Source organism: Pelodiscus sinensis, chromosome 9, assembly GCF_049634645.1.
Source record: "Pelodiscus sinensis isolate JC-2024 chromosome 9, ASM4963464v1, whole genome shotgun sequence".
NCBI lineage: Eukaryota > Metazoa > Chordata > Testudines > Trionychidae > Pelodiscus > Pelodiscus sinensis.
In genome coordinates this window covers 14,223,432-14,367,610 of record NC_134719.1, presented here as the reverse complement: position 1 = coordinate 14,367,610, position 144,179 = coordinate 14,223,432, and the positions used below count along the sequence as shown (strand labels likewise).

Genomic DNA, 144,179 nt, shown 5'->3' with positions numbered 1-144,179 from the left:
TCGAATAGTTGATGCAATTTGCATTGACTATTCGATTAGGAGATAAGGGCGCCTCCACCTTTGAAGTGTGCGCCCCAGAGCTGTTGCTATACTTCAAAGGTGAAAGCGCTGCAGGGAGCACGGGGCCAGCAGGGGATTCAAGCAGTCCCCCGCTGGGCCTTTGCTCCCTGCAGCATTTCAAAGTCTCCAGCTGACCCCAGGCTCCACACACGCTGCCACTTTGAAGCACTCCCTCCTCTTTCCCCTCCCCCCCCTTGCTGCCTCTTTCTGATACAGGCAGCAAGGGGGGTGAGAAGCAACTAGTCAACCATGTGTTGACTCTCCAATAAGCATTTGCTTATTGGATACTTGACTAGTCGGTCACACCCTTAATACAGGCTAGGATTTGACACACAGGCAATCTCTAGCTGGCAGAGAGACTTCATGTTCCCATGTCCCATTTTCAGTTAGAGAGAGAGACTGCAGAACTGGAATTCATGTACAAATTTGACCTGTTTCCCTGGCCTTGAATAAAGACATTAACTGGTTGGCACATTACAAAGCCAATTTCCCCTGCCTTTGACAGTTGCATTTCCACATCTAAAGCTATAGAAGGGATGCATCCAGCCCACTTAATTAGCTCCATTAACACAGGTCCTACAATTGACAGGTACTTCTTTTGTTGTTATATCTCTCTTGGTTTCTGTTATTTCCACTCCAACTCATCTGATGAAGAGGGCCTTACTCATGAAAGCTCATGATCCTATATATTTTTGTTCATCTAAGGGGCCACAGGGCTACTCATTATTTTTAAAGTTACAGACTAACACGGCTGCCCCTCAGACTCTAAAATAGAACTGTACAACTAAGCCTAGGATCTGGATAGCAAAGCTTTTAGGACTATTCCACCAGTCAAGCAGGGAACAGCCCAACTTTTTGGTAATTTGAAAGTGACTAAGAGCTGATTGAAATTAGAAACTTAAAAAATGAACAATTCTTGACTATGTGATAGTTGGCTTAAAAATACAAGTGGGTACAAGGGTGAGTGAGGAGCTGTTCATTGGGGAAAAACAACAAAGGAAAGGTCAGCTGGAATTTAAAAAAAAAAGTAAGCCAACCCTATGGGTTTTACTCCATCTCCCAAATGCTTACTTAGCTAACATTTCATTGCTTCAGGATCCTCATACATATGAAAGATGCTACTTAGCATAAATGCACGGTTATGAAGTCCACCTCAAAAGAGCAACAAGATTTGATACATAGTGTATCTGATTAAATAAAAATGGGGTAAATCAGGAAAGTTAGTCCTAGTTCTATTTACTATAACACCATGGTGAGTCCTAGAAGATTTCTGGGGACCAGAATCGCTGTTTTATTAGCTGTTGTCTCATGTGTTACATCTTGTGGTGAAGAATTTCAACAGGCTTCTGGCATTTAAATAGTTAAATGGTCACGACTTTGGTCTGCAGATGAAAGCAAAGGAGCAGACCAACAAGGGCTTGTCTAGACTGACAAGCTACTGTGCTGTAACTTTCCCACTCAGGTGTGTGAACACTGTCACCTTCCCTCCAAAGACACCAAGTTACAATACTGTGAAGCTCCCATGTGGACAATACTACTGTGCTAAGAGCCACACTTCCAGTGCTGGTAGCTACTTCCCTCATTGAGATGGTTTGCCTCGAGTTCTGGAACCACACGACCGTGTTAAAGTGATGCTGCAACAGCACTTTTGTAGACAAAGCCTAAGGAGAATAATTGCACCATTTTTAGGAAAAAATTTAGTCCCTCTTCTTTCCCTCACAAATGTATAGACAGATGGGAGGCCTCAGGTAAAAAATACCTGGCAGAGTTCAAAAATCCCTCCCCACTGGTAATAAATAGATGGCTCGTGTTATTGTGGTAAGATAAAAATAACTTTTGGCCAAGTTTTCAGTTGTATTTCAGCATTTCCTTTTCATCTCTGGATTGATTGGGTTGGTTTCCAAGGTGAAATCATTTGACAAGTTGCCAGTATAAATCGATGGGGAAATAGGGATTTTAATTTAAAAAAAAACCACTTTATGCTTTCATCTGGGACATTCCTGATGTCTCATACTTGTCATTTCAACTGGGAGATGAAGTGCTGAAGTAATTAATTTCTTTTTTTTAAAAAAATGTAAACATACGCACTGTTTATAAAGCTGAGAAAAGAATTCCACCTTTTTTTTTTTAAATGTCTGAGTAGGAGTACCCGAGAGCTACACAAAGCATTCATTCAATGAACAGGAGTAGTCAGATTGACAGAAGCACTTTCCAAAATATTCTTGTCTGGAATTTGGAGGAAGGTGTTACATAGCTCCAAATATTTGTTGCACTGTTTCCATGGTAATAGCAGCACAGTGATGTCATAATGAAATAACATTGATATTCAATGTCTGAGCGCACTCTGCGAATTAAAGTTCAAGTTAAAGATTTATTTTTCCATTGGGGTTTTGCTCCACCCCTCCTACTCCACCCATCAAGTTACACTGCTTGAAGACTTAATTCTTGAAGATAAAATATTAAAGCCAGACTGTGACAAAGTACCATTGAAAAGGAGTCAGAAGCAACTAATCTCTGAATTAAGGTATTTGAGAGAACTGCTCCAAAGCCGTGCTATTCTCTTTTATTAGGTTGAGGTTATTGTAATCAAGTAGAAAGACAGTCTACAGATTGGAACACATGGCTGGAGTCAGGAGAACCAAGTACTAATTTTTGTTGCATCAATAACAGTACAGGCAGTCCCCGGGTTACGTACAAGATAGGGACTGTAGGTTTGTTCTTAAGTTGAATTTGTATGTAAGTCGGAACTGGTACATATTGTAGGGGAAACTCTAGTCAAACATTTCTCCAGAGCTCAGTTTTATTCTCCCACACCTCACTTCCCTCAGTCCTTTATTCTCAAGCTGAGGTGTCTACTGAGAAAAGCTGCTCCGCGTCTCCCTGGTCTGCTGGGGGGAAGCAGCTAGTGCGGGGTTGCCTCACCCCGTTTGTAAGTAGGGATCCGATGTAAGTCGGATCCATGTAACCCAGGGACTGCCTGTATGTGCACCTAAACAAGTTACTTTGTGTCTCTATGCCTTACAGAAAAAGTGGGGAAAACAATACTCACCTCAATGGAACGTCTTGAAATATTGGGGGGGGGGGGAGAGGAGTGAAAATTTGAGCCTTCAAGTTGGGAAATATTTCTAAGATCCTTGCATTGAAAGTGCCTTTTGCATTCAAAGGCAAAAAGGGCACCCAATATCTAGTGACATTCACTGGGATTTGAATATCTCACTTCCCTTTATCCTTTGAAAGTCTATGCTCCATGTCACTAATATTACTACTACTATCATGGCCAGAGTAGCCATGCTGCCAGGACTAAGCTCAGTATGGTCTCAGATAACTCTCGGCTCCAGTCAGCACTAATCTAGACTACTGGAAAAAGCAACAGCAAAGCAACTAATGTATTTTTGCTTACATAACCACTTTGACAGTCTAGACCAGGAGTGTTAATCATGTCACACTCCCAGGACCCCTTCACCAGCCTGCAGCTCCTTCAGCCATATTCCCAGCAATCCATCCTGCAAGACACTTCTTGCATCTAGGGCAAAGAAGCTACAGGAGGCCTGAGTGGGCAGAAATGAGAGGAAAACTCAGGTCTGATGAGTCTTTAATCTGTGTCACTAGTCCTCCTTTAAGCTTCCCAGCAAGGTCTCAGGGCTTCTGACAACCTTTGCTTCCCTTGTTCCTACAGAAGCCACTGAGCCCTGGCCTCAGTAACCATCTGCTTCTCTCTGCCTTCTTTGGTTTCCACTGAGGCTCAGAGAAATAACTTCTCTATTCCCTTCCCATTACTGCCTCCCCTAGAGAGAAAATCTGAAGGGAGAACCCCAAAGGCACAGATGGAGATATGAGAAGGGACGGGAGGGAGGAATCTCCCATTCCTGTCCCCCTTCCCTTGTGGTTTCATGAAAAAGACCCTAAAAGAGTCAAGGGTTGGAGAAAAGAAGGAAAATTCACTGAGTGGTTGGGGAAGTACCCATGAAGAGGAATAAACAGAGCAGTAAACTACTGGAAGGAGGAATTTAAATACAATAAATTCATTGTATTTAAAAAAACCACAACCCTTGACTCTCAGTTAAATCCTTCACTCACTCTGCAATCAGGCAGGACTACACATTTTGCCTCTTGCTCAAGAACTTCTTACTCTCCAGCACAGATTAATCAATATGGCAATTGGGCCCTCACCACAAAGCATCTCTCCTGGCAGCTGCATAAGTCACAAATTCTCTGGCAAGAGTGCAGAGATCTTTGCCTCAAGCCTACGTGACCAGACACAAACACAAGCACCTTTAACTCAACCTGGACCTTGTATGCCCTGTACATTGAATCTTGACATACTTTGTGTTATCTGTGTTTGAGCTTTTCCCTTGGTGATAAGGTGCACATGTAACAACTGCAGAAAACCCAGTAAAAAAAAATCTACATCTTAGACTTAAAATGCTGCACTAGGGATGGCGATTCAGAGCCTGAGCCAACTTCCATCCCACTGAAGTTAATGGAGAGACTCCAGTTAATAGGTCAGGCTCACAGAGCTCAATACAGCATGTTTACAGATGTAATGCCAGATCCTAGGATAAAATTCTACCATGTCTATAGACAACCACAGGACGGTTCGGGGCTGCTGCCCAGGACCCACACTCTGGGGGGCCCTGTGGTGGCCACCTCAACTGTCCTATGGACAGGCCAAGAGTGAGTGACATCAGGGGTCATCCCAATCCTCCTTCTCCCACACTACTCACCCTCTTGGCAGGAGCCAGGGCAGCCTGCTCTGTCCCTCTGTGCATCCCTGCCAGCCGCTGCACCCCACTTCTCCATGGCAGTGGGAAGAGGAACATCCCAGCCCCAGCACGTTCCACTTCCTGCCACCACAGACAAGCAGGGCGGTGCAGTGAGGTGGACCAGGCCGCTCCAGATCCTGCCACAATGCTGAGAGTGAGGATGGGGCAACCCCTGCTGCAGGGCCCCCAGTAACCCTCTGGCTTGTATTGCATGGGGCTGAGGGCAAAGGAGCAGAAAAGAGCACAGTGGGGGCAGAACAAGGACAGAGTTAGGGCAAGGAGAGGCATGGGGACAGGGGTGGAGCAGAGGCAGGGTGGGACCTGTGGTGGGGAGGCTGTCCTGGGCCTCACGCTTGGAGCACTGAGGGGAGGAGTTGCTCCAGGCCCCACATCCCCATAGGGATGGCCCTGGCTCTATAAATACAAAGCAGCTTAGTTACAGCTTTCACTAGTCTCACATGGCTGATCTTTAGTTCTCAGCCATGACAAAGAGAAAGTGGGTCAAGAAAGGAGACGGGGGCAGTTTCTTCTGATAGCACAGGCCAAGCTTCCACACCATGTGATTCAGAGATTATCAAATAAAGCTATTTGTGGGTTAATGCTCATCAGAAAAATCTCCATGCAAAGAACAATGGGGCCCAATGGGCATAAAAGTGATGGAAAGTACACAACACTGGCAAGTGAAATGTGTCAGTCATTTGGCACTCTGTGCACTGAGGTTTGCCAGTGCAGACTGGAGAGTTATCACAGCGTCTGGGTGTTTTATAAAGACATTGTCAGGCCAGGGTATCTGGGTAATGTCGGATACGTTGTCCTTGTGTCACCGTAGGGTACTGAGAGAAGTGTATGATGGCTATATTTTGAGTGGCAGGAGGGTCTGAACACAGCAAGGGGTGTTACCAAGCAAAGCATCTCGGTACTGCAGGTGTGTCCCTCCTCACACTACCTACGTGTGACCGGGGAATATAAAACTGAACTGATGGATTTATTTCAGCAGTGGAAACACAGGCGCCAACATGGGATAGTGAGAGACAACAATTCCCAACCCAACCCTCTGTACTCCGGCTCATTACTTGGAGTAGCTTCTCTGACTCAGGGGGTCTGCTGCACACTCTGCCACCACAGCATTCAATGTAGCCTGGTGAGCAGACACTGCCTTCCTTACACCCTGGGCCCTTAGGGACATTACAATACACCTGCTCTGTAGAACACAGTCTGTACTTGTCTGCAAGCAAACTACTGCTTTTTTCTATTGCTTCTATTTTCTTGTGTTATCACTGATCAGACAAAAGAGGAAGATAAGGTACAAAGAAATCGCTGATGAAAAAACACTCCCAAAGTGCGTTTCTCAAGCCACAAGTTTTGTTTAATTAATATCTGCTTACTGAAAGACTGAGATTTAAGATCTGCCTCCAAAATAAACTGTTCACACTGCCTCCCCCCTTCAGTGCTTATAAAATCCATGATATTTATATATGTAGGATGATCTGCCCTCTTCACTAAGGTGTAACTCTCATTACACCTAATCTATGCACCCCATGAGTAAATAACACTGCAGAGCAGCACAAAACATGGAGGAGGAAGGTTGCCTCAGCCCGTTAGGGTAAGAATAGTGGTGTTTGCAATTGTACAGGGATTTCATGCTCAAGGGGAAGTATTACCCCCAAGGCCACACAGTACAGGCAGTCCCCGAGTTACGTAGATCCGACTTACGGCGGATCCCTACATACGAACGGGGCTTTTCTCGCCGCGGAGGACGCGGGCGGCGGGACCGCCCAAACGCGCCACAGTCCCGCCGTCCGTGTCCTCCGCAGTGAGTAAAGCTGCTCCGCGTCTCCCTGGTCTGCTGGGGTGGGGAGGGGGGCGCGCAGCTAGTGCGCCCCCCTTCCCCCAGGCAGACCAGGCTTTTCTCGCCGACACCTGGGGTAGAGCAGCTAGGGCGCTGCCGGGTTGGTCCCCGCAGCGCCGCACCTCGGCGCTGCGGGGACCAACCCGGCAGCACCCCAGCTGCTCTACCCCAGGTGTTCCCAAGTCAGCCGCTGCTGAAACTGACCAGCGGCTGACTCCAGGAAGCCCGGGGCAGAGCAGCTCTGCCTCGGGCTTCCTGTAGTCAGCCACTGGTCAGTTTCAACAGCAGCTGAATCTGGACGCCAGTTCCGACTTACATACAAATTCAACTTAAGAACAAACCTACAGTCCCTATCTTGTACGTAACCCGGGACTGCCTGTACTAGTCCAAAAGCCTGATCTTGATACCTGCAATTGGAGTAGAACACTGGAGTTAAGATTCATTGAGTGCACATTTTTAACAGCCACAGCTAACTTGTAACGATAGACCAAGATGGTCTCACTCCAAAGTTTATGGGAACGAGGGAGACATTAATCAGATTCAAGTGTCAGCCCTAAAAATACAGAACTTTAACATGCTGCTTAGAAGCTTCTAGAAATAGAACATCTCTAGCTATGAAGACAGAACACAGCAAACAGAGTGTTTGTTTTTAAAAGGAAGAGACTTGTAAAAGAGGCTGTGTCTTAGATAGGCTGACTGCTCAGAGCAGAGGGTTAGGAGTCACGCTCCATCACTGACTTAGTCAAGGTCTCACAGCAAGTCGTCAACCTTCCTCCAGGAGACACAAGAATACTGCAGAGCAGTAAGATGTGCATGCAGTGATGCCCACAAGTGCATGCACGGTGATTATCACTGCCAGCCTCAGTGCGTACCATTGCCGGCATCAAGAAGGAGCAGCACTGTCTGCCCCACTGCCCACTCAAAGCAAGAACTGAGAGAGAGAGTTTGCAGCTTCCGTGAAGGGGGAAGCGTGTGGTTGTTACAGCATTATTCAATGTTGGCTTCATGGCCCCTCTGTCATGATGCAGGAGCTGTGGGGCCAAGCCTGTGTGGGGAATGGCATGGTCAGCCCAGCTCCTCCTAGCCACTGCGGAGGGCCAGATCCTCCACCAAAGCTTCACCCCAGAGGCCTGCCTGGCCTCAGTTCTCTTCTAGCAGCCCAGGGCTTCTCAGAAATGAGGAATGAGCAGCCAGGCTGGAAGGCAGGGGATGAGCATGGCACAAACTCAGCAGGCCGGGAGCTGGAGCCAGCAGTGGAAATGGCACCACAGGGACTGGCGATATGAAACATTTCTGGGAGTGTCCCTGCATATGTGGGAGGACCAAACCCCAAGGTGCCAGGGTAAGAAATGCATTTGAACTTTTTCAAAGGTATCACACTTGCAGAGCAGCTCTGTCACCATCAAGATCTCTGCTCCAGCTCCCCCATTTCTCAGAGAGCTGGAGTAATAAATATATGCTACATCATTTTGAGATCCTCAAATGAAAGGTGCTATTCAAGTGCAAAGCATGACAGATTTCTAGTGGTTTCCGATATCCTGAAAACATGTTATTCTTATTCTGTGGCTGGCAGAGAAAGGAAGTGTTAAATCTTGGACTGATATCAATTTAGCTGAAAATATCAGCTAGAGACATCCTCTTTGGTTATCTATCCCACTTCCCCATGTCTAGGTAGCCCCAGTGGAGCTGTAGCAATGACAATCACTGTGAAAACACCTGATGATAGTAGGTTACTGCACAGGGTTTAGTCTAATGTGACTGAAAGCATCCAGGAGTTTGTTCCACATTTTCTGATTAACAAATTCCTGATGGAAGCAAGTCTCTGTTCATTATAAAAAGAGCCCTTTTTTGTTCAAACCATCATTTCTGCATGGAAACATTTGAAGAAGCAGAAGGGGGCAGATTAGGCAACTCCTTTGTTATTTCCTCAGAAGTCCTGAACACGAGAGGAGGACTCTTTGGTAACTACTGGCGTCAAGTTCATTGCAAACAATGCAAAAGAGGCCAATTACCAACTGGAGGCTCGGCACTTTTGAAGATTTCAAGCCCTCTCCTCAAATTAAAAGCACCTTTCTGATTTGAAAAACAAACTCTGCTACCATGCTGTCTGGCATCTGATTTGACAAAGTAAATTGGGGTAGCTCCATTGAAGTCAATGGTATCTCTCTTGAGACCAACCAACGCAAGCAAGAGCAAAATTGGATCCCATGTGTCTTCAAACATCTACACATTCCCCAAAGGTGCATGATTTCCCCAGAGGAATTTCCAGATAAATTGGTTTGTGTATCTCTGGTTAGAACAGAGCCCTTGGAGGGAGGCAGGGGGGAGGGGGGGAACGTCTATTGTTCACAGATGTACTTGGAGATTTAATGTAAAGTATGGTTATAAACGCAAAAGAATAGTATATGGGTTAAAATGCTGATGGACTTTAGAACGAGCAACAATTTATTATTTGCACTATTGTCACACTTAGAAGCCCCTCCGCCCCCTATCACAGACTAGGGCCCCATTGTGCTAAGCACTATGCAAACACACAAAAAAAAAAGACAGTCCTTAAGAAAACAGTAAAGGAAGTGCAACCTTGACTAGTATAGTCTTGTTATTGTGACCACCCTTTTAAAAAGATAAGCCAACATGGACAAGTTGTATATTCATCTACTATATATTTGAGAAAGTGTGTGCATTTGTGTGTCTGTTTGTTCAAGAACTCCTCCTAAACAGTAGGAGCTAGGACCACCAGATTTGGTATGCAACTTCCTCTTATCAGAACTTAAAGCAAGGTCAGGATTTGATTGTGCCATGACAATGGAACGTGAATAGAATGTGATTGTCTCTCATCAAACAGAAAGGGAGAGGCGTGGTAGCAAGCACAGTTATACTCATGAATTACCACAAGGGGGCAGCAAGCACAGGGGAACTGTTATACCCCAGATTGACCACAGAGGGGAAGCGAGCATCCCAGGCTACACCCCAGGGAGCAGCTGGCAGGTGGGCCAGCAGGCCCCCACTGCCCCAGGCTGTTCCCACCTACTGCCCTGAGCCTCCCACCTCCCTTGCTCTGCACCCTCCTCACCCTCCCAACCCTGACAGATGCAACTCTGAGCCCTCCGCATCCCCAAGCCCCTGACCTGACTCTTGCACCCCATCCCCATCCCAAGCCCTGAAGTCTTCTAGTAGGTTTATAAGCATAACATGAGCAAGCATCAGTCTCACAAACAAAGCAGACCTCCCATTACTCCAAGGTCATGGCATTACATTGAGTACTGAGTTCATAGCTGCCTGCTTCTCCGAGAGTCACCGTCTGTTCGGTCACAGATGCAACCCCGGTGAAATCAGTAAGTGCTGCACACCAGTGGAAGTGAAGAGAATTTGTGTCATATTCATTTGCCTTTAAGTGGGAAATTTCACTAAGTGCGCCACAAACCCAGATCACAGAGTCTGCTCACACCACGTTACTGGTTTACAGTCATTAGGACTGCATGCTAACAAGTGTATGAAAATAATACATAGCTGCTATTAGTTTAGGTTAAACAGATAGTCTCTAAGGTGCTGCAAGACTAACAAAACATGTAGATGGTATCATGAGCTTTCGTGGGCACAACCCACTTCACCTGCAGAAGTAGGTTGTGCCCACGAAAGCTCATGATACCCTCTAGATGTTTTGTTAATTTCTAAGGTGCTGCAAGACTATTTGTTGTTTTTTAAGTTTTTCCAGTTCTGCTAAAGTCAGTAGTTAGACTCTCATTGACTTTAATGCAACCAGCATTTTAACCTGTAAGTTGATTGTATCATGAGGACTATAACTTTCTTCTGGCTCACTTCAGTGCCTCTCCCCTTCCTCCACATTTGTTTGTCTAAAATACTATTGCTGAAGACAAACATCCATCTATTGGCTTCCTATCTTCTATTCCCCCCTATACAAACTCCTTATCAAAGACCAAATATTCTCCTGTTCTTTGTGCATCTCATAATCCCACTCACCAGGGGCAGATGACCGTTTTGCGGGGCCCCGGGCAGCATAATTCCACGGGGCCCTCCCTTTGCCATGGCGCATGCGCAGTGACGCCATGCACATGCGCAGCAGCACCACGGCGCATGCATGGGACTTTCTGAAGCGCGGGGCCTGGGGCAGCCGCCCCGTTCACCCTGCCCTATATCCGCCCCTGCCACTCACCCTATCCGCATTGCAAATGTTTTATGCTGTGCCTTCTCCCACCATCTTCTTCCTTCAAGCCTATCTAGTTTACTTTAAATTATATAAAATAATTACTTATATGGCCCCATTTCCCTACTGACTGAGCACCTCAGCCTTTCATCTATTTATTTTTGTAACACCTGTGAGGTAGATAAGTTCTATTACCCCCCATTTTACAGATGGGGAACTGAGACACAGAGATTTAATTACAGTAAAACTCCATTAGTCCGGCATCCAATGCTCCGGGACTCCTGATGGTCCGGCACCATCAGGAACCCAGAAGTGCTGGGGCAGCCGGACAGGCTTCCCCCATTCAGCTGCTGCTGAAACTGACCAGCAGCTGAATCAGGGAAGCCGGGAGCAGAGCAGCTGGGGTGCTGCCGGATTGGTCCCGTAGCGCTGCACCTCGGGGCTGCAGGACCAATCTGGCAGCACCCCAGCTGCTCTTGGGGATGCCTGGGGCAGAGCAGCTGGAGTGCTGCCGGGTTGGTCCTGTAGCACCGCCCCTCGGCGCCAAAGGACAGTGCAGCGGGACCAACCCGGCAGCACCCCAGCTGCTCTGCCCCAGGGGTCCCCGATTCAGCCACTGCTGATTCCAGGAAGCCCGGGGCAGAGCTGCTGATCTGTTTCAGCAGCGGCTGACTTGGGGACCCCTGGGGCAGAGCAGCTGGGGTGCTGCTGGGTTGGTCCCGCAGCGCCGAGGGGCAGCAGCGTCAGCGTCAGTTTCACCAGCAGGCTGAATCCAGATGCCTGGGGCAGAGCAGCTGGGGTGCTGCCGGGTTGGTCCCGTAGCGCTGCCCCTCGGTGCAGCGGGATCAACCCGGAAGGACCCCAGCTGCTCTGCCCCAGGGGTCCCCAAGAGCAGCTGGAGTGCTGCTGGGTTGGTGCTGTAGCGCTGCCCCTCGGCACTGCAGGACCAACCCAGCAGCACCCCAGCTGCTCTATTGCAGGCATCCCCTATTCAGGGGCTGCTGAAACTGACCAGCAGCGGCTGAATCAGCGACGCCTGGGGCAGAGCCAGACTATCATAAGGGGGGGCTATGAGGGGTCTGGGGTGGCATCCCCTCCCACCCCACTCCAGACCCCTTATAGCCCCCCCTCCTTCTGATAGTCCGGCATATCTGGTAATCCGGCACCCCCTGGGTCCTAAAGGTGCCGGATTATCGGAAGTTTACTGTAGTCTGTAAAAGATCACATGGGAAGTCTGTAAAAACATGTCTACACTGGGGAGTTATTTCAAATTAACTCCCCTTATTTTGAAACAAGATGAGCATCCCCACTACCAGGCCTGTTATTTCAAAATAATGGGCTTGTTATTTCAAAATAATAACTCCTGATTGTGAAGAGGAATAATCTTATTTCAAAATAGTTATTTCAGCAGTTATTATTTTGAAATAACTTATTGTATTGCAGCGCAGACATAGCTTAGTGAGCCTCCACAGCCTCACGAATGTCTCAGGAGACTTGTAACTTGCATAGATGTCAATGGAGCATCAGGGTCTGACTCCAAACGGATTCAAGTCAGTGAGATTCTTCTGACAGACTTCATTCAGCTTTGGAACAGGGCCTTCACTTTTAAATGTTAGAAAAAAAAACTGCTCCCCCAGTAAAAAAGTTTGGCCAGGCCGCAGTACTGCTTGGGAGAAACCAGCTGCACCCTTCCTGCATACCATTGCCTTTAGAAAAAGGAAAGGTGCGAAAAGAGGAAAATAGCCTGAGACTCTCCCACCAGTCACCTTGGCGTGAGAACTGTGGGGCTTACCTGGGCTCATGAAACCTGCACAGTTTCGGCCCAACCCCTGGGACACAGACCCCCCCACTTGGTGACCATTGGGCCATACATGGTAATATGTAAGCGCGGGAAAGCGATGTGCAGATTTGGAGATAAATACCCATCGCACAGTTCGTTCTAGGAGGTCTTCGCAACACACGGACCACCGTGCGTGTGCCTTCCCGTATACTTCAAAGCGCTGCCGGCCTGATCAACCGACCGCCACCTCCCCCGACTCTCGGGCGTAACCAAGGCCTTCGCAACCGAACCGATATCTGTGAAATGTTCTGTGTGCTGTGTAAGTTGGTATGTATGATTTGATTTTCTTTGTTGTATAAGCTTAGTGTTGTAGTTGTTTTGGGTAGTACATAGAGTTTGTAGTTATCACTCATTTAATTAGTGTAGCTGGATATTGTTAGAATAGCGACTATTCCCCTTGCCATTCCCATCCTTATATCTCTGACACGTTTAACTAGAAATCGTAGAATAAATATAATAAATACTGTAAATTCATTATTAACACAGTCTATTAAAAATCTTAGAATAAATACTATAAATTCACCACTGTCATAAATAAATATCCTTTATTTGCTAAAACTGTCCACCTGGTTCTGTCCTTCCCCCCTTGGGTATGCATCATCGGACCTGTGATTCTCACGACAGTAAACTCTTGGGAACAAGTAAAGCTCCAAGGAATGATATAAAAGTTTTCTAACAATACATCTTTTCTGAAGCCTTCTGGTGTTTACACTTCATTACCAAAGTTTATGGGGACTAGCTGTTTGATCAGAGCACACCTTGAGTACTAGGCAGATGTATGCTCTGGGGTAATATCCTTATTCTTGTCAAAAGTGTCAGGAGTTCTCCAATGAGCTAATGAAGATACGATAATCGTGATTCTTTCTAGTCAGAAGATTTGTGACCACTCATGGCAACACTATTTTAGAGAGAACTAAGGGGGTCCCCTCTCACAGGGCAGCTTGAGCACCAAGCTTCTGCGTTTGTCCAGTACTGCTTTAGACACAGGCCCACCTGTGGTGGTGGTGGTGGTAGAAGAGGGCAGTTGCACAGGGGCCCAGCAGTTGACACTGCAGCAGCCAGAGCCCTGGGCCCCTTTGAAATGCTAAGGGAGCAATGCTCTGTGGGGCTCTGAGGATTGGGGAAGGACAGGTAGCATCAATCTCTGGGCAGCGCTAAGGGCTGCCTACCCTCGACTCTTCCTCTTCTCCCTGACGCTCCACCCCTTCTGAGGGTGCCTGTGGTGGCAGTGAGCCCCGTTGCTTAAGGAAAGAGAACTGCCTACTGAATCCCTAGGATCACTTCCTGCTAGGATCATGTTTAGCAGCTTCCCTTTCATCAATGGGCAGGCCTGGCCCAGCGTTCCTTCTGAGATCTGCAGAGATCACACCCTGTGCTGGCATGGTTACCAATGATAACTGCAAACATCATTCAGACATCAGCACATTCCTAGAGCATGGCTTGCTTATGTATCTCTTTTGTATTGGAGGCATGGAGCCAACATCTGTAACACCCTTCCTAAGCTTCTGCTCCAAACTATTTATAATCAGTGCAAAACTGTACAAGGATCCATTTCCACTGCAGACCATGGAATTGGCTGGTATCACATTTAGGAGCTTCCAGTGACAGATTCTTTTCCCCCTTTCCCTCCAAGGAGGTTAGATTCTGCTCTTGGTTACCTGATGTAACAGAGATCAGGATTTGGCCGCTAGACTCATCTCTGCATAATTCACAGCCTCTAACAAAGTAGGGAACAGCTCCTCACCTCCACTCCTGGCCTGAACCCTACCAACCAGGTCCCTATGTTGGCATACATTACAGCTGGGGTACTGTTTTCTTTACTAAGTGAAAACAAAATATTTTTACTAAAGGCAGGGAAACATCTTTAAAATGTACATGCAAGTCTGCAGTGTACTAATTAATAAAGTTCATAAAAATGACATCAACTCCCTTAGGTCGGGATGAAGGGCAACCAAGACATGCCACAGAAGGCTGCATAGAGAAATCACAGATGGACAGGCAATCTCAATTAAGTTGTCTTCCCTACCCGTTCCCCTCTGAATTACTTCTCTAAAACCCCTTCATTATCCAAACTCAATTAGTCTCACAGTATTTGAAGCTTCCTGTTCAGACTAATTTCTCTTTCTTCCCTCATCTGGAGTATTTGACTCATATTAAAGATCACTTAGTGTCTATAGTGGAAAGAACATTACAAAGACTGTGATAAAGCTTTTTTTTATTATTATTCCTACTTCTGTCTGACCAGATCAGGCACCAAGTCTATGCATTTCTACCCAGATAGAATATCAGTATGTTTAAATACACATGTATTTTATATCTAAACCAAATATTTGTATTGCCAGTAGTGATTATCACACTACTACCCTTTGGAGCTATTTTACAGACCCAAAGATTTCCATATGTTCTTTCCAAACAGCATTCTTTTTTATTGTTCCTGGGAATCAAAACAAGAACATTGTGTTAAAGAATTCCTACCAATGAGAACATTAGTGGCAAAGCAGATAGTAAGCTAAGACAATAGCAGGAAGCAGTTAAAAGACTCCCTTTCATCTCAGTCATGTGGCTTGTCCAGCAGACTGAACTTGCACATTTTTCATTCAAAGGGAATGTACTTCAAGGATTGCAGTGAAGCTCATGAATTATTCAAGCTCCTATCTGTTTTAGTTGCCACTGTTAAAAAGGCCAGTGTCAAGGTATTTCTCACCACTCCTTGTTCACTGTTTATCTATCCCAGCCCAACAAAAGCTTACTTGGAAGTGACAAGGAAGTGCATTTACACACAGGGCTTCTTCAAATGCTGCTGCCAAACTTGCAACCTCAGGGGATTGGGAGATAAAGGCCTCATCTGCTATGGTAATTATCCACAACAGTTCTCCTGTACTACTTAGAGGTCCTGCTGAGCTCAGTGTGCTAGGTGCTGTACACACAGTAGTAAAAGACAGGGGCTTACACTTTTTATAAGCCTGAGAAAAACTCTCTCTGTTGTTTTCATAGGAAAGTCACACTGATTTCGTTTAAATTGTTTTTTTTTGCTTAAACCAGGGCAGATTCTTGTGCAGATACACTTTCTTTTCTCTAAAAGTGGCTTATTTCAGTTAAACTTAAACCAATTCCTGACTTAAGTGAAACTGAAATAAGCATGGTTTGATCACATAGAGATTTGCACTGGTTAAGAGCACGTTTCGTTAAAACAGGGCAATGTTCTCATGCAAACAAACCCTTTCAATAGGGAACGGAGACACAGGGAGATTTAGTGACTTCCTCGAGATTGAATGGAAAGTCCACAGCAGAGCCAAGAACTCAGAGCTCTGAATCCCAATCTAGTTCATTAATCACAAAGCTCACCTCTCTCCCTCCTCCCCCTGATTAGCATTCTTGATGTTCATGCTCATCAAGAGTTCTACAGGGAATCAAGAGGTCTCTTCTTTTGGCTGGGGTAGGATGGCATGTTCACATGCTTCCTGTTTAAGAGGAAACTTCTACCACTAACTCTCCCATCTGGGGAATTAACTTATTCCACACATGTTTCTTACAACATTAGGAGCAAAAGGAAAGAATAATTCACATAGAAAGGCTATAGGAAAATGACCCTCACCTTGTCTGCAAGACTCTAATGCAATCCCCTTACATTCATCAAGACCACAACAGGCCTTTTAATAAGTATGTGTATGGCTCTGATTGACAGATCACCAAGTGCTTTACAAAGGCAGCTGAGAATCATTGTCCCTTTCATGCCAACAGGGAAACAGAAGTTAGGTGACTTACCCAAGGCCAAGTACTGACTCACTGACAGAGCTCTGTGTAGAATCAAGTCCATCCAACTCCCCGCCAGGAATTCTAGTTTTTTCTTTCTCTTTGAATCACTGATGGTAAGAAATTTAGATATTTTACAGACTTGATATTTGATCTTCCAATGACTCCTCAAGCTAGAATCTGATTTCTGACTCAGGAAATCATCTGTGCTGGTCACAGGTGAAAGACATTTGTTAATGAAGTCTGATCCACTCTTCTAGCTATCTCCTTGCATAATATTTAGCAACACTTTTCACCTGCCACAGTCACTGGTCAATCTGAAGCAGAAATTCTTTTCTTGGTGCTATTCTGCTCAGAAGTTAATGGGATGCGGCCAATCCCATGCTTACTAGGATGGAGAAAACAAAGTGGGGATAATGGGTAATGTCACAGGCTTTCTTCATACTTGTAGCCACACTTACAGAACCTAATTCCTGTGTTTGTGCTTGGTCATCCAGTTGAGAAGCTGGGGCTTTGTTTCATCCACAGACCTGATTTTAGGGGACCAACGCAACAGAGTGAAAAAGGGAAGGTGCAGTTTATAAAAGTACCCTTAAGTGCTATAAATTTTTGCACAAAACTGCTGACCTCAGTAAGGGCTCTCTAGTGCAGGAAGATGGCAGGAGTTGGTCTAAGAGCTCTTTCTCTTATAATAGGGCTTTCCACTGTGATGAATGGACATTGGTCCCAATTCAATGATCAAAACTTGATCCCCAGCTATGAAAAGACACATTATTTTTCTGCAGCAGGAAATATGTGTTTGCCAAATTTCATTCTTGTAAAGGCAAAGAAGGACTCCAAAAATGGTTTGAACTTGCACATCTCAAAAATCCCTCCACTCATATTGATCTTTGAAAAAACTGTGGAAAGCACTAATGCACCCAGATTTAAAATTTGGTAAAAAAAAAATTCCTCATCTAAACTCCATTATAAAGGGCTCACTTTTTAGCATGGGTACTCAGCATCTCCTGGAGTCTATGGAAACTGGATGTGCCCAACACCTTTGAAAATAAAGGTACTTATTTCAGTGCTAAACACTCAAACCCTGTTGTCCTTCCTTCTGGAGCTCACTGAAGCTTAGAGGTAGAATTCAAGTGCATCTTTGCAGGTACACAGTGTAGATTGAAAATGTTTTAGCATTTTGTTTTTTATGCTGACTCAGCATGAACTGTAATTTTTTTAAATTTGTGATCTTGAAGTTATTTTAAAGTGCTCTAAGATAAAGATGACCTATTAGTGGAATCAGCATTTCAGAGGTTAAGAACAGAACTTTCTACAGAGGAAGTAGATTTGTTTTCTGATTTATTTTTCTGGAAAATGTTAAAACAATAAATAAAAGAAGCGCCAGAGTGAGAGTTTGTAAAGGAGCAAATTTCCTGCCTGCAGTGACTCTGATAAATTTCAATCAGAGATGCTGGGGGACCCTCTTCCTGGAAAGTCAGACAGGATAGAATTGATCTGAGACATCTTCATCACCAGAACAGCTGGTATTGGCTAATCACCAGAAAACAGAACCACAAGCCTACAGGAAATAGAGAAAAGGGAGAAAGTCTGAATCAAACTTTCAGGCTTCACACGTGTAAAAGAAAAAGCACACACACATACACTCCTTCCTGCAGACAGACAAATGGCAGAGGAAGTACCAGTGCCCTGAGTAATCAAAGAGGCTGAAAACACTGTAGCCTCTTGTGCCAGCAGCAACCAGAAGCCAGCACCCATTTATCAGTGAGTGGCTGCCTGACACAGCCACTGCCAGATGGTCCAACTATACAGCTCAGTCTGAATCACAGGGGCAAGGGATTCTTTTAGTCCCAGAGGAACTGGTACGACACCCGGGGCTGTCCACCTCTCTTTTTCTTTTTTTTTAATATATCTTCAACTTTTCGAAAGCAGCAGTTTCCTTCCTGGTGTGTTTTGTGGGTGGGCAACAGGCAGATGACTGTTCACTGACTGCATGGTGCGTATGTGAGTGAGAGCACGAATACTGTGTTGGGGAGAGAAGTGTCAGACTAAAATCCCCTGAAAGCAACTACAGTAGTAGTAGATTTAAAAAATATGCCCTGTTGTTCTGCCAATGGGACTGATTCATCACTGCCCTCCAGTGCCTTTGTGCTGGCTACACTCATGCAAATAAGTCACAGAACAGCAGCAAGCCCAGAGGCAAGGGCTGTTGCTGGGTGGGATAGAATCAGAGATCAAGCATGGCTCTGGTGTTCTCACATTCATGACAAGCCCAACAGCGGTGCAAATGAGAACAGCCCTAATCTGTGCTAAACTCCACCAGTGCTTGAATGGAGAATGGAAATCCTTGTCCCATGTGTTTCATCCAGACCTTCAGAGACCATCTGAATAGGGGGAAAAGGAAGGTTTATTTTCAGTCCCTCTTCAGAGAGTGACATGTGCTCCAGACCAGTTCTTTTTAATCAGAAAGGCTTCACTACACCACATCATTGACTTAAGCAATTACTCTGAAAGTCAAACCCTGGTTTACAGTCCCCCATGTAGAGTGGAACCAGTGTGGAGATGGTTGGAGACAAAACAGCTCACACTTGAGCTGCATTAAAGAGTCCCAAGCCTGCTCTTGTTCCTGAATGAGGGTCATAGAATCATAGAACCATAGAGCTGAAAGAGACCTCAGAAGGTCATCAAGTCCAGCCCCTTGCTCTAGGCAGGACCAATCCCAACTAAATCAACCCAGCCAAGACTTTGTCAAGCTGAGACTTAAACTCCTCTAGGGATGGAGACTCCACTACTTCCCTAGGTAACCCATTCCTTAGGGGTCTTAGTACTTCCTCTAAGGGCTTGTCTCCACTATGCTAGGGATCCACGCTGTCCATCTACCAGTCATCAATTTATCATGTCTGCTTTGCTAAGCAGACATGATAAATTGATCTCCAAGTACTCTCCCATCCACGGTACTCCACCAGGATGAGAAAAGCAGCTGGCATGGACAGCAGAGCAGTCGCTACCGGCCTTACCATTCACAAGACAGTAAGAAGATTGGCTTCAGCTATGCTATTCGCATAGACAAAGCCTAAGGTAGTACATCAGAGAAGGGACACATTTTGTGCTGTATTTTTCAAAACAACTCTTTTCTCTCGCAAACTGCTTTGGAGTGTTTCAGTAATAAAAGGAAAGAGATTAAAAGTGTAGCCAAAGGAAAATAAATGTATAGTGAGATAGGGCCTGATCCAATACCATTGAAATCAATAGAAGACTTTTCATTGACTTCCTGGGGTTGGATCATATATATACGGCCCATCTACCCTTCACCTGAGTGAGTGGTCCCCACAGTGGATAGCCAGACACCCACTAGTTCTGCTGGAGATAGTGCACTAAAAATAGCCATATAGACAGGAATAGCATGAGCACCAGTGCAAACCTGTCTGGACCCCAACCTATGCTACCCACAGCTCCACTGCTATTTCAGCTTGCTAGTGTAAGGCTGACAGGCAGAAGTAAACCTGGGACCTCTGGAGCATAGTGTCTGAGTCTCTACAGCCTGAGCTATAAAGCCAGCTGGCTCCCAGCTAAGGCTATAGAGCAAACTCGTTCCCTCTCTGTAAGTGGTCTCAGTGCCACTACATGGGACAGTGAAACACACCCAGTAGGTGTGTGGGTTACACTAGCTCAAGCAAAACTAGTGCCAATCTGTTTACACATGCTCTCAGCTGCAGTGTAGACGTAACCAGAGTCAATAATGGAAGCCTGTTCCAAACAACATACGCTGCAAAAGGGAAGTGTCTCACATGAAGGCTGGCAGGATTATGTGTCAAGGTGTAGAGATGAGCCTGGCCTTAGAGCAGGAGAAGCAGTAGAAGGGACATCATTTGTGAAGTTTGTATCAACAAGTCCATGGAGTCTTTTTAAAACAGGAATCACAGAAACGTGAGGCTAGCAGGAGCCTTGAGCAGTCACCAGCTCCATGATCCGAAGCAGGACCAAATATTACTAGACTATCCCTGTCAGACATTTATCTACCCTCTTCCTTAAAGCTACTAATGAGGATTCCACCACCTCCTTGGAAAGTCTACACCCAAGTATAACTATCATTACAATTGAAAGGCTTTCCTAGTATCTGACCAAAATCTCCACTGCTCCAGATTTGCAGACCAGGCAGATGAAAAAAGAACTCAAGGTAAATGGGGGGTGTGATAGTGTGAGGAAGCTGGGATGGGCTCGAAAATGTTCCATTTGCCCAAGAGAAGAATTGTTATGGATTACTGATTGCACTATGTGGCACCTTGACAACGTTTAAGGACAGTGTACAACACAAATCGCACCTGCAAGATCTAATTAGAAACAACTAGAAAAATAAATGATTTTGTTCTCTCTTTAAAAATACCAAAGGGCAAATTCTACTCTCAAATACATGCATGCAATGCCAAGGGGGCAAAATTTGGCCCCAGAGAAGTAAGGAATCCAAAGCTCAAAAAAGAGGGCATTCCACCAACTTGGCTCCAGCTGTGAAAAGGCCTTATATAAAAGGTCTTGTAAAAGGGAAATGCACAGATTACATTCTGGGCCAGATCTTCACCTGCTATAATTTACACAAACTGAGGTTCTTATCCTGTACTTTTAGGGCTTGTCTCCCATATGGGATGAATCAACACTCCAGTGATCGATCCGCTAGTAGTCCGTTTAGTGAGTCTAGTAAAGATCCACTATATCAACTGTTGATCATTCTCCTGTCAGCTCCGGTACTCCCCCAGAACAAGATGAGTAAGGGGAGTCAACAGGAGACTATTTTATGTAGTGTGGACCCTGTGGTAAGTAGTTCTAAGATACGTTAATTTGAATTACACTGCTAACGTAACTCAACTTGCGTAGCTTAGCTCAACCTGTTCTTGTAGTGCAGAATTGCCCTTACAGTAGAAATACTGACACACCTTAATGACAGTGGTTCAGCTGGGGACAGTAGAAATAATACATTAGGCTAGACTGTCCTCTTCCTACAGCATTGCTGGCATTACTCAGCCTTTGGTAGCATCAGCTACTGTTCTAAGACTGCTGGATAAGGAAGTCAGTCTTTCTCGCCACTCATCCAATAAAACTGTACTTGCCTTTGTCATAGCCAACAGCAATGGATTAATATACTCTGGGATTTCTGAAACACTCAGTGCTAGTTATGAAGTCCCACATTTGGTTGTGATGCTCCCCTGCTGTTTGCCTACTGAGTTGTGAATACTGATAAACTTCCTGGTTTGGCCCAGCTTTCCTTGATAAAGCATGGCTCCTGGTTCAAGTGACAGTGTGTCAGTTGTGGGCAGGGGAGAGTATTTGGGAAATTGTTCATTACTAACAGAAAGATAGTTTGTCAATCACTTGTATGCTACCAAAGAAATGGTGTCTCCAGTGGCTACAAGGTTTACATTGCTTCATTGTACTGCTACAACAAGTGTTTCATTTCCACTAACTGGTTTTGATTTTGGGCATGAGATAGTACCACATCCTTCTAGGGAGGTTACATTTCATTCTTCCTGCCCAGGTTATTTTAAGATATTGTTTGATCAGGTATCCACCAGTCACTCCAGTAAGAAGAAAGTGAAAGGAACCATTCAAATTTAAAGATCTAAATAAATCAGAAGTAAAAATCTTTCCTTTGCCTTCATATTCCTGCTGCCTCTGAAAAATCATGACTGAGACCTCTCTCATTAGATATGTTATTGTATAATAATATTGTGTAAACAATTCTTTTCCTGTGTCTGTGGTTTCAATAGTATAATAATCATATCCTCAAAAGAATTGTTTAACATTAGCTCCACATCCTAAAGTGATTCAGCCTTTGAAAAGAAGAAGTTTTGATCCAAGTTCATCTGATATTTCAAAACTTTACACAAGAGTACTGGCGTCTGCAATAAAACCACAGCATCTATGGTTAACTTTACATGCTACTCCTTGGACTTGTAAGACCCACTGCTTTCAATGGACCACCACTTCAAACCTTGACATTGCTGATGACGTGTAATGGCATTTGCTCCTAGTAAGGAAACGGGGTGGGGAGGAGGAGGGGAAGGCAAAGCAAGAAAGCAGAAGGGAACATGAGGTTCTAATTGTCTGGAAACAGAAACATCTGTTGGAATCATGAGCAGTTGATTAGAGGAGTTCATTTCTAGGGTATGGCTTCCAGAGTATCTGCTCTTCTGAGTACTCTACTTGCCTGTGCAGCTACTGGAGATATTAGAAATGGTTAAACTGACCAGGCAGAAGAAGCATGCCAGCTCTCTTTTTCCCTGTGAATTTGCTAGTTAGATAATTTGTAGTTTACATTTTGTAGGGATTTTTGTGTTAGGCAGGTAGTTTAGTCCACCCCAAGGTATAATTCTAACCTGGTTTTATCATGGCAGATCTGGTTTAACTATATTAGGGTTCAAGGTGTGTGCGCCTTAGGGCAATTAGGTGTTCATGAAGGACAAACACGCCAGATGTCCTAGATCTCCAAGAGAAAGTCACCGCCAGAGGGGTTCTTATTATGCCCTTGCTTTATACCTTTGATTCACTTTGGATAGAAGCTTCTGCTTCCTCTCCTTTATATAAGGACAGGCGTACAAGCCCAGGCAAGTGATACTAGATCAATCTCATCAGCTCTGAAGGTACCACATCTATCTAGGCCCAGGACCTAGAAACAAAACATTCCTCCATCAGCCCCTAGCATTCACTCCTACCCTCCCCAATTCCACATGTGACTCTGCCCTTTACCTGATATTCTCTTTTCTTTTATTAGTTGGAGAGGGCAGGTGAGGGAATCATCAGAAGCAACATTGGCCTCCTATTATTCCATGGAAGTTGAGAAAGCTGTGAGCTCTGTCTCTAGACTCCTGCTGTCTGGAAGAAGAGAGGTGATGGCAAATACTTAGACTATACAGCCAATCTCCTGCTCTATAACTAAGGGGATGAGTTATAAGATGGGGAATAGGATCTTAGAAGAAATCTACTCTTTGTGAGCCGTGTCATCAGAAACTTAGGGGACTCAGATTCCCTCTGTCATGGTTTTGTCAGGAGACCTCAAAATAATCTAATCACCAGCGAGGAAGCTGTAGTAGAGAGCTGTGCCTCTCCTTGACCCAGAGATGGAAGAAGACACCACTGCACAGTGGGGAAGAACATTCACTCTCGTTGTGGCTGCACCCATGTTCCTTAGCCTTTCCTCAAGTGGTGTGTACAATGATTAAGCTAGTAGAGTAGAGAGCACAAAGCCATTTGTAATGTTTCTCCAAGAAGCACTGTAGAGGCCTAATAAACAAAAGATGACAACTCTAGTCAGCAACAGATCATTTGCCTAGTGTAGATGGGAGATTAGAAAAACACAGGAAGACTTTCTTTTCCATTGTCACTAGTATGTTCTTATGTGCTAGCAGTGCCTTTTTGGGCAACTCTACAATCTTTTCCAGGTTTCTGCCAAATAGGGACACCAGCCATTGGGGATACAAGAAATAGGATTGTTCTCAACAATACAACCATTGAATCCCCTTATTGTGATGCACATTCTGAGGCTACATCTACACTGAAGAGTTAAATCAGAAAAAGATATGCAATTTGTGGTAAGCAAATTGCATGTCTTTTTCAGATGTTTTTTCGAAAGAAGCTTTTCCGAAATTTGGCACATCTACACGGCACCAAATTTCTGAAAAACATACTCTCTCAACACAACCCTTATGTCTCGTAGAATGAGGTTTACAGGAATGGCGAAAAAGCATGTCCGCTTTTCTGAAAATGTTTTCGGAAAAGTGGACACGTTCCTTGGATGCGGCATTGCTTTTCTAGGATATTTTGGTATCCCAGAAAAGCACTGCAGTCTAGACATAGCCTGAGTAAATTCTACAGATATCTCCCACCGCTTACAACAGAAGATATTGCTCTTTCTTCCTGAAAAAAAAGCAGCATCCAAGGAACACGTCCGCTTTTTCAGAAATTTTTTTAAAAAGCAGATGTGCTTTTTCGCCATCCCTGTAAACCTCATTTTACGAGGAAGAAGAAATGTGTTGAAAGAGTAGGTTTTTCAGAAATTTGGTGCCGTGTAGATGCGCCAACTTTTGGAAAAGCCTCTTTCGACTGTAAAGCGGAAAAAGTTACACAATTTGCGGTATGCAAATTTTCCGATTTACCATTGCAGTGTAGACCTAGCCATTTTCTATTCAAATGGAGGGACTTCCACGTAATAAAAAAATTCCTGTGGAAATCAGTGAATATTCTCAACAGGATTCAACCAATAATAAATGTTTCCCCAATATTAATTCAATTCCAATTCCCCAACTACTGTGTAAAAAAACCCTTCAAAACAAAAAATACCACTGTGACTGTTGAGCTCTGGTTCTAGAAATACAGATTTTGTAATAGTTTTGCATTGTATAGTTTAATTAATGGCACATACACTTGGAGCCCAGGATAAGCGTTCTTTTATGTTACTTATTTAAATCCAAATAAACAAACTTTTTCCACTTAAAAAAATCATTTTATGTAACTCAAGACTAGATAAATATCTGAGCCAGTGCCAAAAGACAGGCAAGCAATATGATAAAAGTTTTCTAGTCTTTTATAGTAACACTTTCCATAAAAGTCCTTTTTATACAGAAATACTTCAAAGACTACGTGCATATGCATTGTTTTCACAATACTAGCCTGTTAAACTGATCTGTTCTTGAGCCTGCCTTATCATGTGTTATCAGAGAAAGGTTAGTTGAATCTGTTTGCCCCTTAAACCTTAAGGGCCAGATTGCAATACCTTTATTTACCTTATTCCAAAACTGATCCCACTGAAATTAAATGGAGGTGGTGATAGGAAAACACAAAGAATTAATATAGGAGAGGGGGCAGCTAGCGAGGGTTTTAGTTAGGTGGTGGAATTTTCAAAAGCTTTTTAAGTGACTCGAGGGCTACAGTTTCACCAGTGGGACTTGTTTTTCATCATATTATCCTTGTTTACATGCTAAAGTTGTATTGCTTTAACTATACTGACATTAAAGCAGTAAAGTCTCATATTGTGGAGGCAGTTATGTCAGTAAAAATATGATTATGCTGTACTAGTACATCTTATTCTGGTAAGGGAAGGGGTCAAAATCTGACCCTAAAAAAGAATGTGGGTAGATGGGAAAGAGGTGAGTCAAATATTCAGATACCAGGATTGCCTCAAAAATGTGGAAGAACCATTAATATCTAAAATATTTCATGCTTTTCTATGGGATCCTTTTAGCTGGGCAGCACCAAGATGCTTTTCAAATTAAGGCCTGGCAGCTGCTCCACCTGGGTGCGCCGATGTGGCCGTGAAGGGCTCAATGGGGATTTGTGTTGGTCTCATAAATAGTCAGCATGAAGCAGCCTTCAGGATTGGACCCTGCACCATCACTTATGCACTGGTGATCCTCTACTGGAGTGATTAGGTAAAATTGTCTATGTAACTTGGTTTCCTTGGAAAGTGATAGTAAGATCCAGAACGGCTGCTTTCCTTGTAAGTCAATGACTGACCTTAAAGGGTTCTACCCTCTGTGGAATCCTACTCCTGGAGATTAGCCAGCTCCGGGACTGCCTTTTTAGGCAATAAGATAAACAGAGCTGTGTAATTACTACAAGCAATAAAACTACTGACAGTGAGCCCTGGATGTGGCTCTACCCTTATAAGGAGAAAGACAGGTATTTCCTCATGACCATATTTGGTACTCCAGGAAAAGCTACTATCAAGGTAAACCCAACACCTCCCAAGAACGTCAGCAGGATCACATGTATCCCGCAGTCTCAAAGGGGAGAATGTTGCATATTACCACTTAGTTTTTCTCTAGCACCTTCCATCTGAGAAGCTCAAAGCACTTGCTATATTATTCAATTAGGCCCTCACCACTTTTATGAAGCAGGGAAGTTTTAATTAATTAAAAGATCATTTGCAAATTTGGGAAAGCAGATGGTAGGTGGGTGAAAAGCATGCCATTTTAATTCTTCATTTTAAGGCAGTCAAGCCAAAATTTTCAAGAGTGGGTGCTGAATGTCAGGCATCTTAATCTATATTTAGCCACGTATGTGGCCAGATTTGCAGAGGTGCTGAGCAACTGTAGTTTCCATTGATTTCAACAATATCTGAAATCAGAAAAGCAGGCCATTTATTTCAGCACCTAGTTTTAGCAAATATGAAAATTTTGTCCTAAGTGCCTTTAAATAAAAGCTGGTTAGGAGACATAATGATAGTGTGTGGAAAAATGTTTCCCCTTTGTTCGCATTTTTCATAATATTGTGGAAGGAAATATTTTGAAATGAAACATTTTGACACATTTCCAAAACACTTCAGCTCCCAGGTACCTAGCTACAGGGCCGGCTCAAGCCATTCCTGAGCCCCGGGCAGTGGGCGCGCGATGCATATGCGGCTCCGCCCCAGGCGCACGGGCGCATGCGCGGCCCCAACCCCTAGCGCTCTGCACACCTTACAGCTGCAATCGGGCACGCGGCGCCTGATTGCAGCTCTAAGGGGCGCTGCGCAGCCCTGGGCGCGTGGCGCCCCTTACAGGTGCCATCAGACATCCCCCATAGGTTGGCGCCCTGGGCAGCTCCCCGGCTAGCCCCCCCTTAATCCAGCCCTGCCTAGCTATCTAAACTAGAGATGTGAGCAACTATTCAACTATCCGATAAGTAAAAGCTTATCAGATAGTCGATTAATCCCTTGACTAGTCGCTTCCGTCCCCTTGCTATCTCTATCAGAGCAGGAGCCAGTGCTGGGGGGGGGGGGGGGGCGCGCTGGCTTAAAAGCCGGTTCCCCCAGCACCATCTCTGCGGGGTACAGAGGAGGTAGGGGGTAGTGGCAATTAGGCGCAAGCCGGAAAGGCTCGCGACCAGTCCCAGACACTGTACATCTGCTTTTTTAAATGTATTAAGAGCCTGTTGGCTGTTAATACATTTAAAAATCAGAAGTGCAGCAGAAGGGACCCAGCATGAGCTGAGACATCTGGTTCCTGGCTCCTGCCAGGTCCCCGCACTGTGCTCTAGCCTGTTTACATTTAAGGCTAGTGCACAGCAGGGGGACCCGGCATGACACAAGAATCATGCCAAGTCCTCCCTGCTGCACTTCATCCTTTTAAATGTATTTAGAGCCAGCCAGTTCTTAATACATTTAAAAGGCTGGTGCACTGCAGGGGGGATCCGGCACAAGCTGGGAATCAGCTAAGTAGGGCCCAATCCGATAGGTGTGCTGAGAGACCACCTACCAAATCAAGTACTGTTCAAAATCGGGCAGCCGGAGGAAGGGGACGCTGCTGACTTTGTAGCTTTCATCCCAATGGCTACCGCACTTTCCTGAGATGTGGCAGACTGCTGTTCAATTCCCTCCTCTCTGTTAGAAGGGGAGAAAAGATTTGAGCACACAGTCTCCCTCCCCTGGGGAGGATGCTCTCACTGCTGAGCTATGGGATATACTGAAGGGGGGTAGTGTCTCTCCTGATGAAGCTGTTTCACTGTGAATAAAAAACTAAAGAGTGGCTGACAAAGGAGCTCTAAACCTAAGACCTGGGGGTTGGATGTGGCCCCTGGCTTGCCTGGATACCGCCCCTGAGACTCGGAGCCCTTCCCAGGATCAGGGAGCTCGTGCTGACACCCCAGCCCCCCGCCCCTGCTTGCACCACTATGGGGGTGTTTTATCGTATATCCCTCCAACACCATGGTATTCCTCCCTACCTACAGCCCCGCCCCCTCTGCTGAAGCCCCACCCCCATGGGGAGGTGAGCAGGTGGGGCAGTGTGCTGAGCACTCCCCAGCCTCCCCGGAGCACCGGAGCTTTGCCGGAAAAAAGCGCCAGTCTAGATGCGGATCTTTCGGAAAATAAAGCCTTTTCCGAAAGATCCCTTATTCCTCTTAAAATAAGGAATAAGGGATCTTTTGGAAAAGGCTTTATTTTCCGAAAGATCCGCGTCTAGACTGGCGCTTTTTTCCGGCAAAGCTCCAAGCCGCAAAAAAGCGGCAGCCATTTTTATGCAAATGAAGTGGGGGGGGATTTAAATCCCCGCTTCATTTGCAATTGCGATGTGTCTAATTTGCATCCCTTTTCCGTAAAAGGGATGCAGTCTAGACACAGCCCTAGTGTATTATATGAGAAAACATGTTATTTAAAAAATATTAGTTAACCTGTTAAACATGATTAAGCTGCCTGTTTAGATTCTAATACGTGATATTAAACAATGATTTAGTTGCTAGTGGCAAAGATGTATTAGCCATAACCAACGAACCCATTTTTAAACATAGCTGTCTTTGTCCTCGCTAAGGGCAAAAATCATGTATAACATGCTGCCTTTTTCCAAACACAGAGAAGGCTTAAAACACAGTAAAAGCTTCTAAAAATGACCTAGAAATACTCTTATCTAAAACCATATTACAAAGTAAAGGACCAGTGGATTGTGGGCTATCAGAATTATAAATAAATGCCTCCTCCCATTCGAAAGGGAAAGGATTCAAAGATCCCCAGTGGGATAAATCCTCCATACTGAGCCTTAATATGAAGGGTCACAAGCTATTGGGCCTCCAGCTTGTCACTAATTCAGGAATGAAAGTTACCCATCTTGTGTCTCACACCAGAATGATTGGAGGAGAGAATTCTACGTTTTGAGAAAGAAAAACATTTTTGTGACTTTTTTAAAGGCTTTTAAAGGTTTGGAATGCTAGGAGTGGTCTTGGTAGAAATAAATTAACAGGCAGAGTGTAGGCAAGGTGGGCAAAGGTGCATGGTAAGTGCAATTTATCAGATGATTGCTCCACCATGTATGTGGAACAATTATGTGTCTTATTTTCCCAGCCCTATAACCAAAATAAACCACACAGAAGTCTTGGAGTCTGTGATTGTGTTGTCTTAACTGCACAGCCCTGGAGGTGGTGACCTAGAACAAACCCCACATCTTTAACTTTATGCAAGACAACATCAAAACAAACATAAACTGTATTTTTCCTCTTGGGACTCCTCCCACTGAGACCCTTTGATGTCTTGTTCCTAATTGTTTCTTATTCTTATTATTGTATTCTGGGTTTTCTCCCAGATGGTGTGATAGTCTAAATTGTATACAATCCCATACATCCAGATAATTCCCAAGGACATTAACACAGAGCTTATTTTAGAACAGCCAACACTACACCAAAGGATACCTGATACAAATGAAACTAAAAGAGGTATTTAGATGAGTATATTCTATCTAGGTTGGAGTTTTCGTCAGGATACAAGAGCTAATACCCAGAGTCCTGTGAAAAGAAATTCTAATGCAGATATTGAAAATAAAAGTGTTTTTTGCAGCTAAGCACTTCTGAAAATTTGACCACTTATTTAGGTATCTTGGATGCTTTTGAAAACTTGATTGTATCTATATGCATTCATATAGGATGAAATCCTGGATCTAATGAAGTGAAATTTTGCCCTTGACTTCAATAGAACCAATATTTCACCAGTAAATAAGCACCACATTCTGCATATAAATAATTAAAACATTCTGTCTTGGTAATTTATTCTCAATTTTTCCTTTTAGGAACAATTATTCATCTTTACATTTCAAAGGTGCATATATGCAATCTTTAGGGCTATGTCTACACTGCACATTTATTTTGGAATAAACAATTCTGGAAGAAATATTCCAAAATAGTTTATTTCAAAATAGTGAATCTACACACCAAAAGCTCATCGAAATAGCACTGAGCTATTTTGAAATAGAGCGTCCACACTGATTGGATGCTAACTCACATTTAAGGCCACCGGACCAACTTCAGGCAGGGCATCAGGACAGCAATTACTTCCCGGAGCTGCTGCCTGAGGCTATCTGAAATTCGTGCTTAAAGAGACTCCCTTGTACAGTGGTGTCTAAGGCTTTTTTCCTTTGCCTACCACCTCCAGGGACAGCAAAACTTTTCTTTTGCCTGCTGTGGTTGCCCTTGCAGACACCTCAGCTATCCAGCTATGGAGCCGGAGCTGCCGCTGGGTAGTCGACGGCTATTGCAGCTTGTACTGCTCCTCATGAAGCAGTTTCTGCAGGCTGCCTCCAAGGCGCTGCAGGAACCCAAGCCACTGCTCTGCTTGGAGACCCTCCTCGGCTCTCTGTGGGTGTGACTCATGCTCCTGGATCCTGCCCGCCCTCCCCTGCACGCTGTGCACTGCCACCTCTGGCATCTGGACACCAGTGCCGACTGGTGGGACAGGCTCATCATGGAACAGTGGGGCTACCAGCAGTGGCTCCAGAATTTCTGGGTGAGGAAGGACACCTTTCTGGAGCTGTGTGAGTGGCTTGCCCCTGCCCTCAGGCAAGGGGACACTCACATGAGACCCACCCCCCACCTCCAGAAGTGAGTCGCCATAGTCCTGTGGAAGCTCACCATGCCAGAGAGCTACCAATCTGTTGGGAACCAGTTCAGCATTGGGAGATCAACTGTCAGGGCCCTACTCATGCAGGTATGGCGCTCTTGGGCTGTTGTCCCAGGAGGAGGGTAGACTGCTGGAAGGAGTTCCCTAGGGAAAGGGTTACGGTTGCAAGCCCCCTCCCTGGGAGGTTTTTTCAGTCCCACCCCAACTGCAGGAAGGCTATTGATGGCACCCACATCCCCATCCAGGCCCCCAATCACCGGGCTTCTGTCTTTGTCAACCAGAAGAGATACTTCTTGATTGTCCTACAGGCGACCACGGATTACGGGAGCCAGTTTACGGACATCTGCATCAGGTGGTCAGGGAAGGCACACGATGTCTGCATCGTCCACAATTCCAGTGTGTTCCAGAGGCTGCACGCTGGAACTTTTTCCCTCAAGATGCGGTCCAGGTCATCATAGTAAGGACAGGTGTGGGGTTCTGCCCTGGAGCAGGAGCTGCACTCTCGGGCCCTGGTATATGCCTGCCGGAGCTCCTTCACTTTCATCCACTCCCGCTCCTGGATGCGGATGTGTCCTTTGTTGGCCAGGCTCTCAGACATCCAGCCATAGACATCCATGTTCCTACATCTGGTGCAGAGACCCTGGAGGTTTGCTTCCTCGCCCCAGACCTCAATGAGTTCCAGGATCTCTGCAGCAGACCAGGAAGGTGTGTGCCTCTTTCGGGCCTGGGCAGGCTCCTCGGAGCTGCCTGACTAGCTCATTTTGCCTAGTATGTGGCAGAGGCAGCTGCTGTGTGGCTGAGGGCAGTCAGGGTCTCGTGTCTGCCACAAGCCCTTTCCCCTGAGTCTGCAGCTTTAAGGACTCCAGGGGGAAGGGGGACTATAGAGTTTGGCTAAACGTAGACAGAGTGGCCGGCAGGGAACCATGGGAAGGGCTGGAGGCCCCTTATTTCAAAATAACTGTAGCTGCCCTGTCTACACAGCCCTGATTTCAAAATAACTATTTCAGAAAAGGCATTATTTCTCATACAATGAGTTTTACCAACACTGAAATAAGCTACCTGTTATTTCAAAATAATGCAATTGCTACGTAGATGCTCGCATAGTTATTTCCAAATAACAGCCGTTACTCTGAAATAACATTGCTGTGTAGACGTACCCAAGGTGTCCCTGTTCCTGTATAAACAAGAATTTAAGTAACAGGTTAACAGAGGTTGTGATTTTTGTAAATACTATGTGTAACTACCACTGTGTGGATTTAAACCTGGGACCACTAAAGCTTAGTGTAGGAGTCTCTACCGCTTGATCTATAAAGCCAGCTGGCTTCCAGCTTAGGCTGTAGAGCTCTCTTCTTCTTATCTGTTGCTGTAAGTGGTCTAAGTGCCACTTCATGGGACAGTGAACCACCCGTAGGTGTGTGGGTTACATATGTACAAAGTTAATTAATAGGTTATATAGTGCAGGGATTTTTCAGGTCCATTGTCAATAAAAGTTCAGATCCACAAAAGTATTTAGACTCCAAATATCCACTGAGTGCACTGGAAATTGAAGCTTAAGCACTTTTGTGGATCTGGGCCAACATGCCTACATTTTAAGTGCACACTATGTCAAAACCTGTGTAACTGGGACACCAAGAAAACACAAACAGCTGTCCTATATTTGGGCAGCTATTGATGTCATGCAGCTCTAGAATTCCTGCACATCTATCAATTAAAAGCTTCACCAAGGCTGTTGATATTCCTTTCTATTGTTCTCAGCTGTGGACTGCCCAGCTGCTGTGCATGGAGGAAGTGGGAACTCCCATAAGAATTGGAAACACCCTCCTTTGGTTTGGAAGACACCCTTCTCAGAAAGTACTTATTGAACTCAGTGTGTACAAAAACAACACTGGCAGAGGAGCAAATATATACACCCAATATAGGGAGGCACGGCAAAGAAAGTAAAATATATTGTCAGACACACACATTAAATACATGATTTTTAAGCTGCAGAATGCTAAAGGAAGTCTGAGAACGGCTCAACCTGAGGGGAAAAAAGCTGAACTTTAATGACAACTTCTCTGCTGTTTTAATACCACACTCAACAAGGGGATTTTGGTACTAACCCAAATCTACTTTGCTTTCACTTGCATAACAAATCATTTAAAGGTGTCTTGCTCCCTGCTAGAGTCTCACTCTGCCTAATTCTAAGCATGGGCACGTTTCACCAGAAGGCTCCTTTTCACTTGGAGCACTGTTCACTTTGTTTGTCAATGTGCCACTCATGTTCTTATATCCCCTGATTAGGGGCAGCACAAATGCAGAGCTGCCCTGGGGGCAGAAGTGTGGGTGCTACATCAACATAATCAAGTTCCAGGGAATTTCCCTCTCTAGATTCTCCTCTAGAATTTTAACCCTTTGCTGACTGCTGATCTACATCTACCCTCTGGGCATGGGCTGTTGGTGGGAGCCTGGACAGGGGCACCATGCTAAAGGGAACTGGCATCGCTTTTCAGATTACATAACGCTGTCAGTGAACATTTCCCAGGGTCCTGTATTGTTCCCCTAGCACCCAGATGGAATACAAGTGCAGCGACGTGCTGTGGTTCAGCCAGACTGAGCTGGCACAATGCTGTGCATGTTAACACTGGCATTGCTCCCCCACCTTCCAGGCTTTACAGTCACTCCCTGGAGGGCAAAGGGAAATGCTGCTGCTTTATTTACACAACAGGGGCCTTTGTTCTGCTGAGCCTCCATCAGAATTGCTGCTGCCTCCAGTCAAGGTGTGTCAGAAGCAATTTCAAAGTATGTGTGAATGAGAAGCATTGAAATTCACTCAACCTGGTGTCCAGTGGCCTGAATAATTCCCTTGGGGACAGATCCTTTGATGGGGGAAATGGGAGTAGCACTCTTGACCTCAGAGTAACTTTTCTGACTGGCACTGAATGCTACCGGTTTACACCAGGCTGAGGATCTGCCCTTTGGCTACTTAAACAATTTCTAAATGAATTTGGGGATCATCCAGAAGCTGACATGAGGAACAAGGCTTCTGTGTACAAATACATGGGAAACATGGTCTCTGCCCTGTGATGCTTACACTCGAGTTCCCGTGTTCCTCATGGTATCTTGTGGCTAAGGCATGAGATTAGGCATAGTGATTATTGAATTCTTTTAATGGTTGCCAAAAAATGGTGACACCTTGGTCAGGAGTCAGTTGCTCTCTGTCTCAGTTTCCCCTTCTGTGAACTTGAGATAAATACCTGCTTCACAAAGCTTTTGCCAGGAGAAATTCATTAATCCCCACCATACATTTTGCAAATCTCTTATGGAAGATGCAATCTGAGTGCAAAGGATTATTATTCCGCAACTCAAGTAAATACAAACAGAAATGTTCACATTAATAAAGTTGCCCAACCCCAAAGCAATAGGCAAACTTCTAAGACTTACACTGCAGGAATTTTTGTTTTAAGGCATAGCCCTCCTCTCCTGTCTTCTCCTAATGGCTCTGAAACCTCCATTCTGTGACCATTGCTGTGTACTTTGTTTTCATTAGACGCCACTCTCAGCGTCCCATGTAGCAATTCTTATTTACAGCATTGTACAATCATAAGAAAGAAAAGACATTGAGATTTGCCTTTCCTTCCTGTGCTCTGCTTCTACTCTTGTAGTTAACAAGCTAATTAGTTCCTTAGCTCTCCCCAGTGTAGGCTGATGTAGTAATTAGCCATTCCTTTCCTCAATCAGCCCCCCTTCGGGGAGGAGAGAATTAATTAGATTTACAGTGACCAGAATGCTGGTTCTGCTGCTGGTTCTCAGAACTGCCTAAAAAGGAACCATCATAGAAATGTAGAACTGGAAGAGGTCTTCTAGCCTCCTGTGCTGAGGCTGGACCATACATATTCCTAGACCAGTGTTTCTCAACCTTTTTTTATAAAGTACCTCTTTAAAATATATAAGTACCCTCGATACTACAGTTTTCAGACACATTTTTTTTTCTGTCATTGCAACACATTTGTTTAAACAACATAATTGTAGCCAGGCGGGCGATGAAATTTTTGGGTGTAAAAAGTACAAAAATAATAAAATGCAGTAAAACTTAAAACAAAAATTCCGTTTTCTCCAAATTTCAGTTGTGTTGACATACCTCACCCAAGGCTTCTCTCGAGTACCCCTAACGTACCACTGGTTGAGAAACACTGTGCTAGACTATCCCTAACAGCCAACAGGTCTTTGTCTAACCTTTTCTTAAAAACCTCGAATGATGAGGATTTCACTGGAGGACTGGAAATTGTAAATGTCACTGGTCTGAGATCCAGCAGCTGTATTCAGTCCTGAATAAAAGCCAAAAACGTACTGCAAGACTGCAGGACAAATAAACACATCTAATATGGCTTGAAGCAAAGGCTGAGCCATGTATGTCATTTGTATAGTGGTATAGGGTAGTGGTTGTCAAGCTTTTTAATAATGTGAACTCCCTCCAGTCTGAATTCCATACCTTCTTTGTATACCTGGAGTCAATCCCCAGGCATTTCTATATTAATATACCTGGCTGCTATTTAACACTTTTCATCCATAGATCTTAAAGTACTTTACGGATGAGGTCAGTATCACTAACCCTATTTCACAGATGGGGAAAGTGAAACACAGAATCAGGAAGTGGCTTGACCTAGGTCACCAAACAAGTCAGTGGCAGAACTGAGATTAGAGCCCAGAGCTTCTAATTTTACTCTCAGAAATGTAATGACTGTTTTGAAAGGTTAGATATAGCTCTACATCTTCATATCCCCCTTGCTTTTATAGGGACAGATGTTCTATAAATCAATACAGTAAATAAAATATATTAATTATTAGTTATTATCTGTAGCTGAATTTGGTGCTTCCATTGAAATGACCAGGGATCTTTGACCTAGATGGCTACTTGAAGCACCTGGCTACAAGCTGTAAACATCCACACCCTGAACATTTATGCCTGAGTTTGTTAGTTTGCCAACTATGCACCTTTTGCATGCTCCATGGTTCTGGAGAAGGGCAAAACATTAGCCCAACATGAGCTCAAAGGGAAGAAAGTTAGATCACTCTAGCTATTACTAGATGCATGTTTACATTCTCTCAGACTAAGTCTACACTACAGAGTTTTTGCGCAAAAACTCACGGAGCTTCCACACCTCAAGTGTATTTTTGCGCAAGTAAAACAAAAGAACAGAGGGATTTTTCTGGTGTGGGTATTCCTCCTTCCACAAAGAATAACTCCTTTTTGCGCAAGAGCTCTTGCACAAAAAGGTGTGTGTGGACAGGGCACAGGGCTTTTTTGTGCAAAAAAAGGCAATCAAAAAAAGCACAGGTGACCTGGTGGCCATTCTGTAAATAGCAATCAGAGTTTCCTTTCAAGAGAGCGTCCATGCAATCTGGACGCTCTCTTTCGCAAAAGCTCATCACTTTTTCGATGCACTTTTGCAGTGTGGACATGAATCCTTTAAAAGTTAGATTGAGAGCACCACCTACTTAATTTAGCATAGGACACTTTACAGCTGTAATGAATAATGGTTTTCAGTATCAACCGGGGTCCACATTTGAACCCATAACCTATTGATGAAAGGCTCCAAAGCTCATTACAAGTTCCCAGAGCTACACGGCCCTTTACGCTTGTGCTTTTCGGGTCTCACACAGATTCACTTCCTTTCCTGTGCTATCTGCAGACTCTCCATCTTTTTCTTCTTTGCCAAGAGCCCTGCTGCTCCAACAGCTGCTGATATAGTGTGAGGTTTCAGTTTTGAGCGGAAGCCAGGTTGTTTATTAATTAAAAATACAAGCATTCCAAAGTCTTTTGGGGGGTCATAATCAAATGGCTTTGAAAAGGAAGGTTATCTTATCAAGGGCTCTAAATTGTTAGCCCTCATTAGTCTGAAGTTTTCAGTCATAACAAATAAATAAAAATCAATAGTATTTGTTGCCATTACTTATGGAGAAAAATGTGCCATTGAAACAAACTTTCTGGAAATGTTAACAAGCCAGACCTTGAGACACAACAGTGTTTATGAACCTTGGTACTCTACAATGGAAATGGAATTCAGTCAAGCCTGAATAAAGTTCCAGAGTTGTTCATTTCCCCCAAGCCTGTTAAGTATCTTTCAAGGCTGTGTATTCATCTGCTCCCTCCTCCGTATTTGTATATTTCTATTTGTGTTATAAAAAATAAACTTTATTTTCATGCTGCCTACAGACTGCCCTCCATGCTGAAAACTGCCTTCTGTTTCCCATATGTCACATATCCTCCTGCTCCCCCTTATTATCTCACCTTTAAACCTGCTTCTTTTTCTGGACTCCCGCTGCGAATCAACTGTCACTTCTCCAGCCTTACTTTCTAGTGCATCTATCCCCAACTGTAAGCTCTACCCCACAATGACTTTGTCCAGCTGTGTGTTTCATAAAGGACCATAAACACCGGGAACTACTGGTGTGCAGGGAAAGTGGTGCAGGGAGGGCCACCCCAAGGGGCAGAGAGAGGACATATGGGGGGCATCCCATTTTGCAATTAAAATGTTGGCAGGGGTGGTGCAATTCCCAAGTGCTACCACAAGTCACCTATGAGGCACATTTCTGGTACTACAGAAATAATAAACAAGAGATGGAGTAAAGCTCTGCTATTCAGAACTGGAATAGCCTGGTTGGCGAAGTTAAAGTCCAAGATTTTTGCCTTGCACTCACCTCTAATAATTCACAATAGCAGTTAATTTTCACCAAGCCAGTATATTGATGAAGGGATATTATGCAATGATAGCTAGTTGTAAAATAATAATAAGGTGACTGACAAAAATATTCCCCATTATATATTTGGTGATTGTTCAATCATCAATAGAGCTAGACAGGAAGGGAGAAAATATTTGTGAATAATGTTATGTAATAGTTGATAGGGAGACTCAACAGTTTGTAAATACTATTATTTGTTCAACTCTAGAGATAACCATTGCAATCCTCTCCTTCTAATTGTTAAATATAAATAATATAGGCTCCAATTATTTGCACAAAATACTTGGGGAAAAAACTGTTTTCAATGATTTTTTCTTCTACTTCCTCACTCCTCCTCGGTATAGCCTAGATCAGTGGTTTTCAAACTTGTTTTCTCATGACCCAGTTGAAGAAAATTGTTGATGCCCATGACTCAATATAATTTGACTAGAGTGTGGACTCCAGGGTGGGGCTGAGGATGAGAGCTATGTCTTGTAGGAGGGGGCTCTGGCAGGAGCGGCTTACCTTGAGAGGCTTTGTGGTGCAGCAGGGGGGAGGAGGGGAGGAAGGAGGGGAGTGCTTCTGCTAAGGAAGGTTTCCAGCCTCTCCAGAAGCAGGTTCCCAGCCAATGGGAGTGCAGAGCTAGTCCTCAGACAGAGGCAATGCATGGAGCCCCGTGTGCTCTCCCCCCCCGGATCTCTCCACAGGTACATAACACAGTCTGCAATGCCAGGACAGGCAGGTAGCCTGCTTAGCACCCCCACTAGTCACCTCTTTACCCTGAAGCAATGAGACCCAGTGCCTGACATTCCACGACCCAATACTGGCCTGCAACTCGTAGTTTGGAAACCACCGGTTTAGGTTACTTGCCTTACCATGACTGATGTTGGCAGGGGTAGTGATCAGTCATGGTAAGGCAAGTGACCTAGACCAGTGATTGCTGTTCTGGACGAGGGATAACGCAAAAGGTTTTGCCCCTCCTCCATCATTCACAGGCATGTCTCTCTCACCTATCATTTTCCTCCATTTCATTAATATATCATTTGGAGCAAATTCAGTGGTCAATTCAAATGATGGGGTGAGAAGACTGGAATAGCCTAAAGGGATTTTTTTTTAATTAATGGAGATCTCCTAGAACTGGAAGGGACCATGAAAGGTCATTGAGTCCAGTCCCCTGCCTTCACAGCAGGACTAAGTACCATCCCTTGACAAGAAGCAAGATTAAAAGGGATATATATAAACAGCTTGGCTAAGTGATGACTAATAGGGGATGGAGGATAACCATTTACAAATGTTTGCAGTGTTGTTGTAAATGTGTTGGTCCCAGGATATTAAAGAAACAAGGTGAGGGAGGTAATCTTTTATTGGACAAACTTCTGTTGGTGACAGAGATAAGCTTATGAGCTTACACTGAGCTCTTCTGTTTCACCAAGAGAGATTGTCTCTCTCACCAACAGAAGTTAGTCCAATAAAAGCTATTACCTCACTCATCTTGTCTCTCTAATCTACTAGTATTTGTAATTCCGATAAACCACCATTTTATAGGTCCTTTTCAAATGCAAAGACTGGGAATAGCATTCTGTCCTGCTTTATAGGAGACCTGACTTCATCTATCAGTTGCAGTCTTCACTCATCTAAGGTACAGCTTGAGAAGATCCAGTGTTTCCCAATCTTACTCCTCTTGAAGGATGGTAGTAAAGAACAAAGCTTCAGGGTTAAAGGTGTGAGGCAAGGAAAAAAAGTATTCTCAAAGCTCCTATAGTAATGTAGAAAGATGTGTGAAAAATAAAAAAAGACAGTTTGAATGTAGATTTCTTATTTTAGGCATGTCACAAGAAGGGGGTATTTTATTCCACAAGTACTGTTTCCCTTGCAACTGGAGTTGAGACTACTGTTTATGCCTTTTCAAATGGTGAACAAAATAAATCCAAAGCTCAGGAGATGGCTGGCAATTACTGATGAAATCACACAGTATTTCAACTGAATTACAGGCAGTCCCCGGGTTACGTACAAGATAGGGACTGTAGGTTTGTTCTTAAGTTGAATTTGTATGTAAGTCAGAACTGGTACATATTGTACGGGAAACTCTAGCCAAACATTTCTCCAGAGCTCAGTTTTATTCTCCCACACCTCACTTCCCTCAGTCTTTATTCTCAAGCTGAGGTGTCTGCTGAGAAAAGCCGCTCCGCGTCTCCCTGGTCTGCTGGGGGGGCCGCTAGCTTCGCGTCTCCCTGGTCTGCTGGGAGGAAGCAGCTAGTGCGGGGTTGCCTCATCCCGTTTGTAAGTAGGGATCCGATGTAAGTCGGATCCATGTAACCCGGGGACTGCCTGTATAAATGTTTAAACTTATGGGCTGTGTCTACACTGGGCCACTTATTCTGGAAAATCAGCCGCTTTTCCGGAATAAGCTGCGAGCTGTCTACACTGGCCCTTGAATTTCCGGAAAAGCAACGACGCTCTACTGTACAAAATCAGCCACTATTCTGGAAAAACTATTCTGCTCCCGCTCGGGCATAAGTCCTTATTCCGGAACACTGTTCTGGAAAAGGGCCAGTGTAGACAGCACAGTAGTCTTTTCTGGAAAAAAGCCCCGATCGCGAAAATGGCGATCGGGGCTCTTTTCCGGAAAGCACGTCTACATTGGCCACAGACGCTTTTCCGGAAAAAGGGCTTTTCCGGAAAAACAGCCTGCCAATGTAGACGCTCCTTTTCCGGAAAAACTGAAAATGGAATAGTATTCCGTTTTAAGCATTTCCGGAAATTCATGCCAGTGTAGACACAGCCTTGCTGTATATTTAAGTTTTCTGACTCCTTCTGCAAAGTGTTGCCAAAAAAAAAGTGTTCACTATAAGAATGAAAACAGTAATTGATTCATTTTTTTCTTGAGACCAAATATAATTCACATAAAGATTATGTGTATGAGAAATTTTAATTTATCCCTCAAAAGGCCATTTAATTATTGAGATAATCTGTTTGCTTCTTGCAGCCCTGTATTGATGGATTACAGAACTCTTGAAATGAAAATCTGTATTATCGTTAGTCAAGGCATCTACCTGCCGCATCAATGGAAATAAACAGTTAATTTCCAGTTCCTTCTCACAAATGGCTCAGTAAGCCCCGGTTTACACTAGGGAATTATTTCAAAATAACTCCCCTTATTTCAAAATAAGGGGCTGGTTATTTTGAAATAACAACTCCTGCTTTCCTCGGGGAATAAGCTTATTTCAAAATAGTTATTTTGGGGGATATTTCAAATTTAGTTATTTCAAAATAATTTCCTATTGTAAACATGCCCTAAGTGTTTTTTCATCTCACTACACTAGTTATTTCATGAGATCAGGAAGGGGCTAAAGAGTGCTAAAGTAATAGCTGATTCAGGAATCTAGTCATCTACCATTCCAAGCTCTCATGGCCATGGAGACTCAAAATCTCTGCACCAATAGGGCAGATTCACCTTTTCTGAAAGTATGTCTACATTGTAAGAGTGAATGTGTCTCCATGTCCAGGTAAATAGCTATGTACATGTTCTGCTCATGCTAGTGCACAAAAATAAGTATGGATTGCGTGACACAGGCAAAGGGTTGGACTAGCCACTGAGTATGGACTCTCAAGGATGGACTTTTTTATGGGCGGCTAACCTGTGTTGCTATCTGTGCCACACCCTTCACATTGCTATGTTTAGCACACTAGCTTGAGCAGAGCTAGTATGTGTCTGTCTATGGGTACGTCTACACAGCAACATTATTTTGAAATAACTAGCGTTTACTCAGCAGGCAGTTATTTCGAAATAATATCGAAATATTGTCAAGCTGGAGGACTTTTTACTCTGACTCCTGTGACACTCATCGTACAAGGAGTAAAGGAAGTCGGAGGAAGTGCTCTATTTCGAAATAAGTGCTGTGTAGATGTTCCAAATTTCAAAATAAGCTATGTAATTGACGTAGGTCAATTTGCGTAACTTATTTTGAGTTAAGCCCTGTTGTGTATATGCACCCTAACAGAACAGCGAGGTACAATCCCAGCTGGAGTGCACACAGACTCTTCAGTTTCATACTACTGAATGAATCTCAGTTTGTCTGCTGGGTGCTAAACCAAGATTCTCAATCTTACACTGAGCAGACAGCCATCATTCATTTCAGATGAATGATATTTAGGCTTGGTTGAAAAAGCAGGAAGAAACAGACAGCCAAGAAACAAAGTCACATTTTCTTTGGTTTCAAAGCTGTCCATGTATACTCAGCATTTATGACCAGCTTGACTGTCTGTTGCTCAATTTCCCAAATACCCTCTAAGTGAGTATCAGTTAACATAATTAATGTTTGATGACTATCTGCCCTAGCAATAGGCCATGGCAGCAACTTGTTCCCAGTGAAACTGGAATGACCTACTTTGACCCCGTCCATTTCTGAAACTCCACCTTTGTGACAGGAAGGAAGTCAAAGCCTGCCTGCAGCAAAGTGGGTGAAAAAACATGAAAAAAAATTCTACACAACAGTATACTAGCAACCCACTCCAATACTCACTGAATCAATGGAAAACTTGTGTTGACAACAGGGCTGTTGGAACAGACCCGAATGGAGCAATAATCTGTTTTTCAGTTCATACACATAAAGTTGACTAAAAAGAGGCCTGAATGGTACATTGACTTCCTTTTTTTTTTTTTTTGGCATTACATCTTAACTTGGGTGTGTAATGTTAATTTGTTAATACCCAAGTAGTTATATACATAAATATAGTGTTTCTGGACAAATTCAAGATTACTGCAATCTTATTTAACACTGTTAAGATTTAGAGCTTATCTACGTGAGGAAAATTGACTGGAATATCTGTTTTGCAATAAATCCCCATCCAAATCCTCTAATTCCAGAATAGACACACCTTTAACGTGCCTTTAGCCCAAACCCTTAGCTATATCTAGGTACCTAATTTCTATAAATTTCAAAGGGACTTAGGCACTTAAAAACCTTTGACAATCTCGGCCTTTCTCTGGTTTAATTTAACAATGGGTTAAGCAAATGCAAACAAGGTGTTCTTATTCTGAAATAAGTGTCCACAAAGGGAATTATTTCAGAATAACTAGTGTTTTAAGCTCACACTCTTCCTTTTACCAGAATAATATCCACTGTAAAAAAAAAACCTTTAAAAATTTGATAATTGTACTTTGACACAAAAGATTACAATAGCATCAGAGCTGGTAGTGAGTAAAATTAAACATTTCCCATTGTTAAACAGACAAATGAAAACTTTGAAATGTATCTTTATGAAATATAAGTTTATTTGTAACATCTTGAGTGTAATTTTGATGAAGCAGGGAGCCGTTAACATTAAATTAAACAATTAGGCTGTGTCTATATTGGCAAAATCTTGCTGCCTGTCTACACTGGCTGGGAGTATCAGCGCAAGAACACTAATGTAATGTACAAAATCAGGGCTCCCGTTCCCGCTCAGGGATAAGTCCTCTTGCACAAGTGTACTTGCGCAAGAGGCCAGTGTAGACGGGCAACATCAATTTCTTGCGCAAGAAAGCCCGATGGCTAAAATGGCCATCAGAGCTTTCTTGCGCAAGAGAGCATCTACACTGGCACGGATGCTTCTGTGCAAAAGCAAATCTTTTGTGCAAAAGCACATGCCAGTATAGATGCTCTCTAGTGCAAATACTTTTAACGGCAAAACTTTTCCGTTAAAAGTATTTGCGCAAAATCATGCCAGTGTAGATGCAGCCTGAGTGTGTCTAGCATCGAACAGGCTGATAACAGATTTCGAGACAAATGTATATGCAATGACACTTCTGATTTGTTAAGCTATTTAACAGTTGGAATTCTGGCTGCATGCTAGCACACATTTTAACTTTTCTGGAACACAGGAATATCTTGGTTACATGTACTATGGCAAGACATAGAGAATAATAGGCAATATATTCAGGTGTGAGTTTAGAATTTCACACTAGGAACTATTACTCCAGATGCTACAAAGTGTACACTTGTTCTCTGTACACCAATTACTTTCCAAAACCGGCAGTACTAGCTCTTTTGCAAGTTAATATACTACTCAAATTCAAGTGGAGGACACTAGAAAAAAAATGTCAAATGGAAAGAAGAAACTGGGAGATCATTTAGAAAACTAATGGACTATGATGTTTACTTCTGCTTTGGGTTTGTATTTCTTTTTAATCCCATTTGAAAATTTAACCAATTGTTATGTCTGGAACAAGAACAAAAAAATCCTAGAATGTTTCCCTTTTTCAAGTACTTGTTTAATCCATGAAATAACAGTCCGTTTTGCATTTAAGACGTGATTTAACAGGATGGCCACATTCTCTTCTGGAGTACACTGGCAAAGTTCCATAGAAGTGCGTCGATTTACACCACCAGATAATTTGATCTACGTAACTTTTATAATTGCTTTACTTGTTAGGAGCGTTGGCCACGTGTTTCTGCTCGGCAGAATATGATATAATAGTCTTCCAGCTTCTTGCCCCGTACCCGTGCGCCGGGTGGTGTTAAGCAGCTGCTCCCTCCCACCTCAGCGGTGGTGACATCTCAGCGCTGCCTTATTTGCAAAGAGCTTTATAGATATTCACAAACGCTGCCTCCCCACAAACTAGTGAGACTGGTCGGGAGGAGGCAGCCCTGTCTGGGTAGCAATGTGCAGCACCTGCCAAGAGCGGCAGAGCATTGGCGGGGGTGGGGTCGCTCCGTGGGAGGGCGAGGACACTTTTTTCCCGCGTTTCCCGGAGCGCTGCCGCATCCCAAGAGGCGCAGCACTTTGCAGAGGGTAAGGTCGCAGGGTGGGGAGAAGCCCTGGCACGTCGCCAGCAGCACGCCCCCGCCAGCGAGGCAGGCGCGGCTCCCGCTTGCCAAAGGAGCCACGTGGGCTCCGCCCCGTCCACGCTCCGCAGGTGCCAGGCGGGAGCTGCCAAGGTTTGAATGCGGGAGGCGGGAGCCCGGAGAGCTCGGGCCCGTAGCAGGACCCCGATCGCGTATCTCAGCCGCTGCTTCCCGAGCAGGCGCCTCCCCTCCCCAAGCGACAGCGGCTGCCCCCGTCGGAGCCAAGCGGCGCTCCCCCGGCGCTGGGCAGCGCTGCCGGCCGGCCCCAGCAGGGAGGGGAAGAATCACGTGCGGCTCAGGGTCATCCCTAAGCTGTCCCCAGCCTACGGCTGCGCCCAGACGTCAGTGCCACCTTAAGGACCGTACCACCCCACGGGGGGGGAGGGGGAGTCAGAATGCAGCCTAAAGCGAGCCCCGACGCGAGGCCCTCGATGCACCCAGCCCCCTGCTGGCAGACTGAACCGTGAAGACTCAAGCAGTAGGATTGATTAAAAACTCACTAGCCACCCCGTGTCCAGGGAGCAGGTCGGTCTGTGTGCCTTTCCCACCCCCCCTCCGTCCACAACTTGGTGCTTGCTGCCTATTAAGGAGGCTCCCCCTTCCCAACCCCGCGCGTCCAAGCGCTCTTCAGCGGGTAACCAGAGATTCAAAAACAATACGTCAGCCCACAATGCCCCGCGGTGAGCACAAGCATTACCTCATCCCACAGTGCCCTGCGAGGGAGCTGAGAAGCTTCTAGGGGTGGGGTGACCATGGAGACCGGCTCCTTTGCAACAGGCCGGGCCAGCGGCCCGCCACCCCCCTGAGGTGCCGCCGCAGCCAATGGGAAGGCCGCGGGGTGACATCATGGGCTATTTTTGGTGGGTTACTGCTCGCTGATAAGTGTTGGGCTGCAGGCCGGGAAAGGGCTCAGAGTGTGCGGCAGGCACCAGGGCAGCAGCAGCAGCACTAGCAGCGGCGGCGGCGCCCAGCGCGAGAGGCGGGCACGGCAGCGCGCGCGGTTAAGTGCCTCGGGTTGCGGCGGGGACCCGGCCAGCGCAGCCGCGGGAAACGTGGTCGCCGCGGCGGGCGGAGCTGGAAGCCGAGACAGCGGCCGCCCGTGGAAAAGTCCTTGGGACAGCTCGGGGGTGCGGCGCGGCGAGCCGCGGCTGGGACAGCCCGCCCCAGGGGCTGCAAGCGCCGGGCGCCCCAGGCACCCTCGCAGCGGGAGAAGAGGGCAGCCGAGAGCCTGGGTTTCTGAGCCTCCCACCCCGCGCGATCCGGAGGGGAACCTGCCTGTCGGACACTTACTCCGGAGTGAAACTAGAGCGAGGCTGGATTTCTGCTCCGTTCCTCGCCGCGCAGCGCCGTCCCAGACACCACAAGAACTTGACACCAGCGCGGCTGCGACTCCGCGCTCAGGCTGACTCGCTTGTTGTGGTTTGAAAAAAGTTGAGTCCTGACCCGCGGAAGAAACGGGGAAAGACCCGCCAGCCGCTGCCCTGGGGGATAAAAAGAAAAAGTAAGACTCGAGCCGATCGTTACTTTTCCAAAGCTTTTTCGTTGTTGAGTTACACCGTTGCCGTTTTGTATTGAAAAAGGTGAACTTGCTTTGAACGGGACTTGGCAAGCAAACGAGTTTCTCCCTGCTTAATTGTAACTGCTTCAAAGACAGTTTGGTGGACTGTGTTCTATGACTGCAAAGATGGAACCTACATTCTACGATGATGCCCTAAATGCTACCTTTGTACAGCCAGAAAGTGGTGGTTATGGATATAATAACCCTAAAGTCCTGAAGCAGAATATGACACTAAATCTGGCTGATCCTGCCAGCAACCTGAAGCCCCACCTCAGGAACAAGAATGCTGATATTCTTACCTCCCCAGATGTTGGTCTCCTGAAGCTGGCATCTCCTGAACTGGAAAGGCTAATCATCCAGTCCAGCAATGGCTTGATCACCACTACTCCCACCCCAACACAGTTTCTGTGTCCCAAAAATGTTACTGATGAGCAAGAAGGGTTTGCTGAAGGTTTTGTGAGAGCTCTGGCAGAGCTACACAATCAGAATACGATGCCCAGTGTTACAACTGCTGCCCAACCAGTTAGCAGTGGTATGACACCTGTTTCATCTATGGCTGGCAACAATGGTTTCAACACCAGTTTGCACAGCGAACCTCCAGTGTATGCTAATCTCAGCAACTTTAACCCTAGCGCACTCAGCACAGCACCTAACTACAATGCAAACAACATGGGCTACCCACCTCAGCATCACATTAATCCACAGATGCCAGTGCAGCATCCCAGGCTCCAAGCTCTGAAAGAAGAACCTCAAACTGTACCTGAAATGCCAGGAGAGACTCCTCCACTGTCCCCCATTGATATGGAGTCACAGGAGAGGATCAAGGCTGAGAGGAAGCGCATGAGAAACAGAATTGCAGCCTCCAAATGCCGGAAAAGGAAGTTGGAAAGGATTGCCAGATTGGAAGAAAAAGTGAAAACTTTGAAAGCCCAGAACTCAGAACTGGCATCCACTGCCAACATGCTCAGAGAACAGGTTGCACAGCTTAAGCAGAAGGTCATGAACCATGTCAACAGTGGGTGCCAACTAATGCTAACACAACAGTTGCAAACATTTTGAAGATACTGACTTGGGGTGAAAAATCTATGATGTTGCAGTAGAGCAACAGAAAAAACAAACCCATAACAAGTGGCAGATTCATAAAGCTAATGGTAAAGGCTTGAGAGGCATTGAGTCCTGCTTGCACCCCACAAAGTACATGTGTGGAAAGACTGGCGAGCCTTCAACAGAGCTAGTAGCAAAACAGCACCACTCTGAGAAGTGCTGTTCCTGCTCAGATGATACATCAGATCTTTGTTTAATATTGACCAAGACCTGCATGGACCTAACATTCGATGATCATTCAGTATTAAAGGTTAAACTGCAATAGAGACTGTAGGTTGCTTTCTGTAATACTCTTAAAGAAAACACAAATGGGAGGGAGGTTTGTGGGAGGCTGATAAAAACAAATATACTGCCTGCCTTCAAGTAAATTGTGTATGTACATTTTTTTTATTTTATGAAAGCTGATTAATGTCAATAAACAACTTCATGACTTTGTAAATTATTTTTATGTTTGTGTTCTGTCCAGTAATGTTTGTAAATGAGGGTTTTTGAGCACTCTGAATTTACCATTTGTAATAAAGTATATAATTTTTTATGTTTCTGAAAAAAGTCCAGAAAGGTTCTATTATATTTAAGAAAATATAAAAGCATTAATAATGCATTTCCTTCCCCTCTTCCCTCCCTCCCCCTCCTTTTTTACCAGTACCTAAATCAGGACTCGTATCACACATGCTGAACTCTCAGTGGTAGAGAATGTTTAACTTATACTGTAACAAGAAGACACGTTCTGGAGAATGTGTTCAAGTGAAAAGATAAACCATACCCTGTAACATGAACAGCAAATAATGTATGTATTTTAAGTGTTTTATGGATTTAGTTCAGATTGGCTTGCCTGTCATAATCCCATATCACAATATAGACAATAGCTTTAAAAATTAAGCAGTTTGGGGGGGTTTGCTATTTGCATCAACTTGCCCTGTCCTATACTAGTCTGAACTGTAACTATTTCATATTACTTATTAAAATAATATCCCCAACACCATATTTTAGGTAGGAAATTTAACAAAAAGGTATCCTTCAGTACTGTCTAATTATTCAGAAATAAGAGGTGGTCTTTGTTCATGAATACTTGCTGTCACAATAAAATTCTGTAATCCCTTTCCCTATGTTGAAATCTTTACCCTTTTAGACATTTGAATATTAAAATGTATTTACCAATATGTAAACTGGGGAGTTTTAATATAATGGAGAACATATGTAACTATAAATTGAAAGAATGTAAATAAAAAAGGAAGACATTCAGGAAGGACAAAAAAAGGAAATTGACAATTTACCTGTCATTTTCAGTTTGCATTTAAATAATGGAAGTATGAGACCACTTTTGAGGACAGAATGAAAACAAGCAGCAGTTTAGACAAGTCAACTCATCTGAAATAAGCCCATGTTTTTGGTAAAATAATTCAGGATTTTCAATTTACTGGCTCTGGATCCAATTAAATTGTCTGTCTGGTTTATATAAATGTATTTAGAATGATTTTTAGAACTGCAAGACGAAACATATGTTATAAAAGGAGAGGCAGAAATTTTAAATCACTAATTACATATATTATAGTTCTGGTAAATTATTTTTTAGACTAGTAAGCCTGAAAGTTTTACCTATAAGTTAAAATACAAGTAAATAGACTATAAAATAAGGTGACAGTCTTGCTTAGTATCTCAGAATGAAACTACATAATATATATACTGGTATTAAGTGGCAGTGAAACTTTGACACAAACTTTTTGCAACTACTTGAGCTCAGGATATCTGTTTCCTTGTAGCATACACATATTTTGGGGGCTTTGTGTCCATATTATAGATCCTTGGGTATCAAAATCATATGCATGATGGAGTGTTTCAACTTCTAATATAGTATTTTTTCCTTATTATATATGTACTGGTAGTGGAGGTTATTAGTTTTTATTTGCTACTATTGAATACATAAAATTGTAACAAACACCAAACAAAGGGTTACTGGGAGGATGCTGTAGTTTGCCAAGAGTACATTTTGTTGATGTCAGCAATCCGGAAGGTAAGTTCATTTTGACCATATGTAGGAATAGAAAGTAGAAGGGTGATACACAGCATTGCTGGGTGTGACTTTGCAGGAACTTTTAACAAGTGCCAACTAGCAAAATAAGCAGGGCAAGAAGATGAATTACTGCAAAGGTATGGGTTTAACTCCTGACAGTGCTGTGCTAAGGAGGAGATCCTACTAATGAGTCTTTTACCTAAACATGTAAATTTTTATCTCCTGACTAGATCATTCCAAAATTATATTTTAATTAGACACCATGCCCCACACACTTAATGTTGCAGTTATGGTCTGTGCCATCTCATAAGTAATAACAAAACCAGAAAGAATATGTTCAGGGTTGGATAGCTGTAGACCAATTCCCTTCAGTCCAGTTTGACACACAGGTGTGCATATCACAAATTCATTATCACAGTTGTCACAAGAGGCCCAGATCCTCAAAGGGGTTTAGACTCCTAGGCTACAGTCTTGTGCAAAAACATATGCAAATGAAGTGTGTGATGAATATTGCACCTCATTTGCATACTTAATGAGGTGCCATTTTGTGCAAGGGGCTTTTGCGCAAGAAGGAGCAGTCTACACTGCGCATTGCACAAAAACCCCCTCTTGCACAAGAGCCGTTCTGCTGCTTATTTTCAGGCAAAATGGCTCTTGTACAAGAGGGGTTTTGCGCAAGAAGGAGCAGGCTGCGTCTACACTGGCAAGATTTTGCGCAAAAGTGGCTGCTTTTGCGCAAAATCTTGCCGCCTCTCTACACTGGCCACGAGTATTTGTGCAAGAACACTGACTTTGTACTGTACAAAATCAGTGGTTGTTGCGCAAATACTCCGATGCTGCCGCTCAGGGATAAGCCCTCTTGCGCAAGTATTCTTTTGCGCAAAGGCACATGCCAGTATAGACGCTCTCTTGCGCAAATACTTTTAACGGAAAAACTTTTCCATTAAAAGTATTTGTGCAAAATCATGCCAGTCTAGACGCAGCCGCAGTGTAGACTGTTCCTTCTTGCGCAAAAGTCCCTTGTGCAAAAATGGTGGCTCATTAAGTATGCAAATGAGGTGTAGCAATATTCATCACCGTGCCTCATTTGTATATGTTGTTGCGCAAGATGGGCCAGTGTAGACATAGCTCTAGTTTCCACTGATTTCCACAAATCATTTGAGGACCTGGGCCTAACAGCCATCCTAGCAGGCAGGCTCACAGGGGAACCCAAGGGAAAAATAGGGGATGGACAGTGTATTAAACTCTCCCAATTTGTCTTGGTTTGTGTTGAGATGCCAAGGTACTGCAGGTAGGTCAAGCTTACAGGGTATGCAGAGGCATGGTCCATTTTGAGAAAAGGCTCTCGTATTGCAAATCTATTGTCACTGCATTGATTCACTTCTGCTAAATGTTAATCTAATCCTGCTTTTTAGATCACACAATAATCACTAGACACAAGTATAAGGGAAGATGTGAAGAAAAAATACAGCAATTTAATATTTGCTTAAATGTTGAGATTGCATGTCGTCTAATATATACCATTTCTTGCCAGTATGAGACAGTCAGTTCTCAGAGGTTTAGAGAGAAACTTTTTGTTGCCCTAGCTGTACTGGCAAAGGAGTATTTTTGCAAACAACAGCATTGTGGACATGTATTTTGCTTGGCAGCGAGCCTTGTCAACGGATTCAGGAAGTGAAGTCAGAAAAAAGGCAGGGTTTCAAAGAGAGCAGGCTACATCGAAGTGCCTAGGCAGTGAGCATTCTAATCAGAACAATGTACTTGTGTTACAGAAATATTGATTAGCGTTTGAATCTATAGTAGAAAAAAAAAAAACCCGCACCACTATTTCTCATGGGGGTAGAAAAAAAGTGAGCCATAATAGGCCTTTGATCATGATTATTCACTGAATAATTTTCAGCCCAAAGGATAACTGCTTGCCCCTATATAAAGGAAAACTAGTCAGTATCTATTTTATTATGTCTTACAAAGGAAATACTGCCTTTCATTTGTATTGTCAGACAGCAGTAATAGTAATTAACAGATTCAGCCCTCCTTGAATCTCTGCTCTGTGTGTGATCAGGTTTGGAAAATGCTGATTCCAAATCACCACACTATTAAATCACCATATCTCAGTACCATACACCTACCCACAACTGAGGTCCAATGGCCAGGTGCCTCAAATCACCTCCATTTGGTAGGAAAAGAAGCCATGAAATAAAAACAAGCCATCTCCCCCGTGTACAAGGGGAGAATCTATTACAATTACCTTTGAGAAAAACTAATAGTCCCATAGTATCTGAGCACTTCACATGCATTCATGAATTTATCCTCCCAACAACACTGCAAGGTAGGAAATCCTTATCTCTTTTACTCTTTGGCAGAGAGAAAACAGGGGCTACATCTACACTGGCATGATTTTCCAGAAATGCTTAAAACGGAACAGTTTTCCGTTATAAGTATTTCCGGAAAAAGAGCGTCTACATTGGCAGGATGTTTTTCCGGAAAAGCCCTTTTTCCGGAAAAGCGTCCGTGGCCAATGTAGATGCGCTTTTCCGGAAAAAAGCCCCGATCACCATTTTCACGATCGGGGCTTTTTTTGCGGAAAAGACTACTGTGCTGTCTACACTGGCCCTTTTCCGGAATAGTTTTCCGGAAAAAGGACTTTTGCCTGAGCGGGAGCAGCATATTTTTTCCGGAAAAGCAGCTGATTTCTTACAGTAGATCATCAGTGCTTTTCCGGAAATTCAAGGGCCAGTGTAGACAGCTCGCAGCTTATTCCGGAAAAGCAGCTGATTTTCCGGAATAAGTGGCCCAGTGTAGACACAGCATGTGGGTTTAGTAGACTTGTCCTATCTTACATGGGGGCTGTGTCTACATTGGCACCTTTTTTCAGAAATGCTTAAAACGGAACAGTTTTCCGTTATAAGTATTTCCGGAAAAAGAGCGTCTACATTGGCAGGATGCTTTTCCGGAAAAGCACTCTTTCCAGAAAAGCGTCCGTGGCCAATGTAGATGCGCTTTTCCGGAAAAAAGCCCCGATCACCATTTTCGCAATCGGGGCTTTTTTGCGGAAAAGACTACTGTGCTGTCTACACTTGCCCTTTTCCGGAATAGTTTTCCAGAAAAAGGACTTTTGCCTGAGCGGGAGCAGCATAGTTTTTCCGGAAAAGCACTGACAATTTTACAGTAGATCGTCATTGCTTTTCCGGAAAAGCAAGCAACCAGCGTAGACAGCTTTCAAATTATTCCGGAAAAGCAGCTGCTTTTCCGGGATAAGTGGCCCAGTGTAGACACAGCCGGGAAGTTTGTGGCAAAGCTTGGAGAAGAACTCAAATGTATAAGTTCTACTTCAGTGCCTCTGCTACAATTTTTTCCAAAGTTAGATATTATAGATTCCTCAACACTGAAAAAACTAGAACAGTTGTAAGCAGTGTGTCCAAAATTGTAAAATAAAAAAAAGGGGTTATAAGCATGGAGCAAACAAAAATCCAGTGCAATGCAATTGTTTTAAACATATACACTGACATATTTCAATGTAGAATCTAACTCAACCTTTACAATGGAAACTTTACAGGGCGTGGAGAAGGAGGACACTAATCTCCCTGGATAGGAAAGCCTTTTGAGACATTTAGGCAATTGTCTAAAGGGACCAGAATATAGGCAGTCTGGGTTAGTAGTCACAGCTGGGCTGAGGTCCATCAAGGACAGCCACAAGGCTATAATCAGCAAGTAGGGATCAGAGCAATCACTAGAGCCAGAACTGATAGACTAGCGTCAAGCTGGGGTCAGAGACTGGAGATAGCAGACAAGGCAAGGCAAGGCAAAGCCCAGAGTAACAGCAAGCCAGATGTTTCTGTGATTGCTCAAAATTCCTGATCCACTGTGACAGGGTGTAGCAACTCCATAACTGATGAGACAAGAGTTAAGGAGCTGCTATGGACACAGGAAGCTATACCCTCTCTGCTGGGCATGCTCCCAAGGGAGGGAATATTCAAAAGAGAGCAGTTCAGCTGAATCTTAGTGGATGGAGCAGGAGAGTAGTTGGGTGCAGTAGACTCATTCATAGAAGTTGCCAGAGCTCCAACCAGCCAGGACCTGGGCCTACAGCTGAGCTGCTGCAGACCCTTCAATTGCAGGGTGCAAGGGTGACGAGTCACTGCCAGCAGGGGTTCCACTGATGAACCTGAGAGGATTTCAAGTAGGATCCCAAAGTAGACCCTGATTTGGAATCCAGTGAAGTAGGGTTGGCTCCGTTTTCCATTCCCCTGCCTCCTCAGATTTTAACTTCTAGGAAAGAGAATCTGGACTCTCGCTTCTGGGTTACATAAACCAGAGTATTACCAGTAGGTATTACTGCTGGCCTTGGACCTTGAGGGTAATTTCAAAAGAAGGGTTTTCTTTCCAAATAACTGCATCTAGACAGCGTTTCTTTTTTTGAAATAGGGTATTTCGAAATAGCTCCTGGATGTGATTATGCAAATGAAGCACGGGAAATTCAAATCCGTGCTTCATTTGCAATTTCGCTCAGCTGCATTTGCATTCCTCTCTCGAAAGAGGAATGCAGTGTAGACATACCCGTAGAGCACATCTACACAGCAGAGCAAAAGTTGAATTAAACTATGCAACTTCAGCTACGTCAACTGCATAGCTGAAGTCAAAATAGCTTAACTCAGCTGTCTACTCAGCAGGAAGTCAAAGGAAGAAAACTCTTCCGTCAACTTCTCTTACTCCTTAGCTGCGTCTACACTGGCCGCTTGAATTTCCACAAGAACACTGACGATCTCATGTAAGATTGTCAGTATTCTTGCGGAAATGCTATGCTGCTGCCGTTCGGGCAAAAGCTCTCTTGTGCAAATGCTTTTGTGCAAGAGGGCCACTGGAGACAACGCGGTATTGTTTTGCGCAAAAAAGCCCCAATCGCAAAAATGGCGATCGGGGCTTTCTTGCGCAAAACCACGTCTAGATTGGCATGGACGCTTTTCCACAAAAAGTGCTTTTGCAGAAAAGCATCCGTGCCAATCTAGATGCTCTTTTCCGGAAATGCTTTTAACGGAAAAACTTTTCCGTTAAAAGCATTTGCGGAAAATCATGCCAGTCTAGACGTAGCCCTTGTGAAATGAGGGTTACAGGAGTCGGAGTAAGAAGTCATCCATCTCAACATTATTTTGAAATAATGGCTTGCTGTGTAGATGTGCATTTTGTTATTTTGAAATAACATCAATTATTCTGAAATAATTCTGCTTTGTAGACTTACCCCTAATGTTTGAGCTGATCATATGATGATGGCAGCAGGATCACAGAGCATCCCTTTGCAACAACCCACCCACATTGGTAATGACCCAGCTGTACTAATGCCTCTTGCCATGTCTGGTTGTTGAAATAAAGATTATTCAATAATCATAGGAATTAAACTTGGGCGTCTGACAAAGACAATTGCTAGTGAGTAACCGTGTAATTATGGTTAAAAACCTACAAACACATGAGTAGTTTTAAAGTGATTTTGCACAGTAGATTTTTTATCATTTTGCATACCACTGTTTATTGTTTATTCACTAACATCCTATCAATCAGTTTGGGTCCCATTAGATGTTCATATTTTTTCTGCCTTGGCTGTGACACAGCAACAGTGGTTAGTTATGAAAGGAGCAAAAAACCTAATTCAGGAAGAGGGATATTACAACTTGCTCTGGAGTCTTGAGGCAAAGCCTATGACATGATAGCAGTTTTCAAATATCTAAAAGGGTGTTACAAGGAGGAGGGAGAAAATTGTTCTCGTTGGCCTCTGAGGAGAGAACAAGAAGTAATGGGTTTAAATTGCAGTAAAGGATGTTTAGGTTGGACATTAGGAAAAACTTCCTAACTGTCAGGGTGGCTAAACACTGGAATAAACTGCCTAGCAGAGTTGTAAAATCTCTATCACTGGAGATATTTAATAGCAGGTTAGACAGACACCTGTCAGGGATGATCTAGACAGCGGTTGGTCCTGCCGTGAGGGTAGGGGACTGGACTCTGTGACCTCTCAAGGTCCTTTCCAGCGCTATGATTCTATTATTCTAGGTTAGGAACTATCAGGGTCTTGTACTGAGGCAGTCCATACCTATGCAAAGTTAAGTACCTGAAATTAATTGAATGGACAAAACTGAAGTGGAAGGAAAATAAAATTCTTAAACTTCCTATAAAAATTGTATTTTGAGCCTTGTATTCTTCACACAGTACTTAGCACACATAATTGATACAACACACAGTAACTGCACGTACCAGACATTTCTCCAAACTAGGGACAACCACTTTGCTATTCCTTTTAATCTGGTATACTGTTGTAGACTTAGGTTTCCAAATGCTCAGATACCAGGAAGGATATGAATAGTCCTGCATCACCTTAGAGACTAAAAAAAATGTAGATGATATCATGAGCTTTTGTGGGCATAACCCACTTCTTTTTAAATTTTTTTCAATTACAGACTACTATGGCTACCCCTCAGAAAAATAGGAGTAGCTAGTTAGATGAGAAAAAATTCCAACAGATGGCGCTAAAAAGTAGCTACAGTCATTGAAGGATATAAGTTTCAAAAGTAAATACTTACCTTTGAAACCAGATTTTGCTCAGGTCACGTGTTAAATCGGGAAAGAACAGGGTCAGTCACAAGAGGGATACATATCAGGAGCCTGGAGTATTCTTTCCAGGAAATGCATGTGGCTGGTACAAATATACAATTTTTTTAAAGCAAAAGCTGCCCTGTGATTCTGAAACCAAGCACAGCAACAAACAGGGAGATACTGCTCAGATTACAAAGGACATCCCATTTCCATGCCTTCAAAGGAGCAGGATGAATAATTCAAAGAACAAACAAAATTTTAGGCCATATTAGGAGATTAATACTATTATCAACAGGAGCAGGAGTCCTATGGGACAAGTTCAACAAGCTATTCACCCAGCCCTGTTTGAAACATGGGAGAACTGAGGCAGATTTCATGTACCTGAAAGATTTTTTGAGAGGATTTTGTTTCAATTGTGTCTTGACAATTTAAAACTACTGTGTTTAAAAGGAATGATCTGGACGTCCTTATGTAGCAAATTCACAAGTGGAGTCTATAAGTTTTTATAGGAATCCAAGTACTTTTTGAGTAACTGATCCTTCTTAATTCTGATTTCTGAGATTTCTAGATTCCAGTTATTATACATCTTCCTGAGTCTTCTACCTTCTTCATCTTCTGTAAAAAAGACAGCAATGCAGCTATTGATCATTTTAGCCTTCTCCACATCGTCCTCCTGGTTTTTGTATTATCTCCAATTTACCAGATACCCTAAACCTTCCTTCGATAATTCCTTTGCCTCAATGTATTTATAAAAGTATCCACTAGTTCTTCATTCTGCACATTTGCTTCCTCTAATTAGATCTGTGTGATTGGACCCTATGCCCACAGAGTCTCACTGAAATAGGTCTTCACACAGGCACCATGGTTCACTTAGACCAAGGCTTGGCAACCAAAGGCCTGGAGACCGGATGCAGCCCTTGGCTTGCCTATATCTGGCCCCTGAGGCTCAGAGTTCCGTCCCTTCTCCCCTCCCCCCCCCCCCCCCCCCCCAGAACACTGGATAGCCCGTGCTGGCTCTCCAGTCCCCTCCCTTTCCCCTGCCCCCCGCAAGGCTGGAGCACATAATCTACTGGCCTGGGCTCCACCAGTTTCTGGTGTGTGAGGGGAATGTGGGGATTGTCTTTCTACTTCTCAGTTGGAGGCCACGTCAGTGAGGGTTTGTTTTTTATTTTTTTTGCTTCTTGTGTGTGGCCTGTGACTGATTTTTCTGTAGATCAGCGGCCCCTGACCCCAAGAAAGTTCCCCAGTCCTGACTAGCCAGATTCAGTTGCAGGACTGGGGGCCATAGTTTCTAATTATCCTCAAATACTCATACCTTAAAATCAATACAGGAAAAAGATGCAAAATTTGGACTAGAATTTCAAGTCTCCTCCCCAGGACAATCCCCCAATGTATTGCACATAAAGGGAGAGTTAAAAAAATTCAAATCTGACTTTTTTTCAATGACATGTATTTTTATTTCTATAGCTCTCTGCAGTGTTGAAAGTCCAAACACCACAACATCTCGCTAAGCTGTGAGAACCAGAAGGTAAAAGTAACCAGTTTGCTTTCACTGGCCGAACTAAACTAAAAAAAGTAAACAAGCTGCATAAATACTGCCAAGTAAGTAGAACTGGTCAGAATTGTTTGGCTGATTTTTTTTTTCCAAGAAAATGTAGCTTTCTTTAAAAAATTTTTTTTTCTTTTTTTTAAAAACTATTTTCTATTTTTTTTCAAACAAGTAAATTCAAAATGAAACATTGTTTTGTTTGAAAATGACAAAGTTTTCATGTCAAAAGGTTATGAACGGAATATTTGCAGAATGTTGTTAAGCAAAAATCTTCAATATTTTGACGTTTTGTCTAATTTTGAGATCAGAATAAATGTTGACATACCAGAATTACCTATGGGACAGAAATTCCATGTTTAGAACATCCCCTAAAAATGAATAGAACATAATGCTTGAAGAAGAAAGACTGGTTACTTATCTTATAGTAATTGAAGTTTTGTAAGATGTTGTTATTCATGTGGATCCTACAACCTCTCCTCAACTCCTGCTTTTTCTGAGTCTTCCTTATCTAGAATTCTAAGTGCCTCAGAGAACTGAGGGACATTTGCAGCCACTCTGCATTTTGTGGACTCGGGAAGGAGTCCACGCAGATATGCCCCAATGGACACTGTCATTCAAAAGGCTTTCGGTGTGCATGTGCTTCATGCACATGAGACTGAAGTGGCATCCACACAAATACATATTCAAAGAAGAAACAGGAGATTCAAAAAAGTTCCAACTATTTCTGAAGTTAGTTACTGAGATTTTTTTTTAAATATGTTCCACAGCTATCAACATTGGTGCCTAATATTATTCATCTAACTGAAAATGGCCTGATTTTAAGAGATGCTGAGTACCCACCAATCCCCAACAGTTCCATACCTATGAAAATCAGGCCACTTCAATTTAGGTGCCTAAATGTGACTTTAGGAGCCTAAATTTAGACACACAGTTTGAAAATCTGGTCATGATATTTAGTTTGATAAATTAAAAGCTACCAATAGCTCCTATGTAGATGAAACCTTAATACTTTCAAAAGGTTGACATCTAGTGACTAGCTAAGTCAGGTGTGGCCAACCCGCAGCTCAAAAGAAATGTGGCTTTTGCTAGTTCGGAGCCATGCGTCCGGACTGCTCACGGCAGGCCACTCTGTGCATGAGCCCCAGTGCCTGGAGGGAGAAGCACGTGGCGTTCGTGGCAGCGGCTCCGGTGAGATCCAGGCATTCAGTTAGAGAGAGGAGGCTGGGGATGCCTGGCTCTGGGGGATGGGGAGGGCATTGGGTTAGAGCAGGGGGACTGGGGGTGCCTGGCTCTGGGGGAGGGGTGGAGCATTGGATTAGAGCAGGAGGGCTGGGGATGCCTGGCTTTGGGGTAGGGGTTGGGGATTGGATTAGAGTGGGGGAGGGGGCTGGGGATGCTTGGCTCTGAGGGAGAGGTGGGGCATTGGGTTAGAGTGGGAGGCCTGGGGGTGCCTTGCTGTGGGGGAGTGGAGGATGCATTGGGTTACAGCAGGAAAGCTGAGGGTGCCTGGCTGAGGGTGCATTGGGTTACAGCAGGAAAGCTGAGGGTGCCTGGCTCTGGGAGAGGGAAGGGCATTGGGTTTGAGTGTGGGGGCTGAGGGTGCCTGGCTCTGGAGGAAAGGTGGGGGATTGGGTTAGAGCGGGGAGGGGGAGGGGGGGCTGAAGTACCTTAAGCTCAAAGTCTTCATGGATGCAAAATAAGGCAGCCAACACAGATGTCATATTCAAATTCCAGGGCAAAAAAAGAATCAGCATGTACCTGGTTTACACTGTATGGCTGTGTCTACACTGGCCACTTATTCTGGAAAATCAGCCGCTTTTCCGGAATAACTTGCCAGCTGTCTACACTGGCCCCTTGAATTTCCAGAAAAGCACTGACGAGCTACTGTAAAATCATCAGTGCTTTTCCAGAAAAACTATGCTGCTCCCATTCGGGCAGAAGTCCTTTTCTGGAAAACTGTTCCGGAAAAGGGCCAGTGTAGACAACACAGATTTCTTTTCCTCAAAAAAGCCCCGATCGCGAAAATGATGATCGGGGCTTTTTTGCGGAAAAGCGCGTCTACATTGGCACGGACACTTTTCCGGAAAAAGTGCTTTTCCGGAAAAGCATCCTGCCAATGTAGATGTGCTTTTTCCGGAAATACTTATAACGGAAAACTGTTCTGTTTTAAGCATTTCCGGAAAAGGGTGCCAGTGTAGACGTAGCCTATTTCTTTAAAGAAAATTCAAAGGCTATTGTTTGCCAAGCTAAAGCAATTATTCTGAGATATGAGTCTCTCCCTTATTGTTTTTGAACCTGTCATATTTTCAGTCTGGGACAGACCTGAATTTTTAGAACTATAAAGAGTCATAATTTTCATCAGTAAAATAATGAGGAAACCATACCAGAGATCAACAATTTGGAGTGAAACAGGCACTTCAAATTGTGTTAGTTTACTTCTCAGTTCACTTTAATTTTAAAAAACTCACAGGACATAATAGGGCAATACTGTTAAATTTAAAATACACGGTGGGGATGCTTATTTTTAGTGAGAGAATATTACTATATTTTCAAAGTTTTTTTTTTAAATTTGATGTTTGTTCCTTGTCAAGTTCTCTGAAGATCGATGGACTAGCTGTGAATTTTTTTAAGTGACTAGAGACTTTTTTATTGTTTTTTAATAAATGGTCTGTTAATATTTGTCATCTATTACTAATTTTCATTTGCCTGTTGTATACGTTTAAATCTGTATCTTAGTGCTGAATGTGAGCCAATAAGTAAATCATTAACTGGTCATTAGTAGCCAATCAGCAGACTAAATAACTCTGTCAGGTATTCTACCACAGAACCGAAATGTCCTGTGATGTTATTTTTATCACTATATTTTGTGTACTATATATATAGATATATAAAAATAAATATATAATATGTGGCTCTTTGCACTCTATCCACAGCTATTTTGGCTCTTACTCTCTAAGTGGTTGGCCATCCGTGAGCTAAGTGGACAAAAGAGATGTCTCCTTCTGTTGATACACAAATACTCTGCAAAAGTCTGCTAGGTTGTAATGTTACTTATGGGCCAATTTGTTCATGCAGCATTTTACTCTGAGGAATCATCAACAGAAGGTCTGACTTCTACTGGTGCATAAAAAATATGAAGTAAAAATCACATGCTACCTGCTTAAATGTCATTATAAAACCATTAAACTCATTTTATTACTAATTATTAACACTACAATAATGCCTATAGGAACCAATCAAGATTCAGTTCCTGTCAGTTCAGGTTAATTAACAAATGCCTGAATTAACTAAAATTGCTGATGGGGAGAGGGGAAGAAGGAAACTAAAGATACGTCTACACTGCAGTGCTATTTCAGGATACCAGACATATCCCAAAATAGCTACCCCACGTCTTTTGAACCTGTCTGCTCTTGCAAAATATTGAGGACATGCTATTTTGGCATCCCTGTAAACCTTGTTGCACAAGGGATAAGGGATGTCTCAAAATAGTGTTTTATTTCTAACTTTGGCACTGTGTAGACGTGCCAAATTTTGAAATAGCCTATTTTGAAAAATAATCGAAATAAGATACGCAATTTGCATAGCACAAATTGTGTACCTTATTTCAAGCTAAGGGTGCAGTGTAGATGCACTCTATGACAAAATATCTTGCTTTTTCTAGTTTGCTTCCTTCTCTCTGTCCTTCAGGTTGCCTGGCCTTTCTTCTTCTTGACAGAAGCAGATGAAAATAGACAATATATTTAGAAATAATATTTATCTAGGTGTATTTTTCATATAAGATTGCAAAAAAGCAATGCAAAGCTGTAACTGCAAGAAGATGGATTATTAAGAATGACTGTGATGCAAGAGTTTACAGCTAGTTTGTAATAGCAAAGTCAGTAACAACTGATAGCCTTTAAACTGAGCATTAGATTTCCAATCAATAGATATTTCCCAGAAAAAAAGAAAACAGCTGAGTTTGGGGGAACTTTGTCAGTTCCCTTCTTTCTGAACCAGACTGAAGAAGGCTTCGCTCAATTGCATTTCCCTCCATCCGACACTCTCCTGCTCTAAATCAGAGAAGGAGGTAGCAGATTTATATCAAGCTTCTTAGTACATCAGTTTTTAGAGCTGTGACCTGTAAAAGACTGATCCCTTTCTCCATATGGAGATCTCTGGGGGAGTTGACGAGACAGCTGCCTACTGTTTGATTCTATCTGCTACACTAGAGACTTTGGGGTTTCTCTAATAATATGATTCCCAACCAACAGAATGCAGACCTAAAGTTAACTGTATTAAGGAAAGCACATCTGATTTCAAGCCATAACTACTTTTCTGAACTCTCCCAATTTGGCATGCAATGTATCCTTTTTAAAAACATTACTACTCTTAAATGAACCTAGGCCCTTAAGTAAAGGTAACATGAAGTACTGACTGAGCAACTTCAGTTCCTATGGAAATGAATGAGTGCTTTGGAAATCAGGCCATTGATAATTATTAGGAAGAAAACATGTTTAAAAATACTTTCATTGACTTGTGTCAAGAAGCAGAGAGCACAACATTTCAAGAATAGAGAGAAGGAAGCAAACAAGAACAAAATATTTTGTTGAGTATTTTTATCTCAATATATTTATCTCAGTGTATTTATAGCCTCAAATCAAGGTCTTTTTTTCTAAAGAAGCTATGCCAGTTCAACCATTTACAATTATTTTTAAACTGATTTATTTAAACTGGTTAAAGCTGCTATGCGGACACTGCAATTTTACTTTCAGAATGGCTAATTTCAATTTCAATTTCACCTGATCCCAATATAGTCTAGCTAGATGGAAAAAGTCACTCTGAAAACGAGGTGAGTGTCTACACAGTGGTGTGTATTATTTTAATAAATCAGTTTAAATTCATGCCATACGTTAAAACTGTGAAATTTTCCCGAGTAGCTATTTGAAAAACGTGATCTAATTATTCAGATACTAAGTTCTCTCAGCTCCCCTTAATTTCAGTGGAATTGTGATGCTCAGTCCAAATTACATAGACTGTTACATTTAGGTAACAACTTTTAGCAGCTAACTTTGAAAGTATTTCTTGCAAAAGCAGAGGTGCTGGAACAATTTTTATAGTGGGGGTGCTGATGATGGTTGTGACTCTGTATGGAATTGTGAGGCACTTTATATTATTAATACCATTATTGTAAAATTACAACGAATCATGCCAGATATACAGTGTAAGATGTCAGTGATAATGTAACAATTTGCCAAATATGATAATCTTGCTTGTATCACCTTTGAATTATGAATTATAGAAAGACAGAAAATAATCTGTATTTCCAAACTTGTGCTCTGCGATACCCCCAGACAGCTTGACATCAGCGCTGTCTAACTTGTTTGATGGCCCGTCAAGACTCATCAGCAGTACAGTGAACCCATGGAAAGAAGCCAGACACCTTATGAGTCAGCAAGGCAGGAAGGGACATGCCTATGGACAGAACTCTAAAGCTTTTCAGTGCCAGGTGCTGTGACGCTTGTGTCAAATTGAGTACAAGCATCACAAAAAAGTACAACCTACATGGCAAAAGATATAAAAGGGGTTACATCTTTTTCATTCCTGCTTCTCATGCATAGAATAACTTGTCTACAAACAGAAGCTTGGAACAAAGAATTGAATGACCCATCCAGTTGTTCCAGAGAGACTTTGAAGCCAGCCAACTCACCATTACTGTTAAGAACCTGATATATGGACTTGGAAGTCTTTCTGTATATGCTATTGCTTAGCCATTTAACTCCTCTCTTCTTGTACATTATTTTCTTTCTTTTGTATCTAAGAACATAAGACTGGCCATACTGGGTCAGACCAAAGGTCCATCCAGCCCAGTACCCTGTCTGCCAACAATGACCTATGCCAGGTATCCCAGAGGGAGTGAATAGAACAGGTAATGATCAAGCGATCTCTCTCCTACCATCCATCTCCACCCTCTGACAAACAGAGGCTAGGGACACCATTCCTTACTTGCTAAAAAAATTCAAGGTTTATTATAAAAAATTTGCTGGCAGCATGGTATTGTGGGTAAGATCAAAACCAGCTGACTTGGTAGTATGGCTGACCTTTTGGGGTCAAAAGAACATTTTGTACAGTGAGTGGAGTTTTTAAATAACTTCATTGTACTGAACCTATATGTGCTGACTGGCAGCCAGAAAACTGAAATGCAATAAAGGTGGCTCATTTTGGCATATCAGTAACCAGTGTGGGAGATCAGAAAACTGGTGAGTGAGTTTAATTTTAACCACCAGTTTTGGAAGCATCTGCTCTCCCTTTTGCAACCTTCCCTGACCTTGGCATTTTCAGTGAAGGCTGCCTCAGGCATATCAGGTCACAATGGAAACCATGTATTGGGTGTTATTACTACCTCAAGATGGGACTTAGCAGCACCACTGTACAAAAGAGTGCCATATGGAAACTCCTGATGTTGCCTTTTATGTCTATTTTGAATTTACTTCCAAAATATACCTGAAAACAAAAAGTTAACTTCACAAACTTTCCTTGGTGTTCTCTGTTTAGAGTGCTTTCATTCCTACCTGCAGAATTACAGCGATGTTTCAACCAACCATTCCACTCCCTGGTCTGAAGCATTTCCTTTCTGCATGCCTGTCTGATAACACGTGCAAAAGATCAGGGCCACTGAACATCCCATGTATCTATATCTGTTTTAGAAAGGTGCAACAGAAACATCCTCTTTGGCACATGAAGCACACAATACAACTAATAAATGATTTTGTAAATGTTCATTCCATAATACAAAAGAGCTCATTAATTTGTTTATATTTTGTAAATCAAGTGTACCTTAGAATGTTGAACTCACAAACTCATATCACCACATTAACCCTAAAAATACCACAGAGAATTGTGGTGGTCTGATCCAAAGTTCACTGATATCAGTGGGCTTTCAGTCAAGTTCTAGATGCTTAGGGCCCAAATCTTCAAACAGGATCAGGCCCTCAATTCATACACTTGGGCTGTGTCTAAACTGGCCAGTTTTTCCGGAAAATCAGCCGCTTTTCCGGAAAAACTTGCCCGCTGTATTCACTGGCCGCTTGAATTTCTGCAAAAGCACTGACTTCCTACTGTAAGAAATCAGTGCTTCTTGCGAAAATACTATGCTGCTCCTGTTTGGGCAAAAGTCCCTTTTGCGCAAAACTTTTGCGCAAAAGGGCCAGTGTAGACAGCTGAGAGTTGTTTTCTGCAAAAAAGCCCCGATCGCGAAAATGGCGATCGGGGCTTTTTTTGCGGAAAAGTGCGTCTAGATTGGCACGGACGCTTTTCCACAAAAAGTGCTTTTGCGGAAAAGTGTCCGTGCCAATCTAGACGCTCTGTTCCGAAAATGCTTTTAACAGAAAACCTTTCCATTAAAAGCATTTCCAGAAAATCATGCCAGTCTAGACGTAGCCTTGGTGGATGATAATACTCCAGCTAACTTCAGTGGAGTTTCTCAACCAAAGGATGTTGGTTCAGAGTTCTCTGTGTAACAAAAATGAAACAGGTATTGACATCCTTTAAGTAAGGGAGGAAAGCCTCGTAGTAACAAAATCCTTTTTCTCCTTGTATTTTATATTTCTCAGTACCAGCCTAGCTCAACCAGATATTTGTGTTGGTATATTGTGCTGTAATTCTCATTAAATAGGTGAATGAACATATAGTGTCCAAAAGAATAATTGTATTAGGAATACAGTTTGAAAGTAATTTTCGCAGTATTACTTGCTTGGATTCATTTTGATCCTCTTTAGCCATCAACCTCCTATTTGCTCAATTCTTGAAACAACATAATGTAATTTCTTTGTGAGATACCAGAGTGACAGTGTCATAAGAGATTGTTTTTAATGTTTCTGTTACTTTTTATTTCTGCTATGACTATTAGCAGACTGGTAGCATCTGGCATTTTGGTTGGATGAACTGTCCACATAAATAGTAATTATTTTCTAACATGATTAGTTATTTTTCAGATTAAATTGAGATATATTATAAGGGGACTTTAAGGTATCATTTGTAACTGTCCTTTCTGCGTTATAGACAGTTGTGTTTACAATCCCATTACACACTGCAACTTCAACACTTAGAAAGCAGGTAATTGTCAGTTCTTAGGTCACAATCTGGCCTGAGGAATGGGGAGAGGGGAGGAGAGGAGAGGAGAGGAAGAAAGGAGTAAAATTCCAGAGGAGGAGCTGCAGAAGTTAATGCCTTCTTCAGGAAGAGGAGAAGCAGAGCTGTAGAGCCAAGCAAAATTGAGCCCAAAGTTTAATGTCTTAAAACATACAGGCAGTCCCCGGGTTACGTACAAGATAGGGACTGTAGGTTTGTTCTTAAGTTGAATTTGTATGTAAGTTGGAACTGGTACATATTGTAGGGGAAACTCTAGCCAAACATTTCTCCAGAGCTCAGTTTTATTCTCCCACACCTCACTTCCCTCAGTCCTTTATTCTCAAGCTGAGGTGTCTGCTGAGAAAAGCCGCTCCATGTCTCCCTGGTCTGCTGGGGGGAAGCAGCTAGTGCAGGGTTGCCTCACCCTGTTTGTAAGTAGGGATCCGATGTAAGTCGGATCCATGTAACCTGGGGACTGCCTGTATTTCAATTCTCCAAGTAGAACTGTAGGGTTTATTTGGCACCACTCTTACCTCGAAGCTAGAAGGTAATGGATTTCTGCTCTACGCCAGGATTTCAGATCTTAGCAATTGCTGATAGAGCAGGGCAAAATTGAGCAACGTACAATATTCAGATGACAGCCTGAATTCCCTTCTGATCACTGATTCCTGTCCAGGTGATCTATTAAGAATATAAGACTGGCCATACTGGGTCAGACCAAAGGTCCATTTAGGCCAATATCCTGTTTTCTGACAGGGACAAATGCCAGTTGCCCCAGAGGCAATGAACAAAACAGGTAAACATCAAGTGATCCATCCCTTTCACTTTCAGAATATGATCTGAAGAAGTGGGTCTGCCCCACGAAAGCTCATCACCTAATAAACCATCTTGTTAGTCTTTAAAGTGCTACATGCCTCATCTTCTGACAATCAAAGAGCAGGGAAACCAAACCTGTCCATCCCAGCTATTAGCCACTGATGGACATATCCATCATGAATTTATCTAGTTATTTTTTGAACCGTGTTATAGTCTTCATCTTCTCAACATAAAGCGGAGCTTCAAAATTCCATAGCACCGATCAGATATTTTGGACAAAATCCCTTCCATTCTTAAGGAAGACTTGAATTTCCAAAACTGTGTTTGGCCTCCTTTCAATCTGTAGGTAACCTAAATTATTCTGTCAGATACATTCCATAAAGTGTTTAATAGCTCTAAATAAAACATTTCTGAGTTTTCACTGACCTCCCTTCCCCCCCCACACACCCATACTCCAGCATGTATAATTGGTGAGGATTATTTATTATTTGTACTGTGTTAATTCCCTAAATGTGTTAGGTGCTGTATAAACATATGAGAAAGAGTTAGGCTATAACCACAGCTCTCAAGTGCTAAAAGTATTTAACCTCATCTCACAATTCTATTCATTGTCATGCACTGGTCTTTACATACCTAGAGATACCTTGCATATGAAATACTTGGAGGGACAACTCACATGATTGGAGAACTGTCATAGAAGGGTATAAACTGGTCAGGAAGAACAGGTGGGGGAGAAAACATGGAGGAGTTGCACTGTATGTAAGAGAGCAGTATGACTGCTCAGAGGTCCAGTATAAAGTGGAAGAAAAGCCTGTTGAGGGTCTTTGGGTTAAGTTTAGAGACGGGAGCAACAACGGTGATGTCTGCTATAGACTAGCAAATCAGGTGGTGAAGTAGACCACAGGCCCTGGTTCTCATGGGGGACTTTAATCACTCTGACATCTGTTGGGAGACCAATAAAGCAGTACACAGACAATCCAGGAGATTTTTGTAGAAAATAGGGGATAACTTCCTGGTACAAGTACTGAATGAACTAACCATGTGTAACTTGACCTGCTGCTCACAGACAAGAAGGAATTAGTAGGAGAAGCAGATGTAAGTGTCAACCTGGGAAGCAGTGATCATGAGATGGTTGTTTTCAGGATCCTGACCAAAGGAAGAAAGGAGAGCAGCAAAATACAAACCCTGAACTTCAGAAAAGCAGGGGACTCCCTCAGGGGACTGGGCTGGATCCCCTGGGATGCTAACATGAAGGGGAAAGGAATCCAGGAGAGCTGACTGTATGTTAAAGAAACCTTATTGCAGTCATAGGAACAAACCGTCCGGATGCACAGGCAGGGGGAGAGGGAGGAGTTGGGGGCCAGAGGCAGAGGACAACTCCCCTGGTCCAGAAAAGTCTCTTGTTCAGGACTAGTCAGGGCTCAACGTTGCCAGACCAGAGAGATCCAACCTGTAGATCTACTGCCCAGGGCCAAAGATTTAATCCTAATCTTGAACCTAAATATTAACTGACACTTCTTGCTCTGGGTTTCCCTCTACAAGACTGAGAGCTTAATTTGACCCATCATCTGTAACCAGATCTGCCTATGGTAGTGAGAGGGCAAAAAGGGCAATTGCACAGCAGCTCTGTGGAATGAAGGGGGTCTGGGGCTTGCCCTGACCTGATTCTTTTAAATAGTACTACTGTAGCATCATGGCAGCAGCTGAGGAGAGCCCCAGAGCTCAGATCCATTGAGCAGCAGGGCAAGAGAACAAAAGAACATAAGAAGGGCCACACTGGGTCAGACCAAAGGTCCAGCTAGCCTAGTATCTTGGCTTACGACACTGGCAAATTCCAGATGCCCCAGAGGGAGTGAACAGAACAGTTAATCATCAAGTGATCCCTCTCCTGTCACCCATTTCCAGCCTCTGACAAACAGAGTCTAGGGACACCATTCCTACTCATCCTGGCTAATAAGGACAGTAGTCCAGAGTTCCCTGCCACCCCATGCTGGAGTTTAAACCCCACGCTGAGATTAGGGAAGGGGGCAGGAATTCCATGCCACTTTGAACTCTTGCCCAGATCCATAGAGTGGCCAGGCAGGGTGAGGGGAGCAGAGAGAGCGGGGAGGGAAGAGCCGGGCTGGGAACAGAGAGTGGGGGAGCAAGGCTGGGAAGAGAAGATGGTAGACAAGCTCTGGGAGTAAAGCCAGGTATGGGACTGCAGAGAGCGAGGGCCCAAGGGAGTTGAGGAGCCGAGCTGTGGAGGGAAAAGAGCAGAAAGGTGCAAGCAGGGGTAGGCAGGGATGCTTGGGAGAAAGGAGCTGAGGGGGTGGCACAGGACCACTGTGGGGCAGAGCTAGGCTGGGGATGGCTGAGGGGTGGGGAGGAGTAGAGCAAGGAAGGAGGGTGGGAGGGGAACCTCCAGGGAGGTGGGGATGGGGCAGCGATGGACCAGACAGTGTTCTGATTAAGGGGTGGTGCTTGGGGTTTCTCTGCATAGGGAAGGGGGTGACTTGTGACTCTTTTCAAGGGTGGAGTATAGGGAGTCCATAATGTGTTATCCTGGGGCCTGGAATTCCTGTTAGCAGGAATATTATATATATATTTTATATATTTTAGAATGCATCTGTCTGTCTCTGAGTGTACGTCTACACTTGCTCCCTATCTCGAGATAGGGATGCAAATGTAGGCGACCAAAATTGCTAATGAAGCGGGGATTTAACTATCCCACGCTTCATTAGCATAATCTCACCCCCGCGCTATTCTAATCACCAGATGATTCAAACCAGGAAGTGCGCTCCGGGCCGCGTTAGTTCAAATCAAACCCCTTGGTTCGAACTAACATTACTCCTCAAAAAATTCTCAGTTCTATCCTTGGTTTTGCAGGGTCTCTCCCCCAGTCTCATTACCTATGGCTTCTCACAGCCCTCCACTCCTTGTTCCCCCTTCTGGTGTCACCCAGTGCTGGCCCCACTTACACCCTGCAATATCTTTTAACTGAGCCTGCTGAGCTCTGATTGGCTGCTTCCTTTCCAGGCAGGCCTTCACAGCTCCTATTCCTGAAGGCGGGGTATGATAGGACTACAGGGCCTTCAGCAGGGGGCAAAAAGGAGCTGATACGCCCTAACACACTTCCTCATTCAATCTGATTTTATTCTAGCTGTGGTAGAATTAACAGTATGTGGAACCTATGTGCATTCTTATGTTAATATAGAGAGCCTGAAAAATCAGTCTATATAAATCTTCCATATAAGTTTGACTCCCAGAAAATGGGGAATGCTGTGGAGAAAAAAAATTATTGAACATACATACAAATGAATCTAGGGGGTTAACAACTAAGTGGGGTGTTTAACTGTGATTAAACATTTTCCTGGAAATGCCTTCTATGGCCTGGCATAATCACAGGGAAAGTCTAAACTTAAGCATTTGCCATTCATGCAGGATTTCCTATGACTAATGGCAGTAGTATTCAAAACTTTTAATTTAAACTGTGTGTGTTATTGATAGATAGGAACTTACCATTTAACATTTCTTATTTGAAAATGAGTACAAACCATTCTGATTTACAAATTTATTTGCTATCCATGATATGACAGCTTAAAGCAAGTAACAGATGAACTTTAAGTGGTGTACATTGGTAATAACTGCCAGATTTTTTACACAACTCTTCCATATTTGGATGGGATTCACAGGAAGCTTGTACAGGAAAGCCTTTTCCTTTCTTAATTTTGAAAGTTCTGTTAGATGGAAATTATGCCAGCATGGGGAAGGGGAGGAGGAGAAGAGGAAGGAACAACATTCTGCTACTGGCACTGGGATATTTGCATAACTGACAATCATATATGTGACAGTTCCACCCCCATACTTTATGAAAATTGGCATATGAAATTTACATATGCATATCTCAAAGGTGCTGTAGAAAAAAACCTCATATAACCTATCGATTTTAATGTTATAATCTGCTAAATCTGTATATCCTATTTTTGTGCATGTATCATTCTTGTATGCAAAGTTTAAATTAGGAAGTGTAGAACTGTTTATAATTTTAAATGTGCTAATGAGAGCCACTACTGGTGCTTCCAAAGCCTAATGACTTGATAATCACCTCAACAACTTGTAAACAACCTTTTTTGGCATGTGAGCCCAAGCCATGGTTAGTGCTAGAAAGACATACGACCTGAAATCCATTTTGAATCCAGTGTTTTTCCATGGGAAGGGGGGGGCGGGGGATATCAAACAAATGATTCCCATCCTGGGAGAGAGTCTGTTTAAGCAATGGGAAGTTATCAGCTCTTTGACTTCAGGTGGCTTCTGAAATTGCCTGACACACTCTGAGGTTTCATCTACATGGCAAAATCTTCCCACAAAAAATATGCTAATGAGAGACTCATTTGCATGAGTCACAATCTCATTAGCATATTTGCTGCCATTTCTTTTTGTGCAAGGGGTTTTTGCGCAAAAAGAAGCAGTGTGGATGGGGCTTTTTTGCGCAAAAAACCCTGTTTTATGCCTCTCCTGGGAGTCCCATATTAGCATATTTTTTGCCGGAAGATCTCGCCATGAAGACATAGCCTTAGAGGGGAAAAAAAGAACTTTAAAGAGAGCTAGAGACCCAAGCCAGAGTAAAAGAGTTTGTCTCTGATTTGAAGATTATGCCTGAAATAAGAACAGCTCTTTAGGGTATGAATCTGCATGCAACAAGTTTTTTAGTGAATTAGAAAGAAATAACTATACATTTCTTTTCATTTTAATTTAGTAACTTACTTTAATCTGTCTGTTTTTACTTGCAATCACTTAAATCCTACTGTTTGTACATAATAAAAACACTTCTGTTTACTATCAGGCCCAGTGTAAATAAGTGTTACCTGGGGAGAGCAACTTCTGTGCATCTCTCTCTTTCATTGATAAAGAGAGTTTGCCTAATGAGATTTCACTATGTAAATGTTTTACACAGAGTGATTCATTTATTTGGGGGTTTGATCCCCTTTGGGGGTTGGTTTCCTCGGTGCTGTACCCTAAAACTTTGTCCTCACAGAGAAGAAGTGGTTCAGTGTCCGCATTGAGCTGCAAGGGATGGTAACCCAACTCTGTGCTTAGTCTGGGGGAGACCAGAGGATCTGGCCCAGCAGCACAGGCTGATGGGGGCCCCCAGAAAGCAAAAAGGCAGGTGTCAGTTAATACAGGTTGGACTTCAGCACCCTGGGGACCTGAGCAGTCCCAAAGGAGGGAATTTGCCTGGCCAGGCAACATCGGCCCCTCTACTGACAGACTCCGGGCTCTGTCAGCAGATCACCATGCTCCCCTGCCCCAGGGCCACCAGGCTCCATGGCTAGCCCAGGGGTCCCGCTGAGGCTACGTGGCCAGCTGCTCCCTGCCACTGGCTTCCTGGGGCTCTCTGGTCCAGGGGTTTTTTGGTCCAGCAACATGCATGGCACTGCTAAGCCAGGCCAGAGAGTCCCGGTCTAGAGAGGCTCTACTTGTAGTTAGCAAAACAGAACATAACAGAATGCAGATTGAAGATGATTCACCTGATGAAGAACATTCTATAATTAATTTAGGATTAGAAAGATTAAAAAAAAACAAGTAAAAGCTCAATATAAAGCTCACTGATAAATGCAAATCATTAAGATCTAATCTGCCAATGATGGCAGTTTTCAAGTATCTAAAAGGGTGTTACAAGGAGGGAGAAAAATTTTTCTCCTTGACCTCTGATGGTAGGACAAGAAGCAATGGGCCTAAATTACAGCAAGGAAGATTTAAGTTGGACATCAGGAAAAACCTCCTAACTGTCTGGGCGTTAAACACTGGAATAAATTGCCTGTGGAGGTTGTGAAATCTTCATCAGTGGAGATATTTAAGAGAAGGTTGGACATCCATTAAGGATGATCAGATGGTACTTGATCCTGCCATGAGGGCAGGGGACTGGACCTGATGCCCTCTTGAGGTCCCTTCCAGTTCTAGGATTCTAGGATTCTATAATACTATTTCTGTAAGCCATCTCCGACACAGGTAAGGATTTACGAACCCTGTTGAGAGTTTAATCTAACTTGTACAGGCAGCCCCTGGCTTGCGATGCGATCGGTTCTTGGGGAAGCATCGCAAGTTGGGGACATTGTAACTTGAACCCTTATTTATGATAGGCGTCATGCGCCGTCATAAATGCGGGCTGAGGACATAAGTCGGGGGTTTTCGGCCCCTTCTGCACTCACAAAAATGGTTGTAAGTGCAGGGGGTCGCAACTGGGGCTGTCGCATCTTGGGGGTTTCTTGTATTGCAATATCTTGCAATGTTTGGCAGCTTCAAATGAAAATACAGTAACTCCTCACTTAAAGTCATCCCCGCCCAGCCTGTCACCCCCAGTCCCATCAGCCCCCCTCCTTGGTTGCAGCCCTGTTTTTTTGGCTCCCCTCTGGCTGCTGGAGGAGGGTCAAGGTTGAGCTAGGATGCAGTGTGGGGGGAGGGCGGGCAGCAGCAGCTCTTCACTGTACTCCAGGGCCCCAAGTCTTCGGGACCCAGCAGGGAACCACCACCTTTGCCTGGCCCATGCTCAGGCTGCCATCTGCCTGGTGCGCCAGCCTTGAAACCCCCTCTCCCACAAGATTACGCGCCAGCACCAGGTTCCTGTGGGGGAGGGGGAAGAGGAGGAAACCCTGAGGCTCCGCACTGGATTTGGCTTGTGGGGAAGCACATGCGCTGCTGTGAGGAGGGGAGAAGAGGGGAGGGGAAGAGCTGGGGCGCAGACCTCCATGGCGCACAGCCCTCCTCCTTCTATCTCCATTCCCTTCTATCTCCATTCCCTAACGCCTCTCCCTGCCTCCATTCCTATATCCCGCTCATCCCCCCCAACATTCCCCGTTACCACACCACCCATCCTCACATACACCCGATCCCCCTTCCTCCCTCCCTACACACACCCTGCCCCCTTCCACAAACAGGCAACCTAACCAGCAAGGAAACAGCACCAGGGGGTTGGCAGCTGCTCCAAACACTGCTGGGCTATCCCTTTTTGACACTTCAGGGGACGATGGTTGGGGATGAATTAGTCCTTTGACTAGAGCCATGTGGAGTCCATTGGGGGGTGGAGCAGCATGTGGGGGAGGGCATTAACTACTGGCCCATGTAGCGTGGAGTCCATGGGGGATGGGAGGGACAAAGGCCTGACGGGGGCGGTGTGGTGGAAGGAGTGGGCTATCTCCTCGACTTGTGCTGTGCAGAGGAGTACGGTCCGGGTGCGGGATTAACTCACAGCCCATGCAATGCCCAGCATGCTCCATGCTTTGTGGGACTGGACTAGGAGTCCAGTTCAACGGAGGAGGCAGAGGGCCAACCTTCACCCCTTCACCCACTAGCAACCCGCTGCCAAGGGTATGTGGGGGGACACAGGAACCTCTGCGAGTTCTGAGCTACTCTAGGCTGTGGTGCATCTCTGCTCAGGGCCCGATCCTGTGGTGCCACCCTGGCTCGCTGAGAGAGAAGTGGAAGCCTCAGCTCCCTCTGTTCTTCTCAAGCAGCTCCTGGCTGCGAACGGAGGTGCTCAGGACCGAGCAGGCAGAAGGAGGCTGTGAAGCGGCTGCCACACACAAAGTCAGGCTGCCCTGCTTCCCAGCCACCTGCTCCCCAACCCAGCCCCACTGTTGCCCGCTCCAAAGCAGCCCAAGGTGCTATGGGACAGACAATTCTCCACCTCAGCCCCGCTTCTCAACTGTGCCCGGGAGAGGCTGCATGTCTTGCGGCTCCACGGAGGAAGATGGAGGGAAGGGCTGAGGGTGGAGGGAGAGGATGCAGAGTGATGCATGACATCACTTCCACCCTCCCGCAGGAAAAGATTTCTTTAATATAGAGAGATTTAATAAATTTATTTAATAACATTTTTAAAACATACATTTTACGCCTTTTATCTGGCCAAAAAATCTCCAGAACCTCCCCCCTTTACATTAATTCTTATTGGAAAATTGGATTCACTTAACATCATTTTGCTTAAAGTAGCATTTTTCAAGAACATAATATAACATTAAGAGAGGAGTTACTGTATTGAGGTCTTATTGAGTTAATCATGAAAATGAATAATACAGCTACAATGATATCACCTCCCATTATTTAAAGTTATATTACATCTAGGAAGGTGAAAGTAACAGTGATATTTAACTGAAGAAACACAGAGAAGAAGAGACAGGACTTATCAAAGTTGAAGCTCTAGTAGTTCAAGAAGGAACTCGCTTTCTTGCTCCAGAATAATTTTTTTATTCTGGCAGTGAAATCCCACTATCAGACTAACATATTACAATTTAACTCCTTTGTACTTAATTTGGAATTCCTAAAAGTCACCGATGGGGATATTAGCATAGAGTATATGGACATGCCCCATACTTGGAGACAAAGGGCATTATTCATCCAGAGCACAGGGACCCCAGCGGCAGGAAATCTAAGTAAATGGAACAAAAAACAGGACTGGGTAGCACTTTAAAGACTAACAAGAGATTGCAAAAGGTGCCTGCCAATAATCATCTGCCTGAAGCCCCCAAGATAACAAAGAAGAGAATTTGAAAGCGTGTGTGTCTTGTATGTGTTAAAGGCTGGAATGGCTACCTGAGGAAGAGAAACACAATTCAGTGACAGAGTGAAAAGGACATAGGTACACAAACAAACAAAGGGTTGAATCCCCTGCTGGGGTAAATGAGCATATCTTTGTGGAACTTCATGGAGACATGACAATTTAGGCCAACTTGGGGATCAGGGCCAAAAGATTCAGAGCAAAACATTTCTTATTTTTTTAAATGTAAAGAGAATTTATTGCTAGTGAAATGTGCCAGATTAACAATCTGGAGCCTAAATTCTTCCTTTGTCCACAAAGCAAGTACAGCACAGACAGCAGTATATAAATGTTTGCTTTGGGAAGAGCCACATCTACAGGAGTGGAAATTAGTTCAGATTTCATGCCAATTTAGGTTCCAGTCCAACTAAGCACTTAGTTACACATGTAACTGTAGGCATATACGTAGTTTCTCTGACTTGCACAGGACTGCTACATGCTAAGTTATACATGTGCTTAAGTACTTTGCAAAATCAGGACCACGGGCCTCAGCCTTTAGGACTGATAACAAAGGTGTATGGTACATTTTTATAATGTGGCCCTCCAACTCATTTCACATAATTATTTATTGGTTGGGAAATGAATTTATTAAAACCACAGAAGTAGATCATTTGAAAGTGAAATGTCTTAAGTTTCACTTATGACTAAAATGGGCACCCCCAGTTTTGCTCATAAAAGCTCTTTTGTTTTGAAATACAATGCTCACAAGATTTAAAGCAAGGCATAGCGTATACAAATAGCTGAAGGTTTATTGATATAACATATGTTGCATCTCAAATGTGTAGTATGAATAAAGGATTTTTACACACACTGAGGTGAAAACCCAGACCTAACATATAGCAACATGAAATGGGAATTAGCAAACTACATGGGTACAGGATGGAGCGAAGGGGGCCTGCAGATATCACACTCCCCAAATGTGTTCTGCACTGACAGCAGCCGTGTGCTTCTGATTACAAAATTTCCAGGAGTATCATTCTTATGTTCCCAGCTGCACAATGCATCCCTCTCTCCTTAGAAGAGTTACAGACACATTTCTCCCCAGATTACTTCCCCTTCTTATCAATCCCCAAAATGTATAACTGTCTTTTCTACAATCTTGCAAGTACATTCTCTCACAGCCCTTTGATCTTCAGTCAGCTCCACTGAAAAGTTGGTTAGATGCCTGTACGAGTGGGCTCTGAGAAGGGTGGGGGTGGAATGGAGGAGTCTGAAATGAAAGCTAGTTCCTTAAATGAGTGTGCAAGTGAATTACAAAAAGATAGAAACAGAACAGACACCTGGGGCTTGCCTTTCCTTGGCTGTATGAATCATGGTTTGAATGGAAACTGGAATAGGAAGGCAGAATGGCTCCGGAACAAACAGCACTGCTGGTGTGTCACAGGTGCGGAGGAACAGAAAAGAATGTTTTGGGATGTGCCAAAGAAAGCAAACACCATGTTTCTGGAGGACCTGTCAGGATTTAGTGCTTCAGGGAAGCCATCCAATCCACAAAGGTATTTTTCACTGAGTCAAACTAGCAGCTAGGAGGAATGGCTGAGGCCATGAACTCTCAATCACATAATTATCTCATAGCCAGGGACAAAAAGCGGAAGAAGTCTTGAAGGGTCTCATGCCCCCCAAACATCATTGGGGGAGAAGCAAGGAGACAGCAGCCGACAGGAAGAGCTGCCCTGGGTTCTGTATTTTGGGGAAACAGAGGACTAGCAGAGGGCCTGGCATGAGCAGTAGGGGACACCCTCCCTTCACTGACTGGTGGAGGCAGAGGGAAGCGGAGTGATCCAGCTCCAGCCTATTCTGCTCCACCAGCTCCCAGCCACATTTCTCTGCTTCCCACTGCCAGCGAGTGCAAGGAGACCCAATCTTTGCTGCTGGCATGAGGCCCTCTGCTAATCCCCTAGGGTGGAGGTGGAGTGGGGCAGGATGGGAAGAGACAGGGTTTGGGAGTGGAGTGGGAGTGTAGCAGGGCCTTCCCTGGGCTAGGGCTGGCATGGGGGAGTGGTCATCTGGCTGGTGCCCCCCTTGTGTTCCTCCCCAGCAGTTGCCACTGCTTACAGCACATGCTCAAGTTCACCAGCAAAAAAGTACATGTTTAAAGTTAAGCATATGCTAAAGTCTCATCAAAGTCACTGGAAATAAAATGTGTGCATTGACTTTCATTGAATTAAAGGATCTTCTTAAAGTTAAACATATTTGTAGGTGGTTTGCTGAACTGGTGCCTTTCTGAAGGGGAGATGCATGCACATCTAGGGAGACTCATAGAAAAATAATAAAGTTAGCTAAAGTTAGAGGAATTAGCAAGAAAGAATAGAGGAAGCAGCTTAGAGAGATCCTGGAGTAAGAGAGAGAGACCAACAAGTGAAAGAACCAATTCTCTATGGCATGGGCAAGTGCTCTGGTGTTTAAGCAATTTTTTGAAATGGAATGAAATCTACTCACTGTATATTCAATTTATATATAGTGTTAATGGACTAAATACAAATCAGACCAACCATTTTGCAGAGATGAATTTCCTAATATTGTTACAGTAAAACTGAATGTTTCCACTGTAACAACCATAAACTGAATGCAATTGAAAGGTAAAAAGTGATAATCATTAGACCAAAAATGGACATAAATGAGGGAAGAGAGAAAACTAGCTTAAACAGATGGGAGAACCAGCGAAATGAAACAATTTAAAATTGGTTTTCTCTAAAAGAAGGAAGAAAAATATTATGAGTTTATTAAGACACAGAATTACTGTAACAAAGTATTGAATTAGTTCCCAGGGGAATCTAAATTATGTATGCAACCAGAATGTGTTACAGATAGGATGACTTACAAAAATTGGTTTGGATATTTTATGTTGATGAAGATTTGAATATAAAGAAAATATTGGAATGCAGATTTGATTTTAACAAAGAGGGAGGAACTGGTTGAGAATTTGAAAGGCAGCTTGGGTGAAAGTGATTATGAAATGATAGAGTTCATGATTCTAAGGAATGGTAAGAGGGAGAACAGCAAAATAAAGATAATGGGTTTCAAGAAGACAGACTTTAGCAAACTCAGGGAGTTGGTAGACATGTTGAAAAAGAAAAACAATTGAAAACAGTTGGCAGATTTCCAAAGGGACATTATTAAGAGTGCAAGAGCAAACTACTCCATTGTGCAGGCAAAAGTTATCCTGATTAGAGGACTAAACATATTCTTGCAAAAAGTTCTATTTTTTAATTATAACTACTCTCTGAAAAGCATCTGTCAAATTAAGGTAACGAGTAACAAATTAAGAATCTACAATGTGTACTAGCAATCAATAACAGCTCAGAGGGAGGAAAAGAACTTTGGACTGTATAAAGGTAAACTAATAGAGACATGATATAAAGCTAGAATATTAGAAATTATCCATAAAACTAGGGGCCTGAAAAAGAGAGGGATTGACAGCAACAACAAGAAAAAATGAATTGCCTTTTTATGAGTCCTAAGGGTGTATAGTCACCAGAGGAGAACAATTACAGAAGTCACTTATTTCAACCCACTAATATGATGATCTAGTGAGAAACAGTTGATTCTGTCTTTAAAGTCTATTTATCCACTTATGTAAGTGAAGCATCTTTCTGCCTTGGTGGTATTACTGGAATCTAAGACATGCTGCCATTATACTGTAGCTGAAGAGTTAGTGACTTTTTTAGGCTAATTATGAAACCATATTTCTTACCAGAATGAATAATGATGTTGTGGTTGTCTACATTTAGTTCAGAAAGTCTTGCAACTGTATTTCTTCAGCTTCTGAAAAGAAAATCCAGCTGTGGAACTAATAAAAATGCTTTCAGATTCTTCTGACAGAATAAATAAAGCTTGTGTACAATTTACTGTAAATGGATTTCCTCCAGAGAGAGGCAAAAACAGAGTGGTAGGGGAGAGAAATGGACATAGTTCTATTGTGTTGGCAGGGCTTTGTTTAGGTAAATGCCTGCACTGCATCCAATATTTGATATTTAACTGTAATAACTTAATAAATAATAGTAATTAAAACTGTCTTACAGTGTGACAAAACATTATTTCCTTTTAAAGTTACGTTAAATTGGTTTAGGAAAAATTGCTATGGGCATTTTATAATCACAAAGGCTCAAATTCTGCTTGCTAACTGGAGTAAACCTAGAACAGCTCCATTTATTTTGCTGGAATTGCTCTGGATTTACAGATCAGAATGTGACCAAAAGCTTTTTATGCAAGTTGTTTAGCTTAATTTTGCGTCTCTTTTAGGAATGAACATTTATAGAAAGGTCAGCCTTAAGAATTTAAGAAATCCCAGAAGGAACATGGTCTTACAATGTTAAAACAGAGAGCTCTTATAAAATATTTCCTTATGTAAAATTTCATTGACAAAGTGTACATTCCTTACTCAAAATCACAAGAGTTTATTTGACTTAAGATCACCACTCCTAATTAACACTTCTAACACTGAGGCTGTGCATTTTCTATAGCTAGACAAATAAAAACCTTAACCAGCGAATCCTTGGTTAAACCCCTAGTTATTTAAAACAATGTTATGTCTCCAATTTATGTTTATTAATTAATTCCCTTGATTATCCAAATGTATTAGTGATGTTGAGATAAATGGCATGGGTGCTGTATCTATTATATGCTGTCTATTCTACAAAAGATATGTTTTTAATAAACACTTGGCATTTGTTTCACTTAACTGAAATTAAAACACACATTGGGAAACATTAATAACACAATTTCACTCACTGTTGATATTTTTATGTTTGGCTTTTCCATCAGTTTTATCAGGAAAATGCCCTAGAGAATGTAAGAAGGTTTTGAAAGTCATTTGGTTACATTACATTTAATTTTAACAGAAGACAGTAACCACAGCTGGGGGCTCTGGACCTTGGATGATTAATTATAGAGCACCATGCCAGGTTCTGCCTACTAAAACATGGTTGATAGAGACACAGTGTCCTCTGCTGGTCACTTCCAAGTGAAACAGCATTTACCATAATGTTGATTTAACATGCTGCAAGGTATAGATTTATTTGCTTTCACTTAAAAACATTAAGAATACTAAAGGATGTGTCCCCCGCTTGCTACGCTTGCCAACCCCCCTTTCTTTGGTTGCTTTTGCGCCCAGAGAGTCTGTTAATCTTGCTCTGAATCTAGCTGTATGATCCATGGCCCCAAGTCACTCAGGGTATGTCTACACTACAAAGTTAATTCAAATTAACTTTAATAGCGGCTACACAAACCGCTAGTTTGAATTTTTGGCTACATTACTTGTGCCAGTTGCAAGCCTGCCAGCGCCCTGCGCCTGGCACGGCATGAGCCAGCCACCCGCTGCCACCCAGCCGTCCGCCTCTTCCCAGGACCAGGCTGGCGGCTCACAGGAGCCTGCCCAGGGCCGCAAGAGATGGGCGCCCACCTGGTCTAGTGCGGAGATCATAGACCTCATCGAGGTTTGGGGGGAGGCCTCCAACGTCCACAATCTCCGCACTAGGCACAGGAAAGCAGCTGTTTAGGGCAGGATAGCTGCTAGCCTGGCCACCAAAGGCCACATGCAAACCCAGGAGCAAGTTTGCATGAAAATCAAGTTGGTCCAGTGAGACCCCCGACCCTGAGCTTAGAACATAAGAACCTAAGAATGGCCGTAGTGGGTCAGACCAAAGGTCCATCTAGCCCAGTAGCCTGTCTGCCGACAGCAGCCAGCACCAAGTACCCCAGAGGGGATGGACCGAAGACAATGACCAAGCGATTTGTCTCGTGCCATCCATCTCCAACCTTCCACAAACTGAGGCCAGGGACACCATTCCTACCCCCTGGCTAATAGCACTCCATGGACCCAACCTCCATTAATTTATCTAACTTCTCTTTAATCTCTGTTATAGTTCTAGCCTTCACAGCCTCCTGTGGCAAGGAGTTCCACAGGTTGACTATGTGCTGTGTGAAGAAGAACTTTCTTTTATTAGTTTTAAGCCTGCTACCCATTAATTTCATTTGGTGTCCTCTAGTCCTTCTATTATGGGAACTAATAAATAACTTTTCTTTATTCACCCTTTCCACACTACTCATGATTTTATAGACCTCTATCATATCCCCCCTCAGTCTCCTCTTTTCTAAGCTGAAAAGTCCCAGTCTCTTTAGCCTCTCTTCATATGGGACCTGTTCCAAACCCCTAATCATTGTAGTTGCCCTTTTCTGAACCTTTTCCAAGGCCAAAATATCTTTTTTGAGGTGAGGAGACCACATCCGTACACAGTACTGAAGATATGACATGCCATAGTTTTATACTTTCCCTCCTCCTTCTTCCCCTGGCTTCCCCCTTCCAGCTCCCTCCTCCCAGGTTTCCCCCTCCCCTCTTCCACGTTCTCTCTTCCCCTCTCCCACCTCCTTTTCCTAGTCTGCCCAGAGGTTAATCTCCCCCCCCCCAGTTTTGTTAAATAAAGAGAGTTTCTATTTTTGAACACACGTGTCCTTTATTTTTTACATCAGGAAGGGGGGCTAGGGAGGAGTAAGTGGAAGGAAGTGAGGGAGGAATGGGACACGAGCCCCTGTTGGGGAGGACTGGGGTGGCTCTGTGGGGTCCTCAGGGTTGAAGCTCTCCTGCAGGGCCTCCTGGATCCTGACAGCCCCCCGATTGACCCCGTCCCGGAAGGCAGCCTGCGGCAAGTGCAGCCGGGCTGATGGCCGAGGGCTGTGATGTGCCGAGTGTGGGCACTCAGGGCACTCTAAGATAGGATTGCTTTGCTGTCCCTCATCGAGTTAGACAAGCAAGCAGGGAACCCTGAGAACTGTCTGTCCGGGGTGGGGGTCGGGTCCCTGTAAGCACAACGCTCGGCTAGCCTGAGGCAGCAGCTCCACGCTCTAAATCCTAACCTGATGCCCTGCCGGCACTGGTTCCGGCCAGCCTTAACTTCGGTTCACGGTCCACTCAATGTGGACATGCTATTTCGAATTAGCAAAACTCTAATTCTAATTAGTTTTTAGGTCTAGATGCACTAATTCGGATTATCTTATTTCGAATTAACTAATTTGAATTAAGTTAGTTTGAATTAGTACTGTAGTGTAGACATACCCTCACCTTTCTCCACTCCTGTCTACCACACTCCTGGACAGGCCCCTATATCTGAAGCTCTCGTCCCATCCCACCCGCTCGTGCACTTAAATTGCCAGCCAGTTCCCCCTGCCTGCACCCTTCCCGCTCCTGCCCCAACCACCAATAATATAGTCCATGACCCACAGCTCACCCCGCTCTTTCCATCCCTATCCCACCTCCATTCCTACACCAACCTGCTCTCCCTAACCCCTCCCCTACCCACCCTACACTGTCTATCCCTACTCCTACCTCCTTCCTCCATATTCCTACACCCCCATCCTTCCCTAACCCCTCTTCCTCCGTACCCCCACAGTGCCCCTCCCCCTGCCTCCATTGCTATATCCCCCTCACCCGCACCATTCTCCCTCACCACATCACTCATCCCCACATACACTGTTATCCCCTTTCCTTCCTCCCTACACACACTCTGCCTCCTCCCACGAACAGGCAACCTAACCACCAAAGAAATGTGTATGCAGGAATTTCTCTGGGGGGGATGCTCTGGGTGCTGTGACAGCAGGATCAGGGCAGTTGCCTGGAGAGAAGAGGCAGAAAAGGTGACAAGGCTGGGGTGCTATGAAGTGGGAAAGGGGGATGTCTGTGGGCAGAGGAAATGGAAAGGAGGCAAAGAAAGAGGCTGGAGGGAGGGGCAGAGAGTAGGGGGTTCCTTTGGAATGCCAGGTTGAAAAAGGGGGATGGGAGTCTGTGAAGGGGCAGGAGAGGGGCCGAGGACACACATGGAGGATGGAAAGAGGGCCAGGGAGCCATGCAGTGGGGGGGGGGGGGGGGGGTCTCTGGGAACCAACATGCAGAGGCAAGCGTCTCACTCCCCCCTCCAGCTAGCCTGCCCCCACTCAGCCCATGTTGGCAGCCACTCCGAATGCTTCTGGGCTTCCCCTCTGTGATGCCTCAGGGGCTGCTAGACTGCAGCAGCGGTTCCACCAGGGGGGCTTGGCTCTGGTACTGCCACTCATGGTGTGGTGAAGGATGGGGTGGCAGGTGGCCAGGGATGCGGAGCCTGCCTCTGTTCCTGGCACAAAGGGGCCATGCCCCGAGCCTCGCTCCAGCTGAAGCAGCTCCCTGGGCTAGAGGGCTGAGAGCCCACACTGAGAGTGTGCTGGCAGTGAGCCAAAGCTTAGTCCGCCCCACGCATTGGTCGCACACCACAGGCAGCCGCCAGAAGGGGACATGGTGCCGTGGTTGCTTCCCACGAGTAGGGGGGTACCCAGGCTCGTCCAGCATGCAGCCAGTGCCTCCCCTTAGACACCAGGCCCCACATGGCATCTCCAGTGGGCCTGTTCCCACGTGGTACCTCAGGCCCTCTGGCTGCTGGGAAGGCCCTCAAAGTCCCCAGGTCCAGCTGCCCCAGAGCCTCTACCGGGGGTCTTCCCTCCGAGCAATGGTGGCAGTGCTGCTGCAGCCCCATTCCCTACAGCAGGCTGATCCAGAGCGGTACCCAGGCCCTAGATAGAGTCATTCCCACCCCTGGACACTGTTTGGGGACCAGCAAAGCCTCCTGGCAGCCCCAGCTTGGGCAGATTCCGCCTCCCAAGGGTCCTGCCCATTCAGCTCTGGCCGCAGCCTTTCGGGAGGCGGAATCTGCCCTGGCCTCTACTGACTTTAAGAGAGTCAGGATTTTATTCTCAGATTTTGTTTCCAATTCTGCTTCTGACCTTGAGTGTGGCTTGGGCATGTCATGTCATCTCTCAGCCTCAGTTTCCAAATCTACAAAATTGGAACCATGATCCCTGCCTCCCTCTGCAGAGTACCCTGAAATATATGGATAAAAAGTATTAAGAGCTAAAGTCAATGGGACTACTCCTTAAATTAAGCACCTTAAGTGTTTTCAGGTTTGGGGCCTTATTACTTTTGTTCTAGACATAACACACTGAATCACACCTTGATCCAGCTGTTTGTCAAACACATTGCTAGAAAATTATCTGTTGAGCATTGCAAGGTCATTAATTTTGGTTTAAAAAAAGGTAGAGTTAAAAGGTTTATACCAGCACGGGAAATAGAAGGCAATCTAGTTTTCTCCCTCCCTGAAAAATCTGACAACAACCAAATCAGTGTCCTGAATCAGAATCAGGCCTTTCAGAATGCCACAGTGCAGAAATCTAAGGAACCGATGACCCAAATTTGACATATGGACCCAAATTTACTGATGAATAAAGTCCTAAGAAATAAATTAGGAAGACTTGAAATTTAGTCATGAGTTAAACATCAGGTTATATTAAATGTGGCATTAGTATGTGATAACTAAAATATTTTAATGTTTTTATGATCTTGAAATTATAAAACAAATTTGAAATGGTTGTTATTTCTAAACGCTCACTTTTTTGGTTGGTGTTTTGTTATTATTTTAAGTCTTGCACGTTTTGGAGTTTTCCCCTACGTAGCTACCAGTGTGTACAATTGCATCTAATGTTACATGAAGGCTAAAGTAATTATAGCAACAGTAACTATGTTGCTGATTTTCTTTTATCACATTTAACAAATAGATCACATTGCCACCAACAAAAAGCAAACAAAAAAGTTTATATCCCAAGACAAACCTGGTAAACAAAGAATAGCAGCTTAACTACCAACTGCAGAAAAGCAGTTTTTCCTCTCTAATTTCACAGCCATGTTAGACAGAATGCATTTATTATTCTGATTTGTGTTTTGTTATATTACTCAGCTCTACTTGCCGCTAAAGAATAGCAAAGAGGATCAAAAAACTTCTAACAAAGATGCAAAATTAAAGGTGAGGAGTTTTGGATTTCTTTCCCAATATTCTTCAGTGATTTCTAATTCAAGTACTGTTGTTGGTACAGTGATTCTTTATGAAAGAATTTGTGAAATAATGTGATCCTGCTCTGCTGCTCCATAGTCAGGTTCAACTTCAAATGATAACTGAAGCCATTTTTTGAGAAGTTACTCATATGATTATGTATTCAAATAGCTTGTTTACAAATCCATATGCCATAGACGTTCTAAAGACAAAAAAGGAGGAACTGGTAGAAGGCATAAACAACCCAGACCATCTTCTTAATTGGCTGATAAACAATGGTATTTTTACCCCAGAGAAAAAAATGGTTATGTCCTACTACAGAACACGAATAGCAAAGAACTCCCGGGTTTTGGATAGCCTGATTTCTCAAGGTGAGCGAGCTTGCAGGCTATTTTTTTATCCATGTCTAAAACAATTGGAGCCAAATCTATATAACAGTGTAAAAAAATATGTCAGTGATGTCAATGAAAGTATTGGAGATACTAGAAGACAATTGGTAGGTTATCTACTTGAAAATGACAGGGAATGGACTGAAACAATCACTGAACAACACCAGGAGAAGAAAAATATTCCGAGACAAATTTTATCAAAGCACAAAAGAGCACTTAAAGAGAAAGTTAAACAAACACCAAATTTACTTGCAGGAAAACTCAAGAAAGACTATTCTAAGGCTGTTAGTATCTTTGATGCAGCTACTAAAGGTGATCTTCCTGATCTCAAGAATGTATTGAAGAAGAATGATATTAATGCAGTAAACTCTTCAAATGAAACACTTCTGCATATTGCAGCTGCTAATGGCCATGCCACAATAATTGAATATTTAATTAACAAAGGTGCTGAATTAGATGTAAAGGACAAAAAAGGAAGAACACCACTGCACAGGGCTGCTGAAAAAGGCCAGGATGATGCAGTGGATGTGCTTCTCCAAGCTGGTACCTACATATACAGTTTGGATAAAGAAGCTAAGACCCCACTTCATTTGGCTGCTCAGAATGACCACATTCACATACTGAAGAGGATCCTGAAAGAAGAAGTAAGATGCTACAAGAACCGGCAAAACTTCTTACACATGGCAGCCCTCAAAGATGAGAGCAATCTGGCACAAATGCTTTTAAAGAATGGTGCCACAGTTGATGCAAAGGATGAGAAGGGACAGACTGCTTTGGGTTATGCCATTTCCCAGGGATCTGAGGAAACCGTAAAGGTATTGCTAGAAGCAGGAGCCAGTATTGACTGGTACATCATCGATGTAGCCTGCAACAAAAACAAACAATCCATATTAAAAATGCTGTTGGAATATTCTAAAGGACTGTCCCCTGACACGATGGAGTCAGCTCTGTTTAAAGCTGTACAGAAGAACCTGCACGGCATTGTCGTAGCTTTACTAGACAAAGGCACAGATATAAATGCCCACAATGAAATGCAATACACACCTTTACTCATGGCATGTGAAATGGGTAAAACAGAGACTGCAGAAGTTCTCATTGTAAAGGGAGCTAGTTTGGAGGAGAAGATGCCCAACTCAAACACAGTTTTACACTTGGCAGTTCAAACTGGTGCAGTCTCCATTACAAATCTGCTTCTCCGCAAAGGAATGAATGCTAATATCACAAGCCAGGGAAAGCAAACCCCAATCCATGTTGCTGCACTTCACAATAAGGAATCAATAGTTGACATTTTAATCAATGCTGGGGCCAAAATTAATGCTGTCACTAAGGAATTAGTCACTCCCTTGCATATTGCAAGCCAAAGAGGTAATGTTGATGTGGCTCGACAGCTGCTACACCACCAAGCCAATGTTAATGTAAAAGATAAGCACTCAAAGACACCCTTACATCTTGCTGCCGAACAGGGAGATCATGAAATGGTGCAGCTGCTTCTTAGTTTTAAGGCTGATCCTTATGCAATGGACAAGGAGAAAAAGACCCCACTTCACACTGCAGCTATGGGAGGTCATCTCAATATAGTGAAAGTTCTCTTAGCCCAGAAGGCCAGATTTGGAGTTAAAGATATGGATGGCTGCACACCAATGCACTATGCGATCATCAAAGGAAATGCAGAAATAGTACAGATCCTTTTGACAGCAGGGAAGAATAAAAATATTGATGATAAAAATATTTGGAGAAAGACTCCACTGCATCTTGCAGCAGAACATGGACACAGTGACTTGATTAATTTGTTGTTGAGCAATGGATCGGCCATTAATGCTTTAGACAACAACAAGGATACCCCATTGCACTGTGCTTGCAAGGCTGGTCATTTTAACTCTGTAAACTTACTTGTCAGCTGGTCTCACAGAGAAAAAGCAAATTTACACGCCACTAATAGTGTCAAAAAGACTCCACTGCAAGTAGCAGAATGTAGTGCAACTGATAGTCAAGCTCAGGTTGTAACACTTTTGAAAAAGAAAATGTTAATAAAATTAAATTGTGAGGAGAAATAAATTAAAATATTTAAGTGCAGGATTACAATTTCACACAATATGGATATATAGACTATTACTAGAACCCTGCACATTCATGGATATCCACAGCTTATTTTTGTGAATATGGATGTGGATACAAATATTTATCTAGAACTATGCAAATCTGCATATATCCACGAAATATGTGAACTAGTCGACTACACGATAAGCAAATGCTTATCAGTCAGTCAACACAGTAGTCGACTAGTTGCTTCCTCCTGACCTTGTTGCCTCTAGCAGAAAGAGGCAGCAAGGGGGAGGGCGGAACAGGAGGCTGCGTCAAATTGGCAGCACCGCATGGAGTCCAGTGTCTGCCACTTTGAAACACGGCATGCAGCTCAGGGCCAGCTAGGGAGTCCCCAGCTGGCCCTGGGTTCCATGTGACGCTGTCACTTTGAAACGCTGCATGGAGCCTGACACTGGGCTCTCCATGGTGTTTCAAAGGCATGGAGCCCAGGGTCAGCTGGGAACTCAGAGTCCCCAGCAGACCATGAGCTCCATGAGGTACTGCTGTTTTGAAACACCTTGGGGAGCATGGGGCCAGTGTGGGACTGCTTGAGTCCCCCACTGGCCCTGTGCTTCCCGCAGCACTTTCCCTGGGGCTGTTGCTACACTTCAAAGGCAGAGGCACCCTTAGTGACTAATTGAATAGTCAATGCAAATTGCATCGACCATTCAATTAGCCAATTAATCTAAATTTAACATCCATAATCCACGGCTCATTTTTGCAGATGCAGATATGGATGCTAACAGTCAGAGGTGGTGTGTGTGCGTATCCCATTGTTGATTTACTGCATGTTGACAGTGCTCGATTTTAATACGAATCTCATCATATTTGGTGTCTTTCTTAGAGTCCCAGCTTGAAGAGTCAAGTAAGCACAAAAAAACCCTCATTAATATCTTAAAAATAAATGTTCTAGCCTTTGCTGTTTAAAAATAAAGCTTGAACATGTGAACATTACTGCTTCAAAAAATCAGAATGAAAATAAGAATCCCACATTTATTTATTTTTTTTAATTTCATGACATTTAAGATGAACTATCAAGATTTTCTGGAGCCTGACCCAAGATTTCTGAATGGTTGTTGTTAGCCAGTAATGGTTGGGGTTAGTAAAAAAGTGCTAAATAATTAAATTCAATATTAACCAGTATATTTAATTAAAATATCCTATGTTATAAACAACAAAAATTATAAAATTAATTTTCATTTTACATGCATAGTTGCCATTTGTTTACTTTTTTGCTTTTCTCAAGATGGACAATGAAAACACTCTTGTCAGTTTGAAATGTCTTTCAGGCTAACATGTTCTAGCACAAAACTGCAATGTTTACATTGTATTGTATGCAGTCAAGTGTTCAATAATGTTATTTCTTCCAGTAGATTTTTCTGTAAAATTAACATATTTGTATTGGTTGGTAGTTGTGTAACAACTTTTTAACAGAATCAAATCTGAAGTCATATTTCATCTAATAAAGACCCTTACCCTTACTGTATTTTGCCATCTCCATCATTATCACTGTTGATCTAATTAGCAGAAAGGGTAAAGGGTCTCTTATGAAGATGAAAAACAGATCTGGACTGGAACACCAAGGCCATCTGAAAAAAAATCATCCAGGGTTCAAAATTCAAATAGCCAGAGGAAAGAGGCTTCATGCAGCCAGAACTCCTTAAATTAAATTAAATCAAAAAGGCTTCTCAAAGCTTCACTTCCAGTGGAAGTGAAAGGGCTCCTTGTGCCAGATTTTTATTCCCAGACAACAGGGGCATTTCATAGCCAAGGTTCATAATCTCAGCCCAGGGTGAGTGAAGTCTTTGATCTTCCCACATCACAAGACTCCTTCGAGATCACTCTCCTTGGGATGTAGTAATTCACTCTAGCTCAGCCAACCCACCATGTTCCCCTCTTGGCTGGGTTCAGTGGCAATCCCTACAATAAAGGTAGACAGCCGAAATGTTTTTTCATTTTCAATTCAGAGAAGACAATGCTAAATGTTTTTACTGGTCAGGAACTCCCAATTTGTATTACAAGCTGATGCCTGCACAAATCCAAACCTAATACAGTAAAACTCCGATGGTCCGGCACTCCTGATGGTCTGGCACCATCAGGAACCCGGAAGTGCTCTGGGCAGCCAGACCATTGGAGCTGCTCTGCCCCCAGCTTCTCCTATTCAGCCACTGCTAAAACTGACCAGCGGCTAAATCGGGGAAGCCGGAGGCAGAGCAGCTGGGGCGCTGCCGGGTAGGTCCCCTAGCGCTGCCCCTCGGGGCTGCGGGACCAACTGGGCAGCACCCCAGGTGTCCCCTATTCAGCCGCTGCTGAAACTGACCAGCGGCTGACTACAGGAAGCCCAAGGCAGAGCTGCTCTGCCCCAGGCTTCCTGGAATCAGCCGCTGATCAGTTTCAGCAGCAGCTGACTTGGGGACACTTGAGGTAGAGCAGCTGGGGTGCTGCCAGGTTGGTCCCCACAGCGCCGAGGTGCGGCGCTGCGGAGACCAACCTGGCAGCGCCCCAGCTGCTCTGTCCCAGGCGTCCAGATTCAGCCGCTGTTGAAACTGACCAGCAGCGGCTGAATCAGGGACGCCTGGGGCAGAGCCGGACTATTGGAAGGGGGGGCTATGAGGGGTCTAGGGTGGCATCCTCCCATCCCAGACCCCACATAGCCCCCCCTTCCGATAGTCCGGCATATCTGATAATCTGGCACCCCCTGGGTCCCAAAGCCCCAAAAACTTGACAGCTGTCTACACTAGCCGCTTGAATTTCCGCAAGAACACTGACAATCTCATGTAAGAAATCAGTGCTTCTTGTGGAAATACTATGCTGCTCCCGTTCGGGCAAAAGTCCTTTTGCGCAAAAGCTTTTGCGCAAAAGGGCCAGTGTAGACAGCTCAGATTTGTTTTGCGCAAAAAAGCCCTGATCGCGAAAATGGTGATCGGGGCTTTCTTGTGCAAAAGCGTGTCTAGATTGGCAAGGACGCTTTTCCACAAAAACTGCTTTTGCGGAAAAGCGTCCGTTCCAATCTAGACGCTCTTTTCCGCAAATGATTTTAACGGAAAACTTTTCAGTTAAAAGCATTTACGGAAAATCATGCCAGTCTAGACGTAGCCGCCATGTCTTAATCTGTTTCTCTGCGTACCTGTCCCTTAGTTCTGGGCACACAACTGAGAAGCAGTTCCAAATCCCATATGTGCACGGTTGGATAATGATTGGGAAAGGATGGAACAATTTGCACCACTGAAACAATATTGACGTAGACACTTTAGATAACTGCAGGAATACATTTTATTGATAGAGGGGCTGCTTTACATTGTCACTACTATTCATTTTTATATTGTATTAGAAGCAGGTCATGGAACAGGACTTCTCTGTGCATGCTCCTTTACAAATGCCTATCTCAGAAGTTTGCACTACTCTAATTATATCCACTGGAAATAACATAGACCAGAGCAGTTCCTAAACCTGCCAGAAGCCTAATTTACTTCCAAGACTTTGACACTTTCATCACAGTGATGACTCTGATTTAGGATTCAAACAGCTCCAAGTGGAGCATTGGTGAACTGCACTGTGTGCTCTGCAGTCACTGTTTCTATTGTGCAGCACTTCTACCCAGTGCCTGCAGTCAGCAAGATGTGGCAGAGGTAGGGAGAAGACTGGGATGGTGAACTGGGAGGAGACCTATTTTGAAAGGAGGCCATTGTTGGATGTTCAGTTGGGGATGAACATCTTAGGGTGGGCTGAAGACGACGGTATGGGGGGGCAGTTAGCAACAAAGCTGTGCTGCTGCACCTCGTTCTGCCCCTCTCTTTCCCCCTCCCCATGGCATTTACCCCTCTCTTCCGACTCTTGTTGGTATTTGCCCCTCTGATCTCCTCTCTTTCCCCCGCCCTGGGTATTTACCCTTTTCTCCCTCCTCCCCTGAGTATTTGCCCTTCTCCCCAGGGTATTTCCCCTTCTCCCCTCTCTCCCCCCCCCCATGGTATTTGCTCTTCTCCCCCCTCTCCCCCCCATGGTATTTGCCCTTCTCCCCCCTCTCCCCCCATGGTATTTGCCCTTCTTCCCTCTCTCCCCCCCATGGTATTTGCCCTTCTCCCCCCTCCCCCCCCCATGGTATTTGACCATCTTCCCCCTCTCCCCCCCCCATGGTATTTGCCCTTCTCCCGCCTCTCCCCCCCATGGTATTTGCCCTTCTCCCCTCTCTCCCCCCCATGGTATTTGCCCATCTCTCCCCTCTCCCCCCCATGGTATTTGCCCATCTTCCCCCTCTCCCCCCCATGGTATTTGCCCATCTCCCCCCTCTCCCCCCCATGGTATTTGCCCTTCTCCCCCCATGGTATTTGCCCTTCTCCCCCCTCTCCCCCCCATGGTATTTGCCCTTCTTCCCTCTCTCCCCCCCATGGTATTTGCCCTTCTCCCCCCTCTCCCCCCCCATGGTATTTGCCCTTCTCCCGCCTCTCCCCCCCATGGTATTTGCCCTTCTTCCCTCTCTCCCCCCCATGGTATTTGCCCTTCTCCCCCCTATGGTATTTGCCCTTCTCCCCCCTCTCCCCCCCATGGTATTTGCCCTTCTCCCGCCTCTCCCCCCCATGGTATTTGCCCATCTCTCCCCTCTCCCCCCCATGGTATTTGCCCATCTTCCCCCTCTCCCCCCCATGGTATTTGCCCATCTCCCCCCTCTCCCCCCCCCATGGTATTTGCCCTTCTTCCCTCTCTCCCCCCCCATGGTATTTGCCCTTCTCCCCCCTCTCCCCCCCATGGTATTTGCCCTTCTCCCCCCTCTCCCCCCCATGGTATTTGCCCTTCTCCCCCCTCTCCCCCCCCATGGTATTTCCCCATCTCCCCCCTCTCCCCCCATGGTATTTGCCCTTCTCCCCCCACTCCCCCCCATGGTATTTGCCCTTCTCCCCTCTCTCCCCCCATGGTATTTGCCCTTCTCCCCCTCTCCCCCCATGGTATTTGCCCTTCTTCCCTCTCTCCCCCCATGGTATTTGCCCTTCTCCCCCCTCTCCCCCCCATGGTATTTGCCCATCTCCCCCCTCTCCCCCCCCATGGTATTTGCCCATCTCCCACCTCTCCCCCCATGGTATTTGCCCTTCTCCCCCCTCTCCCCCCATGGTATTTGCCCTTCTCCCCCCTCTCCCCCCATGGTATTTGCCCTTCTTCCCTCTCTCCCCCCCATGGTATTTGCCCTTCTCCCCCCTCTCCCCCCCATGGTATTTGCCCATCTCCCCCCCATGGTATTTGCCCATCTCCCCCCTCTCCCCCCTCTCCCCCCCCATGGTATTTGCCCATCTCCCCCCTCTCCCCCCCATGGTATTTGCCCATCTCCCCCCTCTCCCCCCCATGGTATTTGCCCTTCTCCCCCCTCTCCCCCCATGGTATTTGCCCTTCTCCCCCCTCTCCCCCCCATGGTATTTGCCCTTCTTCCCTCTCTCCCCCCCATGGTATTTGCCCTTCTCCCCCCTCTCCCCCCCCATGGTATTTGCCCTTCTCCCCCCTCTCCCCCCCCATGGTATTTGCCCATCTCCCCCCTCTCCCCCCCCATGGTATTTGCCCTTCTCCCGCCTCTCCCCCCCATGGTATTTCCCCTTCTCCCCCCTCTCCCCCCATGGTATTTGCCCTTCTCCCCCCTCTCCCCCCATGGTATTTGCCCATCTCCCACCTCTCCCCCCCATGGTATTTCCCCTTCTCCCCTCTCTCCCCCCATGGTATTTGCCCTTCTCCCCCCTCTCCCCCCATGGTATTTGCCCTTCTCCCCCCACTCCCCCCCATGGTATTTGCCCTTCTCCCCTCTCTCCCCCCATGGTATTTGCCCTTCTCCCCCCTCTCCCCCCATGGTATTTGCCCTTCTCCCCCCTCTCCCCCCATGGTATTTGCCCTTCTCCCCCCACTCCCCCCCATGGTATTTGCCCTTCTCCCCCCTCTCTCCCCCCCATGGTATTTGCCCTTCTCCCCTCTCCCCCCCCATGGTACTGGCCCTTCTCCCCTCTGTCCCCCCATGGTACTGGCCCTTCTCCCCCCTCTCTCCATGGTATTTGCCCCTTTGATCCCTTCTTCCATTCACGGCTCTCCCCCAAGCCCCGCTAGTTGCCCCGCCCCCCCGCTGCGCCGCCCGGTGGCCGTAGATACTGACTGAGGGCGAAGCGAAGCAGGAAGAGTCGGGCCGCGGCTTCAACCGTCGTCCTGCGCCTGCTCCACGTTTTGCGCCTGCTCAGCGGCGCCGAGGGACAGGGGAGGGGGCGGGGCGCCGCGGCCCCGCCTCTCTCGCGCGACCCGAGGGCGGCGGAGCCATGGCGGCGGCGGCGGAGGAGGCGGACGTGGACGTCGAAGGGGATGCGGCCGCGGCCGGCGGGGCGCTGCGGGGGTGAGCGAGCGGGGGAGACTCCGCCCCCGGGAGCGCTCAGCTCTCCTCCCCCTGAGGCGCCGCCCGCGCGCGCGGGGAGACTCTGTGGGGCGAGCCGGCTCGCTGCAGGCCCCGGGCACCCCTCGCTCGGAGCGGCGCGGCGGAGGGAGCCGGCCTCTCCCCCGGGCTCTGCGCCGCGGCGCGCCCGTCACCCCGCTGGAGAGCGCTGTGCGCCTGAGGGGGCCGCACGGCGCCGCGTCCTGACACCGGCGTGAAAGAAGCGAGTTGGGGTGCGGGGCGGGCAGCCCGGGGGCCTGCTGGCTGGTGTCTGAGCCCGGGCGGGCGCTCGGGTCCCGTTTTCAAACCAGAAACTTCCCTTCGCATTGCTGGAGAGACCGACAACGGGGAGGGCCCTTGGGAGGCCAGTTCCCCCTTTCGCCAGGGCCACGCACCGTCTAGATCGGTGGTTCCCCACCGCCGGTCCGCGGACCCCTGCTGGATCGCAGCCCCCTGGCTGCCGGGCTGTGGCAGCTGCCGAAGCTTACGTCAGCTGTTCGTCTCTCTGGCAGCCAGGGGGGCTGAGGCACAGCAGGAGGAGGTGGAGCAGCAGGTGCCTTCCTCCCTGCTCGTGCTTGGGGAGGCGGAGGGAGTGCACATGTCGCCAACGACTGCTCCCCGTGCCCACCCGGTGTGTTTGCTGCTGGTGGTACTAGGGCTGAGGCGGTGGAGGAGGAGGCAGAGCCTTCTTCCCTCAGGAATGGCAGCCAGCCGGGGCTCCGCACGCTGCCTGCGCGGCCGCTTTTGCTAGCGGTGATGCTGAGGCAGCTGCAGGAGGAGTCGCCTCCCTTCCTCTCCATCAGTAATGGTGGCCAGCTGGAGCTCTGCGCTTTGCCCCCTCTACCCATGGGGGTGTAAAGACCTGCATGTTGGGGGGGAGGAGGCGTGAAGGAGGAGGGAGAGTGTGGGTCACCAACAGCCGCTCCTTCTTTATGCACTGTGGTAGCAGCCAGTCTTCCCTGGGGGAGGAGGGGCAAGCCTTCTCTGGGGAATATTGGCTTGAGGTCTAAGAGGTGTTGGGTGAGGGTGCACTGGGGTCATGGGGCAAGACGGTGTTGGCATGGGCTATCGGGCTCAGAAGTTAAAAGGGCAAAGGACATAGGGTGCAGGGGTGGAGGTTAAAGGGGAGCAGGGGGTTGGGTTGGGGCTAGGCGGTTAGGCAGTATTGTATTTGCATATTCATTATTTGCATAATGAATATGCAAATACAAAAATGTTACCGGTCCGCCAAAGGTTTATGAATTGCTTTGCCAGTCCCCGGCAAAAGAAAGGTTGGGAACCACTGATCTAGATCATCCTAATGTCCAACTTAAATCTCCCTTGCTGTAATTCAGGCCCATTGTTTCTGGTCCTATCATCAGAGCTCAAGGAGAACATTCTCTCCTCCTCCTCACGCCTTGCTCACAAAACTCCTGTGAATGTATCCCACAATCATGTTTGCTTTTTTTTGCAACAGTGTGAAACTTTTGGCTCATATTTAGTTTGTGGTCCACTATGCCCCCTAGATCTTTCTGTAGTACTCTCTGGTTCTGTATATGTGACACGGATTGTTCCTTCCTAAGTGGAGTACTTTACATTTGTCTTTATTAAACTTCATCCTATTTACCTCAGACCATTTCTCCAGTTTGTCCAGATGATTTTGAATTATGACCTTGTCTTCCAAAGCACTTGTAAGCCCCTCTATGGATAGCAGAGATACTGAGCTCAGACACCAGCAGCTGGGGCTTTATGAAAAATACAGCAAGAGCTAGCAAAGCTGAACACGACCTGTCCATTTGTGGCTTACCTGCGGTATTCCTCTCTGGCAGTGGTTCTTAGGCAGGAGGGATGTGTGGGGGGGGAGGGTCTCTGTGTGCTGCTGCCTGCAGGCACTGCTCCCCCAGTTCCCATTGCCCACAGGGGTGCTCAGGGATGAGCAGTCTGTAAAGACATCTTGCCTCTCCCCCCAGGCTGCAGAAAGGAGTGAGCAGGCAGGAAGCCACTCTAGCCCCACTACACTGCCCAGGGATGGCAGGTGGGACTAAGGAAGAGACTAAGCCCCAAATTTTGCTGGACCAGGACTCTTGGACCAGGAATATTCCTGGTGCCTGGGCCTCATGGATCCGTATAACTCACTGCCCCCTCTTCTGTATCTATATTGAGCTCTCCAAAGCAATTTTGGGATGAAGAATATAGCTACATTACAGATTACAAATAGCTATGTAGCATAGTCCTGAAGTATAGATACGGTCTGTGCCATCAGAGGTTTTTCTGTCAGGATAGACCACCATCTCCCTGAACAAAGTTAGCCACATCAATAGAAGCCTTCCTTTGTCAATATGGTTGCAACTACTGGGTTTTTGTTGAAATAGAGGTGTTTTTTCACACCTCTGACCTATCTTTACCAATGTAATTTCTCAGTGTAGTCCAAGACACAATGTAGGGATGTAATAGAATAGTTGATTAATGATAAGCAAAAGCTTATAGATGAATGCTATAGACTACACACATTTCCCTCCAGTACATTTTTTTAGCAGGTTGGCCAGCAGCCTGACTTAGTCCTGGCTCATGCTGAGTCTGGGACCTAACCCCGCTGTGGCTCTGCATTTAAAGTGTATTAGGAGCCTCGTAAGCAGGCAGCTTGGCTCGTGCCAAGTCCAGTAGTTCTGAAACATTCCCCCCCCCCTCCAGGCCAGGGGCTGCTGCTGCCATCCTATGTAGCTGCCTCTTTATCAGAGGCACGGCACAGGGCAATAGCCAGTCGATGAGGGGAGCTGGTTTTTAAACTGACTCCCCTTGTGGACCAGCTCTCGCCTGGCTCCCCACATTCTTGCCTCTGATACATAGGCAGTAACACAGAATGGCACGGGGCTCCTCAGGAGTAGCTAATAACTGTTTTTCAAAGAGGAGTGAATTTCCCAGTAATTAAGTAGAACTAAGAAAATCTTATGCTAAATGTCAGGGAATGTTTTCCAGCAGTAAAATATCAGTCTGTATGGTAATTTCCCCAGGGTTATGGTATTTCCTCACTGAACCCAGGACTAGACAGCAATCTTACAACAGTATAACTATACTGCTTAGGATGTGAAAAATCCACACCTCTGAGTGACACAATCATACTGACTTAACCCCTAATGTAGTCAGCATAGCTACTGTATCTGAAAGAAGTGGGATACACTGACCAGAGAAGCATAGTACACTTATCAATGAAGTGCTACAGCAGTGCAGCTATTCTGCTGCTGTTTTTATGTATAGACCTGCTCTGAGAGAGAGAAGACTGGACAAAGTAATGACAGATAAAATAATCCTGCAGTGACAAGATGTTGCAGTAAATGAGCTAATACTTTTTCCTCCATCTCTTAATTTCAATGATTCTGTGAAGTTTAAAAAACTTTACTGATACTTACTTTTAAGATATCACAGGAAGTCCAGGATCTTTAGCATTTTGCTTACATGCAGTGAGAACCCAATGACCTCTGAGTAATCTCAGGGCAATTTTTATGCTTAGGGGAAGGTGATAGTACTTTACCCTCATTATCAGCCTCAAGTGATGGGTCCTAAGTGAATCAAATGTTAACGTTTAACATACTGCTCTTTGTATGAAGAATAAACTCTGAATACTTTCAGAATATTTATCAATTTCTAACAGAATTTGAAAGCTTTTAAGAATACGTAATATTTTCCAAACAGTTCTCTTAAGAATTGTGCATATTCCTCTGATACAGTTCCTTTCTTAATTAATGCAGATGGGAGAGGGGACAGCTTAATAGTCCAAAGTGTTCCTTCAGCTTCCATTAGTTTACTTAGCATACACACCATGCTAAAATGAGAGCTTCTATAACCATAGGACTTTTCTGAAATGTTTAGTGTTAATGACATGAGGTACACAACTGTATACTGTGATACATGTGTTGGTTACCAGCTTGGTTAATTAAAGACTGATATTTGATTTTCCTTAGGTATTTCCTGTAATAGCAGATCTCCCTCAGAGATCTTGGGCCTTTACCATAGGGATTATTATTCCTGTTTTACAGATGGGTCAGTTGAGGCACAGAGAGGTTAAATGAGGATCATGCCAGAAAGCAGTGACAGCTTAAAATGAAATGTCTGTCTTCTAACTACTATGAGAGACTGGTGTTTCTGTTATATATTTATACTTCATACCTTTGATCCCACTTTCTTTTGAATCTCCTTTGGAAGAAAATTTTAACTTTTCAGTAAAACGAAGTTGATTTTGCTGATAGTTTAAGCACAATTTAGAGAGAGAGAATGTATGTATGTATGTATGTATATATTAAAAAAATAAAAGTTAGGTCCTTTTCCGTGAGGGAGTCATTTACACTTTGTCTAATGATAAGCTAGCAAAATACAAGTGACCCTTTTTAATTATAGAATCTGCTTCTGTGCCATTATGTCAATGAATACGCATAAACTAGCATTATATGAGTCCAGATTTTAATGTTAATTCTGATTAGGTTATCTATTTTCTTGCAAAGTGTTTGCATTATTGAAGGCAAGTGTTTTTTCCCCTTCTTAAAAATAATTGGAATTTTTATTACAGAGACTATGAAAACATAGCTTCTGGCTTATTGCAAGATCACTATCTTGATTCATCTTGGAGAACAGATAATGGCCTTGTAAGTAATATATAGGAAATAAAGGATTTTTGATTTGTTTTAAATTAATGGTACATCTTTTCAAAACTTTATATTTCTTCCCTAGCCACTTGAATGCATGAATGCAGTGTTTCTCAAACTGTGGGTCCCGACCCCCCGGGAGGTCACGAGCAAGTTAGAGGGGGGTTGCGAACACCTTAGAGGGGGCTCGCTAGCAACTGAGGGGGGTCGCGGTATCACAAGTTTGAGAACCCCTACATTAATGTATTTATCTTTTGTTAAAAAAATCAAGCTGTGCTTCGTTTTGTTTTAGAGGAAGTATTAAATATTTGCGTGTCAAAGAAAATAATTGAAAAATATCTGTCATTTCCAGCCATGGACACTGGATAGCAACATTAGTGAAGAGAACAGGGCCGTCATTGAGAAGATGTTGCTAGAAGAAGAGTATCCTTTTATCAAATTGCTTATATGTCTGTTTCTTTCCTAGGGCAAAATAAAATTCTGTTTCAGTAGAAAGTAGCTACACAGTGGTTTCTTTTTAAAGAGATTGGTGTTTACTGAACTTGACCATGAAGCACTGTGGTCTAGCAATTAGAACATGGAAGTATGAGAGAGGACACTTGCTCAGTCCTTTGCTTAGCCACTCTACAACCTTCAGCTTCTTCAGGCTTTGGCTAGTCTCATAGGGTATGTCTATACTGCAGTAAAATATGTGCTATACCAAGTTTCAGAGTCTATGTCAATTGACTCAGGCTCTTGTGGGGATAAAAATAGCGATGTGGATGTTCTGATTCAAGAAGGAGCCTGTGTCCAGAGGCCCACCCTTTCATGAGTTTCAGAGCCCAAGCTCCAGCTCTGGTGGTAACATTCTACATCCTCTCTACGAGTTACAAATGAGTTACGGTCCAAACACTTGGCCGTAACTCGATCCGTTGGTAACTCGGACCCCATTGAGTTACCCGTGACCGCACTGTTCGTAAGCGCAGGTCGCGTTTGTAACTCGGGGACCGCCTTTACGACCGCTCCATGGGAGCTTTGGTCGTAAGTGCGAACGGTTGTAACTCGACCGTTCGCAACTCGGGGAGCGGCTGCACACTGTTATCTTTGCTAGGGATATTAGCGTATAGTCATTTAAATGATTAACTAATAAACTTGGGCTTATCTGTTAATCCTATCAATTACAGACACTCCCCTTCCCATCCCAGGCTGCCTCTGATAGGCTCCCGTGGAGTTGCCTGCCCTTGTGCTGCTGCCTCTTTATTAAAGATAGCAGGTGGGGTGGGAGGCAGGCAGGAGCCAGTGCTTGGGAGCTGTCTAAAAATTCAAGCAGTTACACGTTTACACAAAAACACTCTAGTTAACATCCCTAATCTTTAACCCCTCAGTCCAAGCTTCATGAGTCTGAGTCAATTGACTTGGGCCCCTAGACTTGGTTCCACAGGTTTACCTTTTCAGTGTAGGCATTCTCTTAGCCTTTTTATGCCCTTCTTTGAAATGCAGATGTTGAACAAAACCATTCCCAGAACTGACCCTAGGGGCACTCTGCTTGATATCAGCTGCTTACTAGACATTAAGCTGTTGAGCCCGAAAATCTAGCCAGCCTTCTATCCACCTTATAGTGCATTCATCCAAGTCATACTTCTTTAAGTTACTGGCAAGGATACTGTGGGAGACCATCACAAAAGCTTTGCTAAAGATAAGGTATATCACATCCTCCTTTTTTCCCATATCCACAGAGCTAGTTAGCTCATCATAAACAGCAATTAGGTTGATCAGTCATGACTTACCGTTGGTGAATCCTGATCAGCTTCCTTTTCTCCAAGTATTTCAAAATGTATTCCTTGAGTACTTGTGTCTTGATTTTCTAATATTTCATGTGGGTGTTGTGAGTATAATGAGTACTTATAAAGCATATAAAGTACTTTTCATTTCTCTGATAACAAAAAGTATAGAACTGAGAAGTATTTTACTTCAACGGAATTTTCATGGACTGTACTGCTTGGAATCGTAACATGCATAAAGCTCAGGTGCCCCAAAATTCATGAGTCTCCTGATTTTTTTCACTTAACATTCACTCATGTGTTTGGTTATAAACAGTATCCAGTAGAGAACTATTTTAACGCCACTTCTGAGAAAACTTCCATGTTTCTTAATAATAAGAGAGCTCCTGGTTATAAACAGTATCCAGTAGAGAACTATTTTAACGCCACTTCTGAGAAAACTTCCATGTTTCTTAATAATAAGAGAGCTCCTAATATTGCTGAGATATTTAATCCAAGTTAGCTGTTTGGGTGATCATAAAATAACAAATGTGAGTTACCTCTGTTTTCCTTTGAAGCAAAATACTTGACAGGGGAACAACAAAGTATCAGTACAGAATGTTTTTACCAAGGGAATAAAGGCAGTCCTCGAGTTACGTGGATCCGACTTACGTTAATCCCTACATACGAACGGGGCTTTTCTCGGCGCAGAGGACACGGGCGGCGGGACCGCCCAGATGTGCCACGGTCCCGCTGCCCACGTCCTCCGCGGCGAGAAAAGCTGCTCCGCGTCTCCCTGGTCTGCTGGGGCGGTCCCCCAGCAGACCAGGGAGATGCGGAACAAAGCCACGGAGGACCCGGGTGGCGGGACCGCGGCACGTCTCAGCGGTCCCGCCGCCCACGTCCTCTGCAGTGAGAAAAGCCGCTCCGCGTCTCCCTGGTCTGCTGGGGGGGGGGCCACCTCCCCTCCCAGCAGACCAGGTTTTTCTTGCCGCAGAGGACGTGGGCAGCGGGACTGTGGTGCGTCTGGGCGGTCCCGCTGCCCGTGTCCTCCACGGCGAGAAAAGCCGCTCCGCGTCTCCCTGGTCTGCTGGGGGGGCCACCCCAGCAGACCAGGGAGACGCGGAGCGGCTTTTCTTGCCGTGGAGGACGCGGGCAGTGGGACCGCTGAGACGTGCCGCGGTCCCGCTGCCCACGTCCTCCGTGGCTTTGCTCCGCGTCTCCGTGGTCTGCTGGGGGGGAGGGGGGGGGGCGCAGCTAGTTTGCCCCCCCCCCCCAGCAGACCAGGCTTTTCCCGCTGACGCCTGTGGTAGAGCAGCTGGGGCGCTGCCGGGTTGGTCCCGCAGCACCACTCCTCGGCGCTACTGGACCAACCCGGCAGCACCCCAGCTGCTCTGCCTCGGGCTTCCTGTAGTCAGCCGCTGGTCAGTTTCAGCAGCGGCTGACTTGGGAACACCTGGGGTAGAGCAACTGGGGTGCTGCCGGGTTGGTCCCCGCAGCGCCGAGGTGCGGCGCTGCGGGGACCTACGTGTCAGCGCCCCAGCTGCTCTGTCCCAGGCGTCCAGATTCAGCCGCTGTTGAAACTGATCAGCGGCTGATTCCAGGAAGCCTGGGGCAGAGCAGCTCTGCCTCGGGCTTCCTGTAGTCAGCCGCTGGTCAGTTTCAACAGCGACTGAATCTGGACGCCAGTTCCGACTTACATTCAAATTCAACTTAAGAACAAACCTACAGTCCCTATCTTGTACATAACCCGGGGACTGCCTGTACATTATTCAGACTTGAATTGTGAAAAGGTTGGGGAATTTGGCATTGCTGAGAAAAAGTGCTTCTAATATTATGTCCAAATAATAAGAGAAAACAGGCTGGGGAGGAAGCAGAATTGCTAGTTTATTAGAACTAATGTGATTTACAAAGCCAATCTCTTCCTTTTTTGTTTAACTTAATAGTATTTTCAATCAGTGACAATTTTGTCAGAATTTTTACATGCACAGGTTGGACTTCCTTGGTCCCGCACCCTTAGAACCTGATTGGTCCCAAATGAGGAGATTTGCCAGACCAGGACAGGTTCCTCCCCTCATGACCCATGCTGTCTCACTGCCCCTGGGCTAGGACTCCAGCCTGGCCCCAGCTGCTGCTCCAACCCTTCCAGGCTTTCTAGTTGTCGCTGGCCCCGCTGCTGCTGGAGCCAGAGTGCCACAGCTGAAGCTCCGCCGCCTTCTGCCACCATGACTGGAGCTCCCTAGCTACTGCTGCATTGAAGCTCCCTAGCCGCTGTAGCCAGAATAGGGCCAGAACTTCCTGCCATGGCACTGTTCTTCCCACTGCCCCCAACACTGGGCTCCTGACTGAGTCGCCGGTCCCCCTCTACTGTGCTCTTATCACACCACCAGACCTCCATGTTCTTGTACTGTGTGGTCTAGGAACATCCATGGTATATGATGGATCACAGAGGTTGTTGGACCAGAGTCCCATTTTAGGGGGATACAACCTGTATGTAGTTCTGGTCTGTGTATCAAAATATTCCTTAATATAGATTGCAGGTATTACTTATCTAATAAATCGCTTCCAGAAAAAATATGGCTTGATCAAAAGGAAGGTGACAGAAAATCCATGAAAAGGTAAATTTGCTGTTGGGGAGTGGAGAAAGAAATAATTAAACATGAGAAATTTGGGGAACAAATAAGAACTTTCTTTAAAATGTATATTTGCTTAGGTGATCAGCAGTCACCATTATTAATTTTTTGTTTTTTATGTTTTACAGTCCATATAAGAAAACAGGAAAAGTCACGTATGTACTTTTTGAATAACTGAGGTGTATTGTTAAGTGTTCTTTTTCATTTAAGTTATATAACATTATCAATTCCCCTTTAACATTTGGGCTACGTCTACACTGGCGGCTTCTTGCACAAGAACAGCTGTTCTTCCGCAAAAATTTGCCAGGTGTCTACAGTGCACGCGCGTTCTTGCGCAGGTAAATTTACAGTCTAGCGTCAGAAAACCGGGCGTCTTGCGTGAGAGTTATTCCTCTCCCCACGAGGAATAAGCCCTCTTGCACAAGAGCTCTTGCACAAGAGGACAGTGTAGACAGGCAACATGAATTTCATGTGCAGGAAACCCCTATGGCTAAAATGGCCACCAGAGCTTTCTTGCGCAAGAGAGCATCCACACTGCCATAGACGCTCTTGCACAAAAGCACATGCCAGTGTAGATGTGCTCTTGTGGAAGACTTTTTGCGCAAGAACTCTTCCACAAAACAGTTCTTGTGCAAGAAGCTGCCAGTGTAGACGAAGCCTTGGTGTTATTTGTTTGTGTTGGATTATTAAAGGAACATTGTCAACCTGACAGACATTGATATTTGACTGTTAAATGGCCTATATTACATGAACTTGATTTTTCAGGACATATGTCCATATCACAAAAACAATAATTACAGTTGGTGTTTCCTTGCCTACAGTTTCCTTGTTGGATGTGCCCCTTCCCCTCCTCAAAATTAGCTGAGAGTGGGTGTAGTGCTGTCTTAAATTATGCTGCTTTTGTAATACAAAAACCTGGCAGAATTTGTTCTCTTGAAAGTTTAAAACAATTCCCCTAAGTTTCCATTGAAGAAGTATAATAATCCACATTTCAGAAGTTGTTGTAAATGGTTTTCTTTTGGCAATCTGCATTCATTAAAAAGGAACCTGCATTTTCTTACTCTTTCAGAGTTCGGTCACCTACAAAATCAGCTAGCTGCTCAGTAAAGTGGACAATAGAGGAAAAAGAGCTTTTTGAACAAGGCCTGGTAAATATTGTGTGTTTCTATATGGATAAAAAAAAATCCTACCAGGTAACAGAATGACATCATTGTGCCCTCACACTCTCCGGCTGTGAAGACGGCCGGAGAGAGAGGAGTTAGCGAGCATAAGCAAGCAGCGGGCGCAGACCCCTAGTATTTTTAGCATTCAGTTTTCTCATTGCAAAATAAAAATAATTGCAATGCACTTAAAACTGAAAAAAAATCAACTTAACTTTTTAAAAAATAATTTCCAATGGTTAACAATGGAATGATAAATCAGACACATTTAGACCCTGGTGTCACAATCATATCTCTGATTGCGAATCTCCATCAAAATCAGCAGTGCTTGATTTGTGCACAAGAGTTTGCCTGGCCAGACCCAGTTGCAAGATTGGAGCCTTAGATTGTCTTAAGGTCTACTGATTTGTCCATTGCTGTCTTAGAGTAGCAGTGCCTTAGTTTGCAAAGAAAGTGTCAAACATGAGGGGTGCCTTTGAATCTAGTAAACAAAAACTTTTTCCAGACACTAATGTACACTCTTTGGAGCATTTTTAGTATGTTGTACAGGTGGCAGCACAGTGGACCCTAGCCTGGCTGTTGCCTCTAGATGTTACTGTAACATGCGTACAGTGAAAGCTTTATCTGGCACTCTGTTAACTGGAAAACTTAGTTAACTGGCATTGTCCCCAGCCATGATACTGTTGCATCTTCAGGTGCACGTGTCTGATTCCCACCTGTCTAGCTGGCCGTTGCAGGGCTTCTGACTGCTGGCACTGTTGGCCAATGTTATCAGCAGGCACCTCCTTCCCCCTTAGCCTGCTTTGAGCTGCCAGGAGCTGGATCTGCCAAAAAAACTTTATCTGGCACATTCAGTTATCCGGCAACCCCTATCCTAAATGAATGTCGGATAGCAGAGCTTTCACTGTAATACATATAGTGATTCCTGAATCACCCTGCTAATCTTTCTGACTTTGGACTTTCTTAAAATATTGTTCTCTCACCTATTGCTTTGTGAAAAAAACAATAAAAGACATAGATTCCTGACAGTGCAAAGAAATCCAGGAGGGTGAGTCCCTAGACCTTCACAGTCTTGTTGACTTTAGCAAGGCTTTGCTAGGTCATTTCTTGAAAACAGAAGGAAAAGTAGAATTAGGCTTAATTACTACTTGAATGGATGTTTGCAAATTGTGTTCTAATTTTTCAGCTTGTGGTGGTGTTATAATGATTACATCTAATAATTTTTTAGACTTTATATATCTGTACTATTATAGAAGAAGCCCTAACAGCAGTTCAAGTAATGACTGCTGTAGCATTTCAGTTCTAATACAAACTATTTAAACTTGGTAACTTCAGCAAATGTCAGCCTTGCTGGGGAAAGTTTTTCAGCCCTTGTTTCTTCAAGATTAATAGTATCTTGAAAGTTTGAGCAAAAATAATTCATCTGTTTTTTATTATGAAGACAATCTAAAAACATTTTTGCTGTAACTTTTTTAAAACATTTCTTCAGCTGAATTAGTGGGGTATAGAAAGTTGTATTTTGTCAAGCAAATAACCCTTTGCAAATAGTATCTTTGAATGTTGTAGCGGACATTGCTTTTAGTGGGGCTATTTTGACTTTGAAAATCACATTGCTATAAAATATTGAAAATAATACTGTATAAATAGTATTTAGAAGGATATTTGCCTGCCTCAATGATAACTTAAGACCCAAGAACTGCAAAGGTGCATGGGTCCTCTGGGAGAAGAACTTCTTAAATGATTGGGGATCTAGCTTTGTAGTAAGCATTCATATGTAAGGTGAACCGTTGCAGCCTTCCTGATGAGATTCACTCATCTGATACTATGATATCTTTAGTCTTGATATGTATCAGTTTGCATTTAGACATTACAGAAGAATTTGGCCTTCAATATAGGTGGTAATGTGCGAAAAGAAAAGAACTGAGTTTGACTTTTAGAATCCAGGGTAAATGTGTAGGACTGGCCATAATATTTACACTTTAAAATAAGCATATTTGATATGGAGTTACAATAAATTTTGATTTCCTCCAATGCAACTTTTAATCACTTTAATTTAGAACCATATTTTAAAGTAAAAAAAAAAACCCACCTTAATCTTCAGGTTGCCTTAGCATTACCTTTTTTGCACAATTCAAGATCCCAGTCCTGGATAAATTTAACACATGTGCTTAACACTTTAATTCCACTGACTTTGGTAGGACTACTCACAGTGCATAAAATTAAACAGCTTTGAGAGATCAGAGTCTAAATTTGGTCTTTTTACGTTGAGGACTTGATGTGGATGTACACATTAGGGATGTCAATGTGTAGTCGACTACATGATTAACTGATATGCCTCGGCTACAAGACTACACGCATTACTCCCCCTTGCTCCCCCGAACATTGGCTCCTGCCTGCTCCCGCCAATGCCTATCCAAGGCGGACGGAGGGGAAGTAGAGATGGGGCGGCTGCTGTGTGGGATCCTGGCAGGTGGGAGCCAATACATACAAGGAGCTGGCTCCATGGAGCCGTCTGCCTCCCTCCCACTCATTGCTGCCTCCTTCAGGGGTAGTGGGGTGCATGGCAGATGGGCGCCCTTGCTTTGCAGAACACTGTTTTCAACCGATTAAAAGATGGATGGGGGGCCCACCTACTGGGGTTGGTCTAGAGTGATCCCTGCCGTAGGGGGCTGCTCCTGCAGCCATGGCTCTCAGGCACCTCCACCATAGGGGCTGCTACTGCTGCGGTGGCTCCTGGTCTCCCTGCAGGGGCTGCCGCTGCCACCACAGCTCCCAGCCCTCCAAGTCAGGCCACAGGTGGGTGACTGCTCCCTGGTATCAGTTAACTGTTTCCTGGTAAGCATCACCCATTAAGGATGATACTTACCTGGTAATCGTTTAACTGGATACCCATTACCATCCCTTCTGCAAATGCGTAATTAACTTCAATGGGACTCCTCAGGTAGCAGCCAGTATGTTTTTCAGCACTTTCTGGATCAGGCCATTGATAAATCTCCTCAAAAAAGGGCAGTGAATTAGTAATACTTACTTTTTAAACATAATTTCTGATGGTCCAGTGACTAGATAGTAGGATTTTTTGCAAGGGTCAAGTAGTATTTTTTATTTCTAACAAATAATTATTTTTGTAAAACTTTTTCTCCTGCATAAAAAATAAGTAGATGTAGAAGAGCTTGATTGATTTAAATTTCTTTTGTCACACTAGGCTAAATTTGGCCGAAGGTGGACAAAAATCGCCAAGTTGATTGGAAGTCGCACTGTTCTACAAGTGAAGAGCTATGCAAGGCAATATTTTAAGAACAAGGTAAACGTGAAATGTCATTTTCTGTTAGTAAAAAAGTCAGTAGGGCAAATATGCTCCTGTCATATATTTGGAATGCAAACATGCATTTATGGGACATTACAGAATGAAAATACTTCAAAAATATGATTGAATTTAAAAGAAATTAATAAATGTACTTATCTACTTATTTTAAATTTGAAATTTGTCCTGTTTGGAATTATTCTAATGTTGGGAATTTCAAACCCGGTAACAAGCAACAATAAACAATATGGGTTGCTTTTTTGGACATCCACATATTTGGGATATGTTACTAGACTGAAAACAGATGGGCCTCTGTCTACTTAGAAGTTGCAACTGTCCAGGGTAATGTCAGTTCTGACTACCAGCTGAACTCTTCAGGGACCTTTTTTTTAAAAGACAACTGTGCATACTTTAGCTACCAATAAATACCTCTATTATGTTATTCTTTGGACTCTATAATGCAGCATAACTTCCTTAAAGTCTGCACTTTTTTATTTTAGTTTTTAAAACAAAAATTAGTAAGAAAAACCTATAGGTTGGACCTCTCTGGCCTGGTGTCTTTGGGACCTGGCCGTCCCAAACGAGAATTTGCCAGACCTGTGGAGGACTCCTGCCACCAGTCCCCAAGTCCATCACCCACTGTTGGCAGGCTGCCCCAGCGGGCAACTCTGCTTTTCCCTCCTTGACCTGGCTGGGCTGCTTACCCAGCTACTGCTGGCTCCCTGGGTGGCACAAGCTCCAGCTCCTGCCGTGTGGCTCTGTTCCTGAGCAGCTGGGAACAACCAGGGGCTGGAGCCCCGCCCTGGCCCTGCACAGCTGGTGAAAGCCACAGAGCTCCATCCGCATCCTCACATAGCCCCAGCCAGGCCCTGCACAGCCGTAGGAAGCTGTGGGGCTCCGTCCCCATCCCTGCGCAGCCCCATCCCATCCCTGCTCTGCCGGGGCAAGCCGTGGGGCTCTGGCCCCAGTCCCGTGTTCCTGGGGGGCTGCTGGAGGGCTCCAGCTCCAGTCCCGCGCTGCCAACAGCCAGGCTGCCAACTCTGATGTCCTGTCTGGCTGGCCCTACTGCCCTTAGGCTCCCAGGCTCTCTGCTCCAGGAGCATCCGTGGTTCTGCTGGACCACAGTTGTTGCTGGACCATAGAGTCCCAGATTTTGGAAGTACAACCTGTAGAGATACTTTCCGTAATGTATAAGTAAATAAGGTAAACAAGTAATAAGTAAAATGAGCTGAGCGACTATAAATTAGCTGATAAATACTAACTCTAATGCTGGATGTCCTCACTTCAGGAAGCTTTGCTAGTAGTCCTTTCTTAATCCCTTCGTGTGTGTGTGTGTGTGTGTGTGTGTGTGTGTGTGTGTGTGTGTGTGTGTGTGTGTGTGTGTGTGTGTGTGTGTGTGTGTGTGTGTGTGTGTGTGTGTGTGTGTGTGTAAAAATGTAAAATAATGAAATGCAGGACTGTCCTTTGAAGGAGGACATAATGAAAGCTGAACATTAGACCCAGTTTAAAAAAGACACGCTTTGTAAATTAATACAGAAAACTTAATGGTCCCTCTAAACTGAATGAAACTAATTATGCCATTGATTTTAATATTGTTTTAAATCTAAACTTTATTACTGGGGAATGCTTAATTTTTCTTGTTAATCCATTTATGTTTTCTTTAAGGCAAAAATTGATGACTCTGAAAAAGAGGAACATAGCCAATACAACAGCAGTAGCCTTCCTGTTGAGGATGAAGGAGAGAAGGTTGTGGCATGGGCATCTGCAAACCTGAGGGGCCGTGCAGACCCCAACCTGAATGCAGTGAAAATTGAAAAGTTGTCTGACGATGAAGAAGTAGACATCACAGATGAAATGGATGAGCTCCTTTCTCATGCACCCCCATTGGAAGTTGGCATATCTAAAATAACTGATATTCCAAAGAGTCCTATTAAAGAAATCAGAGGAAGAGAACACACTTTTTGGTCTGCTGGATACAATTCTGGAATTCCCCAATTTGAAGAAGACAACTTTCAAAAGGCTGAACAAGACAAGGCAGAAGCATTGGAGTTACCAGATATTGCAGCCACATGCTTTGAGAAACAGAGCATGAATGGTGACGAATCTGTGCAATCAGATTATCTGCAGTTTAATGAATTTACAGAGAAAAATGAGCAAGACAAAAAAGGGACTTTTGATGGCACCAAGCAATTCGTTGACCAAGAACTTAACAAAGAGCAGAAAGACTTGGTTAATGATGAAATGCTTTTCCATGCTTCCTGCCAATTGGATGAAGAAAATCAAGAAGAAACAGAGGAGCTTAAGCCACCTGATCAAGAAGTGGAAATTGATAGAAATATCATTATGGAAGAAGAAAAGCAAGCTATTCCAGAATTTTTTGAGGGACGTCAGGCCAAAACACCAGAGCGCTATCTGAAGATTAGAAATTACATTTTGGATCAGTGGTGAGATACATTTATTTCATTTTATGTGATTAAGGCAGCTGATGAGCTCTTTTGATGCAGTTGGAACATAATTGCCTAGCTCAGAATGCTGCCAATAATTCTGAGAGTTTCCAGTCTTGTCAAAATAGCAAAAATACTAGCATTTGCTATGGGCAGAATATCCTTCCCACATCGCTTTTTCTTAAATATTTTACATTTCAACAATGAAAATGTTTTGGAGCATTATGAAAATGGATGTCCATCTTCAGAACACATGGCTACAGTTTATTCACAAATTCTTTCTCCAGTTTTGTCAATTTGGTTTAGTTTATTATACCAAACAGGGAAGATTAAATAAAATAATAATGGTCAGTGTACCACTGTAGAATTATTGCCACACGGTAATGATATGTAGATGAAGTGCATATCAAAATATACTATGAGTCTGGTTTCTTTTTATGTTTTCTGGGTCCCTATCCTTCAGACCTTACAAAAAATTCCCACTCAAGTTGTTCTCTAGCAATGTCTGTAATGTGTGTCCATCTTTAGTCTGGGACAAGCAGGAGACCGAGAAACTGAATTTATAGAAAGTCAGCTACTAAGAATGGCTTATAGATGTTAGAGCAGAAACTGATAAAACCATTTTTAAAATGGGTCCTTCTTAACAGGTAACAGCATTCAGCGATGTAAATATTTTATGGTTTGTCTTCGTGGAGCATGTTTAAAGGATGCATGTTTTTACTGTGACAAACTAATTCACTGTGAAATTGGGCTTCCTACAGCTTTGTTTTCTGAATTCACTCACTTTTAAAATGTTAGTATATTCTCTCGCCTCCAGTTCACTTGTCTTATAAATTGTTAATATATTCACTAGTTCTGGTCTCAGGACTTGCCATGTTAGTCCATAACTTCAAAAAACTTAAACAAGTGGTCCTGTAGCACATTAGAGAGTAAGAAAAAAGTGTGTGTGTGTGTGTGTGTGTGTGTGTGTGTGTGTGTGTGTGTGTGTGTACGTACACGTGTACACACACACACAGTATCATGAGCTTTTGTGGGCACAACCCACTTCAAATGAGTAAAACAATAGGCACAGGCACAGAAAACACAAAATGTAAAGCAGAAAAAGAGGGTAGATGGGTAGGAAAAAAAGAAATGGTCAATTAGTGTACATGCTAAATGAGGCTAGTAGAGAGAGTTGTAAGTGTCCAATACTTAGCTTTTGATGTCATTTGGGTATTAAATATAATGGCCCATCCAGTTAATGTCTTGGTTGAGTCCCTGGATAAAGGTGTCAGATTTGCATATGAACACCAGTTCTATAGTCTCTCTCTCTAGGTGGTTCCTGAAATTACTAGTATCTCTGATGTAAGCGGTAAGGTCCCATAATTCTAGGGAAAATTTTTACAGACTTCAGTATCAGTAATTTTAAAAAGCATCAAATATGCATGAAGGATAAAAAACAAGATTATCATGTTAGCCTGCAAGTGATTAAGTAATGATGTCGAATAATTATTTAATAAATAGAATGTCTTTAGGAATGGGCACAAGTACAATAAAACTCCGATAGTCCGGCACTCAATTGTTCGGCACTTCTGATACTCCGGCATCAAAATATCAGGCGCTCCTGACTAGCTGATTAATAAGCCTGCCGCTCAGTACATGTGCCCGCTGTACCCGGACTGAGCATAAGGTTGGGGAGGGGGAGAGTGGGATCTTGTTACAGTATGGAGAAGAGCGTTTTGCTTCATCAAGGGGGAAAGAAGGAGGTGGGGTGGGGGAGGAGGATCAGTTTACAGCAGGGAGGAAAAGTGAAGAGGAAAGGGGAGGGGAGAGGGAGTGAGTTTGTGTCCCGGCCAGCTGTTAAGCCATGTAGCTGTACCAGGACCTCCCGATACTCCAGCATATCTGATAATCCGGCACCACCTAGGTTCCAAAGGTGCCAGATTATCGGAAGTCTACTGTACTTTATTTTAACAAGATCAATAACTTGTTGCTTCCTGGCACCATTCATTTCCAGGGCCTATATTTTATGTTTTGTATGGATATCTTTTTCCCTATGCATGCATTTGAATATGTCCGCATAGCCTGAAATGCTGTTATAATTTTACACATTTCTGTGAAGCTTAAATATCTGCATGAATACTCCGCCATACATTTTTCATAGAGTATATTTCAGAAAACAGTCTCAAATGGTGAAATCCTACTTCATGAGTAGCTTTTTTGATTAATAAAAGCTTGTTTACCACTAGCATTTTAGGTATGAGTGCTACACACATTGAATAATGAGAATCTCTCAAATTCCTATGGAAAAAATGTGAATATTACAAGGAAATCCAAATGGCTTCACAAAACAGTTAAACTCTTTTCTCCTTTTTTCCCATTCGTCACTTTCTTTTTGTTTGAAAGTGTCCTGTGATTTATTTCAGGGAACGATGTAAACCTAAATACCTGAATAAGACTTCAGTACGTCCAGGCCTTAAGAATTGTGGTGATGTTAACTGTATTGGACGGATACACACATACCTGGAGTTAATAGGAGCAATTAACTTTGGCTGTGGTAAAAATCATTTTAATCTCCATCCATTCAAATGATAACCACAATGTTAACAATATCTGTTATTGGTTAGAAAACATTTTGATAAGTTGAGTATATTTCATGTGGTGTAAAAATCAAGGTAGAGGGAAATTTGCATTTTTAAAAGGATCTTTTGTGTTAAATTCCTTCTTGAGTACTTTTTTCAGTCAATCCAGTCACAGCTATCTATGTGGATAATCTTCATTCCATCTCCCTTTTTCTCTTATATCTCAGTTGGTGTTCTCTATGAACTGTGCTTGTGTGGCCCACTCAGGAGAGCTTCTAATGACCCTTGGCTGATTAGCGGAGCACCCACAAGGTTTTTTATTTCTACTGGTGCGGCACATTCGCACATTCCTCGGTGCACATAAAAGAAATTATTCTGCTCTAGGGATGTGTACGACTAACCAGTTACCTGGTAAGCATCACTCTTGCTGGGTGATGCTAACTGGGTAGTGGTTTACCGGTGCTCAGCAGCTACCCCAGTGGGTCTGTGAGCTGGCAGCTGTCCTGGGCATGGCTGGGAGCTGCTCCAGTCACGTTGGGGTGGTCCCACACCTGGGATCTCGCTTAATCAGTTAATCGGTTAAACATTTAACTGGTTAACTGATTAAATAGGATTATACATCTCTATTCTGTACGTGGATGGAAAAAATCTGCACGTGAATGGACAAAATTAGAGGGAACATTGGTCACAACTCACCTTTATTTCATGTAAGCTCTTTGGGGCAGGTACTTTGCATAATGGCATTTCAACCTGTTTGACCTCCAACCCTTGTCATCATGTAAATCTTAATGGACTACTCATATGAGTTAGGGATGTCAATGTGTAGCTTATTAATCACCTGTGAAGCTGTGCTCTTGTGCACTGTAGACGGAACACTGGTGGAGGAGCAGGAACAGATGCTGTGGGGGAGCCATCTTAAAAGCTGGTTTCCCCCAGCACTGTCTCCATGGTGCCCTAACCCTAACCCCCCCACCGCCCTCACCGCAGCAGCCTCTGTCTGCTGGGAGCTGGACCCCTGTGGACAGGGGCTGCTGCCTCTGATGCAGAGGCAGCAGCGCAAGGTGGCAGGGAGCTGGGTTTTAAATTTTCTCCCCTGGTGGATCAGCTCCTGCTTGGCACCTCACATTACTGCCTCTGATACAGAGAAAGCAGCGTTGGCTGGCAGGCGGCTCCCCAGGAGTGAGGTCAGAGCACACTAGCTGCTGGTCCCACCAATGGGGACTATTGAATAGTCATGTAATGGCTAAGATTTAATGCGGTTGCACAATTATTCAATTGCCCGATATCTAACATCCCTAGTACAAGTAGTATTAGCAGAGATAAAGGTTCCAGAATCTGCCTGTAAGGTTATAGACTTCAAAAAATATAAATTGTGCTTTTGTCTTGCTTTTAAATTTCCAAAATATTTGGAGTCTTCTAGTATGGATTTATTAATAGAAGTTTCTCATAAAATGGGAAAACATAACTTACTGAAAAGTAGCAGTTAACCTGTTTCTTCAGCTAATCATAGAACCATAGAGCTGGAAGAGACCTCAGAAGATCATCAAGTCCAGCCCCCTGCTCTAGGCAGGACCAATCCCAACTAAATCAACCCAGCCAGGGCTTTGTCAAGCTGAGACTTAAACACCTCTAGGGATGGAGACTCCACTACTTCCCTAGGTAACCCATTCCAGTGCTTCACCACCCTCCTAGTGAAATAGTTTTTCCTAATATCCAACCTGGACCTCTCCCACCACAACTTGAGACCATTGCTCCTTGTTCTGCCATCTGTCACTACTGAGAACAGCCTTTCTCCATCCTCTTTGGAACTTCCGTTCAGGAAGTTGAAGGCTGCTATCAAATCCCCCCTCACTCTTCACTTCTGCAGACTAAACAGACCTAACACCCTCAGCCTCTCCTCATAGGTCATATGTTCCAGACCCCTAATCATTTTGGTTGCCCTCCACTGGACTCTCTCCAATGCATCCACATCCTTTTTGTAGTGGGGGGGCCCAGAACTGGACACACTACTCCAGTTATGGCCTCACCAGAGCCGAATAAAGGGGAATAATCACTTCTCTGGATCTGCTGGTAATGCTCCTTCTAATGTACCCTAATATGCCATTAGCCTTCTTGGCTACAAGGGCACACTGTTGAGACACATCCAACTTCTCATCCACTGTAACCCACAGGTCCTTTTCTGCAGAACTACTACTTAGCTGGTTGGTCCCCAGCCTGTAACGCTTGGTATTCTTCCGTCCCAAGTGCAGGACTCTGCACTTGTCCTTGTTGAACCTCCTCAGATTTCTTGTGGCCCAACTCTCCAATTTGTTTGTCATTCTGGACCCTATCTCTGCCCTCAAGCATATCTACCTCTCCCCTGAGCTTAGTGTCATCTGCAAACTTGCTGAGGGTGCAATCCATCCCCTCATCCAAGTCATTAATAAAGATATTGAACAAAACCGGTCACAGAACCGTACTTTGGGGCACTCTGCTAGAAACCGACCGCCATCCTGACCCATGGGGCCGTTGATCACTATCGACTGGGTCCGACCTTCTAGCCAGATTTCTATCCATCTTACTGTCATTTGTCCAATCCACATTCCCTTAATTTGCTGGCAAGAATATTGTGGGAGACTGCATCAAAAGCCTTGCTAAAGTTAAGGTATATCACATCCACTGACTTTCCCATGTCCACAGAGCCAGTTGCCTCATCACAGAAGCTAATCAGATTGGTCAGGCACCACTTGCCCTTTGTGAATCCATACTGACTATTCCTAATCACTTTCCTCTCTTCCAAGTGCCTCAAAATGGATTCCTTAAGGATCCCTTCCATGATTTTTCCAGGAACGGAGGTAAGACTGACCGGCCTATAGTTCCCTGGATTGTCCTCCTTGCCTTTTTTGAAGATGGGCACTACATTTGCCTTTTTCCAATCATCCAGAATCTCTCCAGAGCTCCACGACTTTTCAGAGATAATGGCCAAAGGCTCCTCAATGACATTTGCCAACTCCCTCAGTATCCCCAGATGCATTAAGGCCGGACCCATGGATTTGTGTATGTTTAGCTTTTCTAAATAGTTCCTAACCTGTTCTTTACCCACTAAGGGCTGTCCATCTTCATCCCATCTTGGGTCGCTTAGCGCATTAGTCCGGAGCCGACCTTGTCCGTGAATACAGAGCCAAAGAAAGCATTGATTAATTTGGTATATACTTTGAGTGAACCACAGCTGTCTTGTAAGTGATCATACATAATTATCACAGCCTCTCCTCATGTCCTGCAGTGTCCCAAGGATGAGAAAAAAGATCCTAATGGAATGGGTCACCGTTCTCTTGATTGATTATATTGTTCCCATGGCTAATTTTTAGCACTGAAAGCCATTGTTCTGCTGTTCTCTACAGGTGGTTGTCCTATCTTCTGGCTGTGTCAGTCTTTGTTCTGTTTCTAACCGTAGAAGGCTGGAGAATGCCCCACTGTACTGACTACAGGACCTGCAGGGTCATAGAAAGAAATTTCACAGATAGGAAGGAAGTTACCCTTTCTCTGGGTATGTCTACACTACCACCCTAGTTCGAACTAGGGTGGTAATGTAGTCAGCCGGAGTTGCAAATGAAGCCCGGGATTTGAATTTCCCGGGCTTCATTTGCATATTGCCGGGTGCCGCCATTTTTAAATGTCCGCTAGTTCGGACTCTGTGCCCCGCGGCTACACGCGGCACGAACTAGGTAGTTCGGACTAGGCTTCCTATTCCGAACTACTGTTACTCCTTGTGGAACGTTCCACGAGGAGTAACGGTAGTTCAGAATAGGAAGCCTAGTCCGAACTACCTAGTTCGTGCCGCGTGTAGCCGTGGGGCACGGAGTCCGAACTAGCGAACATTTAAAAATGGCGGCGCCCGGCAATATGCAAATGAAGCCCGGGAAATTCAAATCCCGGGCTTCATTTGCAACTCCGGCTGACTACATTACCACCCTAGTTCGAACTAGGGTGGTAGTGTAGACATACCCTTACAGTTGCATGCTACTAAGTGAGGCCCAGGTTGACTATACTACTGTCTGATCATAGAGTAATACCTCCTAATTGAGATTTGTATTAAATATGAAATTTTTATTTACCATTGTTAGTGAAGAATAATGTGTGTGCTCTGCCTTCCTATAGAACAGGCTGTGTATAACAGACCACAACCAGCTGATAAAACACGATCCAAAGAAGGCAAAGACACCATAGAAGCATATCAGCTGGCTCAACGTTTGCAGTCTATGGTAAGTAGAAAATAAAAAACTGCATGTGTTGTGGATAGGGCCTCTTCAACTTTTGCTTTCCAACACGTCTCTGTTAACTTCTTCTTAACCCATTCAACCTCGATCACTTTCCTGAGAGTACTTTGTTTCAAGTCTGTGCTTTTACCACCAGTGTTAACTCTTAGACATATCTGTCCCAATTACTATTTGATTGCACAGTTGGTTTCCACTCCAGCTTGCTCAGTCTTTTCTATTGGAACTAGAAAACGCAGCATAATTTGCAGTTATGAGACAGCATTGGAGTATGCTGGCCACATGTAGTGAGGCTGTCTACATTGTAATGTGTAAATTTTACCAAATTTCTGGAGTGACTTAGAGTGCAAGCGTATATAAGACTTTATAAATAATGAATTGCTTCATTAAAATAATGTCTCTCTACATATTAAAAAAAACCTTTTCCTGCAGGATGACAGAGTGACGTCAGAACGTCACTCTGCGTCCCACAGGAAAAGTTTTCGTCCTGCTGCCCCTCCACCCTCAGCTGCACGGCTTCTCCCCTTCACTCCTCCCTGGAGGCTGGAGAGGGAAAGGGAGATACTGGAGAAATGGGTGGATCCTCCCCCCTGTCCAGGGTGAGCAGCCCCAGGCTGGCTGGCCCTGGTAGCACCAAAGAGAAGTACTCCTTCTGGAAGCAGCTGTTCTAAGGCCGGGCTGGGTGGATCGGGATTGGAATGAGCCCACTTGCTCAGTGGCTTAATGAGCCAAATGCTCAAGACCCTCTCTGCCTTGTCTCACTACAGTACTGAGCTCGAGGTGGCACAGGGCCTGCTACCCCCCACTTGCTCCCACCAGAGCCGCCACCTGAGACGGGGGATTCGGGGCAGGAGCCATTGCCCAGAGTGGCCAGGTTCATCCCGCTGAGGAGGGAGTGATGAGGGGTGGGAATGGGAGGTGGGCGGGAAGTAATACCCAAGCTTCACTGCATGGGGGAAAAGCGCTCCCCCGCCCAGACTAGGGGAACAGCAGTGCACTGTCTGGAGCCTTGCCCTACGCTCCCATTGGCCAGAATCCGGCTAATTGGAGCAGTGGAGACCAAGCCTGGTACCAGCGCAGGGCCTGAAGACAAGTAAGTGCCCTCCCCCTCATGCCCAGACCCTGCCCCCCAACCTCCTCACTCACCTCCTTGCTGAGACCCCGCCCTCCCAGCCTTTTCTTGTCCCCCTCTCACCTGGCCAGATACCCTGCCTCCTCCCTCCTGGCCAGGCACCTTCCCCCACCTTGTTCCTGCCCTGCATCCCCAGCCCCCTCGCTCACTGCCCTGCAGAAACTCCACCCCCTAAGCCCCTTCACACACTTCCCTGCTGACACCCCCCCCCACACACACACACTCCTGTCCCTTGGTCCCAGCCTGCTCCCGTCTCCCCACCCAGACACCCTGCTCCTGCACCCTGCCTCTCACTCAGACCTTGCACCCCCATCCCTCTCACTGGCAGCTCTGTCCCACACACTTTTTGGCCCCAACAAGAGCCTAGGGGGCCCATAAAATCCACAAACCCTGGAACCCCAGAAGAGTGAATCTGGCCTATGGTATTGAACCTCAGTCCTCCCCCATGGGGCTGGAGCACTGGGGGAGTGAGGTGTTTTAGTTGGGGGTCATATCTGTGAGTGTTGGGGAGTTTTTTGAGGGGCTTTTTTCTCCTCACTTGTGTGGTCCTCAACTGACTTTTCTGTGGCTTAGCGGCCCCTGACACCAAAAAAGGTTACCCACCCTTACCATTAATAAAGACAATGTTGAAACCTTTTTGTGTTGGATGTAATATTTTACTTTATTTAAAATGAAGCCTGGCCAACAAGGTCCCAATTAGGGCCCAGTTCCCATTTGGTTAGAGCGTCCTGTCTCAGGCTGGCTCCGCAGTCTAGCCCCCACCTTGCTGCAGAAAGGGCTCGTGGCGGCCCTCCCTCCTGCTGTTGCCATGGTCTGGCTGTGGTGGACAGAGGGTGGCTAGCCAGCATGGAGCACAGCCCCCTTGTAATATCAAATTATCATTTTTCTGTAAAGATATCAATGTATTTCAATCCATTGGTGCAAGAAAACTAGATCAGCTGCACAAAGGGAGTGACAAATCCACATACGAAATTATAAAGGGGCTGCGCTCACCTTCTGTGAGTGCTCTCAGCTGAGTGTGTTCGCTTGCACTTTCTCTGTGTTTTATGGAGTCTCTTCCATGACTAAGTCCTCTGGCTGAGTCACACACAGTCTGTGTGCAAAGTAAAACAAACCCCTTCTGGGGTACAAGTCCAACAAGGCCTCTTTCAGTACCTTCTTTCATGTCTCAGTTTGTTCCCACTCTGGAATAAAACTGTGCCCACAGGGCTTCCTTCTTGGAGACAGCAACTTTGTCCTGTCAAGGCCCTTCTGGTTCCAGTTCTTTGGCTGCATTACTACAGTCCAATTCCCCCCCTCCCCTGAAGGTCCAGGCTACTTCTCCCAGTGGCTAAGGGAGAATGGGGGGTCCTGGTCCCACCCTCTACTCCAAGTCCCAGCCCAGGGACCCTGTAGATAGCAGCTGTCTGCTGTGCTCATTGCACTGCTGCTCTAATCCCCTGGGCCATTTCCCCATGGCTCTGTGCTATCTTTGCCATTACCGCAGGGCTCTATCTTATTTATTGATTCAAATGTGTGCTTTACCACCATTGTTAACTTTTAGACATATCTGTCCCAGCTATTCTTCCAGCCGACCAGTCACCCAGTCTTCATCCTTGAGCTGCCACAGCAGCTAACTGCTGCTCTGTTCTGCAGCTCTTTTTGTATGGCTTTTCTGGGCCCTGATTGGCTTTTTCCCATACACCACTGTAGCCTATTCAGATAATCTCTCTCTCTCGAGTTTTTTCTGAAACAGGGTGTTGCAGGTCTACAAGGCAACAGGACCTAATCCATCCCATCACAGGAAAAAAAATGTTATGCAGAAAGCATGAGCATACCAATATTATTTGCATCACACTTTGCGGTATATTTAGACTTGCCAGCGTTTGATTTAAATTGGTATTTGTAAATGTTGATTTCACCTGACACACTGAAATTGGTTAAAAAAAAATCTATTTGTAACAGTTGGTGTAAATGCAGCCTCCCTTTCCTGCACCTTGTGCCTGTGGGGATTGGGTGGTAGTGGCCCTACGGCAGCACAGAGAGCATTCTGCAGTCTTGCTGTTATGGGAGTGAATGGATGAGTTTTACCAACAAAGCTGCAGAGAGATCCTTGCAGGACTGTAGGGCTGATGATGCTGGATTTCTGCAGGTGCAAGGTGTAGGTAAGGCTGATGTCCTGCTTGGGGACAGAGCCATTTGGCAATAAGATGGTTTCCCTGCAGTTGGCAGCTCCTCTTCTACCTCCCCTCAGAATCGTGACTGGGAATCTCTGCTCTGCCCTGCCCTGCCCTGCCCACATCCTTCCTCACACCATGTGTCTGCAGGAATCGAGTGAGACCAGCAATGCGGAAGCACAGGGAGGCCTTTGCATCTCTGTTATCATGGCCTTACTCATTTACTCACCAGCCAGGAGTGCAGGGCCTGTCCCAGGCAGGAATTGTGCAGCAGCAGTGTGACCTTCACTGCAGCCATAGGCTTGTTGTCATCCTTGGAGGTTTGGCTAATGGTCTTTGTTTTTCCACTCTTCCATGGCACCTCTTGTGTCTTGGGCCTCTTGGCCACACAGGGAGCCCTGTGCAGCTGTAGCGTGTCAGCACTGGCCTAACTCCGACTCTACTCCAACACCCAATTTTCCCCTACTGTAAAAATAAAAACTGTTTACAATTTAAAAATAAAAATCATTATTAATTTTTGAAATTGAAAACAAAATCTACCAAGCGCATATACACTAAACCATGCTATCTATACTAATTGGTTTCGTGGATCTTCACTTAGGTATTTATTATACTGTTTAGAGAAACCTTTACTCATTTATTTCTAGGCACACTGCCAACTGTGTAAACTAAAGTAAAGAGTTCTGTGTTGTTGGGCCTATTCTGGGAATCGTAATGCTTATGAGCCACTGACCGTTTGGATGTCACTTTATGGCTGATTAAATTCAGGAAAGGTCAGTGTTTTTTTGTGCATGGATTGATAATGTTTGACTAGTGTTTTATCTGCCTGCTCCAGCGTACAAGACGCAGGCGTGTGCGAGACCCCTGGGGAAACTGGTGTGATGCCAAGGATTTGGAAGGACAGACATTTGAGGTAACTTCTATTTTTACATTGTTCTGGGAATTGTTCTGGGAGCTCTGATTCTTGCTAACCATTTATCAGATGGTGTGTCATCAAATACAGTAGAAAAAAGATTACATAATCTGCACAAAAATTACATTTGTTCTTTTGGAAGCTATTATTTTACAGTAATGTTGGAGCAACTGTTAGGCAGTTGTGCTAATATTGTGGTGAATGAATGTTGAGTATGCAAGGTATTCATGTCCAGTACAGTCATACTATAAAGCTGTGGCTCCCAGACATTTTTATGCTGAGGACCAACAAACCCATTCACAAACCTTTGGTGGACTGATAACATTTTATTTGCATATTTACATATTCATTATTCAAATAATGAATATGCAAATACAAGTGTACAATGACGATATAGCCCCAACCCATCCTCTTGCTCCCCAGTGGCTAATACCCTTTGACCCCCAACCCTATGCCACATAGCCTTTAACCTCTGACCCCTATTGCCCATACCAACACCCTCTTGCCCCGTGACTCCACTACACCGAGCACAACACCTCTTTGTTCCCCCCACCCCTCTTCAGAGTGAGGCTGCCCCTCTAGGGAGCGTGGCTGTTACTGCCCTGCGGAAAGGGGGAATGGCTGTTGGCAGCGCGCACATGCACTCATCCTTCGCACCCCTGCCCTCCCCAAGCACTTCTTGCAGACCTGTGGGTGGGAGAGCTAGCACGGTGCTCCAGCCAGGCTGCCATTACCAGGGAGGGAGGCACCCCAAAAGCGGCCGAGGGGGCAGAGCATGGAGCCCTGGCTGGCGGCCAATACTGAGGGGGGGAGCAGGAAGGGAGATGCCACCTTTTCTGCTTCCTCCTGCTGCTGCCTCAGTGGGGCCTCTGGCCAAAGCAGCTGCGTGGGGAGAGCATGGAGCTCCAGCTGGCAGCCATCACCAAGAAGGGAGGGAGACATCTCCTCCTCCTGCCGCAACCTAAACCCTATTGTTGCCACCGTCGAAAGCGGCCATGCAGGTAGGGAGAGTGGCCACTGGCAGTGCACGCACTCCCTCCTCCTTTGCACCCCCTCTTTTCCCAATCACAAAGAAGGGAGGGAGATGCCTACTGCTCCGCTACCTCCTGCCGTGCCTCAGTCACCACAGCTGCCGGAGCCGAGCTGCCGTGAACAGCTGTCTTGAGCTTTGGCATCCACTGCAGCCCAGCAGCCAGTGGGTTGTGGACCGGCAGTTGGGAACCGCTGCTTTAAAGCATACACTGTGTATGGCATGGTGAAACCGGGTCCTCCTGCTTGTGAGTGCCCCTCTATTGCTGAGGGGTGTTGGGTAAGCTCTTGCTTGGCCGTCTGGTACTTCCTTGCTCCCTGGGTCACTTCCTCTGGATGCCACTCTGGTCAACTCAGGGTTCTAAGGCTAGGATCTTACTAGCCCTATCCGCAGTGCTATCAGTTCTTGTATTCATTTTTGGCCAGTCTTTGGCCACTGGACCTGGGCCTCACCCAGGTCTAAAGTTCAGCTTGAACTCGGAGCTGTCCGTAATGCCGCTGTTCTTTCAGACCGTATATAGAACTGCGTAGGTCAAGCTCCTGTGAGGAACTGCCAGGTCCTAGACCATCAGGTTCTTTTATACCTGTCTGCTGGGCCCTGATTGGCTGCCGCAGAGACAGCCTCTCTATCCTGCCTGGAAGACCTCTCTTCTGCTCCTGTCACTGGGAAGGGGTGTGGCAAGGCCTCTGGCCTCCTGTAGGGGGCGTCAGGACTTAGTCCACCCCATCACACATGGCCATAAAGTTTGTTTTTTTAATTTGGAGATTTCATCAATTTTATTTTTATTCAGTGAAAAGTATCTCTTCATTTCAAATCATATAAATCTTTTGTGTATAACAAAAATAAAACTTTAATGAAACATTGTTTGAAATATCAGGCATTCATAAATCTGGAAAAGCAGAGTTAAGGCTGGGATCTGAACCTGTGCTCCTTTGTTGCTTATACCTTAAAGTTTGGACTTTCTATCACAAATTATCAGTAATAAAAGTATGAGTTTATTTTTTTTTTAAGTTTCAGCTTGCTGATTTTAGACGTTTTTCATAACAATAAAACCGATTTAATGCTTGCCTAGCTTTGTAGGTTTATTATAGTGACTTCAAAAATCAACCGACCTGAATACTTTGTACTACAGTACACAATATCCTTACATAATATACTGAGTTTTTATGTTGCACAAGAAAGATAGGTGATAAATGTGTGACTTTACGCTGGATTTTTAGCGGTAAGACAATGGGGTCTTTATAATAAGTGCAGTGGGTGATGATTATGGAGAAAAATGGACTGTTTTTCTTATACCTGGGAAGAGCTAATTTAGTGGACTAGACCTTGACCTAGGAGTCAGGAGATGTGAGTTCAAATTCAGTCCTGATTCTTATACCATTTATTGTGACCTTATTGAGGCTAGCTGAGGTGATAATAAAATGTAGGCCTTCTAGGTTTCCAGTCCTATAATTATTCCTCTAAGGATAGAATTTAGGTCATGTGAACAGTCCCATGTGCCTCCTCCTCCTTTTGTATCCTTCTATCTAAAATTATGTGATATCACCATTGTAAGATTTTCCAGAGTTTTGAAGTCCTTGCAGCTATAGATGATACTGAAGGACTTTGCAGTGTCATCAACATTAAATCAGTTTAGACTAAACAGAAAATTGTCTACCGTGCGTGCATACTTCCAGTGTTCTGAATCTTACAATGAGCCGAGAAATTTAACAGATAATCCCACTTTTCCTCTGTGGAGAAAAATATGTGTAATTAATATAAAATTTCTGAACTGTTTTGTTTATTGGATCTCATGGAAATCTAGAGAACACTTGAAGTTTAAACAAAATGTGCTTTTTCTGCCATTGAGTTGTATTTATACAAAATGTCACAAGGCAACCATGCTTCATAATTGAGGCAAGCATGGCAACCAGTATCTAGAATGTCTGAATGGTTTTGTCTGCTGTCTCTACCATTTCCTGCAGAGAATGATCTTTTGGTTAAGTCAAAGTGGAAAATGTAAGCACCAAAGTAGGGAAGTAATAGTGCAGTCGATTAACCGATAAGCAAAAGCTTATTGGTTAATGCTATAGACTACATGTATTTTTATTCCGCCTTGCCAGTAAATTTTTAGCAGGTTGTAAGGCAGTTTGGCTCAGTTCCAGCTTTTGCCAGGTCTGGGACCTTCCCCTGCTGCAGCTTTGCATTTAAAGTGTATTAGGAGCTGGGCAGGCAGGCAGCCTGGCTCAGTTCTGACTTGCACCAGGTCTGGGAGCTCACACAAGAAGTCAGTCCGCAAGGGGAACTGGTTTTTAAACCAGCTGTCCACCCTTGGGGACTATAGAATAGTCAAGTAACCAATAATGGAAGTTGTAGTTATGCACAGATTTGATAGTTAAGGTTTATGTTGTTGCCATTACTTGAACTCTTGTTAGATCAGGCATTGGGGGGATGATAGGAGGGGTCTCTTCCATCTTCTTGCAAAAGCAGATCTATGTGCTAATGGCTTTGTCACTGTTTTCACATTACATGGAATATATATTCTGGCTGTTCCAGTGCATAGTGAGTGATCTAGTGACAAAAGCTGCTAGTATGTCTGACTGCAAATTTGTACCTAGAATCTAAGTATGTTAAAGGAGCCTGGCAATCACTAATGATGAAATCTGTTTTTTAGCATCTCTCTGCTGAGGAACTAGCAAGAAGACGAGAGGAGGAGAAACTTAAACCTGCAAAATCTTCTAAAGGATCAAGACAGACAAAAAGGTTTTCTTTTTGTGTGCTGTCTTCTCTACAATACTTCTTTTGGAAATAAGGATACTAACTAGTTTGCATAGATTCAAACCAAAATGTTGTGAATTGTTACTGTCTTAAAGTATGTGCTTTGCAGTCTAAATGTGAAAGTCTGACATCACAATTGTAAATTACAATATAAAACTTTACAGTTTAAATTGATGTCAATTGCAAGATTCTAGTAATTGGAAAACAGTGGGGAGAATTAGCAACTTCAACAAAGGAGTGGCTGTTGGGGGAAAAATGTGATTTATTCAAGACCTTTTTTTGGTTAAATTGTCCTTTATCTTTTAGAAGAAAATTCTTTTATTTTGTAGTTCCTTTGATCCCTTTCAGCTGATCCCTTGCTGTTTCTTCACTGAAGAAAAACGAGTAAGTATATATTAATGGATAATTGAGAACATTCGTTTTTTACTTACAGGATGTCCCTTGTACTCATTATTGTTTGTTATTCCAGGAACCATTTCAGGTGAAAGTGGCTTCAGAAGCACTTTTAATAATGGACTTGGTAAGGATTAAGTAGTGTTTTATAATGGACTAAATATATATTTTGGTATTTTCCTCAATTAGTTTTCTTCCCGTTTTAGACATAAAAGCCAGAGTATACAATGGGAGAAAACCCAAACTGCTGCATACCTATAGGATTGTGTCTAGATATTTTACTGTAATAATAACCATCGTTTATGCAAGCTGTCTACCAATGTGAATGGCTGTTAAAAATGAAGTCACTAGACAATTGTCACTGACTTAAATTGGAGCACTATCAGATCTGTACTTAGTTCTGTTTCTCTCAGGATATCCATCTTCTGTGATAGCAGTTGCTCCAAAAGAAACATCTCTTCATTGTGCATGTTGCCACTTTGGAATCCATCGGCATCATTACTGTCTGTGCCTCGCAGTCCAGGAGGTGATTTAGTTCTTGTGTAGTCTCTTTATAATAACAAAGCAGACCAGGCCAAAATCTTCTCAGTTAAGAAACAGGATTCTTGATGTTAAATGGTGGCAGCTTCTCCAACTAACAGTATCTCTACATATTTCATACTCATATAGGTGGCAAAGATCATCTTTATTCATTTGCTTAAAATTGAAACACGCAGTATTTGAGTCTTTATTTTCTCAGTTTTCCTTCTAAATCTTACTGAGAGAACTGGATTGCATCCTGTGAAGATAGTGTTTTATAATGTAAATCCAAGATTAAAAGCAGTTATGAAAATTGGTATTTTAAAGAAATATTTTAAGTAATGTGTTTATATTATATATCTTTAGCATGCTCATGTTTCCATGGCAGAAGTAATAGGCCTATTAGGCGGAAGATACTCTGAAGCTGATAGAATTGTTGAAGTAAGTTTTTTTGCGGGGAGGCTGTTCAGTGTTCATTCTGCATTTTACTAAAATTATTAATTTATGTCTTCTATTGAAAAACATCTGTGCAAGTGATAGTGTCCTAAAAATTATTGAATTAGTTGTTTGTTTGTCTTAAGATGACATTTGGCAAATTAATCATTATAATCTTGAAATTACAAAATCTAAGATTTCGTAAAAATATCTGGCTTGTCATTGTCTCTCTTACTCTTGCATAAGAGACTCTAGTATTTAACATTGATTTATGATTGGTTTAAATGTTTTCACTTAGTTTTTCCGTTTTATCCATATTGAGATGTTCTTTATAGGTTTGTGCAGCCGAACCATGCAATAGTCTCAGTACAGGACTACAATGTGAGATGGATCCTGTGTCTCAAACTCAGGCCTCAGAAACGTTGGCAGTTAGAGGGTACAGTGTTATCGGGTGGTACCACTCTCATCCTGCTTTTGACCCCAATCCTTCTATACGAGATATTGACACACAGGCTAAATACCAGGTATTCTTTGTGTGTATGTTAAACAAAATCTTTCATTTCTAATATTTATAATTTAATATGCTTAATATAGTAATGGTTCTGGTTTGCATAATTGAAAATCATTTTGGTTGTAAATTCACTTTCGGATTTAAAGAACCTTACAATGATTAATTTAGAGCTTGTTTAATTAAAATTGAGGAAAGAAAGAACAATAAATATTATATTGAATATTTATTCTGGAGTAGGGTAATCTGTTTTCCAAGTTTTTAAGGATTTACAAATGTCTCTGATTTCTAATTTTATAGACTTAGAGATAGCTAGCTGGGAGATCAGTTTGTACTGAATTTATAAAATGTATTAACATTTTTTTTTCTTCATTTAGAGTTATTTCTCCAGAGGAGGGGCAATGTTCATTGGAATGATCATAAGTCCTTATAACCGAAATAATCCTCTTCCATATTCCCAGATTACTTGTCTGGTTATTAGTGATGAGATTAGTTCTGATGGCTCCTACCGTAAGTATCTGAACTAATTACTTTTACTCCACTCCTCTGTCCTTCAGGGTTTTGGTTGAAAATTTATTTTCGCAACACTTGAACAAAGGCTTGAAGAATTCTCTCATCTCAGAAATTGGTCAGCTTTCACTGGCAAGTGGAGGCTCTTAAACAGTTACTTTCTGCTTAATATAACTTTCACTTTAAAAAACTATTAGTATTTCATAAAGTGTAAAGAAATATTCCAAATATACAGAGATCGAATGTTGTCTTCATGACTGCATACAGCTGTGCATTGTCTCTGTTGCTGCTCATGGTTTTCCCAAATCACAGCCAAATGAAGTTATCAAGACTGATCAGTTTCATTGTTGAGACACAGAACTCAACAGGAGTGAAACCCTTAAGAATTCTGTCAGTTCCACTCTGCTGCATCAGAAAACTGAGTGGACATAGGCATAGAAGGGGAGGCAGATCTTATCACAGAGGCCTGGAAATAGAGAGGTGACGCAAAGGAGAGATTGATGAAGCAGTAGAATAACAGGAGACTCCTTTTCAGTAGTTGGGAATTTGGTGTGCAGAGAGGGTTCACACTTACTATACCTATGCTAATATGGAAAGATGTAACTGCAAACAGATTCTAGGACTGATATCGTGTCAGGAATCCCAGCACTCGTCCTCTTTTGAGCAGTACAAAAAGGGCTGCTTATAAGGACTGCCCATTTACCTTCCGGATTTGTTCTATTCTACCCAGTCTCACATATCGATTCTGGCTAGTAGGTTTATTCCTTTGGCTAGTGAGTATCTCTTAAATGTATCCGTTCTTAACTTGGATATTTTGATAACTAATAACATTTAGGGGCAAGATCTTGATGGAAACACCCGCTGACTCCTGTCAGAAGAATCTGAATGCTGTTCCGTGTAGATTCCTTTGTTAAAACTTTCAGTTATTTTCATCTCATGTGTTATATGGTGTATTTTTGTTACTCCTTAAAAAATACTAGACAGTTTGTATAAAAATTACAATAACTATAAGAATTCATTTGTTTCCTTTTTTTACTCCCTTACTGATCTGAGGCAAAGCCATAGAATAACAGTCCATTTAGTAGGATTATTTTTTCCTGTTTCATAGTTCATAAATGCTGTCCCCAACTCAGCCTTTGCCTTCAAACATTAGGGAATTTAATCTTTCAGTGTTGGGAATTATAGCTAATCTGATCTGATCTGATCTGATACATCCCTCATTATATTTATAAGGTCTATTAGTGAGGAGAGGCCAACACCTTGAATTGTGCTTACTTAATGCTGTGGGCAAAGCATAGATTATTTTTTTGTGGTACTCCTGGATTACCATACTGATGGAGTCACATAGAGTAACCCTGCCTTCACAGTCAGTGCAGATAGAAACATAATTCATACACAGGTCTTAAAACAATTATACAATTATTTGTGCTGATAAATTACAAAATTAGATACAATATTTTTAAGTGTCTTTATGATGCTTCACTGATTCCTTAAGGGTTTGCAAAGAGCTGGAACAACTACATTGTTCTGTTTTTCATATGTAGCCCAGGTGTACTCTTGCCCTCCCCTCAAATTTAGGACAACTATCAGTCAGAATCATCCATAACACCTTGCTCATGAATAAAGAATACATATTATCCATGTTGTTCAATCCACAGGGAACACTAGAACATTAGCCTGAGAGATGAGAAATATGACCTTAAAAATAAATGAGTGGCGATAAATTATAAAACATTTAGTTTTGCTGTTTTACTTTTTTTTTGCACAACTATTTTATTTTGAAAGTTTAACCCCAAACAAAAACATGATACAATTTAATAAAAAAAACTTTGTTTCTGTCAAATTTAAATTTGCAACATAAACTAGCTGACACTGTCACTTTAATCTGCTTAATTTTGGTAAGTTATAGGTTTACAAGTTATTGTTGCTGCAACAATCGTAAATAACTAGGAACAGTTGCAAGGAAGGAGGAAGAGTGCATCCAGTTTTGAAGAGGAGTGACAGATATAAGGGAACCAGTGAGTAATCATGTTTTAATGACTTATAGGCCTGCCTTACAAGTTTGAAGTTCATCAGATGTTGGAAGAACCTAAGTGGGAATTAGTGTTTGAAAAAACAAGATGGATCATTGAAAAATACAGACTCTCTCATAGGTATGTGTATTTGCTTGTAATACTCTTGTTTTTAAGATAAGCCAATTTATAATTTGTATGTATGTATTAGAATTTAAATAGAGAACAGATTTGTTCATTTATCTAATCAAGACTTTTTATATTTCTTCTAATAGCAGTGTTCCCATGGATAAAATCTTTCACAGAGATTCTGACCTGACCTGTTTGCAAAAAGTAAATATTTAAATTTTTTAAATGTCACTTTTTTTGAGTAGTCTGAAACCCCTATAATTTCAGCCATGATGATCACAATTTTAGGCCATTTGCAATAAATATCTTTTATATTGTAGATCATAATTTTATTTACAATAAATATGAAAATAGTATTAGACTATGCTTATGAACTTGCTGCTGACTTCATTTTTTGAATTGAGGACAATGATTCAATATTTGAAGTTTTAACTTTTAGTTAAAAGGGGGAAAGCAAATTGTTACCTTTTCTCTGCATATTTGACTGTTGTTAATGTCAACAGGAGTTGTGGCCATATTGAGATAATTAGTTTCTTATGTCCTTTTATTTTATTCTGAAATTGTTGTTGCACCATATATGTTGTACATAAGTGAGAATTTTAGTTTTCCAATTAGTGTAGACATTTTTATGAAATTCTAAATGATTGATTCTCTGCCATTAACTGTGTAAACAACTAAAAGTTATATAAACAAAATAATTATATGCAAAAATAACACAAATCTGAAATTGTCTGAAAGATCTTTTGAATTTAGCTATTGTGTGATTTCTGGTAAAGAATCCTGTGCCTATATTGTCTATAGAATAATGTAAATTCTGTGTTGCAAAGTTTATTATTTCAAGCCTGTGTTTCATAGCCAGTTATTGAACACAAACTGATCATTGGCTGAAGTCAGAAATAAGTGTTCCCTGGGATCGTTGATCTGTTTCTTTATGGTAATCCCAGTATGTACTTTATGGTGAATGGTTTCTGCAGACCTGCCAAATAAATCAAGATTTACCCTGGCAGCATTTATCAGCTAGAAAGACAAACAGTTTCTTTAGTTTTTAACGATTGAAACTTTAAGTTGAGCAATTATTATCTGTTTCTGAATTTAATAATAATTTTCTTTTAAACCAGCTTTTGGAGTGTATGAGGAAGACTCTGGGCAAGGTAACAAACTGCTTCATTGCGGAAGAATTCTTGACTCAGATAGAAAACTTATTCCTTTCTAGCTACAAAAGTGAGAAGCAAAATAATACACCTGAAGAAAATAAGGACGTGCATCCAAATGAGGTGCCAACGTGATAGCTTTTTCAGTGATGAATTTCAGTTGAATGGACTACTGTTCATAGTTCCTCTTTCAAAGTAATTGTCTCAGTTGTCAATAGGGACATAATCCAGTATTTCAAATAGTATGATTGTTCTAAAAGACATTTAGAAAACTTCTAACAAAGGTGTTCTGATTACGTGACATTTTTAATACTTACTTTTGGAAAATTATTGGATAGTATGACAAACTGGTTATCATTTGACCTGTAACCTATCATTGGGAAGGACAAGCTGAAATACAGAACACTGATTCTGTGCCTAAAGAAGAGGGTCTTTTTTCAGACCGGAATTTTGACCTTCTTTCTGTCCCCATCAGAGGAGACATTTTGTTACATAGTGCTTTGTGTCCTCTAAATTTGTGTAACTCCAGAGGTGAGCTTGATAACACTCTATCACTGCAAAGATTAGAGTCTAGCTAATACTAATTTTTCTGATATCTACCCTAAACATTACTCTGCTCAATTTAATCCATTCTGTTATTCCTTTCTGAGCCACTACAAACAAGATTTTTCTGGCATACTCTTTCTCATCTTCCATAATACATGGAAATAAGGCTAGCAGGTCAAAATTTTGTCACTTCTTGTTGCTACCATTTCCAGTGGAAACAATAACTTCTGGTTATTGCAGGCTGCACTCTTTCCTGTCTTCCATATTAAAGTTAAAATGCTATATTGTTCTATCAGATCATCATGTGTTATATTTAGTTGCCATTGTTTCAATTATCATAGGATAATGCCATATGGCAAAATCTAATGGTATATTGATGAAGCCAGAAAAATGTTTGGCTCAACTGCATAGCAAAAAAGAAAATGAAGTGCACATGTCATATTCACTTCCCTTCTCCTTACAATAGCAATTTAACAAGTAACTATACTGTTCGTATCAGCTTCTGATACAATTATGCATTCATACAATTAGATATTCAGATAAATTAGTGTCATGTAATCAGATGGATTTGTAATTGAACCCCAAGAGAAATACTATTATAAGAAATCATAAGTTCCAAATATTTTTATCAGCTATATCACAGTGTGTAATTTTTTGTAAATGAATATGCAGTGGTGACTTTCTTCTTGAATCATGAGCAAACTGTTGAAGAGTATACACTTACTACTGTTCATGGAGAGCATGTTGGCCAACATGTCTGAAGTGTTTTAAAACATGGAATAACCAAGAATTAGGCTATCCCTGTGTTCATGGGATTTTCTCACGCCATAAAATGTACATTTTAATTTTATATCTGACCCTGTGTAACCAAAATACAATTTAAAATATTTCAGATTTACATCTTAACTTCATCTTACTCTGTGCACTAAGAGAAAAAGCTATGTTAATAATTAAAAGTAAGGATTGCAAAACTTTAATAGTATGGGATCAAATCCTAAATAGATATCTTCTTGGAAACAATTAGGGTTAGGGTTGTGCTTTGTAAAATGGAGTTTAGTCCCTTTTCATTTCAAAGTGGAAGATGCGGAACCTAATTTTAGAAAGGAAAAAACATCATGGACATATGTAACTAGAGACTCTTTCCGGGCTGTATTCAAGATCTATTGTCTTAATAATATTAGAGAAACTTCTGCACTGTGTAACTCTGCAGATAAGAGGCTTTAGATTCGAGTGTGATATGTATAGTCCATCAGTTTAAAATAAGTGCAATCCTTATCCTATATATAAGTGCACACATTGATCTAACCTGTGGACCTTTTATCTCCCCTAGTTTGCATGTAATTTGAAATGCCATCTCTCTCCTAAATGAAAGTATTGCATGTCTCTCAGTATTTCTGGCTGCAGACTACATGTCTTGATCGTAAAACAGATTTCCCATCTCCCTCAGTTTAAATTTCAGAGTATTCCTTTATCAAGTATTGTGTTGCAGTTTTCAGTGGTTTTATCTGTTACTCTATAGAAAAGTCACATTGTAAATATCTGTACTAAAATATGTTTAAATAGTTATTGTAGAATCAAAATCATTTGTCAAAATACTTGAACTTCTTGTATAACTGCAGTATATCATAGATGTATTGTCTCTGTTCTGGGCATTATGTTCTGGGCATTCTGGTCATTTAAAAAATACTGAATGAGGCAGTATTGCTAAAATAATGAAAACTAAAAATTGCTCCTTGCTTTGCCCCCTTTTTAATAATTAAAGTGAGTAAAATCATTAAAAATGTACACTTGATTTATTAACTAGGAAGTTTTGGGTACAAAATGTTTTAAATTGTGAAATCTGGGTTCTGACTTGCACATCAACACTCTGATCCTGCAATCCCATTCTCATGAGTGGACTCTTCCTGTACAAAAGGTCTGTTCACTCAATTTACAAGTAGAATTAGCGTCCAGATGTGCTCAGAATAGTTGTAGAAAAAATGTTTTAACTGCTGTTTCTGCAAACTTAATCCTGGATCTAAAATCCAGGCTGTGTTCTTTCTCCTTTGTGCATCATATCCACTAATGTATTTTGTTTCACCAGCAGATATGGGTGCAGTAAAAGATAATACTTCACCCATCTTCTCTCGGTCATATTTTGGGACCACAGGCTACAACAAGAGTGTAAACGAGCAATAAATGTGGCATTTGTGGTAATAGTTAACAGCTCTATTCTCAGAATGAAAGCCAGAAAGGAATTCAGCTTACTCTTCCTTAGTAGAGTATCGGCTATGCAGTGTTACAACAGTATAACTTAAAAAATAGTAAAAACATACCTTTCTCACTGCAGTAGCATATATGACTTCTAAACATATATAGGGACTCATTTCTTTTTACTAAGAAATTACAATACTTACCCAGACATATTTTGCTGAAAAAAGTCTTCTGAAGAGAGAAGAAGATAGTAAGCAGCATCTTTGAAGACCCAATTTAAATTGAAACACTCAAGTAAAACCAAGTTGACCTGAGATACTTTAAATTGAATCTGTCTGTATGGTGTGATCAGCAGAGCTCATTGCAATATTACAAAACACCTCTCTTTGGGAAATGAAAATGACATGCTCTCTTCATCCATCATATATGTTGTATTTCCCAGGAATGCAAAGGAATATTAGTTGCCTGTTCTTCTAAGTTTTAAAGTCCCAATTGTATGCAGTACTTATTCATAGGGAATTAATTATGCCATGTGCTTCACTTGTACATCAGTATCTTAAAAACCTCAAAATAAAGTTAATTTCCTAGGAAAACTGTCTAAGCTGCAGGAACTCCTACACAGTGCTATCATTGCCCATGATAAGTTATATATGTTCACATGTTTGCTCAAATGTGGCCAGTATTCTTGATAGCTATTTTTAGAAGGTTCTTTCCCTGAAAGATAGTGTATCCAGTAACTCTAAAGCTATATTATGTGTTTGTAAGTGTTCAGTTGGATTTTAAACACATATTAGCACTAAAAAGAATGTGGTTCAAATAAGTTTAATAAACACCAGTAGATGGAGCTCTTGTACACTAATATTGAACTAAAAAGTCACAAATAATATACCTTAATATAGCATCTCCCATCTGAGGATTAGAGTTTTGGAGGGTTAGTTAGATCTGATTGTTCCTTGTTTCCACCAATCCCTTTACAAAAATACTTTTAAGGTATTTTTGTATTACATTAAAAATCATGTCTGAGACTGAGAGAAGGAAAATCAGAAATAAACATGGTTCTAACATTGCTTTGTTTCTTTAGTGTATCCATTTTCCCCACCTTCAATTTATTTATTTTTGTCTTTTTAGAATATAAGGTAATTGGGGCATGGGCTGTCAGGGCTGGAACCCTGATTCTGATTGGGTTTTAATATGGGTGTTGCTGCAATAAAAATAATTCCAATAGCAATGGAAGTGTTCTCATTTTATACATGAGACAGAGATATCACTATAGTATCTGAACACCGCACAGTCTCTTTAATGGATTTATGCTCACAACACTCCTGTGAGGTAAGAAGGTGTTATTTTTTTCATTTAATAGATGGAAACTGAGGAACAGAGTGGCTGAGTGACTTGCTCATGGTCACTTAAGAAGTCTGTGGTAAAGCAAGTGACTGAATTCCAGCCTCCCAAGTCTTATGCTAATGCCCAGGCCACCAGACCTTCCTTCTTAAAGCCTGTAATAGAGGCAAGAAATGAACCCTATTCTCAAGACTCCTGGTCCTTCATTCATTAAATGAAACTGATCTAATCTGAAATAAAAGTGTGGTCCTGAGCATAGTGAGAAGTCATGAAGAAATCATTCTATTTAGCATGTATAAGACAAATTAACTAGTTATTAGTTTGTATAGGCTGTAGATTGGGATAGTTTTGCTTCTTTCAGTCATTTCATTCTTGACTTAGTCTTCTTTGAAAAGTTACCTGGTAATCCTTTAGAGCAGGCATGATTGGGGGGGATAGATGATAGATACATTTTTCCATGATCATCTTTTTTCACCAAGGAGTAATCCTGGCAGCTTTTTTTATGTTTCAATACCACTGCTGAAATTAAAAAGACAGGAGCTTATTCCTCATGCATGAACTTTGCTATCTATTCCAATGAAGTCTGAAAGTAGCAATCAAATAATCTTTTGCCATTCAGATGGTTTTAATCTTTAATTAGATATGAACTTAAATACAAATTCACACACCAATTCCTTCTCAAATATGGCTCCAAATATATTTCCATTAACAGCAGAAACCAGGTTAATTTGCTCCTTGCTGAACTAACTGGGAACTGGATCAGGGAAAAAGATATTGAGCTACAGGAAAATTGTGTTGTGGAATGGAAAGAGACAAAGATAGAAGGAAAACTGCACTGGGAGAGGGGAAAAATGTGGCACAAGAAGGAATGTTGAGGCAATGATTCAGCAATATGTCTGAAAAAGGGAAAGGGAAACATATTGTGCAGTTGCTGCTGATTGCCCAAAACAAAAACAAAAGCCAAGAAAGGAGATATGCTTGTTGGGTGTTTTCATATAGTTCCATGGATTCATCACTATGACAGTAGATTGTGAAACTGAAAATTCTGTTTGACACTGAACAAAGTATTCAGTGATCTAGATGAAAATTTTGTGGTCATTTGTATTGGAAGTGTCTTGCTGTTTAATATAGGCCCTAGTGCTCTATGTTTAAGATTTAGAAGTATGCAGGGAAAATGTTTCCATGGAAGCAGAAAACACCAGAACGAATGCTGTGCACATTTTCTACAGGAATCTGAGCTTACAACGCTAAATTGTTTCCTTTAGTACCTGAGCTTATTCTGGCATGGGTCCAAAAGAGGAAACTTGGATGTTTTTGACCGAGAGAAGGCTTATCAGATACTGATTTTGTTATTAAGAGAAATCTTAACCAAACAATTTTTCTATCCCTATTTCCATCCCGTTACATGCAGCAAAATTTTGTGTAGTCTGATTATTTTGCTCCTGGATCAGAGATCCCAGGAACCTAATGGCAGGAGGGCCAGAAGCCTAGCCAGGGCTGGGGGCAGTGGGGCTGGGGAACCTTGGCCCCCCCACTGCAGTACCTATGGCAGCATGGAGCCGGTGAAACTTGGCCACCCAGGGGCCAGAGAGCCCTAGCTGCCATGGCAGCTGTGGGGGGCAGCAGGCTAGCAGCAACAGAGTGGATAACCCAGTTGGGGAGGGGGTAGAGAGGATCAAAGGCAGAGGGCCAACTGCCTGGCGGTTAGTGGCAGGGGACACCTCCCATGGTCCGGCAAATTCTCTCGTTCAGGACTGGCACTGCTTTACTCTTCCAGTAGCAGGCATTTTTTCCAGTTACCTGTGGCTGTCTTTTGTATGTGACCTTGAGCAAACTATTTAACTTCTTTCTGTTTTAGTTTCCTTGCCTGGAAAATGGGGATAATACCTACTAATACAACCTAATGTAAGAGTAAGTCCATTCATGTTTGTAAAGCACTTTGGATCGGTCCGTACACCAGCTGGCTGACTCAGCCTTGGAGTGTGGAGCTGTTTCATTGTTGTGTAGACTTCTGGGCTCAGGATGGAGCTCTGGCCCTAGGAGCCTGCAGGGTGGGAGGGCTCTGGGGCTTGAGTTCCAGCCAGAGCCCTGAAGTCTACACAATGGTGAAATAGCCCCTCAGCCCAAGTCCCTGTGCCTGAGTTGATGGGCAAGGAGCAGCTGTGAGTTTGTTGTGTAGACCTACCCTTTAAGATCATTGGATGATATGTATGAGCAGCGTATTTAAAAAATGGCAGACCACTACATTCATATGACATTTTACAAACTCATGGGCAGCTTTTAAGTTCACACACAATATCATAGCTCCTTTGAAGTCAGCATGAAGCTATGACAGTTTACACTAGTTGAGGGTCTCTGAGCGAAAAACTTTTCCAGAATGAGAACAAAAATCCAGAGTTTATAATGTAGAAAAAACAAGACAAAACATGGCTAAGAAAAGGGAGAGAGGATCAGTGAGGCTAAAGAGGAGAAAAGTATCTAGAAGAACTGGTTTGGGGTGTTAAGGGTGGCAGCTTGACTGGGAGACTTCCAACCTGACTGTGTAAAAAGTCAAAGGCAAGAGGTTAGGGAGGAGTGTAGAGAGTAAGTGGAGGAGTATGAGGAAATAAAAGCAATGTAGGCAGGGAGACTGAATGGACTGTAATAAGAGACAGGAACTTGCTGATGTCTGGATTTAAAAAGATGGGGGATAATTTGGGAGTGACTGAGAGGATGATGACTGCATCAGCAGCATTGTGAATAGATGAAGATGAAAGGCTGTGAAGGAGATTACGGCTACATTTCTATTACTAAGGAGATTACAGTAATCAAGGACATATATGACCAAAATGTGAGCAACAGCTTTAGTAAGGGGTGGGAGAAATGGCTTTTTTGAGTAGCTGCAACTACTCAAGATATTGGTGATAATAAAAAGGAAGAAGCAACATTGCTTAGCAAGGGACTGAATACCAGGAGAGAAGAAGTGTATCAAACCACACTCTTATCATCAAAGAATATTGGAAATAATACTAAGCAATTTGGGTGGACTTGTCTTGTAGGTCTCAAAATTCTTTCCAAAGGCGGGTAAATACTATTTTCATCTTACATAAGGGAAAACTCAGACACCGAATATTGTAGTGATTTGCTCAAGGTCACAAAAGGAGCCAGTACAGGAGTACCGTACTTTAGCGAATATAGCCCACCAGTTATGTAAAGTTTTACATACCACCCCCTTCCTCCCCTCCCAGGCTATACTTGTCTGTGTGTAATACAGGGGGTTTTTTACTGAAAGGAAGACAAGACTGAATCTTACTTGAGAAAAGTGGCATATTTTAATTTAATAATAGAAGCAGTTATATTAAAATACATTCAATGTATTAGTTTACTGTGCAACTAGTAAAAGAATAAAAACAGTTAAAAAAAGCTGTCTTCGCATTCTCATTCACTCTGATCTCTAGAATCAGTGCCAGCGTCTGAGTTCTCAAAGCCATCAAAACTCTCGTCATAGTCACTGTCTTTAAAAACATCCATAAAATCCATAGCCAAAGCTAGGTCAGCTTCGGAGACAGTCGTCTGTGGTGCAGAATCAGAATCGCTGTCATACTGGGAATCAGAGCTTGAAGAGTCAATGTCAGAAAGAATTTCACATTTGCCACTACACACAATTTAAAATCAGCTGTGTAGGATTTGCGCTTAGGTATGTTTAAAAAGTTTAAAATATAAGTTAAAACCACTGAAGGAATAAATGAATGGAAAAGAGTGTGGTTCAAAGGGGTTATATACCAGCGATAAGGGTTGTAGCCTACTTAGTGTTTGGTGTTATCAGCTGCAGCTCATTAACACTTGATTACAGGTGCTTTGCATTAACAGGACCTGTGGTTCATCTGCGGAGGATACACGTGCACAGGGTATACAAGACAGTTTTTACTCAATCAGGGAAAACCGCAGATTATACACAGGTGCAGGTAATACTCGTGCGCAGGTTATATGCACTAATTTACGGTAAATCTACACTTCATAGCAATTTCTCTTATTCTGTTCTACATAAAGATGGGGCCAAGCTACACATTTCAGCTTCAGGTCTGAGCTTCCTAAAGTTTGAGAGTATTTGAATCTTCTGGTTTGATTTAGGCCCATATTTGGTTGCAAATACGTATTGGCAACCACTGTGGCTATGTAGTAATTCTTCCGCTATTTACAGTGAAACTTGCCTTAAATTAAAGAAAGGGCAGGTCCTGGGGAAAGGGGACAAACCCTGTAGAAGTAGGGTTTGAATCAGGTTTTTCCAGGGCTCATGCCTATAAGTTCCAGTGCCTGTGGCTGCGCAGCATCTTGTATAAGCTACTCAGCATATCAGGTCTGCAGGCAATGAGCAATTTGAATGTTTGACACACACTGGCAGCAATGGGAACATGTGAAAACTGTGGCTCATATAGTGTAGCTTGTTAGGAAACTTGGAATGTTGCCCATAGAACAATCACTCAAATTTCTGGTGGTGGAGTATCTCCAGAAACTGCCACAACAATTTCAGCTACTCTATAAAGGTAACAGAACAATTGTGAAAGTTTTTTGCATGTTTTATTGGCTTGGGCTAAATAACATATCAAAAGGAAGTAGGAGGTGCAGAATCCATCCACAATTGAAAGAAGGAAAGCCCTAAGTGTTTTATAAATAGAAATATAATCTGCAACTGGAGAAACTGTGACCCCTGTCATGGACATTGCACCTGCTCTGGGCTTTTATTGGAGTAGAGTAAAAGGAACTTTTAATATGCAAAATCAAACTACAGTCCCCCACGCAATAAGAAACCAGATGATATGGCAGCTACAGGACAGGACTGGGAAACTTTGACAGCATTACTGATCTGGGCTTTCTTCAGAGGAGGAGCAGATTGTATGGTCATGGAGGAGGCAATGGAGTCCTGGGAGCCAAGAGAAAAGGAATTATTAGCCAAAGCTCCCTCTCTCTGGTTCTGCCTGCCTACCCCTGTCCTTGGCAGTATAGCTTCTTTAGGAGCCATACTGTTTCTAACTCCACTGTCAATGCCTGGGGCTAGTACCTTCTCATCAAAGAGGGGGTTAGCATAGTAGTTAAATGTTCCTAATGAGCAGTATTATTTAAATGGTATTTACCATGCCAAGGAGAATGAGGGCAGTTCCATCCACCTGCTTCTACCTGCTGTGGTATCCTCCCCTCACATCCTAATGAGCACCCCCTTTTGGCTACCTATTAGAACTGCTCTGAGGGGAATCCAAGTCTCTGTGCTCTGAATATCCTGGGATGTGTTAAGTTCCTACAAACTCGATGGAATCCACCTGCTGCCCCAATCGGGGCTCGCTAGCAACGTTCCCTTTAAGTTTTCCCATGCATGTGTGTAATGCATTTTTATGTGCACCAATCTGGAGGTGATGTGTGGTGGGCATGGGGCTGAGGGATTTGGAGTATGAGAAGGGACTCGGCTGGGGCAGAGGGTGGGAGGACAGACAGGTGAAGGCTTTGGCTGGGCATGTAGGCTGTACGGTGGGTTCAGGGATAAGGGGCTCAGAGTACAGGAGAGGGCTCAGGGTTGGAGCAAAAGGCTGGGGGGGTGGGTTCTGGAGTGGAGCTGGGGATAAGGTATGGGATACAAGCTGCTCCAGGGCTGTGGCAGAGAGAGAGGAATCACCCTAGTCCTGTCCCCTGGCCACGGCAGCTCTGGGGTTGTGGCTACTGAGGGAGAGGCACCTCTCCCAGGCCACACTCTCAGGATGTAGCAAAATGCAGGACAATGTAGCACTTTAAAGACTAACAACAGGTGTGTTGTAAACAAAACTCGTGAAGTCATTCTGCCGCTCTACTCTGCACTAGTTAGGCCTCAGCTGGAGTACTGTGTCCAGTTCTGGGCGCCACATTTCAAGAAAGATGTGGAGAAATTGGAAAGGGTACAGAGAAGAGCGACAAGAATGATTAAAGGTTTAGAGAACATGACCTATGAAGCCAGGCTTCATGAACTGGGCTTGTTTAGTTTGGAAAAAAGAAGATTAAGGGGGGACATGATAGCGGTTTTCAAATATCTAAAAGGGTGTCACAAGGAGGAAGGAGAAAATTTGTTCCTCTTGGTTTCTGAGGACAGGACAAGGAGTAATGGGCTTAAAGTGCAGCAGGGGAGGTTTAGATTGGACATTAGGAAAAAATTCCTAACTGTCAGGGTGGTCAAATATTGGAATAAATTGCCAAGGGAGGTGGTGGAATCTCCCTCTCTGGGGATATTTAAGAACAGGTTAGATAGACATCTGTCAGGGATGGTGTAGACGGAGCTTGATCCTGCCTTGAGGGCGGGGGGCTGGACTCGATGACCTCTCGAGGTCCCTTCCAGTCCTATTATTCTATGATTCTATGATTCTAAGATGGTTTATTAGATGATGAGCTTTCGTGGGCCAGACCCACTTCCTCAGATGTAGTCACTCTATCTGGCACCCCCTGAGTGTTGGATCTCACCGTCCCAATTGCATAGCCCTTCCGGGTCCAGCGCTAACCCTCCAGACTCTGCAGTTCTCTCTTCTCTCAGACGTCCACCCAAAAGGTCCGAAGCTTCTGGTTTACAGTTTAGCTCCCTCAGGGGTGCACAGTAAACACACATTGTTCAATCCCTCAACTTTATGCTCATTACTTAACAGATAAAGCACAGGAGAGTATCTTTCATACAAAATTATAACACGTCCTACATGCAAAGTCTCACTAGCTCACCCTTCCTGTGGGTGTTCTTGAGGGACCAGATGTGTTTTGTCAGACAGGTAGCGTCCTCTGGCCCTTTGCTTACCTTGAAGTAGCAGCCTCCCTCATCTTAAACTAGCACAAAGTGGCTTTCTTTCTCTTCTCTTCTATACAAGCACTGGTGCTCCCAGTCTGCACTCTCTTGATCCCATTCTTCCAGCTGCTATGTGTCTTTTCCAGCTGCAGCTTCTGCTCTAGCTGTTGAGCTGCCCACAACTCCTGTTGCTGTGGTGAACTCAGTTTGAATGGAACGTACTCAGTCTTGCTGCCTCTGTTGGGCTCTTTCTTGTGTCTCAGGATGGGGAACCTCAACCCAGAGTTGGGGCAGCAAATCCCTTGGGAAACAAACACTGCACCCACTCCCTAGAAACTAGGTGGGACTAGGAGAGCCTCATCTCAAAATTACACCCACAGGTTTAGAGATAAGAACAGCTATGTGACAGCTTAGCCCTAGAGGCTATAAAGAGAAATTATATTAGCTGGTTTGCCAATGCCACTATGTATTTTTGAAGGATGTATGCTGGTTTGCTTGGAAAATAGTTATTATAGGAAATTATAAAAGATAATGGTAACAATGCTATTTATGGGTTAGCCTGCCCAAGAAATAAGCCAGAAGGCTCCCTGGAGCTGCTGGACAGCATCCTACTTACACCTGTTCTTTAGGGGGAGATGTGACAGCTAAGGCAATTTCCTGCAATATCCTGAACAAACCATGCTGAACAAAGTGTATGCATCATTGTGGGCCAAGGATTGTACGTAATTCCATGTGAGAGGGAGATCACAGCCCTCCAAAAGCTAAGAGGAGTGGGGGTGATTAGGCAAATTCATTCAGGTTGTATCCCATCCAGAGAGCTACCACCTCCTGGAGAGAGGCTTGAATATACTAGCTCACTTTGGACTCTCACAGGACCAACAAAGAAAGGGATTTTGGGGTAAATAGCTGAGTCTCGGCTTCTTTCTGTTTCAGCAAATGGACAGGACATTCTGCCTAAGGGCAGAGGGGACCCAATTCTTCTTGAGAAGTGCTGGAAAGACTTGCCTGTTCTCGGTTCTTGTTATGAGCTGAAGGGGTTAGGAACTTATAGCCACAAAAAACAAAACACGTTTGGTTTGGTTTGGTTTGGTTTGAAGGACCTGCTTGATCCTTTGGAGTGAAGGGGTGATGTCTGGTAAGCTTAGCGTGCATGTAGGTGCTTCTATTGTTTTTAATACATTTTCTCTATAATGCTTTTTTTCTGAAGAATAAATATGCTTGTTTAGGAAGAGCGGGATGGTAACTTCATTGTGGATGGTAACTTATATTGTTTGCTGTATCTGAGGAGAAAAGTCCAGCAGGCCTGCTTTGGCTTTCTGACTTTTCTGGGGAATCTACAGTATAGGCCGCAAGCTATATAGCCTGAAAATACCTCAGTCAGGAATGCGAGAGATGCCTGTCAGCCCAAGAGAGGCAATGGCTGGGGATCCAGAAATCTGAGAGTGGGTGCCTTTGCTGGACCACAGGAGGGAAATACATGTGCCATTGCCTTGGACTGTGATACCCTTCATTCCGCCTCTAGTTATGGCACTCCCAGTCCTACCCCATCACATCAGGGCTGAAAGGCTTCCACAAGCCCCTTGTGGGCTGCTGCCCTCTCTTTTGTATGTTACCTTGCTCCAGTTCCACTCCTGTGTTTGGAGAAGCCACATTTGATCTCGGTGTGTGCATTGCTTGCCTGTTGTTTCCTCATTCAGCAGAAACTAGTGCGGCGTTGTGGCCCCTCCCTGAAGGTATAATTGAGGAAGGTACAGCTTGCTGACTTCTTTGTGGGTTTTCTGTGTTGTCAGAGACCAGTTGTTTGTGAACAGAACCTGTCTGGCAGGTCTGATTTGGGTTGAGTAATAGGGAGCGGCTCACCAACACACAAAAACCAGAAGACTGACGGCGAGTGGGCTTAGTTTTCAGAGAGCCCTTTGTCTTTTCTTCCCACAGGCTTCTTCCTCTCTTTCCCCCTTGAACATGGAATCTAGATTTGGAGTTGTGCTGGTTTTAATCTTGGCAGCTGCATCATCATCTGCCCAGAAGGCCTGTACCTGTGCAACCAACAGACGGACCCAATGCAGTGAAGACATATCTGGGAACTGCCTCTGCAGGTCGGTGGGTTCAAATCAAAGAGTGGATTGTTCAGTGTTGACTTCAAAATGCCTCCTGATGAAGGCAGAAATGAGCCCCTCGAAGGCCAGGCGCTTCTCCAAACCTGAGCTGGGCTTTCTAGACAATGATGGAATTTACAATCCGGACTGTGAGGACAGTGGTATCTTCAAAGCCAGGCAGTGCAATCAGACTGACACTTGCTGGTGCGTGAACACTGCTGGTGTGAGAAGAACTGATAAGGGTGACAAAAACCTGAGGTGCAGTGAACTAGTCAGAACTAACTGGATCTTCCTTGAACTGAAACACAAGGAGAGGTCGGAACCTTTCCAGGCTGCTGAAGTTGCCAGTGGACTGAGGCAGATAATTCAGAACAGATACAAGCTGCATCCAAAGTACATCACTGCCATTGAGTATGAATACCCATTCATCCATATTGACCTGAAACAAAATGCTTCCCAGAAATCCAGGGGAGATGTCGATATAGCTGATGTGGCTTATTACTTTGAAAAAGATGTTAAAGGTGACTCCATATTTGATCCTAGTAATGCATTCAACCTCTCTGTTAGCGGACAGCCTCTGGATGTGGAAGGAATTTTAATTTACTATGTGGATGAAAAGCCACCTGAATTTTCTATGAAACGTCTGACTGCTGGCGTTATTGCTGTGTTGGCAGTAGTGATATTGACTATTATTACGGGGATTACTGTACTGGTTATTACCAGAAGGAGGAGGACCGGAAAGTATGAGAAGGTCGAGATCAAGGAGATGGGTGAAATGAGACGAGGGCAGAACTCATAGCTTCCTTAATCTGAAGGCAGAAAGTAAGACTTTGATGAGAAGGAAGCAGAATGAAAATGGCAAAATTATTCAATGTTTCTGTGGGGAGTTTGGGGTATTTTTTATTTCTAGTTTTAAAACAACGATTTTCTAAAATCCTAAATGATCTTATTATAAAGTGATATTAGCTAGTGTAAATTAATTTGAGAGTTGGTTATCAAAAACACTTGGAAAGAAAAGTTGAGCACTCTAGCCCAAAGTTTTCCAATTATATAGTTATATATTAAGGGGACAAGAAAGTTATTTGTACTTCCAAACATAGCTACTTAGCATAATTTATAATTCCTACATTTGTATTACTAAAAAGCCTGTAAAACTTGTTTAAACATTTTATGAGGCCTCTTTTTTTCACACCCAGGTGCTGAAGCTTTCACTGTCTGACTCACTTGTATAACTAAGGTTGGCTTTCTGGTTTCAATGAAGTTTTTAAAGATACCACCTTTGATGAAGTTGCTGAAATGTTTTTGTTTTCACCAGCTTTGCATTTAATAAATTCTACCAAAATCAAAACAAACAAAAATTGTGATAATCTCTTCCAGCCTTTACAGCATCACCACTTTCTGTGTGGATTCCTTTGTCTGTGGAATATAAATATGCAGCTATTCTGAAATTTGACCTTGGGAGTTGATCCCACACATGCTTGCCAATGAGGGTCTGACCACTCATAGTCATAATAGAGTCAATGGGCACTTTTGGTAAGAGTGAAAAGGCTAAATCTAACTTTGCTTTCCTGGCCAAATACCAA

General features: G+C 43.7%; 2 protein-coding genes and 1 long non-coding RNA gene across 9 annotated transcripts; 2 read left to right on the top strand and 1 right to left on the bottom strand.

Moving 5' to 3' along the window:
* The first annotated feature begins 45,067 nt into the window (after positions 1-45,067).
* Positions 45,068-48,065, top strand: JUN (Jun proto-oncogene, AP-1 transcription factor subunit). The gene has a single exon (XM_006133503.2). The coding sequence runs from the start codon at positions 45,976-45,978 to the stop codon at positions 46,918-46,920; it is 945 nt and encodes a 314-aa protein (XP_006133565.2). The 5' UTR covers positions 45,068-45,975; the 3' UTR covers positions 46,921-48,065.
* A 14,525-nt stretch (positions 48,066-62,590) lies between these two features.
* Positions 62,591-93,246, bottom strand: LOC142830552 (uncharacterized). Of its 2 annotated transcripts, XR_012905870.1 has the most exons (5): positions 93,036-93,185; positions 88,391-88,503; positions 83,344-83,440; positions 78,293-78,363; positions 62,591-63,778 (listed from the first exon to the last, which is right to left on the bottom strand). It is a non-coding gene; the product is annotated as an uncharacterized LOC142830552 (long non-coding RNA). The 2 variants fall into 2 exon arrangements; XR_012905869.1 differs by lacking the exons at positions 62,591-63,778; positions 78,293-78,363; positions 83,344-83,440 and adding an exon at positions 83,447-85,697 and having other exon boundaries at positions 93,036-93,246.
* Positions 93,137-143,954, top strand: MYSM1 (Myb like, SWIRM and MPN domains 1). 6 transcript variants are annotated; one of them, XM_075936089.1, is made up of 21 exons: positions 93,137-93,266; positions 97,843-97,918; positions 98,271-98,341; positions 102,198-102,275; positions 102,419-102,445; positions 103,360-103,438; positions 106,653-106,751; positions 108,417-109,195; positions 111,601-111,731; positions 115,894-115,997; positions 120,133-120,210; positions 123,894-123,982; positions 124,327-124,381; positions 124,467-124,517; positions 125,276-125,350; positions 125,680-125,868; positions 126,230-126,362; positions 128,410-128,515; positions 128,650-128,707; positions 129,622-129,654; positions 142,436-143,954. In XM_075936089.1, the coding sequence occupies exons 1-21, from the start codon at positions 93,193-93,195 to the stop codon at positions 143,393-143,395; spliced, it is 3,345 nt and encodes a 1,114-aa protein (XP_075792204.1). In that variant the 5' UTR covers positions 93,137-93,192; the 3' UTR covers positions 143,396-143,954. The 6 variants fall into 6 exon arrangements, with proteins under 6 accessions (XP_075792204.1, XP_075792201.1, XP_075792200.1 ...); XM_075936086.1 differs by lacking the exon at positions 142,436-143,954 and adding an exon at positions 141,434-141,554 and having other exon boundaries at positions 128,653-128,707; XM_075936085.1 differs by lacking the exon at positions 142,436-143,954 and adding an exon at positions 141,434-141,552.
* The last annotated feature ends 225 nt before the right edge of the window (positions 143,955-144,179 follow it).

Coding starts and splice junctions, on each gene's coding strand:
- MYSM1 (XM_075936089.1), top strand. CDS start 93,193: ATGGCGGCGGCGGCGGAGGAGGCGGACGTGGACGTCGAAGGGGATGCG. Junction 97,919..98,270: donor GGAGAACAGATAATGGCCTT/GTAAGTAATATA, acceptor TGTCATTTCCAG/CCATGGACACTGGATAGCAA. Junction 102,446..103,359: donor AAGAAAACAGGAAAAGTCAC/GTATGTACTTTT, acceptor TTACTCTTTCAG/AGTTCGGTCACCTACAAAAT.
- JUN (XM_006133503.2), top strand. CDS start 45,976: ATGACTGCAAAGATGGAACCTACATTCTACGATGATGCCCTAAATGCT.